Source organism: Dufourea novaeangliae, unplaced genomic scaffold, assembly GCF_001272555.1.
Source record: "Dufourea novaeangliae isolate 0120121106 unplaced genomic scaffold, ASM127255v1 scaffold8, whole genome shotgun sequence".
Lineage (NCBI taxonomy): Eukaryota > Metazoa > Arthropoda > Insecta > Hymenoptera > Halictidae > Dufourea > Dufourea novaeangliae.
Window position 1 is genome coordinate 7,210,162 of NW_015373923.1, and position 130,420 is coordinate 7,340,581.

At 39.2% G+C, this 130,420-nt stretch overlaps 4 protein-coding genes across 4 annotated transcripts in view; 2 read left to right on the top strand and 2 right to left on the bottom strand.

The window, feature by feature from the left end:
• The window catches only part of LOC107194977 (muscle M-line assembly protein unc-89), a 36,883-nt gene extending 29,719 nt beyond the window's left edge, over positions 1–7,164 (bottom strand). The window contains exons 1-3 of the mRNA XM_015584705.1: positions 2,500–7,164; positions 1,918–2,027; positions 150–308 (exon numbers count right to left, since the gene is read on the bottom strand). Of these exons, the coding sequence (XP_015440191.1) occupies positions 150–308; positions 1,918–2,027; positions 2,500–7,101 (4,871 nt within the window). The 5' untranslated portion in view covers positions 7,102–7,164. The remainder of the gene's footprint in view (positions 1–149; positions 309–1,917; positions 2,028–2,499) is intronic.
• A 31,034-nt stretch (positions 7,165–38,198) lies between these two features.
• On the top strand, positions 38,199–39,992 carry LOC107194837 (F-actin-capping protein subunit alpha). The gene is made up of 3 exons (XM_015584542.1): positions 38,199–38,449; positions 39,038–39,287; positions 39,372–39,992. The coding sequence occupies exons 1-3, from the start codon at positions 38,252–38,254 to the stop codon at positions 39,788–39,790; spliced, it is 867 nt and encodes a 288-aa protein (XP_015440028.1). The 5' UTR covers positions 38,199–38,251; the 3' UTR covers positions 39,791–39,992.
• Positions 39,993–42,635: 2,643 nt separating this feature from the next.
• LOC107194774 (UPF0553 protein C9orf64 homolog) lies at positions 42,636–49,656 on the top strand. The gene is made up of 6 exons (XM_015584467.1): positions 42,636–43,067; positions 43,260–43,475; positions 46,693–46,852; positions 47,964–48,077; positions 48,152–48,337; positions 49,146–49,656. The coding sequence occupies exons 1-6, from the start codon at positions 42,972–42,974 to the stop codon at positions 49,382–49,384; spliced, it is 1,011 nt and encodes a 336-aa protein (XP_015439953.1). The 5' UTR covers positions 42,636–42,971; the 3' UTR covers positions 49,385–49,656.
• Positions 49,657–50,804: 1,148 nt separating this feature from the next.
• On the bottom strand, positions 50,805–93,253 carry LOC107194614. The gene is made up of 16 exons (XM_015584259.1): positions 93,030–93,253; positions 92,244–92,347; positions 82,953–83,114; positions 80,365–80,448; positions 62,235–62,425; positions 61,984–62,071; positions 61,732–61,874; positions 60,670–60,799; positions 58,838–59,821; positions 57,895–58,048; positions 57,575–57,681; positions 56,758–56,890; positions 56,605–56,682; positions 55,697–55,835; positions 52,018–53,055; positions 50,805–51,234 (listed from the first exon to the last, which is right to left on the bottom strand). The coding sequence occupies exons 1-16, from the start codon at positions 93,251–93,253 to the stop codon at positions 50,914–50,916; spliced, it is 4,080 nt and encodes a 1,359-aa protein (XP_015439745.1). The 3' UTR covers positions 50,805–50,913.
• Between the last annotated feature and the right edge of the window lie 37,167 nt (positions 93,254–130,420).

The window sequence follows — 130,420 nt, forward strand, 5'->3', positions numbered from 1 at the left end:
ATTATCTTATCAATAAAATTATTGTTTTAGTCCAACAACATCCACTTAATACAGCCACACACAATCAAACAGTGATTTCCCAATTATCCCCAAAGCAGGTGGTTAAAATCGCTATCTCAGCCCATCGACGAGTCGCTAAACAGTGTTACCTCTGAAGGCTGGTGTCCGAGCTCGATCTCGAGATGCTTCGAGCCCGTGGATCCCCGTGTTTCCGTCGTGGTCGAACGGACAACTTGTGCCAGGCGGCCGAGTTGTCCAGCACATCGCCGATCTCACCGATCTCCAGTTCAGGATCCAGCTTGATCTTTCTACAACACGGTCAAAACACCCAGAATAGCTACCAACGTGATTTTCGTTCAGCTTCACTGGCAGACTAAACATTATCCCATCCGTTAATCGAAGCAAGCTTGGCCGCTGGTTAAATTGCGCACACGAGGGATGATCGAGATCACGCTTTTCATCCAGTAGTCGGTGTGGTGTTGCAGTTCTTTGTTATTCGAGTTCGCTAGACGGCGTTATTTATAGGCGTGCTGGTCTATTCGCGGCAGTTAAAGGCGTCCTTTACGCGCGGACATTTCTCCAAACGCGCGATCTCGACGGGCTCGATCATCGAGACGCGTCTGTTTTCGGCGTTGTTTTATTCCCTGTCGACGGCCTGTCTATTGTACGATGGGAACGTTCGATGAACCGAACCTGGGGAGGCTCGACCAGGCCTTCCAAACGCGAAATTTTCCATCTGCCGGGGCGGCACTCGCGAGTGCTGTCGACGTATTTTATAAACGTGGCCGCGCGCGCCTCGAGGATACACGTCAGGCGAAACGTCGTCCGCGTAAAAATATCGCTGCGAAAATAAGCAAAGGGGGCCAAGCCTTCCTACACGGGGTGATCTCTCACGGTTTGACACGCGGACTGGACAGTACGTCTGGGTCTCCCCCTCGTAGCTCCATGCTGTTTCATGTTCGGAATCGTTTTTCTTCCATTAAATGCAGTCTCTAATTATGGCTCGGAAATATTCCATGCGGTTAGTTGTGTTGATGATAAAGCGGTGCCGTTGTAAAGAGAAATAATCGAGGGTCCATCTTCTTTCATTATCGATGCCAACACACTTAGCTATTTGTGAGATGAAAGTCTATCGCACGTTTTGTCTTCTGTATTTTTCTGAGCGTTCCAGGCCAGTGGGATGACGAATTTTTTAGTGAACCGACAAGATTATGTTGGTAATAAATAAATTAATTATATAGAAATTGCCTTCGTAGGTTGATTGAAGTGACACAGCTCTGTCTACCTTATTACTGTTAATTAATATCGTTGGTTTAAACCAACCTACTTACAAAATTTTTTATGTATATATCAGTCTCATAAATTTAAAATAACGATTAGAGGGTCTGGGCGTTAAAGGGATAATCAACTGAAAGTCAACATAAATCCCGACTGAAGCACCTTAATGATTTTCGTAATTGTCTAACGAAACATTTGAAATCCGTCATTCTGATGGGTTTGGTTGTTCCAGTGTTAAGCAGAAGCTCGTAAAATCGGTTAATGCAGCGTCTAGTGAATACATGCGTCATGCAATTTCAGTAGGTATTATACTCATTCGGTCCTCTTTGAAATTCAACCATTGACGATCACTGTAACACTATACAGCGTCGAGAACAGTAAGAGCTGTTAATGAAGACTCCGATTACGTGTTTTCCAAATGTGACAGATCAGCATCCGTATCCATCGGCCATAGACTGTATACGGGCTGGGGATTATTTTCGGGCGGCCACACGTTGCACACACAGCCACACACACACACGAAAATAGAATTTTAACGGCGCACGCGAATGCTCCGACACGCGGAGTCAACGATCCAACAAAACAACAAGGACCATTTGTTTTCTCTTCGTTTTATGAAGCTGACTGGAGGCTGCTTACTTTGCTGGATCCGCGTATTCGAGGGCCTCGACGATGTCGCCGACATTCACGGAGAAACCATCCGTGTCGCTCTTGTAATCCTTCACGACGATATAATTGTCCAAGGCTTTCTGTAACAGAGAAAAAAAGAAGATTGTTTCCTGGTGGCTTGAGCTGTTGACAAACCGGAAGTACAAAGAATGGATCTATGAATGTTTAACAGAAGTAAAGTTGGATCTTGAGTAGCCATATGTGGCTGAAACAAATATAATTAGCTTCAAAATTCCAAGTTCTATAAATGTGCTAAAGCTCATTAAAAAGTCAGCGTTACACCTGGGGACCTCTCCTTGTTAGTACAGATAATATAAAGTGTATCTTCAAGATTTCCAAGACTGCAAAAGAAGAAATCCGAAATACTTTATAAATAAAAGAAGCAGATCGGTAATTTTAGCATTAATAAATAAATCACAAATCGATCATATAGATTTCCGAGAATCACACGTCTATTTAAAGATTCTATTTAAAACAAAGATACATCTGCACTTCAGACAATTTTTGTATCCACGAACAGACTAAGTATAAAACCCTCTCCCTCAACATTACCCGCTCACAGCAATTGTCTTGCTGGAAGCTGCTCAGTCTCCTCAAGCTCGGCGTGTTCTCCCTGCTGGCGGAATACCCGCGCGATCTATCTGATCTGGACAGCATAACTCCGTTTATGCTCTCCTGTTTCTGACAAGTCCCATTTCCAGATCCATCTAGGCTACTGGCGATCGAAGTTGTCCCCGTGAAGGTGGACAGCATCTCGACTTCCAGATCCTCCTCTTTCGCGACCGGGCAACAATACATGGAGAACCGATGAGCAGTTGGTCGATTGAGTCTCAGCGCAGAAAAGACATGAAGTGGTTCGAAATGATGGATACCATCCTCATCGAGAACAGTGTAAGCCACCTGGCCGGTGAGAACCGACCTGGAAGCTTCCCGAGGCACGACTGCCTGCAGGCCCTGCTTCAGGATCATAAAGATAGAGGACGAACGTCGACTTCGTCTTAGAAGAAACTCCTCCATCGCCAGGCTGTTGTCCGACTGAAGCAAAGCCGTGGGCACATCAGCCGAGGATTGTAATGGCGCTTCTTCCGGAACGATCATCAAGGCAGCACTTTCACGAACGAGGGTTCGAAGTCTGGGGTCGGTTCTCGCCAGCTCTGGATCGCTGCAGAGCTGCGTGAGAGCGTTCATGAACGGTGGCCTCTCTTCAGCGAGCTTCCTCATCACTGTCAACCTCCTAAGAACATCCAGGGTCACTCTGTCGCTGGCCAATACCCGCGTGGACTTCTCGTCGCTGACCACCGCCAGAAGGCTACTCGCGGTGCTGGACATTCCTAGAGCTCTAGCCAATCCAACAGCTTGCAGAAGCATCTCTCTGATATTATCACCTTCGTCGTTCAATAATTCCTGAACTCTGATCTCGCTGGACTCCCTGACCGCGTGGACGATCGCTTTGTGAACCGTCTCCACGGCTTCTCTCTCGGTAGCTATACCAGACACCTCTTCGGAGACTTTTTGGAGCACTCTGGAGACCAGTTCTGGATCGTTTTTCGAGACTGTTCTGAACGCTGATCCGACCATATCTGCTCCGTTTTCTTCTTCGAGAACCATGGATAGTCTGTCGAGCACCACGTCGTCTTTTAAGGAGTGACCGACTACGGTGGACTTCAGTATGTCCACTTTGTTGTTCTTGCTTTCCAGCAACTCTATTAAAGCGGACTGACAGAGACTGCTTCGGTTCTGAGGGACTAGAAGGATCTGTAGGATTTCCTCCACAGATTCCTCGATACCGGTGTTCTTCTGTCGGAGAAGAACGTTGAAAGCCTCGCTGATGGAGGAATAAACGAAATCCTGCTTGTCCTCGTTACTAGTTTCCACGGAATCGTCCGCTACGGCTAGAACAGCCGTGGACAGTGCTGTCCTGATTGCGTCGCGCAGCCAGCCGTCGTCCTCGCTCCCGTTTTCCTGATCATTGCCATTCTTATTATTATGTGCGAGAACTGGAGACTTGCTGCCGTTCAACAGTTTCGAGGTCACAAAGTTCTCCTCGAGTTCCTGCTGGACCGCTATGTTCTTCGCCAACTGGGCAACCGTGGACACTATCTGCGCCATTTTCACCGCAGTAGCACCGTGCAGTCCAAGCTTTTCCGCCATTACCAGCGCGTGTTCCAAGGCCACAGCTTTTGGATCCACATCAACGTCGACAGCTGGCAAATCTGTAGTCACTTTTCGTCCCACGGACATTCCTGCCTCCGACAACTGTCTTAACATTCTAGCATCGATGCTGGTCTCTCCCTGATGCTGGACATGAGGATTGTAATGTAAATGCTGCGGTCTCAGTAGCTTCAGTTCCTCGGGAGTGACCTCGAACCCTTGAACAGAAAACTCTACCTCTCCCTCTGGAGTGTCAGTCAAGTCAGGAGCAACGAAACGTGGTCCCTCTTCGGTCTGAACGATTTGTCCGGGTACAAAGGTCACCCCTAATTCTCCAGACTCTACCACACGACCTGGGACAAATCTCGGACCATCTGGCGTGTCTACCACCTGACCAGGCACGAATCGTGATCCTTCGTCCTCCGTGGAGATCACCTGGCCAGGGATGAAAGTGGGCCCTACTTTGGTCTCGACGATCTGCCCAGGTACAAATCGAGGTCCATCGGCCGTCTCCACGGTCTGTCCTGGAACAAACTTAGCCCCGGTTCGTGTCTCCACCATCTGTCCAGGGACGAATTTCGGTCCAGAACTGGTGTCGATCACCTGGCCAGGTACAAACTGTTCACCTTTCTCTGTCATCACGATCTGACCAGGCAGAAAACCGTCCTCTGTCATCACGCCAGGTACAAACCGTGGACCGTCTTTTCCCCCTCGAACCAGTTGCCCTGGAACGATCCTTTTACCATCGGGAAGCTTCTTCTTCGCGTTCTCCGGATAGAACTCCACTCCCCTCTCCGTTTGCACCATGTGACCAAAAATCTCGCTCTGCTGGATAGATACATTAGCGGTCTTCGGGTCAACAGGTATGCCAAGCGGGCCAGCATCGTGGAACACAACCTCGTCGAACTTGCTTGCTGCAGCGAACTCGAAGCCCTCGTTCGTGAGTCTAGTACGTCCAGGGAAGAATCTCTCTCCGTCTGGTGTCTTTAGCAGCTGACCTTCAACGAATTTCTGTCCCTTCGGTGTGTCCAGAGTCATACCCGGAACGAAGGTCGCTCCCTCTTCCGTGTCCTTCGCGATACCTGGCACGAAACGGCCCTCCCCAGAGCTCGTGGTGACATACTGTCCAGGGACAAACTGTGCTCCTTGGGTGGTTGGGACCGTTTGGCCGGGAACGAACTTGGTCTCACCGGTCGGAGACTCGATACACTGTCCGGGCACAAATTCCCAGGACTCATCGACCTGTACGCTCTGTCCTGGAACGAACACCTGTTCCCCACGATGATCGGTGACGGTCTGACCGGGCATGAACCGCGGTCCATCGGGAGTGAGGATCGTCTGGCCAGGTACGAAGGTTCCATTTTCTTTCACTTGACCAGCGACGAATTTCGGTCCTTCTTCGGTGAGCACAGTCTGGCCCTGAACGAATCTAGCTCCCTCGTTGGTGTGAACGGTCTGACCCTGCAGGAACCTATGCCCCTGTTCGGTGGGCAATGTCTGTCCAGCCACGAACACAGGTGTCCTTTTATTGTCCTGCTCTTGGACGGTGAGTATCTGGCCAGGGACGAGGACCGGTCCGTCAGGAGTGTTCACGGTCAGACCCGGAACGAACGCAGGACCCTGAGGTGTCGGAAGTGTCTGGCCAGGTACGAAAATAGGGCCGCTGGGCGTCTGCACCGTCTGGCCGGCGACGAATCTCTGCGCGGATTTTATGTCTAATTTCAGACCCTTGATTCGATGCAACGTCGCCTCCTTACCCATACCGATGTTCTGCACGAGCTCCGGGATCTCCTCCACCCGCGGAAGCTCGTCCAACGCCTCCTCGCCCGCCTGAAGAAGCTTCACGTTCACGTTCGACACCGCCCTGAGATCGTTCGCTGGAATATTCCGTATCGCGTCCTGGAGAGACGGTTCCGGTTCTATCTTTAGCGGCGTCAATGGCTTCACGATCGATATCGCCTCGAATCCACCGGTGCTCTCCGAAATAGGACTGGTGCACGCGGACGAGGCGCCTTGCTCGATGATCTGAGGCTGCACCTTGATAGGAGCAGGTAGTTTGTCCACCACCGGCAGCAACGGGGATCTGGTCGCTTCCTGGAACGAGTTCCAGTCCAAACTTTGAGGAAGGAGCTTCGTTGCTTCCTTCAACGACCCTGTAACAGATATCAACTCGCACGCCCTGATTCTGGCCTGTTCGAGATCAACGCTCTTCAAATTTTCAACCTTCTCCTCTACCGTCTCTTCCTTGACGCTTCGGAGCCTTAGTTGTTTCGCCTTTCTCAGTTCCTCTTCCTCGGCAGCTTTCTCTTTCTCCTCGAAGATCTTCTTTGCGTAACTGAGTCCAGCTTGCCTCTTCCTCTTACGTCTCCTGGCCTCCGCCTCCTGCTTCTCCCTCTCCTTCAACACATCCTCTCTGGGCCCAAGTCCGTCATAAAGATGATCAAAGTCCTCCAAGTTCTTGAAATCCACCGACACGTTCTTGCCCTGTTTCAGTCTGAACAGAACGGTGTCGCAGTCCCTGGAGAGCATCACGTCCTTCACGTCCCCGTCTCGGACCGCGGCCTCCAGTCTGGATGGGAACACCAGGCTGCATCTTCGTTCCTCCACGGTGTAGACGAACTTGGCCTGTTCCTCCTCTGCGGACGGTTGCTTCGCGTTCAGTAGATCCCTTAAAGCTCTCTGTTGCTCCCCTTCGCCCTCCAGTACCGGGAACACGTAACGGTAGTCTTTCAGGATCACGTGCTTCTTCTTCTCGCCGAGGATGAAGCCGGCGGTGTAGTGATGCGGGCCCAATCCGGAAGCGTTTGTTATCTTGCATTTCGACTTGTCGTGGCTGTGAACGCCCAATAGGACTGGAATGTAGTGGTGCGTGGGCAGACCGTAAGACTTACCGGTGATCCTGCAGAAGCGTTTCGCGTCGGCTGGACTGATCGGTGGTAGCAGGGGAAAGTAATTCGGCTTGGGCAGGCCCCTGCTTCGCCCTGTTATCCTGCAGAAGGACATTGTCTTCGAATGTTAGCTTACAAGGTCATCAGTCCTCGCTTTTCGTTCGATTTTTTATCCTGTTCTAACAAAGTTCGATGCGATTTTCAAGCTGTTAATCGTTGGTGTCCCCGATCATTCACTCGTGACTTCCTCTTGGCGGACTCCACCTTGTCGTCGGTAAACGCGTCCAGTGTCAACATGTGACTCGGCTCGTATTGTCCCTTACTCGCCATAACTCGTCCACGTGGAGTGGTATCTCTTCCGACAACGACATAGAATTGCCAAGCTTCATGAACACCTCCGGGAGAAACCACCGTGCGAACGACACTGAGAACCATCGAATTCGTCAAGGGTCATTTACACCGTTATACCGAAAACCAACGAACATGCTCTTCCGCCAATTTGCTTAAAATAACAAGGTAAATCACGTACCAAAGGTCACATACACGTGCGTCACTGACTCGAGCAGCTCTCAAGACGATTCCGTAACCGAAATCGTTTTTCTGAACTTCAAGACTTCCGTTCACGGAGGACGCCGTGCAACCTCTCCTGTGTTCGATTTTCCTTTCGAAGCTGAGCTTTCGAACGAGAGGAATTTTAATTCGTTCAGCTCCGATGGTGGATTTCTCGCAGTCGTAATCTTTCCTGAACGGCCTGTCCCGACGTCGTTTTCATCGGGTGCTCGTTAAAAAGTTTTCGTCGAACCCCACGGTCCGCTCGCGTCCGCTCGAGAGAGACAAGGTTTATTTTTACGTTCGGGATGCCTACGGAGGATTCCGTGTGAGCTCTTGTTCGTCCCGTCGTCCCTGGTACTCGGCCAATTCGGCGATTTCCTCGTCGGTAGAAAAGAGGAGCTGACTTTTTTCGTGGCTCTAATCACCTCCCCCAGAGTGAGATTGAGAGAGATAGAGAGAAAGAACAGCACCCAAAGTGACCCCTTCCGATTTTATTTCACGCCCAGACCCGTGGATTCTTGGCCGTTACACGAGCCTACTTCGATTGGCAACGGGGCGTCAGGCGACGACAGACGTTAGCTTGACATATTTGCCCGCGGGAGTGTCAAACCACATCTTTCATTCTGCCAGACCCGCGTTTTATTTACGATCTTATCGGTTTCCGAAAGACAATTCTCTTTAATATTCCTTTCTCTTTTATAGACGACCATCAATCGCTACCGACTGTCGCGTTGTTGTTATGTATCCCCTTTGTTCGACGACATTTATGTCTCGTCCACGGTTCCGAATCACTATGGATTTGTAAAATCGCTACACGTTAAACTACACGACCACACGCCTCTGGCCACGTTTCCACCGTAAGTTCACGCTTAAAACCACCTAAGCACGGCCGACGGGGGCTATTCGTCTTCCCCGGCGATTCAGCCCGCGGCAACTGTTTTCCACCGTCGTCACTTTCACCGATCTTCACCAACCACCCATCTATTTTCACGCCGGTGCACTCCGCTCTATATCGGTTGTCAGAGACCGCCGTTTCGTGGAAGACGATGGATTAAGGAGAATGCATGGACGGCAGTGGAAACGCACCCCGCTCGTACATAACCTCTTCTACGTCGTTTCGAACCACACACTTTCACCACTCTCAATCGGTCTCGCACGGAATTACACGCCAGCAGTCTTGAGATCAATGATTCAGGATCCACCCCTGAATATTAATCACAGTTACGAAAAAGAATCAGAATTTTGTCGGGATATACGGAAGACGCGCACACGCTTTCCTTTTCGCATCGATCTGTTTCTTAACGCGATCGATCTGTCGCGACCGTGTGACGTCGCGTTCGATTTCGATTTTCAAGCGAGCTCTCGAACATTTTCATGGACACTGTATATGCGTACGATTCCGCGATCTTGTGTCCCTCTGGTCGATCGGTGTGTCATTTCCAACCGTCGCGGATATTACTGCGAGGTGAAACGAACCGGCGCGCGTGTCATGTCCGCGCCAGTGTGCCCGTCCCCGTTGCTGTTCTCTCCTGCCGAAATGCGTATTGCGATACGCGGGCGAACGCCAGACTACTCGATGTACGAAGTGGCTAAGAGCCGTTTGCGCGACGAGCCTCTCGGCTCCCCACGACCAGAAATAGCTACCCTTCTTACACTTCTCCAATACATCTTTAGAACGGAGTTACACGGGCTCTCCGGGGAGCCGTGCGTGTCGCGGGTAAGGGCGTGTTCACGCGAACAGAACGGGGCTGGATCCTGTTCTGCCGCGCGTCATCGAGGGAATTCCCCCGATGGAAATCATCCGACAGGTGAGTCCAGATTCAATGGTCTTTTTTCTTCAAATCCGTTGAACTCGAATCGAAATTCAAAAATGTAACGTCGATTAATACACCGAGGATGGTTGTACGTTTGTTCTGTGTATCGTTCGAGTTTCGTTGAAATCACAGTGCACTATTAGAAATGTTTAGTTCATTCGAGCTTAGGATTTTCAGTGGTAAGTAGACAAAATCAGTATGTATCATGAAATGTTTAATATCATTTCTTGGAAGCTGATAGGACTTTTAATGTAATGAAGAAATTCTTCAAGTTCCTGTTCCTGCATATTAGTCGATGAAGATCGATATTTGAGTACGTAAGTATCGAATCGGAATCGAACATACCAAATTCACAGTCTAGTGGTAACTACTGGAAGCTGTGAACTTTCAACGAAGGATGTAGAAACTTAATAATCTTTTAGGATTATATTCTCAGTACTTTGTTTTTCAGCGATTTCTTTGCTTTTCCTACATGATTCAGAGAGTTCTGGGTTTAAGGTATATTCTGAACAAGTTTCGAGTCAGTATTTGCCGAAACGAGTAAAGAAACTAATTGTAAGTACAACCATATGATTTGTGAGGTTAATACAGTTTAGTGATCGCTATACGTGAATCGCACAACACGTTTTAACAGAAGCAAAACCTTTCTCCACAGTTTGAAGAAATCTGTATCGTAAGTAGGAATTGTAACATTGCTTCACGATATTTTGGAAACCGAAATACCGACTGCAGGAGGTGCTTGCGATAATGTCAGTCGTCTTGCGTCAACCGTGCAGCAAACAACGAGGAAAAAGGGCAATGTTGATGCCCGGCTATTTAAAGCGTTTCGATTGTTGCCACGTACGCCCACTGCAAGCCCAATTTCTTTCTTTAGGACCAGTTGCGTCATTATTTGATATAAATCGCGTGGTTTTCCGGGCAGTACGCGTGTGAAACTATTCTCGACCTAGTTGCGCCGCGATATGAAATATCGCGTCCGATTCTGATCGTCTAAAATTATCGGGGAAGCACCTTCGGCGACATACCCACGCGGAATCTTCTGTAAAGAAGCTATAAAGAAAACGGAAAAATCGTTTCGGACGAATGATTGTTCGATATGTACCGAACCACGTGGGCAGGGATCGGTATCATCGGGATAAGTAATACCGCCGACAGGCGAGTTTATTTATTTCGATGTGCATCCGAGCAACGTTAAGTGATATAGTGGGTGATAAATCTGGCGCGTACACGTGTCACTATATCCGCGATTCGCGAAAGATGAATAAGACACCTGTTACCATTTTTCAGTCACGCCACCTCTCGTCCACACCGCCCACCACCGATTATCGGTTGAGCTCTCGTTTTCCGAAACGCCAGTAAATTTCGATACTTGAGGGGACGCTTGAATGCCAACAGATGCGCCTGGGACCTTCTCACGAGATGTTGCGGATTATGATCGATCCAAATCGACCCATCTGTGTGTTCACACGTCTGTTCGCCGTTTTGGATCGAAATTGTAAGAATATACTATAAGACACCAGCAACAATTAGGAAGCGTTTTAATCTGTCAGTTAAACGAAAGTGCCCGCGACATTGTGGTTTCTCGGAACAGAAATTTACGTCGTTTTGATTGTTAATTCCCTAACGACGGGCCGGCCGTCGCGACGCTGGCACGTCACAACTCCGGCAGCCGTGAACGATAATGTTTACGCCAAAAAACGAGCGGAACGTGCCACGCTTGGGCACCACCGCCCCACTAGCTAGAACCACGGTAATTAGGACAATCGGGGATAACCGAAATAGGAAAATCGGATATCCAAATTAAGAAGAAAAGAAAATCTAGTAAATGGAGGGGGCTATGGACCCTGTCGTGGGCGTAGCCAGGTTATCAGTCAGGAGAGGGGCAAAATGTATCTTAAGGTAAAATTCGTAGTGGTTTCCTCTTGGGGGTGGGGGGAGCGGGTGGGTAAATCGAATTTCTTCTTCTCTAGGGTATGGCAAAAGCAACTTTTTCCCTCTAGGGGGAGGGAGGGCACGCCTCTCTGGCTACACCCATGAACCCTGAATTTTGAATTACGAGCAATTAGTCAATAAAGAGAAGAAGCTGTAGGGTTAGATTATTCTTCGAATCTGTTAAATGATAAGACAGACTTAACCTCTACAGTAAACCCGCGATGATTGTTCGAAGGCTCCTCGACACTAGAAACGTTTTGTCCCTAACACATTCCGAATAATTTACGATAATGGTTCGATTTATAGCCAAAGCAATATGTGCTAGACAAGCCAAGGCTGATGTTGATTTATCTCGAATTGTTTCTGTCAGGGCGTTTTGGCCGGTTTCGCGGCGATAATTTATCAACGCGTCGGGACATCTGAATTCGGAACGACACCAATAAAAACGTATCGCCTCGTTGCATTTTATAGTCCATTTTCCATTGTTTATATCGTCGTTTTGTGAATTCCTGTAAGAGCGTAATCGTAAATTCTATTTTATACGTACATACACCAGATGAGAGAAAAATGGTAACGCAGGCTTACGGGTGGTTTTCCATACCGACTGGGCGGCACGTAGGGTTTTTAACTTGCCAAACAACCGTCTGACACGCTGTCGTTATTTACCGAGACTAAGTGGACAGTTAACTTTTCCGCGCGAAGTAGCGCCGTGTCGTGGCTTTTCTATTGGCACATTGAGACGCGGCGCGTTCCTGCAATCCACGGCGTTGACGGTCTGCCAAAGATTACGGATTCTCCTCTGGACGAAATCGAACGTGTCGACGCCACCCGCGTGAATCATTACGAATATAGACGGTGTGCAAAATCACTAACAGTGATTTATTACAGTAATCACCGAATCACGATCAGAGATGTGATTAAACTTCCTTCACGACCGTGATTTTTTTTATATTGAGTGAATTAGTTCACTGTGATCGTAATTCTTGATCTTTAAGAAAAATAAATTACATTATTTGTGTTTTTAAAAATCAGTATGTCAGAAATTCTTTACCGATACTTCGATTTTTAATAGGAACTGAATTCCTCAAAGATTCTGGGGTAAGTGCCTCCCCCCCCCCCCTAAACTCAGACGCGATCATCCGATTTTAAATCGATGTCCTTCCTGGCTAGCGAGGAACTGGTAATTTAAAGGGATCCGCTAAATCATACGAGGACGCTTGCTCCCGCGTGAACGGCGATGATAAATTAATTAAGTCGTCTCTGGGCGACGAGTCGATAGAGTTATTCAACGTTAAGTGAAATATCGGTTGAGTTACCTTGAAACCGGGCACCCTGTTGCAATAATAGATGGGACGATGCTTCCACGGTTTTATTTACATAATCCGGCTGGGAATATTATACCGTTCGCGGGCACTTTGTACCAAAGACGTACCAATGACTTAAACAGTGATTTATGGTCAATGGAAAGCCAATTCTATACATAAACTCGGGGGTACATATTTGGATGCACGTCAATTGACTCGATTTGTACGGTTCAGCTGGCAAGACGGTTGAGGTACTTAATATGTTTTATGACTACGAACGTTAGAAGCCCAATAAGGATGGAATTTGTACGATTTTTGGAGACACGGGATACAAAGATTTAACTCTAGGATTGGATTACAAGAAAGTCGGTAGCTGATACTGGGGACTCAGAAGGCTGACTAGAAGAAACTCAATTCCCTTTGGATTCGAGTGGACGACGGATGAGACGCTTGGCGTTATAATATGTATAAACCAAAGTTTCCAAATCTATGACAAGAGTCTAGGAACCAAGCAACTCCGATTTGTTTTCGTATGCGACAATGCATTAATATCGTTGTTACAAAACGAGAAGGAAAGGCTTTCGAATGTTTACTCTGACAACAATGTGTACCTAAGCTCTGGTTTTCGTCAAGCGTGAAGAGTATATTAGTAAATACAACAGACATTCTTCGCGATGCCCTCAATCAGCTGCACTGAACGATCATCGGCAGGAACCTGCTGCTTTGATGTACTGCCAAAACCCCTCGAATATAAACCAGATGAACTTTGACTGAGGGTGATAAAAAGGCTGGGTAGAAATAAATAGTTTGAAGCTGGGGTTAAATTATTTCTTGTGCGCTTAGCAGGAGAACAAACAAAAACAGAGAGAGTCTTTGTCGAACTGAACAAACGAATTGTCAAGTTTCCAAGTACAAGTGTATTGTGGGTGAAACAATTACCATCGCGAAGGCTGCACCTAAAGAAACTTACGTTTCGTAACGATGAATCCGGATATCTTATTTCAACCTTCGCATTTTCCACTGAGATTTATGTATCAGATCTATTAACGTATGAAACTTGTAAAAAATGTATAATTTTTTCAAAAAAAAATTAAACGTAAAGTTTCCCAATATCAGGTGTACGCCCTACCGAGGGGCAATTAGCAAACCATTGACATTCGTCACCACATTAACCTGTCACTTCTATTACTTCATAATTATTTTATCTTATTCTTTACTCCTTGTCTTCAAATTTAATAACCACTTTTTACAGGTTTTGTGGGTTACAGCACCTTCCCAGAATACTGGGCAAATTATATTAGTGGCCTTGGCAGATGATCGGAAGTGCCAAAAAAATCCCTATGACTGATTCGTGACGCACTCTGTATACAGCGTATTTATTAACTTAAGGTAGGCACTACAAAACTCATTAAATGATGGGAAAATATTTGAATTTAAACCGAAATGACAAAGATTCTGGAGACTGAAACGATTGGAGGAATTATAATCTGTGCCTCACAAAGCGCTAACCCGACGCGGGTAAGAAACCAAACCTCCTCGACTATTCTCATTCGAGATGTATCGCATTAAGGGCGGCCAGCCGCGAACTTTTCTTCATTAAGGATGGAAAAGGAGACGTTTCGGTATCGTGTGGCATTCACCGTCGTCGGCCAACGACGGATGCTAGCAGAACCGTTCTTCCAGGAAGCGTGAAACACCGACAGAATGCGTTTCGTATAAATCATGTCGCGCTCTCGGGGCCACCAGGAAAAAAGGAATCCGCCCGAGTGAATTAAGGGGGTGAGAGAGCCAGCGAAAGGGAGCGACGGTCGGTAGAGGGGAAGAAGAAGAAGAAGAAGAAGAAGGAGAAGAAGGAGGAGGAGGAGGAGAACGATCGCCGAGAAGAATGAGAGACGTGTTCGTGCATTGCGGGAGTAGTTGGAATGGCGGTGAGTTCTTGGTTGTCTTCAGGCTTTGGCATCGAACCAGATATTCTATCTACCTTCGTGGTGCGCCTTGGTTTTAGTTTAATTTAGATGGTGGTATAGTGACGTAACGTATTTAGCGTGGAGGCATATACGTCTTGTTAGTTGCCGTTTAGCCAATTACTCAAAAACGTTTGAGGTTTCCCGCCCTTTGTATCTTCCCTGGTTTCCCTTTGAGAACGCACGTTTAATGAGCATTGGGGAAAGATCCGCCACTTTTCTTATCACCGGTTGTTCGTCACTTCGACTACCCCCAAACGGGGTTTCTATGATTATTGATCTGCTTTTATTTACTTTCTTTCAACTTAAAATCATCATCGAGGATATTGATGAATGTTCCACTATTCCTGAATATCCTGACGGTATATGGGTAAAAGGGGAAAAAGTTTTTGTTGAAAGTACCACTCACCCTGTCTGATGATGTGACTCCCTCTCTCCTGGTGACTCGAGTTATCTCCGTTGAGACGCCTGTACAGAGATCGAACAAAATTGTTAGCATTATCTGCTTCAAGCCTCGAAATCTACGGGAATTTGAATATTTTTTCATTGGAAAAGTCAATGGAATTATCGAATTCGTGTTTCGTATAAAAGGGGATACAATTCATTGGATAACTTGCCTTGTTTCGTTTTAGATGTAATCGAAATGTTGGAAGCCATTGTAGTGAATTCCACATTACACCATCATTCTAAAACACGGAAACAAGAAAAGAAATGCATTAGCGTTTTCATGGTCTCAAGCTACTTCTCACGAGATTAATTAAGCTTTCTGCATAAATTTTATCAAAAGGGATGCCAATCGCATTTGAATTTGGCAACCAGTGCTGCCACCCTCAATTGGAACACCAAATTTCAGTAAACGCGTGAATACTTTTCCGACGAGTTGGTAACTTATCGACATCGAAATGTCCGAAGTCGATTCCATAATTAAACCTGTTGTCGTTTATATAAAAAATAACTACTTTGCATTCTTTGCCCAAACACATAATTAATGATATATCATAGAATATTTCTATGCGTTTACAAATGTTACCTCAAGCAGGTTATATATTATATCTCCAGATTCAGGCGGCAAATTTAAATATTCGAGAAAACCACCCCTTGACTGGATCCAGACGATCGAAACGGTCCCACCGTTTAACGACACAAGAAACGATCGGCCACCCAACGCTTCGATCGATTTTCGTTCGGCGACAAATCGAACGTTCCCCGTAGACGGTTAAAGGTGGCGTCGGTGGATCAACCTTTAGTTTAACCGAAATCTATTTCCGACACGCGGCACCCGTACGCGTTCGTCTGATTGGCTGGCTCGCTAGCACTCGGCGCGGGGTTGGCCGCATTTTCTTGTATTTCACAGCTAATCCGGGTCACTTCCGCCATCGATTTTCGACGCCGAAAATCCACACGTAGTGAACCGCAGTAAAGTCACGAACAAATAAATGGCCGCGGTTTACGGTCCGTGATCCACGGGTGTCTGGTCGCGTAGCCACGCGATCGAGGAAGTATTATCGATCCCCGATAAACAGACCGCAGCCACTGGTTTTCGACGCCGTCCAATGAAAATACATCTGTTCCGTAAACCTAATTTCACTCGGGGGAGGGATCGTCGATCCTATTGCGTAGATCGCACAAATAAAATTCTTTTCGAGTGAAGTCAATTTAAAATTACCGATTGCGAACATCAAGAGAAGACTAGTTCGACGAAGAACACTGGGAGTTAATAAACGTCGAATTAATCGCTGAACACCCGCGACCTATGATTCAATGCTAACCAAATGAAAAATATACACTTGCCCTGGAAACCCAATTAAGCTTCATCCGACAACCACTGTAACATCGTCAGTCAATTACCATTTTACGTACTAACCTCTTGTAACCCTTATAGTACCTTATAAGTTTTCCGAGTACCATAAAAAAATACCTTGAAAAATACGCCATTTTTGATATATTCACGTTTCTTATATTTTATTATTCCTATCCAGTAAACATATGTTCCTCTATATAAACTTATTTCATAAAAGTAAAGTGTCATTAGATGTATTTAAATTATATTAAAATTGGAAAGCCGATATATCGGCCCAAGGTATTTTTCAGAAAACCCACAAAGCCGATATGTCGGCTCTAAGGTACTAAAAGGGTTAAAGAATGCTTAATTTGTTCAGATACTTTTTGTATGTCCACTTCTTTGGTGATAATTTTGTAATTTTCCAAAAATATAAACCAACCGCAGATCGGTGTTATCAGTTATAATTCTGAAGTGTCCGATTTATCGACTCGTTAATTAAATAGAACACTGAAATAACAGTGTTTCTCTGACTAGAATGGAGCGTGGTCCGTTACTTCCGGTCGCGTGTGCTTTCTTCTTCATGGCCATTCTCTTCCTCTTTCTCTCCTCTCTATTCGTCGTTTAGTCATCTTTCCGCGGGCCTAAAAACTTGGCCTTCGTACGACTGGACCACACGGTTTGATTCACTGGATGCTCTCGACTCGCGGTGGGGGTGGGAATGGGGGAGTGGAAACTGTGCCAGTAAAATAGCACAGCTATTTTATGAGGCACCTTGAGCTACGTAACACAGAATTTCATTTCGCCCCGCGAATGTTCTCACGCGATATATTTATTAGGGAAGACCGCGACGCAGTGTCATCGTTCTCATCGCGAGGGGCGAGTCAGCATTGCAACGGCCATCGTGCAACCTTGTCCTTCTCCGAATAACGCGTATGCTTCTGAACACAGTGCTCTTATCATATACAGAGTGTCCTAGTATTGATGGAACAACCGGGGAGAGGGTGATTCTACATGAGAAAATAGGTCGAAAATATGGTATACATTTTTTTCATTTGAGGCTTCGTTTTCGAAAAAACAGACTTTGAACATTAATCTAAAACGCGTGCATTGGTCATGGTATTAAGTAGAAACGGAATGGAATGGGCAGACACGCTAGCCAAGTCCTATTCAATTGCCCGCGTGTCCAGCAGATTTTCAAATTCGATTATTTTGAAAACGAAGCCTTGAATGAAGAAAATTTATTCCATATTTTCGACTTATTTTCTCATGCATGTCATCAATATTGGAACACCCTGTATATCTAGTCGTCATAATCGACCAATAATTGAAGTCCAAGAAGATTAAAAACTTTCGAGGATTAAGTCACTTTCAAAAACCGGTAAAGCAACTGATCACCGAACCTGTAGCACTGAACGAGAAATAATATCACTGGAACGATTCGTTCACTATGTGATCCCGCATGGCGAGTTGACAGCATTCCATATCTGTCAAACCAACAGGTGGACACGAAATTACGATTTCGATTGCTCGATCCCTGTTTGTACGATAATTTCGAATTTTTAGAATTTCTTTATTGATCTATCGAAAGCTTCCTGTCTGCAAAGTATGCATTTCACTTTAACGATCCTATATCGCGATGAATCGATGCCATAGAAAGTTAATATTACCGAGGTATTTATGCAGACTATTTTAAAATCTTGTTCATCAATTTTCAGCATTACGAAGAACAAAAGGCCCCTGGGATCATTGTACCGAGTTTCGCAGCATCCCCGAAGGCCGTGCTCGCGAAACGTTTCAACACATCGCCAGTTCAGGTCCCACCACGTAATCGTCCGTTATTTTTCAAATTGCGTATCACTGGTTGCGACCGTTACACGAGCAGATAGAGAGAGAGAGAGAGAGAGAGGTAGAGACAGCCCGTTCCCGAAATATAATCAGCCGAAAATTCACGTACGGCAGGGGCATATCGGTCCCAAGGCCAGCAGCAAGGATACACAAGAAGATCAAGACTTGTAAAATGTTGCGTTCGAACCAAACCGATTGGGGCAAGAGAGTTTCGCGGGGGGGTCTCACCCGTTATGCTCGAAGAGGACAGACACTCGTACGACGTTCGTGGGGTTTCGATCGTTTCGATCCACCGTACGGAGTACCAGCACGGTGTTCGAATGCCGTTTGAATACGTTCGACACTTGCACAACACTCACGAAAATAGCACGACGAAGAGCTGCTGCTGCTGCTGCTGCTGACACGGCTTGACGAAGACGTCTCGTGGTGGAAGAGCGAAAGAACTAGAGACGGAAAGGAGCGAAATGCTATTTCCCTCTTCCTCAGCCTGTTGCCTGATGAACTCACCTAACGGGAAGCACAAGGTGTATTCGAGGGGGTGTATACGACACACGATTCCGTGGGTGACCGTGAAAGGGGTGGGGGTCACCTCCACCGACGATCACACTCTCTGTTGCACGATCGATGAGATCGGCCCCACTGGATTACAATTGTTCGCCACTTTGCGCTCGGGATACCCGAATAAATCTCCCCGAGGCGGTGAAGAAGCCAGCCGGCGGCTATCTCGAGACTGCTACCAATGCCAGCGGCAACGCGTCCCGACACCCTCCACGCTTCTCTTCTGCCTCTTCTTCTTCTTCTTCTGCTTCTTCATCGCTGCGCGACGTCGTCTTCTTCTTCTTTCCTTTCTTCGTTTCTTTCCGGTACCGTCTACGATCGCCGAGGCGTCGCGTCGGTACGATCGGCAGCGTTCTGTTTCCTTGATGTGTACATCGCGGTGTGCTTGCCCGCAATGGAACAACGCACCTGTTGTTTAAACGCACGAGTTTCGGCGGATCTACTGGTGATCGTTGGGTGAATGTATTAACGCTAGAACTATCAAAGCAGTCGAAATTATTAGTTGGTATACTCTTCTAACGATGATTTAAATGTTACAATAATGCAGTTTTTCAGATCTGCTGAAACTTTTATTGTAATAAGTAAAGAAATGTTTAATTTTGTTGTTGAAAAATGTGAATTTTTTATGATTTAATATGAACAACTGCTAGCTTAAATACAATTCATAGGTTAATAAATTAGATAATAATAATAATTTATTGTATCGGGCGTAAATTCGCTGAATATATAATAGATTCAAATAACAAAAAGAACATGTTAACAAAAATTAAACTTAATCATAATTAAGATTAAAACTAAAAAGAAGAAGAAAGAAAGAAAGAAAAAAAGGAAAAATGGAAAGAAAAATATATATTACATATAATATAGATGGAGCTTTTATAAACTCGGATTCATATGGTTCCAGGCACCATCCTGCATTTAAATTCCATCAAATGAAAGAGACAAAGGACCAATAATGTCTTATTTTACCGATAAGCTTTTAAATGAATATTTAAATTGCCATACCATCTATATAAGACTAGAACAAAAATACATGATACTAACATTTTATTTCTTAATTTAGAGTACGTAGCCATATGTCAACAGTGGAAACAAAAGGATTAATAAGTGATGCCAATGAAAACAATCTGTACGCTTATAAACAAGCAATGGCCTCGAATAAAAGGAATAGGAATTTTCACCGACTTTGACATTCGCCGATGGAAAATCTGTGATCCCGAAACTTAAGGTTCGTTCGCCGACGCCAGTCCACTTGCAATATCCTACCCAGACGAACGTAGATCGGTTGTGCTTTGGCTGGTTCTAATAATAATCAATGCCCAACCCTGTCTCCAGGGATTTCTCCGCTGATATGTATGTTCCGTTGTGCGATCCGTTGTACCAACCATAATTTCACCGGGTAGTAAGCGGCCTAGGCCACTCGCGCCGCGGATTCGTCCTTTTTTTCCTGCTTGCAGCCGGCTTCTGTCCACGGCGCCGATGGTACTTCGACGGATCGTTCGGAGTCTATTTGTGTTCTGACTTGGTTTTAATATGTGAGCACCATGTAACCTCGGTGCGGATGTACACTTTTACGGCCGACGAATGGTCGCAACCACCGTTCTGTAGTAACTATAATTTGGTGACTACCGAGAATTGGACACTATTCAAAGGATTGAGCTGCTTTCAGTTAAACGATATACCTAGGGCAAACGCACCATTGAAGAGATTTTGTGACTATTAAAGTTGAATTTTAAACGATAATAATATTAACACTTTGCTGCCGGGAGGGTTTAAACTTGAGATCGTTGGCTCAGAGCGGGCTGTATCTATTTCATAGCATACACAGAACTACAAATGTTTTGAAACTACTAAGTATGTAACTTTTATTTGTCAAACCTTGCATTTAAGACAATCGATTTTTCCCTATTTTTTACTATTGTAGTTCCTATTTAAGAAATACGTAATACTATGTCATCTGACATCAAAGGATTAATAAATGTTTAGTACATGAAAATTATATTTTGTTCATATGTATACATTTTTATAACGTACCTGGATTTCAATTTGAAAAATTGTAAAAATGTAATTAGTTAACTTAAAAGGAAAAAGTACAATTTCACCAGTGAATGAACAGTATTAGATAAATGAACATTTCTAACCAATGGCGCGAAAATTGTTTGGATATGAAACAAGGAATTGAACAAAATCAATATTTAATCATTTACTTATTTTAATAAATTAATTTACTCGTTTTTATACTGGTGCATCCACTCTACTCTGGATTCATTTTAATTATTTACTTCATGAGTAACTTGTTAAGTAAACCTTTGTTTTAAATTCTAGAAGATATTACCGAATTTAATATTTCTATGGTTACAGCTTTTGGGACCCAGTTTTGCATCTGTCAGTTTGTTATTCTCTGTCAACGCGTGACTACTTCTCCCAAACAGTTGAATCCACATCCATCAAGGGTCTATTTTTACAAAAAAAAAACATTTTTTATTAGGAACATACGTAAATGATCAATAAAACTTGCAGAGGAACAAAAATATTTAAGTCATTATCGGGCAATATTTCGTTTTTGTTGTTATTCGACTCTTCGGGGTGAAACCACCCCTTAAATGTTAATGTGTGTTTTCCTATTCCCCAGTATATCTTGAAGACTATAACAGATATAAAAAAACTGTTACAACGAAAATTTAATGTCTTCTTATGTTCTATAAATATGTGCAATGAGACTGTTAAACATTTGTTGTTTAAATAAATAAACAAATATGTAAGAAATTCATCGCACAGTTTTATAGAGAATAAAAAGCTATTAAAATTTTCATACTGACACGTTTCTTCTATCTACTACGGTTCTCAAGATATACAGGAAAATAGAAAAAGATAACCACCCCTTAATAGATTAACCTTTAAGCGGTGGTTTCACCCTAAAGAACCGCATATCAGATGCAAACCTGCGGAATTTAAAAATGAAAACAGTATTTTCTAGGTACCCCGAAGTTTCCCCGTTAGACAAATCTAGATAAACAGTGTCTCACGCGATCTCGGAACACCATAAAGTGTCTGATTGCACACGAGGAAACGGTGTCTGCGGTTCACGTTGGAAAAAGGATGAAAAAAGTGACGCGGTGCCGGTTGCAACAGACGGCTATAAGTTCATTTCCGTGTTATTAATGCGGAATAGCCGCGTGTAGTACATTCATACGTAATATCTGACTAATTGAGGCCGACGCGTGTACTTGGCGTGGATCCAAGTCACTTTGATCGCACAGAGATCGACCCTATGCAATAGAGGTATACGTGTGCACATGCATATATATACATACATACATATACAGTGTGTAATACATGTTTTCGTAGAGATTTAAGCAAACGCGCGTGTGCCTTCCAGATGAAGCAAATCGACCTCGATATCTTCGGTTCCCTTATTTCACGATCCTCAAAGGCCCACACGAGGTGTCTTCAAGAAATCAACGGAGAGGGACGAATAACGAAGAGTGCATTCAGTTTCATTCTGCCAAGAGGAACACGTGTGAACCCTGGTTTAATCGACGAGAATGACAAAAGTTGATCGTCGTGAAACGAGCATCGAACGCCTCGCGAGCGCCTTTTTGTGGAACCTTTTGTCGAGGATATGTCAACGGTGTAGGAAGAATAATTGTTAGTACGAGAAATATTTGGTACATTACGTTTAATCGACGCAACGATCGTGAGAAGCTCGAACAACAGAGAGAGATAGGAGGACGAAGGGAAACATATTGTGATGAACCTGCACGTTGACAAGTGAGAACGCAAGTGGCACGATTCATCAGTCTCTAGTACCTACACCGATTTCAATGGCACCAGAGCCAGTTTTTCGATCGATTTACCTCGGGGAGGAATGCTGCTAAGTTTATTTAGGTATGTTCGATTAGAGATGGGATAAAGTAAATTAGAAGCAGGTTCGAATCTAACTGAATAGTTTCGAACGTTTCATAAATACTTCGCAATACTTTTAAGTAGACTCGAACCTACACGAAAGAGGTTCTAACCTTTCATGAGCACTTCGATCAGAAGTTTTCTATTCTTTGCACTTGTATGCAGTTTAGCGAAAATTATTTATGAATGGTTCAAATTACATTCATTTACCCATATATTTATTAACAACATTTATTTGTTAAAAGTTAAATGTCCGACATAATGAATGACAATGATTCAATCAACCACATCTCACTTAGAATTCGAGTACAATTTATGAAGAGTTCAAATCTTTGTACCATCGAACTACTTTGAAGTACGTTTTTGAATCTACAGATACCCACTCTAGAGTTCGAAATCAACGTATATAAAACGATTACATTTCAAGTATGTTTATTCAAACTTTATTGTTTTTGAGTAGTAATCAAAACCCACGAAATCAATGTTGGTTATTGAAATTGACTCGGATTCGTAAATACATATTGCACTTGATCCCATCTCTACACACGATTCATACTCATCGAGTATAATTCATAAACTGTCGTTAACCAAACAGATTGACCATGATCGTTCCGCTACTAATCAGCGCAGTCTGCATCGAAACAAACAGTGATAAATTATCGTTCGTCCCATCTAAGAAGAGTGAAAAGTTGACCGAACTGACCCAGAACGAGCAATTACGGAAAGAGAGTGACGATTCGGTTGTGGAGAAGAGAGAAACGGGCAGGGGCAACAAGTTCTCCCGTGAACACGATTCAAGAACACGTGGCACGATGGAGGGTAGGATTTCCAGAGCGGGAAATGAAAATTTGGCGAGGAAGATGGCCAAAGACGCTCTGAAATCCCCGAAGATGCAAGAAACCATGAATAAACTGTCGCGCGGAGGTGATCCTAAAAAAAAGAAGCTTTTCGTGTCCGTTAAGGTGCCAGCGCCCCCTCGTGGTGGTAACGCCAGATTAACCAGCGCCGAAAAGAAACATGGCCGCGGGGCGAGGACTAAGGGGAAAAAGAAAAAACGGAAAAGGTGTGTCTTATGTGAAAATAGTTCTTTTTTTATCATAATTCGAATTACAGTCTGTCTAATAAGAGCGTGACCAGCCAAATTTTTACCTGGATGCAGCTATCAGAAAAATTCCGGTGAATTCGGGTAGTCTGACCCTTCCTCTGTGACGCTTTTATGCCAATATGTTATCTGAAATCGTTAAGATCTCTATATTGATCGAATGTGGCGAAATAGTTACGTGAAAACGTCATTTCTTTACGATGGTCAGTATTTTTACAATAAATTTACCGACAAAGCGTTGTAGAGGAAGGGTCAGGCTATCTGAATTCACCGGAATTTTTGTGATAGCTTCATCCAAGTAAAAATTTGACCGGTCACGCTCTTACTAGAAAGACTGTAAGTGCACCAATCAGTATTCCATTATTTCATTTTAATAAACCAATGAAATAGTTTCAATATAAGATGTATTCTTGTTCTTCTCTTTTTGAAAAATTGCGGAGAACGTTGCAAAACCAGGACAATACTTCCTTCAATTTTGTATACTAACAGATTGTTTTGTCTACTAAAATTCTATAAACAACAAAACTGGATAAATTTATTACGTAGAAATTTCGATTTTCTCGCGTACTGTATATCGCTGAAACAGCATAGGCAACTAATTTCCTAGAAAAATAAATACCAAATCTAATAAAAAGATAGTGGATTACTTACTGGTACATCAAATAATATCAATGTTTGGAGTTACAAAATCCATTTCCGGTGCACAGGCATCATCGACGTCACAGAAAAGACCACGTCGGCTGGCCAAGAAGAGGATCTGCTAAGGTAGGTAAGCTTCGTTCTGCCTGTATTTTATTCTTTTACGCCCACTTTCTTACGCCTCGAGGTCGATCAAGCATCAGATAAATGCTTGAAAAATGTCCCTTTAATTAGAGAACGTTCAATAAGGAGGGAAAGGTAAACGTGTCCGCGAAGAAATCGACTGGGAATGAAAAAAACACGAAACGCGATCGAACTACCAACGGATCCCATTCGAAGAACAAATCCCCGGTCTCGAAGACTGACCATAAAATTACCGCCGTTAAGCTAGACAACAGCGATTACATTGACGTCACTGCGTCCACGGTTCCCAGACAGAAAAACAAGGGTCCCGTGATGTTGCACGAAAGCGAGAACATGGTCGAGCGTCTGATGAGGACCACCACCAGAGATCCATCGAAAAAGCCTAGCGGTGATCAAGGGATCGAGTATTCCGATTATTACAGCGAGGACGATGTTCTCCAAGACATCGCGGCGAATAAAATCCCGATCACCGTTGACGAAGAACAAAATCCAAACGATCGATTTACACGACAGACCCTTAATTCTACGCCATATCGTACCGAAAGTCGGATCGATCGAGATATCCAGCCTTATTATCAGGATTACGATACACGCGACAAGACTTTTAGGTACAACGATTATTCAGTCAATTCTCTCGATGATTTTCAGCGGTATCCCACGATCGAACGTTACACGGGGTCGAATCGGAATCCTCGTGTGCCCATGGACGATAACGGTTCGCCGTATTATGCAGGAAATTACAAACCTCTGGACGATCGAATCGAAAATCTGGCGTACGCCATTAGTACAGAAGACATTCCAGAACTATCACCTGGCCAAGATTCTATTGTTTTCGATCCACGGGATAATTTTAATTTGCCTGATTTGAACGTGATGAACGAAGAAGCTAGAGCCGTTGTTGTACCTCAGACTGCCGATCAGTTTAACTACTTGAGTCAGTACGATAAAAATTTGGACGTGACGGAGCCTCGAAGCGTTCTACAAAATGCGAATCCTGTCGCGGATATTCCTCAAGTGTCCCACAAACTTACTGCCATCGACTTGCAGAATCTGTACAATTTCCGACATTTTGGGACCACCATGCAACACTTGAACAATTTCGATCAGAATGTATATAAACAACCTCAAGTGGGAAGGATATCGAACCTAAACATCGGCCATTTGCCGTATAATTACAAAGATTATAAGGATCAAAGTATACCAAATCTTCCTGCGCAAGATATTAATAATTTGCCCGCGGTGAGCATACCGAACGCAATGGACCAGCCTTTAGGAAAAGTCCTGGAGTCTCTGGGGATCAACGTGAACACAGAGTCGCCTGAGATGAATCAGAATTCCCTACTGGAAAGTAATGTTGGTCCGGTATATCAAAATAACGGGGTGGACAAAACGAGCAATCCATCGTTGTCCATCCAGGATCTAACCAGTTCTAATTGCGTTAGTAACAGTTCGAACGAAGAGATTTCGCAAGGGTCAAAGGGTAAAGATGATCATATTAAATTACGGTCGGACCACGGTAGAAGACAGTTGTCTCGAAAGGGAATTCGAAATAGTAACATGTTCTCGTTGCTAGAAGGTGACGAAAATGCCAGCAACGGGTATATTACCAACACGACGGTAGAGGAGACCAAAGAAGTAGCTAGTCAACTCCTCGACACGATAATGGAGGAGCTGGCCGAACTGAAGCTGGGCCATTCGAAGAGTGATGAAAAAGAAGGTATTTAATGTCGTCATTTTTCGTGGATTGCACAAAATTTCTCGTGGTCTCGGCTGGCCCCTGATGTGTGAAACAAGCGATATTTTTAGGCTTACCTTGCCGTTTGTCAGGGTCCTGGTCGACGGCTCAGGCGGGCGTGAAGTTGGACATGAAGGTCGTGAATCGTATCATAACCGTGACGCTCTCGGATCTCACGGCGCCGCGGTTTCACGAGAGTCTGCTGAACGGAACTTGGAACGTTTCCGGTCACGCGCCGTTCAAGCGTGGTTCGCCGTTCACTCTGATCGCCACTGACAACACTACGAGCTCGATGGCAGTGTTTGTCGGTAACGTTATTTCTAACAATGCTACTTTAATATTTTACAATCGTAAAACGTCGAACTTTTAGCGAATCAAATCTTATTACGAATTTAACCTGACTTTAACCCTTTGGAGGGTGGACGGTTTTGAGGGCGTGTGTCCTTTTGGACCTCTTCTAAATACATTTTTGGACAAATTTGTTTGTGAATTGGTTATTCTTTTTATTTGAATTAATCTTCTAATGGCAAGGTCTGGGTCGTACCCACTCTATTTTTTATTATTCTCGTTCTAAAGTATTTTTTACTATTTAGTAAACGCTTAATACTTATTATATGCTATGTAACTCAATTAATATTCTTTATTATATAGATAAACGGAAATATAAGTTCAAGATAATATTTTTTTATCCGTGTGAAATTAGTAAAAAAGAGCTTGGGTCGGATCCGACCCCACCTTACCAAGTACGACCTTAAAACCTACCTTATCATTCGAGAGTTCATATAAACGATTGGTAACTTAAATTCGTTATCGGAAGTAATAAACTGGTGTGGAAAATAAAGTTATTCGTAAAACGATGTTCAGGTGCGTGCAGAGTGTGCCAAGGTATCGACACAATAGCGGGCGTCTGGTCGATAGGACGATCCCCGAAAGACTGCAGGGACTTTCAGGTGGCGACGAGCGTGTTCAACGACATATTCCGGAAAACGAAACTGTCCAGTTTGAAGGAGTCGCAGAACGCGACCGTATCAGAAAACGCAACGGCCAAGCAGAAAAAGAGACAGAGCTAGCTAAATTTGTTTCGGTCATCGAAATCCGTATGACGCGGAGGAACACTCTGAGACCGAGAATCTTGTACACTGACTGGAACTCGAACGATGAAAATATAGAGGAACACAGAGATATTAATGGGACCACAAGAAACGCAAACGATTCATGTTATCAGGCTGTATTAACATTATACAGAAAACACGCTATAGACTATTTTATACTATGATGTAAGTAGTTTCTAATAAACATGATCTTTTTCGGTATGTAACACATTTAATCGATGCAAGTTACATTACAAGTCGACTCGTTTCGTCAGGGACAGCACAAATTAACAATTTTTTTTTCTATAGCTGATCTATGTATAGGACGTAGAGACAAATGGTTTTACGTATCATCATCTTTCTCCAAAAGTTGGCGTAGCACCTTCATGCCTAACATTAAGACCTGCAATCGATTAATCGAAATCAAAAGTGTCAGTTTTTATTCCTCGATCGAAACCATACTTTCTTTCTTCACCTTTAACAAACCGATTTGTTCCCTTCCGTCCGGGGTATGTATCGGAAGGGACATGATCTTTTCCTCGTTCCCTAACGCGTACTCTCTCACGTTAAAGTAGGCGAGCCTAGGATCAGATGTCAGAAATTTTAGTTTTCTTAAAATTAATTATCGATAGCATTCTCTCGACATCGATTCTCACGGTCGTTCAAAGTTCACTTTCCTCTTACCCGACTTCCACGCACTCTTTCGAATCGGTTTCCTCCGGGATCGGCTCGCAAACGACAATGAACGTTATATTCGGATTCGTGGTCTCGTCCAGCATCGCCTTTAATATATTATTTTGCACCGTGTGCCTGTCCATGTCCAGACGAAACTCTGCAATCGACAATTTTCGTATATACAAGGTGTCCCACCTAACGTAAGCATCTTAAATATTTCACTTGTTTTTGAAAATAGAAACAGATGTAAGAGGAAAATATTATGTGGTTGGAAAGGGCAAGTATTGTGATAAACTGTTCTCAAGATCATACTTTTCGAAATACATTGTTCTCAAAGTCATACTTTTCGAAATTTCATGGTAACCGATATTTTTTTAAATGGGACTATATATTTTTATAATCGTGACGTGATAGTTGAGATCAAGACTAATCTAATGACCTGTAATAGCATGACCGTCAGTAAGAAAAATCCATTATCTATTAAAGAAAAGAATATTATGAAAAATAATGAATCGTCTACAAAAATGTATCGAAGTTGATGGATATCACATAGAGCATTTGTTAAAATAAATTTTCTGCACTAATCCTTCTATCGTAGTTATTTCGTTATTTCAATCTACTCCCATACTTGTGCAGTATGGTATATATTCCTCTCACATTTTTTTCCATCATCAAAAACAAATGAGATATTTAAGAAGCTCACGTTAGGTGGGACACCCTGTATATTTTTTTTTGTTCGTCATTATTTCGCACAGAGAAAATCTGTACAGAGCTTTCTTTTTTGTTACTTTTACGAAAGTTATACGTGAGCTTCCGTTCCGGCGGTTCCGGTTTTTTCATCGAAATCGTCTCCATCTCGGCCCCGCAATAACCAAGGAAATTGTATTCGACGTAGAGATACTGTATGCCCGGGTCATCTATCACGGAACTTTTCGGAAACAAAATTATATTCACGATCTCAATGCTTATCGCGTCCGTCCCCAGCGACTGCAACAAGCAAACGAGGTCAGCTCGATGGGGATTAAATCAGTTCCCTGGATATTTAAATTCATACGTCGTTCCTATGAGAGTCCACGTTGTTTGGGTCTGTGATGTCCGATGCATTCCGCTCTAGAATTTTCATTTTCAGAATGAATCGCGTTGCGTACGATCGCACACGGCGTCACTCGAATGTTCGGTTATACTTATTTATAACAGGAACACTACTATGGTCGGAGTACTATTATAGTAGGAATACTGCTAGGGTAGAAATACTTATAGAATTCCTATGGAATTACTGATATGGCAGGAATACTATGTAAACCTATGGAATTACTGCTATCGTAGGAATACTATGGAAACCTATAGAATTCTTATTATAGCAGATATACCTATAGAATTTCTATGGAATTACTGCCGTAGCAGAAATACTATGTAAACCTATGGAATTCCTATGGAATTACTGCTATAGTAGGAATACTATGGAAACCTATAGAATTCCTAATATAGTAGGAATATCTATAGCATTCCTATGGAATTACTGCTATGAAAACCTATAGAATTCCTACTGTAGTAGGAGTATCTATAGAATTCCTATGGAATTACTGCTGTGAAAACCTATAGAATTCCTACTATAGTAGGAGTATCTATTGAATTCCTATGGAATTACTGCTATAGTGGGAATACTATGTAAACCTATGGAATTCCTACTACAATAGGAATACTACTATACTAGTCACACTGCTATAGTAGGAATACTACTATCCATATATTATACAGGAAAACAATAAGCAATTCGACACTTTCGAGTGGCAAGGTACACGAATCATGCAGCCGCAATTACTAAGTCCGCTGTACGTAATGAAGCTCCGCCTTCTATACTGTTGCCAGTTACTTTCCTGGAGAACGTCGGTCACTTCTTGCATCGAATCGTTCGAATCGTCCTTGGTTAGATTGGTCGGTTTATTCGGTTCGGTTCTAATCGCGGTGTTGAACTCGACCACGCTCAACGATCCATCGTTCGGGTTTGCTTTGACCTTTTGTATGATCGGCGGTACGTCTGAAGGGGCGCTAATCGAGGACGCGTGTTTTTTTTTGTTTCGTTTTAAACAAAAAACTTAAGTAGTAACATCGAAAATGCAACCATGGAATTACATTTTCAAGACTACCTGTCTTCGTTTTCATCCGTGGTCTCTTCCGTGTGCTTTATATCGTCTATCGTGATTATGTCCTTCTTTTCCATTATGGCGATAGGCGAGGAACGTAGATGAAAGCCCATCTCGCTCTTTTTCACCACGGTCAGAGCGTTTTCGTCCACTGCAGCAGTTCCCCCATTCACCATGTTCCGATAGATTTCACCTTGCGATTAAAATAATTTCTATTCGATCCTAGTTTTCGTGGTCCCCTTAACACGTTGAACGCGACACAATTTTTACTACTCTTGGTATCGGTATCGTGATAAGATACTTTCGTTTAGGTCTTTCTTATGTTAACAATACAAATAATTTATGCATCGACTCGAGCACTCATTGACTTTCATCGTTAACCTACCACGAATTATATTTGTAAATAGACTGCGGAAGTGTATGCAAATGCATATTTTCGAGAAATGGATTAAAAAAATGAGACCTTGACAGAAATGTGTTTCATTATTAGAGGATTTCAAAAAAAAAAATTTTCTTATTTTGCATATCTTGCACATTGTTCATATTTCGTGCATATATAGAATTTGTTTTCAAATTAACTCGAGTTTATTGTTAGAACTTGTTCAATTGCATCAATTTAGACTGCGGTACTTTATGCAGTTACAATAGGCACGTGATTATGCAGAGTACGTGCAAGATGTACTCAAAGTATATGTGTACGTATATAAAGTATACTAGTCTAATGGCATAACAGTTTAATAGTTTAAAAATTTCAATGTTTAATACAGTTTAATAGTATAGTCGTGAATATGTTTAAAAGTTTACTACCGATGTTATATTGTGTTTCATATGCTTGAAAGTTTAATATTGATGTTACATTGTGTTTCGTATGTTAAAGAATTTAATAATTTAATAGTATAAAATGACAAGTATAACATAATTATTTCTTAGAAGTTTGTACAATGCACATATTTGAAAGACTAAATACATTGATTAAACACAATTGTACGAATTTTCGTGTCCCAAAGCGCATATTTATCGAATTTATCATATATTTTGCATACATCTTGTATATACTCTGAATATTAACTGCACATCGTATCTGCACGAACCTCCGCAGTCTATTTATAAAATATAATGTTCCTGATTAGAAATCGAACGTTACTTCGTGTAATTTAACGATGGCGTTGGTCATCAGTGACCCACCATGGCGGTCAACGTGTTAAAGCTGTACCGTAATTAATCACGTTCTTTTACTTGATTTAATTATCTCAGGTGGCGGGGCAGGATATATATTCTTGGACGGATCATGCAGTGGTACCGTATCCTTCGAAGTTCTCTGTTCTACTATCGATGTATCGTTAATTTTCGATGGATCGGAATGGGGCAGAGGTGGCGGCTGTGATGACTGTGATAGCGATGGTGGTACCGTTTCGTGGCGCGTTTTACTACGTTCCTCCATCTCCGTTTCGGGCAGCATGGGCAGATTCAGTTTCTTCTTAAACGCCGCCACCTGTTTGACGTCGCAGCTCAGTCTGACCCACAGTGACAATTGTCCGAAGTCCATGCCAAGGGAACAGGGAAGCACGCTCTTTATGGGCGCGATGTAGTGCAATTTGTTCTGCGGATAATCCAGTATGTCCTTGATGCAGAGCTTCCCCGCGGCCACCATGTAGCACTCGGTGTCCATGTGATAGACGTTCACTTGGAACATCACAAGCTCCGTTAGCACGTAGTTGAAGAACGAAAAGAGATCCGGGATACGGTAGACGAAGGACGAATTGAAGTTCAATTTCGGACACTTGAGCGTCGGGGTGGAAGCTGTCTCCTGGTTCCATAGGTCCAAGTTTATGAACAAGGAGACGTTGCACATGTCGCTTTCACGGAAGAGGATCTGTTTCGCCTGGATGGTAAAGTTCATTTTTCTTTAGATTTTCTACGGACGTTTGGAAAATGTATATTCGGAAAAATGTAAGGAACTCCGAGGACATATAAATAGGCTGTATTATACAGGGTGAGTCACTTAAGAATTTCATCTGAAATATCTCCGTTGTTTTTAATGATACGAGAAAATGTGTACGGGAAAAAAATGTTTGCTTCGGTGGGCCAATTATTGTGGTACTGAATATTTGTTTGTCATATGGTCATTGTTTCCGATAGTTCAAAGCCAATGTCGTTTTTTTAAATGGGATAACGTATTTTGATTAGTCTAATGTTATTATAGCTAATTAACAGATGTATGTCAGGTGAAAATCTTAGATGACTTCAGCAGCAATGCGATTTTCTTCGGATTACAACTTGAAACTTAACTTAACCTCAATGTTGCTATATCCATTTTTTTGGCCGTATTTCTACGATACTAACGGACGTTAAAAGTTGCAGGGATAAAATATGAATTTCCATGAGGCCCTGGCCATCCCCGATCACCAACGGGAACGTGTCTGACACTGAACTCAAAGCATCGACGCACTCGGTAGGGCAGTTCGTACTGCAAGCGGATTCCGTGTTTGGTATATCACAATATCGAATAGGATCCACGACTTTCGAGTGATCCACGATCTCCTTCACCTAAATATACAAATTAATATCTGTGTTTCGACATTTCAGACGGAGCCTTGAAATGATATCTCTTTCTTACTGGAATTCCAGTCGACGTATTTAGGACACAATTATTTCCCAAAAGTTCTTTACATCTGTCCAGCTGTTTGATGTACCCCTGCAACGTGTTTCCGTTGTCCAATTCGTCCTCGATATCCATGTGCCTGCATTTCTTGTCCCACGGTCTATACGATCTTCTATCGATATCATCCTGTAGCTTACTTGAAAAGAATGATCATTTTGCTTTCAACTAACCAGCAATGGATTTCGTTTGTCTATTTTTCTTTTAAATCGCAAGACCAAGAATATATTTTACCGTGTCATGTGCATCGTGCAAACACCTTTCTGTCCGTTATTATTCTGAACAATACCATTGAACGTAGAATTTTTAACGGGTGTGTCCTTTTCGGTGACACATTTCACGATCGGAGGTTGCCAACCGGATTGAATGTTGCTAGTATTGAATGCATACTCTATATTAGATTTTACAGAGTTCTTGTTACAGCAACGATCCCCGTTGTCCGAGTTAAAATAGCATGCCTTTGTACTGTTGCAGGTGCAGTCTCCGGAATCGGTGAACTTGGCGAGATCCTTGCTCTTGCTGAGCATTACAGCTTCTCTTCTCTTATTCTGGTATAATCTGCTGCTAAATTTCGAACAAAATCTTCTTGCACCGCAACCGTTTCGCATGGCTTTCAAATTTCGACAGTTTTCATTCGTGTCGCTAATTATGGACGAACGATTCATGAAATATTGACTTCTCGAGGGACCATTCATAGACAACTTTGCGACTCGAGGACTTGTCGCGTCGATATTGTTGTTAACGTCCAATTGATCGTTTCTTATCGTCGGACGGTACAAATTGGTTGCTTCGTCGAGCACTTTGGCCGACGTTAAAACCTCTTGGAATACATTAAACAAAACGGACAACATGTTATCGGTATCGGGCAGCTGGGACTCCGTTGGACACTTGTGCTTATCAGTTTTCTGTTGTTCCGGCTGGAAAGCTGAGATTTCTTCGGCAGGTGTTTCCACGTCGCTGTAACATAATCTGACGATAATTCGTAAAAAATGTACGGAAAAAGTTTCTGAAATTCTCGGTAAATATCAGAAATTTTTGCATTTGCAGCAGCTGTTATTATTGTAACATCGAAACATAATTACATTAGAACGTAACATGAATACGCATTCGTAAAAGATTCAACGTTAAAGAAATTGTATCCGGTAACAAAAATTCGTGAAATAAATGAAAATCACACGGTAGGGAGTCTGGTTTAATTAAAATCAGGTCGTGCAGCAATTTATTATACAGTTCAGATAGTCTAAACCATTATTTTATTAACACATAATTATTATCTATCAAGTATGCACATAAAAGTCTCCTATAATACGAATCCGGAAGCTCCAAGATTCTAAACGCAGTTTCACGATCGTTGCTTTCGACTGTATCCACCGGAAGAACAATATCAAAGCCGAGAAATTCTTAACTATTAAAACTACACATTTACTAACTAAGGAGAAAACGATCGAACAGTCTTTGTCAGCAGCTAGAGTCGCCGAAGAGCAGTTTTTCGAGAGAGACAACTTGCCTGTGTCTCTGGTTCAGGTCCAGAATGTCGTTGTAGTCGACATTGCTGGCCATGTCCTTGTGACTGAATCTCGGCGCGTCTAGGGGCGCTGTGATTTGAGCCTGCTCCAGCAGCTTCAACATCTTCTGCGGTGTCAACGAACTCTCTGGGGATGTTGTTCGTTCTGATCTCTGCCAGACGATTGTCGACTTCTCCTGTTGCATCTCTTTGACAGGCGTCATCGTTGACGTTCCCTGCTCCTTCGTGACCACGATGACCGCATCAACCATGTCCTCTGTCTGCACGTATTTCTCTATCGACGAGGAACTCGGGCGTTTTCCAGCCACGGAATCTGTCTCTTCTAGTTTCCCGACATTTGCCTGTCCTTTGTAACAGTTCGTGCATACCATTGTTTCGTTGACAGAAGATTCATACAATTGCTTGTTAGTCACTGCTGGTGCTCTGTTATCTAAAAGTGATACCGGCGTGACCATTGACATTTCCGGTTTCTCGGTTTGCGCTCGAAAAGACTGTAACATATAATTTTATCCACGTTGCTTGTCCGTATCGTATTTATAACGCTGTACGACTTATTCCTTGAACATTCGAGATTTTGTTTATCGTGTATATTGAATTGTAAAAAGCAAAAAAAAAAAAAAATATTAAAAACTAACCGTTAACTGTACCGTTAAACTATCTATGTTCTTTTGAAGTTCCTGAAGCTTCCCCAGCAGCTGCTCGTTCGACGTTCTCAGAGCCACGATATTGGCTTGCTCGTTGTTAAACGCGTTACGCAAACTTTCCTGATCGTCACGCTGCTCACTGACCTTCTTCTTCAGCTCGATGTTCTCCGACTCGATCTCGCCCTTCGTCGAGCTCAGAGCGATCAGTTCTCCGTTGTGTTGTTGCAGTATTTTAATCTCGTTCGTTAAATCCTTTATCTGCTCGTCCTTCTCCCGCGAAGAGAGCTGAGAGTTCTTCGCTGACAGGATTTCCTCGTCGAGCTCCGAGGACCGTTTCTTCTCCTCCAGAAGCGCCCCAATGGTCTCTTGGTTCTTCCTAATTACGTCGTTACAATAATTTCTATGGGTTGTTCGTTGCATGTTTAACGATTAACAAAAAATATATAAGATTTATTTAACGAAGAGTAGTGGGAGGATGGAATACCGAAAGGTGAACTTTTAACGTCGTTTAGTATTTACATGTCCTTCTTGAAGAACCAGGACACTTTGGAGGGTCATTTTCAGTTGATTACAATTCCATCGGGAAGCTTACAAGTATTTCAACACGAGAAACTTATGAAAAAAAGAACGAGAAAAAATGGGTGTCATCAGAGGGGAAGAGAAGAATTTCCGGTGCCACGAGCGAATACAGTCCTATGCACAAGTAAATCGTAAGAGACGTTGAGCATACTTTGTCGCTTCCTGAAGCATCCTCTTCAGATCGTTGATTTGTGCATTCAACGAAACGTTCGTATTCTCGGCCGTTACTAGTTTATCGTTCAGCTGCTTCATTTGTCGCCAGCACTTAATGTACTCGACGTTCTCGGCGACTTTCTCCCGTTGATTGGTGACCGCGTAAGTCGAGAGCTCTTTCTCCAGTTCCGCTATCCGATCGGCCATCTCTTTCTTCTGCGCCTCCAATTCCTGTATAGTTCAATAAAGTGTAACATTTAATGCCCACCACAGACTAAGTGGTCAATTTATACACATTTCAGGAGCACGAACATTTCTCTACATTCTAATGGTTTTAGCTTGAACAATTTCGAATATGTTTGTTACAATGAAGCAGCTACAATAATCGGATCCTAATGTACCTCGACTTTATGCCGCGCCTGTACGTCGTCATTCACATTCTGAACGATGCAGTGACAAGATGGTATCTTGGTGCGGCTGCTCTCGCTTCGACACGTTCTAAAACAAGGATCACGGCACTGGGTAATCTATCGTGATGCGCTCGGTGTGAATCATAGATCGTCTCGGATCGCTTGTAATACGACGCTATGCACTTACGTGCGCCCGGACGACGGCCTCGTTTGGAGATTACGGCTTCTCGATGACGATCTACCGTGGATCGTGTGACTCAACAGTTGATTCCTTAGCACGGCTATTTTATCTTTCAGCTGGAACATCATTCGTAAACACGCCCATTTATCTGGTTACCGTAAACACAACTCGCGTACGTACGCGACAAAGTAACTGGCGACATGCGATCTGAGTTACGTTAAAATATAATATAAGTTTTGATTTACTCCATTTTCGATACCTCGACTGCAATTTTTTAAGAACTTTTTCCATTAATTTTACAATGTACAAGTGTTGTAACACACGTACTATTTTTTTAATATAACTCTTCGATCGATCGTTTGAGTAATGATATTCTGTTAAAGGGATCAAATGGTGTCATGGTACCTTAGAATTTTCAAGTTGAAGATTGATTATTTTATTTTTATCCTCAAAAACGTCTAAAACGGTCGCATTTGTCCGTGGATTGGCAGTCACTCTCATCAGCTTCGTCGCCAATCGTCTGATTTTGTCATCCTGACAGTTTGACAATTTCTTCAAGTTGCTCGCTTCTTCAAGCAGTCGTAAATACTTGTCTTCGAGTTCATAACGGTCGAGCTTGTACACAAAGTGCCGCTCCCTGGGATCTGTAATTAATTTCACATTTCAAATCGCGTTTTAAGCAATACATTTTTCTCAGTTAAATATTAAAATTGTCAATTCAGTAGGTAGGATGATAAAATACAGACCTATGTAACTTCGACAAGTGTCCTCGCAGGAACCTTCCTTTACAGGCAAAATGTCCCGAATCAGATCGTCTGCCATGAATTCAAATTCCCACTATCTGGGCGAGACGTTACTGTGACATAAAACTGCATTATTAATTCGTTACGATAACTAGTTAATTGTACGACTACATTCGTAATTTTTCAACTCCCTCATATCGAAATTATACGTTGGTGAATAGGTTGTAACTTTTAAATATTTCAAATTTCGAAGTTGAATGAACGGTTAGATCGCCATGTATGGAAGTCCATGTAAGTACAATCTCGGTTGCGAATGCGCGGTGTGTTCTGCCTCGAACTCGAACCCCATTCCTTTTTCATTTCGAGAGCTGTTTAAATTTTGGCGGGCAAACCAAGATACCCAGCGGCGAACTTTCAATTGAAATTACGTTTCCCTGGCACGGTCGGTACTTTATAGGAACGGACAGAAATATCCTGATAAAACGCGATATCGGGCAGCACCAGAACCACGGAAGGCTGGGAATGAGCACGAGAGACCACGAATGCTATTCAGGGGTTATGCTCGCCAAGGTTCGTTGAACACAGTGGTTGTCTTGAGGCCGATAATGTTTATCGAGAACCATCTCGAGTTTATCCTCTTATTCTTTATCCTATTTTAGTTTTATATTTCGTAATACCTCTAATTGAAGTAAAATAATACTGAATAAATTATAAAGTACTCTTTCCACAAACTTTAATTACAGACATTATCAACAACTCATAATAAGCAATATAATGATACGAATTCAATACCTTCGTTTCATAGCGTGTACAGTGAATTTGATGTGACTTCTACAAAAACTTTTATAATGAAGTAGACTTCAATAAATCATACATAATAAATATCGTATCGTTAAAACAGTTATTGAAAACTCATGTCCATGACATGAGCAAGATGATACTTGACGCTATTAATCATTTAAAAACTATTTCTGTTATTTACTACGAATATTTATAAAGTATATAATCATTTTTAAAAGGAAAATAGGGAAATATGTGATTACTAGACTCGATCATGGATTACGTGTCTCGTTTGTGATGCGTCACCGGGTATATGGGGCAGTGCTTCGATACGCCGGTACAACCTGCACTGCACTAACCTTGGTTTGACATCGCGGAGTGTGCGTGCTAGTGGAAAGGTAAGATGGCGGCGGACGGAGATGTGATTCCTGATCAAGAAAAAGTACGAATAGTTTCGGACTTTATACTGCACTCGCCACCGGGTGAATTCAACGAGGTTTTCAATGATGTGAGGGTCTTGTTGAGCAACGACAACCTGTTGAAAGAGGGTGCGTCCGGGGCATTTGCTCAATACAACAAGGATCAGCTCACGCCTGTTAAGGTACATCATCGACCTTTCTGGCGATCTTCTACGATTTTTTATGATAGTATCCGCGGTGTTATTTCGTATTTGTGGTAATCGTGGATCGAGGCATCAGAGGAACGCGCGGGATCGAATTTCAACGTCCAGTACCGTTCCTAATCGGGCAACACGCGTTCGGGTTTTCGACAGGTGACGTTGACTTTACAGTGAAATTGGAGCGCGATAATGTTCATCTGACTGGTGTGATTGTTTACTGAAAATATTGTCAACTCGATACAAGGAAGTTCCAACGTGAAAGTCTTCGTGAAATCTCGATCGGGATCGTGTGGCGCTGTAGGGTTAATTTTAGTTACACTTCGTGATGGTTTTTTTCACAGAAAATGTTCAGAATCGATTTCTAATTTCGTTTTCCTTGTTTCTGTTATTGTTCCGTTTTATAATTTCGAGGCTACACGTATCTTATGGTTGAATCAGGCGAAAGTCAGTTAAGGTTAGACACTGAACTATTACAGGGATATTTTATGAGCTAATGTTTCAAAATAGCTTTTAAGACAGTCTGAGAATTTCACATTATATTTATTAATTTATTTCAATGCTTGACTTTAGATTGAGGGAAGTGAATATCCAGCACTTATAACAGAACACAATGATCTAGGTGGGCAAAGGTTTTACGATGCTCGTAGTAAGCAGAGTTTTAGATATGATCATCTTAGAAAGGAAGCACAGGACTATGAACCGTATGAACCAGATCCTGTAGCTGAACCATGGAGGTCAGCTCTTCAGGATGAAATAACAACTTATACTCAAAGTCATTATAGACATGGTGCATGTTCAATTTTTGGCAAGAGTCAAGGAGGTATTACTGTCTTTTAATTTAGAGCGAAATCTTCTACTTGAAAGTACAAAGTGCAAACGTTCAGTGGTGTTTTTGTTTATGCAGGTAACATTACATTAACAGCTTGCATAGAAGATCATCAGTTTCAACCTAAAAATTTTTGGAATGGTCGTTGGCGTTCTGTGTGGACTGTAAGTTTTAGTCCAAGTTCAGGAAATGCAGAATTAAGGGGTAGTCTTAAAGTACAAGTTCATTACTATGAAGATGGAAATGTACAGCTGGTCAGTAGCAAAGAAGTAAAAGAAAGCTTACCAATTTCGAATGAAAAGCAAACAGCGAAGGAGTTAATACGTCTTGTTGAGGAATCAGAGAACGACTATCAGACTGCTATTTCGGAAAACTATCAAACAATGTCTGACACAACCTTTAAAGCCTTGCGAAGGCAGTTACCCGTTATGCGAACAAAAATTGACTGGAACAAAATTGTATCGTACAGTATTGGCAAAGAGCTTAAAAGTCAATAGAAATAGATTTTTTTATATAATATTAAGAGAAATAATTAAAAAGCGCATTTTGCTGCATGGGTGAAGTCTGGAGGTGTGATGTGCATGGGAGCAAATGTAACAATGCTATAAATGTTTGGTTAAAGATGTTTGACTGAAACTCATGCATGCCACTCAAGGTTCCTCTGGACCCCTTAACGTACATTATTGCAAGATCTAGAGCAATAAAAAAAAAAAAAAAAAAAAAAAAAAATAGAGAAAAAGTATACTATTGCTTTTTTCTACCTGTTTTTATAAGTTCTATATTAACGATTTCTAACTGCTCAAAACATATATTCACAATCTTGTATTTTATTTTTAATGAATTTTATCAGCAAATGTGTTGCTATATCACTGATTTAACGTGTAATAGAATTTATATGCTGATTAGAACATTCAGCTATTGTTTTACAGTATTCGATATAATATTGATTTATACGTTGATTCTCAATTAATCAATGCGTGTTACATTTGCTTATAAAATTAATAATATATAATAATTTACTTATTTGGGGTAACGGGGATCCTTGGTCTTACTTTTTGTAAGCATTTTGATTAGAATTATATTTAGTGAATCAGACAACGTCAAATCTGTAATTATTAGCAAAAATCAAATACGAATCTGGAACTTAGGAGTGGAACTTTGGAATTCATTGATGCATTTAATGGATTCATTCAAAGTTTATCAATTAGATAGTAATCTATTCTGTTAGTACAGAACAGATATAAATTAGCTAATTTATATTTCCCTGATCTCGTGCAATAATTAACTTTTAACATGAACACATCTGATGAGTTGCATTTATTGAATTATTCAGTACAGTTAACTGTAAGGATTATTATCTCATTGATAATTTGGATGAATGTGTTATTCTGCTCCGTAACTTCTGTACTATGCAATTTATAACAATCACACTTTGGAGTTGAAGCTTCATATTAAAGAAAAAAAGGTTGAATACCTTTCCTTTAAATTATATCGATATCGTGGTGTTATCAGTCAAGGTATAGCATAATGAAAAATGTTACACAGTGGAAACGAAATTGCTGTCTAACATGTGCATGTTCGGTCAGCCTAATGAAATCATCGAGTTAAAATACTTGAATCAATGAGGATTAAAATTTCAATTCATTAGATGCACAATAATACAATCTCTTCTAACACTTAAGCCTTGTAACACTTAAAAAGCACAATAACACATCTTGTACATCGTTAAACGAATTTTACCGTATTGGTTTCATGCTATGTACAAATATAATAGCATGCTGGGGCCACAGGTGATGTCAAAATATGTAATATCAAACGGAATAGGTATTGTCTATCTTCGATTCACAACCTGGTACAGAATGCCATTACGTGTTCATACCATTCAGTACACAAAATATACAAAGGAAAAAAAACTTAATTCTTAACAAATATTGGTGGGCAAGGCCTACTATTTTTGTCTAACTTTATATTTCATAAAGTATAAATTTATACATTTTTGTTAAGATGTATTGTTTTATGATAAGTATGTCTATTATGGCAGATACGTTGCAAAGTTTAATAATACTGAATAAAATAAATGTTAATCATTGCAACTTAATTTCTGTGTTAATCGTATTGTAGTTATATGGGTCATTTGTATCGAATAATGATGTTGAAAAAAAAAAAGAAAATCTTTTGGTGCTATCGCTTACCACACATTACACAACCAGACATGTACGCGAAACGGAAACTAACAAAGTACATAATGCATTGTACATTGTAGAATGTAGCCTATAGCCTGCTGGAGCCTTAATCTGTTCACTTTACGTTGAGGGGGTATTATGTACATATGTTATTTGAATGAATGAATGCGATGAAGCACACTACCATTTGACTTCTCAGACTCTAGGATTCGAAACATGTTTGTAATATTATTCATATTTTGTAAGTTACATCGTAATTCAAAATATTTCATTTAACTATACCATTTGATAACTTTTGGAAGAAATCTTTGGAGCAGACTACATGCACAATTTAAATATACAAGACTATACGTCGTTTTATTAGTTGTGAAAAAAAGAAAAGGATTAGAAGAAATGTGCAGGGATATGATACAAAGAAAAAAATTAGTATACTAAATATTGCAATAATGAAATTTTATATGTAAATATGAACATGCATATTATTTCCACATTGTAATTTGTGTTACGTATGTAAATTACAAATGAAGCGTTGAAGTTTCGAATCTTATCAAACTTTACAGAAGAATAGTTGCCTATGATAATAAAATTAGGTATTACCTACAATCGAGTGTATCGTAAAATAAGAAACGCATGTCCTTATGTAAAAACTTAAACCAGAATACATTTATCAGTTAAATTATGTATTATTAAATGTTATGATTGATTAAATAAAGTGACATGACACTTTATGATTTGCTTATCAACTTTAAAAGCTACACGCTTCAATGTAGAAAAGGAATAAATTCAATCCCTAAATGAACTATAATTTTACCAGTTAATACATATGCATATTAATGAATGTAGGTAATACAATTATGGAATATTCGAGGTAAAAGAAAATACATACAAAAATGTATTACATATTTTGTTTTTGTACTTCATGTGATGTAAACAGACGAAAGGATACACATGCAAAATTGTATTTATAGAATCGTGGAAAAGAATAATTTTAACGTTATAAATAGGATAGAAAAAATGCGTACGATTTCCGTCATATTTTTAAATTATTTTATTGCAATATGTGTTATTGAATTTACTTTCTTATTATTGTGCTCCATATAAACAGAGTGCACATGTACTACCGTGCGACAACGGTACTTACAGTACCGACTACGTGACCGCAAAATTGAAAATGCTTACCTTACACCGACGCGTGACGAGATTCTGAAATACTATTCCAATCATGTCAAGTCGATAATCTGTGCGCATAATTAAAAGACGATCCAAAACCCGATCCCACGAATTTTGACGTTCACAGCCATGTTTGTTTACAACGCGGTCGTTGCTAACGCGCCATAGACCGACCGGTCACGTGACATAATCATGTGATCACCGACTTTATTGCGGGACGATGTATGCAGTGCGTTGACTATCACGGAAGGCAGAACCGGTTAAAAATTGTTCTCGTATAAATTTTCAATCACTGATTATAAGAAACTGTGATACTTTTTCAACGATGGCTCTAATGCCGAGGGAATCTGCGAAATTGATAGCAAGACTGTCGAAGAATGTTTTCATCGAAGAAGAAGGCGTTAAAAACCTTGCATGCGCGGTAAGTAATTTCGCAGTGTCCTGTGGAATTTATCTTTTTATTTTGAAACTGCAAAAATCTCATTTATATAAACCGTGTGCAACATATGTTAACCACCATATTCTGTCCATTTCTTAGTTTAAATAGAATGTAAGAAATATTATTACTGCTGGTAAATGAAAGTATACTCAAAACAGCAAACTTTCGTTACAGATTTTAGAAGGTCTTAAAAATCACAAGATAAACGTGAATAATTTTTCCCAACACGAGTATCATCCTTCTCCGGATGATCCAAGGGCTATTGATTGGATATTCATTTTGGACACATTGAATTATTCATTTTGGAGCAAGAAGGGTTCTTTGAAATGGACTGTGAACGGTCAAACTGGATATTTTGCATTGTGTGCTGCTATTAAGAGGGCTATAGACGTGAGTTAATGCATGTTTTTAATTTTAATATAAGACTTCAGAATCAGTTTTAATTAATGAAAATGTAGTAAATTACTTTTTACATTCATCAATATTGACACTACTATGTTGAGATAACATTCATGTCATTTTTAATTATTTGACATCTGCATTTTTCTGATGGTGTAGAAGTTGTTGTTGTCCTAGATGTATTTGTTTTCGTAGTAGATTCAGATTCTCTTGTCGTATCTGATTCATCCTTTTCTTTTTCATCTATCTCTTTCTTTTGCTTTTTTTGTTTTTTCCCCCGTTTCTTCTTTTTACCACCTTTGTGTGTCTTGATAGTTTTCTTTTTCATTCCTTTTGCAATCTGCTTTTTTATTTTCCTCTTTGCTTTCTTTTTGGCTTTTGCTTTTGAGCCTACTTTGCTTGCTTCCGAATATGAACTTGTTTCTTTTAAATCTGCATCTTTCTTTTTCTTCCATCCTTCTTTGTGTTTAGATGCTAACTTTTTGTCAAGATATCTTAATTCCTACGAGATAAACTTATCAGGTTATACATATTTAGTTACATACTTTATCACTTCGATAAATGGTATTAGAAATTGTACCTTCTTATCTTGCTTCTGTGCATGACTGCTACCATCTGGAGTTGTAGGGGATTTTACACTTTGATTCTGTAACATGATTCACAATATTGACGAACTGAAATTAAACTTAATTATGTATAAATTCACATCAGTACCATATCAAAGTCAGAGTCTTTCAGGCAGCAAATACGTTCTGCACCCCCCTGGTGTCTAGCAAAGTAACATTTCATGAACATTTTAACATCGCTCAGGAGTTCTGCAAATATATAATATTCACATATATTAATGTTCACCTACCAATTTGTATTTACTATGCAATCCATACTTTGCATTCTTTTTGTTTCTTTCTCTACTTTATAATTGTATTCTCCTATAAACCGTTCACGTTGGTTCTCTATACATTGCAACAGAAATTGCTCTTTTTCCATTTGTTTCTTTTGAAATTCCTGTCTCTCCTCCCACCTTGAAGGTAACAACAAACACTAATAGTTACATACCAATTTATTTGTATCATTTTAATACATACTTCCTCTCCACTTTCATACGTCTCTCTTCTCTTTCCTGGTTCATTCTCGTGTTCCTAGTTTTCGTACGTATACGTTCCTTCTTGGTCCATTCTATCAGAACATCAATCAATTTTTTCCTTTCTCGGTCAGCCGCCGCTTTCTGTTTCTGTCGAAGTAGATCAGCTCTCTCTGATCTCTTAAGTCGTTGCAGATTTATGTCCTCCTGTTTCTTTAACATCAAAGCTTGCAGTCTTTCCTCTGTTTTTCGTTCCTTCTCCTTTTGCTGTCGAGCTTTCAGTTTCTCGGCTTGTTTACGTTTCCTGATACTGGCTCCCCTTATTTTCATTAATCTTTCTCTTCTCTTCAATCTAATCAAATTGTGAACCAACTTACAAATTCCATTCCTCTATACAGGGGTGTACCGTGATGTGCGTGGACATAATTTCAATGGTGGATATAGCGCGCAAAAATAATAACAAAGCGAATTCGAACAACACCTGGTACTTTTGAACGGATCAGAATGTCAATAATAAGACATTTCCAGGCAGAGGGTGGTCACTTTTGAGTAATTTCTGTAGAGACTACCCAATCTAGGATCACATAGAAACGAGTGTAACTTGGGAACAAAGTCAGATAGGGCAAACGTTTATATGTCCTCTCTTTTTATTATTTTTATAGGTTCACCACTGAAGTTATGTCCACAGATCCTACTGTATAATTCAGTGTGTATATCGATAACTGTACCTTCTCACTTCATTCTGCGCCTGTTCCTCCGCGTACATGATAGCTGCCTCCTCCGTGGACCATTTCGAACTTCTGTTCAGCTCCTTCTTTATACCGTCGGAATGTATTTTCCGTAAATACTTTCTGTACATATTATAATCGCGCAACGAGCATTTCGCGTCCAGACTCTTCGTGATGAGTCCAGCTTTCAACAGGTGTCGAATATTATTCGGTCTGGAGAAGTAGGGAACTAAATGTTTATCGTGAAGGGAATCGTATGTCAATTCCATCTCGTAACAATATGGATCGTTCAAATTGAAATCTCCATCGGGCGCGGGGATCCATAATTCTTTGCCAAGTTTACGACGCGTGAAATTGTACGCTCCTTCTGGTCCGGGGACCATCGGTATCTTCGACTCTAACGGCATCACTTTCCATCGCGGCAGACCAAAATTTGGTATTGCACCTTTCGGCTTAGGAATTGATTCTGTTAGCTTGTCCAACCCTCTAATTCGTACGTGTATACATAAGAAATCCAGAAAAAACAACAAAAGTAAATACGGAATTAAGAATTCTCATTAACCCTTTGACGCCCAGTTTTGCACCGATGCAATACTGATTTTAAAAGTACGTGAAATTATGTCACTGGTTGATATCTAACTTTTGTCGGCAAGGATCCGTAGTTTCACTGATGTGAAGTAGATCTCTACGTTTTTAGTTGGGAAATTCAAGTAACCCCTCCAAAAATAAATAAAAAAAAATAAAAAATGAGAAAAGTAAGTCTGTTTAATATCGATATTTTCGACTTCAAAATAACAAAATTCAACATATAAGTACCCTCCCGAGCAAACTCGGCTTCCGCTAGGGGAAAAAGTGTAGGTGAAGGGCCTTCCATAACTTGGTCTCGAGAATTATTGAAATTTATGCCAAATTAATATTCGATTTAACATTTATTTCGGTACTTGAAATAAATTTACCAAGTACATCAATTTCATAATTTTGATGCAACGATTTAAGGGTCTGGGCGTTAAATGGTGAACTTGCGAATACTCACGTTGGCCTTTTCAGACCAATTATGTCGGTCACATATTTACTGCACTCTGATTTCATTTTATTCACCAGGACGCAAACGCTTTCGGACGAACAAACATAAAGAACTTCTTTGATAAAACATGTTTACATAGCGGTTACGTTTAAGATTTCACATTGCGTTCAGTGTGCCGTGACGTTGCTACGTTTACATGGTCCTACCCTCGTTTGTTCTTTTATGAATCATGTGCCCGATTTTGAAAAAAAAAAAAATACAGTTGTTCCCACGTGTATGTGTCGTCCCAAAGACATCGTTTCTTTCTTTAAAAAGCACTGTGTGTACCATTACGTTGTTGTTTTTCTTTTCTTTGTTCTGATTTTCATCGAACAGGAAGGGAAACCAATAGTCGACCCCGAGTATTATTCTCGCATAACAAGGTGCGATGCCGAACACATATTTCGGAGCGATAATCAGACTAGTATACCGCTTTTAGACGAACGATTAAAGTCCATGAGAGACGCTGGAAAGATATTGTTAGAGAGATACCAAGGTACACACGCACGAAATCGCTTCCCTCCTCTCGGATCGCCTTTGTAGCTCTTAAGGTGGCTCACGCAAATTTTTAGTAATTATAAATTTAATTGAAAATTTAACAGAACATTGTTAAAAGCTTCAATTTTCGATTGCTACCAAAAAGTCGCAAGGTTAACGATAAAATTATTGAAAAAGAAACGTTATAAAAATGTCTCTTTAACAGGAGCCTTATGGAACTGTAGTTAAATCACTTCTGATTTAGTTACAAAAAATTACATTTTCATACAAAATTAGGCGTTTATAGATTTTTTTACGGAGATTTTGATGGTTGGAAAAAAGATATGTTAACGATCAAATAAAACTAAAAATTAAGATTAAAATAACCAAACTTAGGTTTTAATTTGTTCAAAATAGTAGCGTTCAAATTAAATTTGTAAAATTGCTAAAAAGTATAAAGCGCAATATGGAGCCCCGGTTAGATACGATACCAAACGCGTGAGCTACCTGCGAATCTCTGGTGCAGAACTTTACCGATCTTTGACAGAATCCGTAATCGATCGAACAGAACCGCTCGATAAGCGAATGTACACAAAGATTTTTTTTCCAAATTTTGAACCTTACATTTCGAGTCGTAAAGTTATACACTGGACAGTAAAATGGTGTGTAAATACCTTTGTTGACCCCTGTTTTTATCGAAACCAAATGCTGAATTCGCTAGATGTTAACGTTCGTGTGTACAGAGTTCTCCAGAATTAAAGAACCAAACGCTAGGGCGTATATTTTACTCGGTACTACGCTGTAAAATGTAATATACAGCAATAAACATAGTACAGACTCCCCTAGATTATCGCCTGGCTTGTTCAACACGATTATTGTCCAGGCGTTATCCCCACTACTGTGGAGGGGGGAGGCAAAAAAACGAATTTACGAGGGTCTGAAGCATTTCTCCCTATAAGATTATTGTCCCGGCGCGGATCCGAGCTCGGGACGATAATCGAGAGGAGTCTGTACGTAGATTTTTGACGACTAGATCGAGTGAAATGCACATTCGAAGTTTGATCCATTGTTTCTGGAACACCCTGTACGTTATTGGGGTAGTGATCATGAAAAATTGGCTTCGATCGTAGGTACGTTCGTGGAATGCGTGAAATTGTGTTCAGGCTCGGCCGAGCAATTGCTCAAGCTCGTTGTGAACGAGTTCGAGTCTTATCAGGACGAGGCGGACTACGAGGGCAACAGAGGTAGGTTCCATCGAGCTGATGAATTGTCCTTCTGTTTCACAGAGATGAGTAAATCATTAAGTGATTCGTTTTAGTTAGCTTTTATAAAAGGGCTCAAATATTGGTGGGTGATATCTGGGCTTGTTTCAAGGGAGAGGGATTTGGTAAATTCCATGATATAGACTATATCACGATGTTCGCCGATTACCGGGTTCCTCAGGTTCTTCTGCACTTCGGGGCGATACGATACAGTAATCCGTTTATGAGCAGGCTTCAGTGTGGTAAGTGGAATCAGTGTAGTTATTTTGTCACGTTGATGTAGATGATCTTGTTTAATCCTCGGGAGGCGGGACGTTTTCGATGATCGAGTAGATGGAGGTTGTACCTGGATCCATGTGTGGACCCCATGGTCAGGGTATATTAAGTCACACTTTTCAAACTTTAGAGGAGAGCAAATCAAATGTGCAAAAAATCTTGTAAATTTACAACCGTTCGGTATGAATTCAATGAGAAACAATTGGTACCTTCGAACTATCGAAGGGACTCGAGACAAGTCTCTAGCCGGGATTCATAGTCTTTCATAGGGATTCATAGTGACTTTGAATCTCGGCCTCTATATATGGTGAACCTTGCATCAAGTCTCCTATATGATGGACTTTTCACTGTTTGGTTCAAAACAACATATGGACTTCATATCATTTTTACACTATTATAATAAGAACTAAACAACTTAGAACGAAACAATGTTTACCATTGGAAAGATTGGAAAATTTGATACGGGAAACATGTAAAATGTCATTTTTTTTTAAATCAGTGGACTTAATACACTCTTGAGGTCCGGATATAGATCCCCACTCATCTGTTTTTAGATGTGATTTGGAACGAATTTCTTCAAAATATCTAGATCTAGCATAAATAACTGTATGGTTTAGTTAAGTTTTTGTATGTTGGAATAAATTATTGAGGTCGAAATTGACCCAGACATCGCCGTCCGGGGGTTACGTTTTTTTAAGTGGTAACGATCGACGAAATATCTATAGTCAAATGATAGTTTAGTCACTAGATAGTATAATTCCATGATATTTGCAGACGTAGAGCTAGAGAACGGTGGGGACGACGAGATTGAAATTCGTGGTTGCTCGATAGAGGCTGTCGAGCGGGTCAGGGACGAAGTTCGATCTCTGTTCGAACGTTACCCCAACTTAGAGTTGAAAAAGTCAGACATTAATTCTGTACTGATAGATCACTTTTTGTGGGATTATCGGCGGGAACACGCCGCTGAGCTGGAACACATACCGTTCCACAAAACCAGGTGCATATATTACTGAACATAATTCGTGCTCATCCTTTTAACCAAAGTTTCTGGAGTTCTTTTTTTGGAAACTTTGAAGAAGGGGCTCAGGAACGGTTCTATGATCAATGTCGATGCACGAATAAAATCTTTTTCCTTTCTAAACTATGAAATTATATATAGCAATGGATACTGTGATCACGTTTTACAAACAATTATGTGGAAATGTATTTTTATGATTAAATAATACTCAGACGCAATGTGATTTTATGGTTAATGTATTCTGAAATGTTCCAATAAAATAGAACATTTTTTACCAACTATTTTAATCCTTCCTTGGGAAGTCCTGGATCCTGTTCCGAGTATACATTAAGTGTAAAATGAAAGACTGTTTTTCTTTGTAATAATAAACAATATATTTATATAATATCGATATAGCACAGGTTAGTGTACAGGTAACACAAAAATCGATAAAAATTTTGGTATTTTATAAAAGGAAAGTGTCTCTCTGTTCACCGAATCCTTGGTATCATTCGTTATATACATATAAATTTCGATATTAATAAATAATAAATAATGTATACGGGAATACTATATGTTTCTTCCATACTGTTCTCGGAAAACTAGAATCTGTATAAATTTCTTTCCATGGAAATTCATACAGATTCATAGTAGATTAGTAACGCGTTACTATGTATACTTTTATATACACTAATAATTTCAGTTTCAACGATATATTTACAATTGATCATAAACAGCGTGCGCAACAATTTTTGACGAAAAATTTCCAAGTCCTGCGGAATACAGGAATTACCTAATTAGTTTCTTTGGCTAATTGTGAGCGAATATCGATTCATTTGGCACGAACGCAATTGCATTAAACGCGTTTGCACAATTATTGTTAATACGATTCCTTTTAACTTTGCATCAGAGAGGCTGAACCCATTGATTCAACCAGCATTCGTTTCGCACGGTTAATTCACTTTGTTTAATCGATCTGTCACGTATGCTCGCGTTCAAGAAGAATGGCAACCCAATTAACAATCCCCTGTCAATTCAGTACATCGATTACATTTTACCCGTCGTCTATTCAACGACAATGAAAGCATGCAAAATATCCACTTCTTCCAGACCTCTTAATTCGATGCTTCATTTTAAATCTCATTCGATACCTTGGATTATATATTAGGTGTACCAAAATTCACTAATTTCCAATATGGTGGCGATACATTTTCGATTTAGAATTTTTTTCCAAACAGTCAAAATGGCAAAGAATGATGGGAACATGTAACTAATACTGTTCAAATAGTGATAGGTATTTGAATATTTTGAAATAAATTCAGTCTGAAACGAATTCAGTTCGAAAGGAATTCAATTCGAATGCAATTCGATTAAAAAGAAATTCAATTCGAAACGAATATTTCGAAGAGTTCAGCTTCACAGAAAATAGTGGCCGACTTATTGGTATACCTAATAATTCTCTCAATTTCCCCTGCAACGAGAGACGTTTCGAAGTAAAATACAATTTTCGAAACCGTTCACGATACACACTTATGGACGAGCAATTCAACTTTTCCTCTGCATCTGTTCCCAGAATATTATATTTGACTTCAGTTTCCCCGGTAGAATTACTTTTGTGTCGCCGGCGATATTGTCGATCGTCGTTTGAATCACTTCCGGTTGACTTTCTTGCGTGTCGGCGGTCTGTTCCATCGTCACGTGACTAGCCGGAGGTGAAGTGACCTTGTTCGGAATCTGCCTGAGGCCCTCTCGAAATTGTTTCGAAAGCGACCTGGCGGTCAAACTGTGCATTTGCCTTGGGGTCTCGACTATTTGCACCTCTGGGGTCGATGACCTCTCTTTGCTCACGTTGCTCGTTTTATTTATCTGCAAGAAGAATGTAAAAAACGTAAAATCACTTTCCAGGCTTCATTTACACTTTTATGTTAAACCGTGAAGGAGGTGAAAAGGTGGAACAGTGAGAGATCAAAGTATATTGTGTAACTATACCAATAAGCATTCCACTGTTTTATTTTAATAAATTTGGTAAAATTGTTTAAATTCAAAATATGTTCTTGCTTTTCTCGTTTTGCTTAAAATCGCAGTGAAATGTTGAAGAACTAGGACAAATACCACTGAAAAAAACATAGGCTTCTAAAGACTGAATTTAACAAAAAATAGTGGATTAGTTATTGGTACACATAATATTGTGTAACTCCTTATAATTTCATTTACTTTTGTATTGTTCTATTCTTCACGTACTTCTGGTTGAAGAATTGATATTTATTATTCTATAATTCAACAGGTATCTTTCGTAGACGTATCAAATTAAATTATAAATGATGAAAACAACAGTAGTAATACCACTTCTTCTATTGTGAGGTGATATATTGTAAGCTCCTAGATTCTCGAATTCCATAGAAACTATCAATTTCATCGAATAATAGTGGTTTGCATATTGGTACAATTAATACTTCCTTATTAGGAGATAACCGAACCTTCTAATTTTAACTAAAACTCACAATGGGGACTTTGAACACTGGTAGATTTCGTCATTCTATTTACAAAAATACCCAATATAGGGCCAGATACCCAATATTTTCCGAGACACTCACAAAATTTCAACACTACACCAAAATATAGTCGAGTTCAAGTAGCTATTCTCTTTACCTTCGAAACAGGTGCAGCAACAGGTTCGGCCTGTTTGCTGAACGCCTGAGCAAGCCTCCTAACCGACGGTAGCGGCAATACTTTCCGATCGAGACTTTCTTCACTCAAAAGCTTGCTGTTCCCAGTAGTCAACGACTGACTCTGGCCCCTCTCCGAGGAATTATCCGTGTCGTTTCCCGACTCATCCACAGAAGACTCAGTACTCTTCACGTTTGACTTCTCTAGACTGTAAGTACTAGCCAGACTCCTGACAGACCCATTCTTCATTGTCCCCAATTCCGAGTACGAGTTCTGATGATAACTCTCAACTTCCTCGTCCTCCTGATTGCTATCCGTATTCGAGCAATACCTCGCTATATTTGGCACCGATTTAGCTGACTTCAGTCCAAACCCGTTGTAAGTCTCATCCTCGAACTTATTCAGATCCTCCGTGCTTTGGGTCAAGTTATTGTCCCCTGAAGCTTGAGTCTGCACCATGTCGTGACCATTATCATAATCATTGTGACGCGTCAGGTTCGATTTGTTGGTGATTCTTGGCTTGAAGTCATCCCTCGAGATGCTGTTCAAATGTATATTGGACTGAGTTCGTCGTATCCCACCATCGTAACCAAATGACTTCAGGTCCAATTTGTTCACTACCCTGGGGCTAGTGGTCTTGGTAGTTCTTTTGTTCAGGCAGAACTCGTTCTCGAATCCGTACGCTTTAAGATCGATCCTCTTGATCTTTTTCTGGTTCTCTTCAGCGTTCGATTTCTTCGTCTCGATCACGTCGTAAGTCTCTTGGTTGTTTAGCTTCGCGTTTATCTCGTTCTTGTTGTTCTTCCTCTCGTTCTCGAGGATCTCCTCCATCCTCTGGTCCTCCCAGGTCCTATCGCCTTTGTTCATCATCTCCGTCTCGTTAGAACATTCCGTCTGCCTGACAGGGGGCGACTGGTAGCTGGTCTCCAGATTGTTGTTCCTCTGCCATTTCGCCACCTTCGATTTCACATCGTTGCTCCTATTCAGGAGGTACTCGGTCTCCTTGTACCTTGGGTCCTCCTGGAACAGAAAGCATTTCGGGTACAATTAAATGTCTGACAGTTGCAACAACTTCGCTAGCGTTTCCATCGGGTCATTGTAATTCCGTTAGTGGGATTGATTGTGCATCCTGGAGGGATTAGTCTTGTGCATACTTAAGCGCCAGTGGGTTAAAAATTGTTACGTCATAGCCATTGTTATTTTATATTTATGGATCGTGCAAAAACCACGGAGTTTGCGTTAGTACCATTCAAAGATCCTGGTCCAAGTTCAAGATCAGAACAGTCTGCGTTTATTTTTATGAAACCAGAGAAGCCTTCCAACGATTCCATTCACATTCCACATGCAATACCGCCTGACCACCCGGGTTAGTTAATCATTTGTATAAACGCACCAAAAAAACGGTACTTACCGAGCGCAGGATCGATCACACGAAACGCTTGACACGTGTTCCAATAATACACCGTTTACCTACGATCTACAATCTACTTTATACAGTAAATCTTCGATTAACGCTCGAACCGCTTTGGAGCAGTTATCGCAGAGGGACACGATTTCTTCACTTCATGAATTTTTAATAATGTACAATAACGTGATATTAAGACACACTAATGCGATTTATTCCGTTTATTTAATGAATAAATAAATAAACAAAAAATTTTCACTTCATGAACTGCATTTCGGGCTGAGTTTCTTGTATGGAACTCTTCAGTAACGGGAACGACGCAGAAGTACTTAACGTAAGAAATCCTTCCGAGCAGTTACCGAGAATTTACTGTATTTAATACACATAAAAATCGATTTTGTTTTTGTTTTTGTACAATGTCGACTTACTATTCGTGCATGTATGTATCTACAAGAAAGAGTCAAGAGAGGATTTTATTTACAGTTCTTGCGAAGGGTGTCTTAACACTTTGTTTAGGATTATTTGTTACAATTGATCGTGAGGATCGAGAGAGAGATAGCCCGCACCAGAAGAATACCATGCACTTCAAATGAAGTCTAATTAATAGAAACAATATATTTAACACATAACTATACATCCTCTGACATTCGTATTTTACAGTTTTCCCGCGCAATACAGTTATCCATTACTCGTTTTTTGCTTCCATCGAGCGAACGAATTCAGTCAGATTCATTTTAGGGGATAAGGAACCATCGTTGGAAAATATGGCACTCGGTTTAGAAAAGGACCATTGTCCGTAACTGTTACAGATTCACTCCCTTTCGGAAATTAAATTCGATTAATTAAAGTTCACCAAATCGTGACGTCGCTGAGACTCCACACTCCCAGCTTTCTCCTAGGCTCAGGGCTCTTACGTTTCCTGGTTCTTGTCCTGAGGTCCCTCAGCGTCTCGAAGGTCCTCTCGACGACGTCTGGAACGATAGGCGGCTCTAACTTCAGACTTTCATTGTCGTCGGAGAAACGATGTTTGTTCAGCGATCTGGCTCTCTTAGAATCGTTGAACACCTTTCTTCTGGAGGTATTAAAATAATACGCGGTGTTCGCCTTTTTCGAGGCGTCTTTCAGAAACTTGGCCATTATCGTTCTATCAGGGACATTCGAGTCTTGCCAGTTTTCATCGGAGGATGATTGATACTGAATCATTCTGGTCGGTCCTTTAGAAGATTTAGTCATACACTTTCTTCTAGACTCTGTGCCATAGTGGTTTGGAGCTTGAAGTGTGTTTTTTACTGAATTGGTCTTTCCAAAATAGTCTTCATCCGACCATTCAGTGTTTCTGGCAGACCTCAGATCCAAACGTTCACGAATCTTCGTATGATTTCGTACACCTGATTCACTTTGAGTGGTCTTTGCGCCTTTAGCATTTCTCTGAGCTCTCCAGGATGACCTCAGTTTCATTTTTCTACAAGTGGTTACTCTCTTTCCGTCGATCTTCTTGTTTCTCTTGATCCCTCCGAAAGTCTGTAACCTTAGCTTGCCGAAATCATCAACGTCCATGGTCTCGAGTTCATCGACCTCGTACTTTGACCTCTCTTCGTCGGAGTCCTCAGTGGATCTTGTCGAACTCTTAATTCCCCCGAACGTGTGGTGCTCGTAGCTGTTGAAGTTCCAGTACCTTTTTCCATTGGACGACAGAATCTGATCGCTGGAGCAGTCGTCGCTGCGCAATCTCTTATATCCATCTTGTTTCCTGGTGTCTTCTGGATCGGGCAGATCGATGGAATACATACCCGAATCTTGATCAGGGTTGAATTTCTCCAAAGACGTGGGTAACATCTGTTCAAGCTCGTAGAGTGGATTGTAAGCTACCTTCTCGGGAGCTTCATAGTTCGAATTCAACAGCAGTTTCGAGTGATCGTCATGGATACGCAGAGATTCGGTGGATCGGTTGAACAAATCGTAATTCGTGGTTTCATCGTTCTTTCTTTTATCACCTTGCATCATTTTTCCTTTTTCTGTGCGCTGTTCTGTGCAGGTGATCGGTTCATCCGAAATATTCGTGTCTTCAGCGTGGATCCTAGCTTTTATAGTATTTTGGTTAGCATGATCAGTGCTATCCTGTTTGCTACCCTCGTGTTCCAATCGCAGAAGAGGGTTGATCGCGAAGTGCGGACTGGAGTACGGATCACGATAGGTCCATCTAGGAAGGCTGCCGCGCAGGGAAGCCTCCTCGAACTTTTCGAGCTGGAAACTCACCTGTTGTTCCTGGTCGGGCCCGATCGAGCTCGATCCCTGGGACAGTGAGCTGCTCGGTCTGCTCGAGGTGGACGCGGTTGATCTTCGTCCTTTCTCGTTGATCGACGCTCGTGAGTTGATGTAGTAGTCCCTGCCGAACCTGCGTGCACGTGAGAATATTGTTACGGTAATAAATAGACCACGAATTTAACGCAATTAGTAGTTTACATAAGTTTATAAGACTTAATCATGTGGAAACTTTAATACAATTCAATGTATGAGGTCGCGTTGGACATTTTCGAGTTTATTGATAGGTATATTTGACGTTACTTTTATAAATGAAAATTTTTAACATAACTCTATTGTTTATTGCAAAATTATACAGTACACTCGACCCGTTTCAAGATATTATGTAACGTAACAATAAAATCAATTTTGTTGAATACTAAAGTCAAGTTCAGGTAGAAAATTAATGTTCTTGTTAGATAAATTCGGTCATTTCCTCTATGTGTATTGAAAGACGGACAATTAACACAAATTCATGGATATACTTGATAGAAATGTGTGTAAGTTTCTGCTAAAAAATATTATTTAGGAAATGAGTTTACAGAAGTGTGAATTTACACAGACGGATTTGTGTTTTAATATAATATTCTTGGTGTATAATTGTATATACGTATAAATGTAGAATGTATATGAGTTAAAGATCATGAATAAAATGGGTGGTAGCACATATAGAAATATAAAAATATAAAAATATAAAAATATAAAAATATAGAAATATAGAAATATAGAAACATAGAAACACATAAACATAGAAATAATAGAAACAATAGAAATATGGAAATATAGGAATATAGGAATATGGAATACAGAAATATAGAAATATGGAAATAGAACTTTTTGTTTTCAATGTGAGTAGAAATTACCTTTTAATGTCCGGTTCTTGGGGCGTTAGAACGACTTCCAAATCCGTCCCGTTGCTCTTCGGCAATTCGGCATGGATTCTGAACAAAACCATTCATTAAACAAACACCTAATTCATTTACTTCATAAATTCAACAATTAGGAATAAGTTTTACCCAGGAATATCGGACGGTCTTCTCGAGTATTGTCTCTCCCACAGCCTTTTTTGGATATTCTCCTCGCTGTAGGGATTGTTCTGGATAGGCGGAGCGTTTTCCCATTTCTTGTGCTCTCGTTCGGCTATCGTTCCTATTTCAAAAACACAAAAATATAATCCAAATGTTTAACCAGTCTGGAAGACACAAATCAACAAATGACTCAAAAATTTGTTCACACTTAGTGTTACAGTATTATTTTCTAGTTGCTCTTGAATATCGTTAATTCGCTCCCTGCCATAACTATAAAACCACCCTAAAATTTTAAATTCTTATGTATTCCCCAAACAGAAGTGGTTCGTTTTTATTTTAACTGCAATACATAAGGATTGCAAATTTCAGGGTGGTTTTATAGTTATGCCACGCAGTGTACTTAAAAGTTTGATAAAGTTTAAGGATATTTTTATTTTATTTTCAACCCTTGTTGAATAGTAAACGAAGTAAACGAACTTAGATTTTTTTCTAATTCCCGTAAAGTAGACTATAAAACATCTATGTCGGCATAAACATCCAGGCAGTCCAAAAATGACCAACAGATGCTTGGCAAGCGGATACCAAAAGAATTCGTTTAATTTTTTGCAATATTCTCACTCTTAATTTTCGACTTGTTGCCTCATTGTAAAATCATTCCCTAAAATTTAATCTTCGAGTATATCCTATCGTTCAAATATTATCATTGCTCACTTCTCCGCGAATTTGCAAATTATTCTACAGTATGAGAAATTTCTCCCCATTGAAAATCAATATAAAATACACGATTCGAGATTATTGGTCACACCTGGTCTCGGAGGAGCTGCAAGCTGGGTCTCTTGCTCCTTCTCGTTCCGCAGAGACAATCTCGATGCCGATCCAGCCTTGGCCAGAGCCACAGCCTCACGGCACCTGCTGCACAAAGGAATGTTGAAAGTAGATTAAAATATCATCGATAAAAAAAAAATGGAAAATCCTTAGGTCGACTTGGCGGACCGTCAGCATTGACGTTTACGAAACGAACGAACGATTGCCTCTCGATCGACTCCCTTCGATACAAAAAACAACCGAGAACCGACTCGAATCGAACTCGATTGCGTCTTCGAATTTCACGGTTTGCTCCTTTACCTTTCTTCATTCTCCGGTAACTCGTCGTCCGGTTTACCATCTAACGACCAATTTTCCACGACTGGAACATCAGTTTTCGTTAAACTGTCCAAGTGTCTTTGCGTCGCGATGTCGTAGTGCTCGGTGTACTCGCTTTCCTGTTGGATATCCTCGGCTGTAACATAATATCATTCTAATTTTCTAGGTGATTAACGATTTTATTTGCAGTGTATATAATTCGTTATCGCAAGAATATCAAGCATTAGTCAAAGGTATGGTAACACTTGTACATGGGCGTAGCCAGGTTGTCAGTCAGGAGGGGCAAAATGTTTCTTACGGTAAATTTTATAATATTATTTTTCTCCACTAGGGGCGGGGGGGATCCAGTTTTTTCCCTGTAGAAAATCCCACGTTTAGAAAATACATTTATTAGGTATCCCAATAAGTAATGCACTACTTTTTTGTGTGTGAAATTTTATGTTAGTCCGAAATAATTGAAACTTCTATCCTATCTGAACAGTGTCTGGTATTTGTTTTTATCATTGCTCATCATTTTGACCAAACGAGAAAGACCGAAAAAATATTCTAAATCAGTTCAAAAGTGCCAAAATATTCCAATTTCCCATCCTATTTGAACAGTGTATGATATTTGTTTCCATCATCCCCTATCATTTTGACCAAGCGGAAAAGACCGAAAAGATATTTTAAATCCGTTCAAAAGTACCAAAATAATTAAAATTCCTATCACTAAATGGAAGATTGGAAAGATATTCTAAATTTAAATTATATCACCATTGTATTGCAAGCACATTGCTTATTATTCCACCAAATTAGTTTACCAGATATTTAACGCGTTACGTTTTGCAAATATATTCTATGCTCTAATTAAAGGTGTTCTATATATAATCTACAATATCAACGGATGCCTTGATGTTCTGTCCTCGTGACTTGGTGTGAAATTTACCGTGAAAATCGTTTTCCTGTTGAGCACACTTCTCCTCTTCCTGGATCGTCTCTGAAGTATCCTCGTCCACGGCCATCAGCTTCATCTTAGCGGATTCCAACGAGCTCAAGACGTTTTGATCCTTCAAAGCGAGCATTTCCGCGTGGTTCGCGATTTCAGCGCTCCCTTCCGTTACAGAAACCTGCCTCGGTGTGCACGTGGGCGTCTTTGGCAGATTCGAAGCAGTATCTTCCACTTTGAAGGTCGTAGTAGTCTCACTCAAGTTATAGCAATTCGATGAATTAGTCTCCACAAATTCCTTCTTTTCCACAGTTGCTTCAACATTCCTTGAATCGTTCAAATTTTCATCACTTTCCGTTTTTCCCCTGAATTCGATCGGTTCGCATTCCATCTTGATCTTCGAATTATTCTCGATCGTATTCGTCGACTCTGTAACTTTCTCCTCGACTTTCTCGGATGACTTTTCAATTTCATTTTCAACATTTTCATTTCGATCAACTTTCCCGTTCTCCAAAGCTGGTTTAAAATCGTCTTGTCTCTCTTTTTTGATCTGATCTTCGATAATTTTATTTTCGTTCTCTTCGATCTTTGTGTGTACAGACACTGCAGTCTGTTTCGAGTCCTCGACTCCGTTATTCGAGGTTTTCGGATGGATATCTAATCCATTTCGGAATACCGATTTCTCTGGTGATCGTGGAACGACGTTGATTATGGCCTCCATTAGTTCCTTCTCGATTTCTTCATCTGATTGTGCGGAGGAACACTCGGACAGGTCAGACGTGTCCTCCGCGTCTTTGTCGCCGATCAGAGCTTTGAAATCGGCGCTGGGGTTCGGTACCAACATGGCGACCGGATCAGCTTGGGTCTGGACCCGTTTCTTTTGGAACAACCAATTCTCCTCCCACGAACCTAACGGAGACACCAGACCGATGTGCGTTGTCGGTGTGTCCGGTTCGTCTTGGCTGTCCTCCGATTCCTGCGAAGCTGGAATTCATATTTTTCACACGATTATCAAATTATACTCACGCGGTTAAATCGTTGATGGTTATACAGGGTGAAGCATGGAACCACTTAGATATTGCGTAACTAATGATTTTAGTGTGAAATGTTTCAGGTAAAAGTTATATGGTTTCGAGGGGTGCATAAGGCTATAGTCGAATAAGGGAGTCAAATGTGCCCGTAAACCAAATTCAAGCTTATAAAAAAAAACCATGTGTGCCAAGTTTTAGCTTTGTATCTCGTCGGGGAGGGTAGTAATATTGTTAATAATTAATGTAAAATTTGTTTCTTTTTCTTTTAAATGAAATCATATTTTTTATTGCGTTAGTCGATCCAGCGTCTCTTAAACTAATAGTTTGATAAATTTTGAAGAAGTTTTTATTTTCTTTGGAAACTGGTAGAATAATAAATAAAGTAATCTTGGTTTAACTTTAGTTCCTACAAATTAATCCCCCAACGTAATAATGGCGTTCGAAATATTAACGAGAGTATATAGTCGCTACAATCGTTATCCAATTAGATATTACGAAGTTACAACGTTATCCCGTCGTCAAAGTGAAATTGTACGAGTCATTAATTGTATTAGAGATCTAATCACGACAGTTAATTGGATGAACGAGTATAATTGACCCGCGTGTATCTAAGGATTATTTAAAATTGTGTAATGTTTTACGTTTGAATAACGTCGAGTGTAACATATAAAACCAACTAATTACCAGGAGTTCCATTAAAATCTTAATTGTTCGTAAATATAGGAAGTCACTATATAATATTAAAGAGGTGGCGTGTAATGATCGCGATTCGGTGTGTGAAAAATTGATCTTAACGCTCACGATCGATGATGTCCATCCCCAGTTCCGGAAATGGCACTCGATGGGTGTTCCTAATGGCCAACGCATCGTTATCTTTGGGATCCTCTCCGGACGTGTACGTGGTGGTCACTTCCTCTATGCGTTCCTCTATCTGGAACGACAAAACGACGCGAACTTTCGTTCGTAAATCTTGTAAAATGGGAATCGATGAAACTTTCGTTCCGTGTCACTTTTCCATGACGAACGCATTGTTCTGATAGTGTGCTTCGACGTGAAGCAACCGTTCCGCTTCCGCTGTCGCTTATCGACACTTAACGCAGGTGACTCAGTGGCCAATTACCTGTAAATCTACAAACCTATTCGGGGAAATGGTCCAATACCAATTTCCCTGTCACTGTAATGAATATTTGTAAACGATTGCAATTTCAAAAATGATATGGTACAGGAGAACGTTTCAAGGCCATTTGCAAAGTACTTTTTTACTTTTTTTACACTCGCTCGAACTGAAACAAAGAATTGTTTATAACTAAGAAAATATGAATCGTTCGACCTGTTTACTAGGACATTTTTACATCATTTGACGAGTACTATATACAAGTTATGAACTCTTGTTTTCTTTCACCCTGTATATTGATCGTTCTTAAACACTAAAACCACTAAACAAGTTAAAATGACTTGTTAGTACCCTCTTATCACGATGACTAAAATGTTCTAACAATACATTATCTCAGATCTATCGCAACTTTTATCACGATACGAAAGCGAAGTATTTAGTCAATTTATGAATTAGTAAATCGTCAAAAGTTTATCAGGTTTATAGACGGATCAAAATAGATACCTGTTTATCGTCGGTAGTTCTAGTGTTAAACCCCTTATCGCTACACATTTCGAAAGCCTTTCATTTCTCAGTTTTTCTTTCATTATTATATCTCGTTTTTTTCTCGAATATTTTCTACCTAAAGGATCCCGAAACGAGATTCCCCCAGAGACTCCACTTCCCATAAATTCCCCGACACCTCGTAAACGATCGTGACTCGTGGTCTCTCCCCCCTCGTAAAAGATCAGCGGAAAAAGATGACCCACCGTGAGGGATAATGGTTCCGGTTGGTTCCTCGGTTGTCTCGAGCCGGATTGGCTGCAGTCGCTGCTGCAATCGTCCTGCGACAATGGCTCCAAACTGCTGCAACCATCCTCGACACCGTCGCCGAATCCTATCTCGCTTTCGCCTTAAAAAACAATATAAAAACAAAAAATCGATAGTCGCTTTCACCCTCTTTGTTTGTTGGTTTCTAAGTCGCCCGATACGACGACTGGATCATGATTATCGACGCTTACTTATCGCGCACTTGGACGCTGGCACCGGTTTCCCGTGGAGAACGTTGCTATTACCGTCCACCTGTTCCTTTTGGTATTTCTCGATGACCTAGAAAATCCAGTCATCGATTTATTCTCGGTTACGCCGCGGGATATCTCGAATTCCACGTACATCTTACATACATATAGACGATGTCGTGTCCGATCTTCGAGGACGTAAGTACGTCCTTGAGGACGAGGGAATGAAAATTTGTCATTTCTCACACACGTACCTTGTTCAGTATAGCTGTCGCAAGTAGGTCTTCGTAGCTGTGATCGACGATGTTCCGAGTATCTGACGACCGTCCGGTCTCGGTGGAACCACCACCCAGACCTGGTAGCTTTCGAGCCTCGTCCACAGCTCGCTCGACGATCTCCCGGAGCGCTGTGTGGGCCATCGCCGGCGTGTCTCCGTTCGGTTTGTCTGGACATTTTTTTGGAAAAGGGGGATATTATTGAATGTCCGTAGGGAAGAATTGCGACTAGACTGTGAGTTTCATGTGTTTATGGTGTATACAGTTCACATTGGGGAAGAAGCGAACTAGTCAAGATGATGGATTTCATATTTCTTTTTAGTTAGTTACGATCGTGAAGCTGCTTTTGTGGGAATTTAGGTTAATCCTTAATGCATTAGACTAGATTATGTATCATTGTATTTATTTATATATATATATAAATTTTAGCTAGAAATTTAATATTAGTTTATATTAATAGGTTGGACATTCAAGATTCCTTCTATAGCGATGTTAATGTTTTGAGAAATTAATTAATTGTTAAAAATATTATGACCGTGAAAATTGACCGAGTCGAATCGTTACTTTTTGTCCCACCTTGGGGTAAAAAGTAACAACGCTGGGGTAAAGTTGTACCACAAATAGATTCAGCAGAATTGTGCACAATGAAAGACAAAAAAATAATTTAAACTAGCTAGTGATTACAAAGAACCAACATAACATTACAGTTTTCTATTTAATTGGCTCAACACAACATTATTTCTTAATCAATAGGTACTCTACGTAACATAAATTGTCTTCTTATAATTAGCACAACATAAGATTCTCTTCTTAACGAGATCAATTAATTATCATAATTAATAATTATCATAATTGATTGATTATTTGTTATCATAGCGCTGTCTCTATTATCTAAAGAGTTATAAGCCCTGTTAGAACCTACCCCTGTTACTTTTAACCCCGGTGTTCCCTGCACTGAGTGACATGTCCACTAAAACCGGACATACTGTACAGGTGTGTGCATTGCGATCATTTCTATTCACATCGAATTATATCCACGTCCATCATCGAGATCCCGGACAATTTCTACGATAGTCTTCCTCCCAGGTGCATACATCCATATAACAGCCACCATTTAATAGAGCGGAACAATTCCAGGTGAAACGTTCACACGAAGGAAATAAATTCCGCGAGAGGGTTAACGAGTGTGTCGCGTCGTCAGCGGGGAACCAGAAGCCGCCGCGAGGCGCACTTTCTTCGAGGCGGCAGCCTCGATCGAAACGATCGATCCCATTGGTAATGGATCGTACGATGATCGCGAAGGCAACAACGCGTCATAATTTCACCGTGGCATCGGCCTTGTCGGCCTGTTCCTCGTTTCCTCTCCTGTTTCCCCTCCGGTCATCAGGTGAAATTCATCGGGTCGTCCCGCTGAACTCTTTCCACGGGAAGCTAACTGATCCACGGAACACTGACTCGTGATCTTCCATCTTCGACGATATACAGTGAGAGTCAAAAGTAAGTATACACCCTAGAACGGTGAGGTTCGTGTAATACTTCTGTAACATCCTACTAATTGTACGATCAGGGTAGTAATAAAATTGGGTATGATTTTTAAAACATTTTTTAGGTGAACAGGAAGCTAAATAATTCGAGAAATTCAGAGTTATAACCACAAAATTTTGTAAATATCGTTGAACATGGTGAATGTACTGTTATGGTTTGGGGCAATATAACAACCTTTGTTGTAGGGCAATTGGTCTTTATTCATAGTACTATGGACAGATTTGGATAGTTAAATATTTTATACTCAAATTCAGCTGCTAGTGCATTCGTGGGTCTTTTAGTGAGATTGTGGCCCAAAATATACGGGAAAGGTGGCTAAAAATTGTTTCAATCAGTTGGTCCTCTTCCACAGTCACCAAAAAAACCTAAACTGGGAATTAACCCTAATTTAAAAATTAACTCTAAATTGGGAATAATAAGTATGAATAAATCCCATACTTTCAAATTGTATACTCACTTTTGAGTCTCACTGTATCTTTGAATTACACACGTCTCTTAAGGCTCGGGAACGTCTTGGAAGCAAATGTTTCTTGGAAGTCTGACGCGCGGTGCTTCGAGGAAAATTTCTTTTAGCAGAATATAGATTGCGTTTGTAAAGTGGCGGAGAAATGGAGATGGAGGAGTAGTTGTGGGATATGCCCTTTTGATCGTTGTTGCGAATGTGTAACGGAGATAATATATTTTTGGTCTCTCGAGTTTCTTATCTAGATAAGTTTTGGGTAATTTGTATTTTTATTTAACCCCTTGAACGCCTGTTAAAATTTAGGAAAACGGTCAGAATAGTACTGGCTCTTTTTATTTCATTATATTATTGTGTAAATGTTTATAAACTTGTACCAAACACTAGTTTTCGAAACAAATCTTCTATTTTTATATGTATAACAGAAGGTAGAATTACATTATGTAGGAAAAAATGAGGAAAAATAAGAAATTGTGTTAAGGGGTTAAAATAAAGTGTTCTGTTATTCGGATGATTTTGTTATTATTGGATGCATTTATCGGAGATGTACTATATTTTTTTTTAAATGTTAGATTAATTCTTCTATGAATCCTGTCGATTCACACCGATCATAGATCGCGATTGAATTCCACAACTTGCCTCTTATCTTCCCGCTGAATTTCGAACGTATGCTAATTCGCATTCCTCGTCTCCGATTAGAAAGACAGCACATTTCGCCCGTGGTCCGTGTACCAAACGCACACAGCCGCGATCGTTCAATGGGGGCTTTCTAACCCTGATCTTTCGCTAGAAGGTGAAGGTCGCCTACATTTATATTTCCTGTTACCTGTCTCACCGTGGCTCTCGGCTATCTCCGCCGTGATTCATTAGCCACAACGAACGCACGATCGCCTTTCAATTAATTATCCCCCGTATCGATCTCACCGATTAGTCCAGTCCTGTCTTCTATCCTGTACGGTGTTCCAATTCTATTTAAAAGAATTTTCCTCGAACTGGTATCCGATACAATAACAACATTCAGAGAGTAAAAGCTGGTCGAATCTTTATTCAATTAGAAAATTATTCGTTCGTTCGAAAAATCGAACTAATCAGAGCTTGGTCAGCAGATTCGCACTCTGATTGGTGGAGGTTTTTTGTTAATATCTCGTTAACAAAGCTTCGGATAACATTTTTGCTAAGTAAAAACTTGTTCCAAATCACTTTACGAGTGACCCATTTGACGACTTAAAGACGTTCATTTTATGGCTGTTTTAGGTCTAAGGCACCTTTAAGCCGTCTTCAAGGCGTCATTAGGCGTCATGTGTTATCTCGGTGTATATATGTACTTTACGTCACAGATGTTTTAATAAAACACCACAGCCTTAACTTTCCACCATTTACCGTTCAGAAATGTCAGGTGTCTTTCCGACTAACTGAGTTATCTGGTCTTTGAGGGTTAATCTGGGAGAATTTGTTAACACGTTCACCATCGTGTCGGTCACCGATGATTAAATCGTTTATCCGCTCGAACTCGAATCTTTACGTCATCGTTGTAAATATCCATCCGACAACAAAAAGGTGCATCTCCAAGTGACTTTACATAAAACCACGTAGTCAACTGTCCTTCGTTGCTTTCTTACACTCGATCGATCGTGTCGGCGCGTAAATACGCATTCATAATCCGACGTGAACACACCGGTAATTAAACGATACCGAGAAACGTCAGTTTTAATCGGTTCGTACTTGAAAGTATATTTACCGGAAGAGGTACCTTAATCTGTAGATCTCTTATGCAAAATGTTGAAATTCAAAGTGAAGCCAGTTATTCTAATCAGTAATTATACGACAGTAAATAAAAGATTTGAATTAAAATTTTATGCATATCATTAACGATTATTTAATTGTATTTTAAGCGTTTTGTAATCCATGTACAAGCAGTGCAAAGTTTATAACAATTTAGACTTTGGGAAAGGTTTTAAAAAAATGGTTAAGAGTAATAAGCATTAGATTTGTTTTATATGAAAGTTTAAACAATTGTTAAAATGGGCATCTAAATTTTAATTGCAACCTCCTGCAACCTTTTAGTGTAAGCGACTTTTAAGAATTAGAAGCACGTGGTATTCTGCGTGTTGATAATATCCAGGCACGTAGTCTGCTTGATATATTATATTACTTTTATATTAGTTATACTGAATAACTATAATATATTCCCTTGTTAAATCTAAAAATCTACATACTATTGAATCCGTCATCTGGAATTTTGAATTTTTTATGTCAAATTTGTTATCAGTAGACTGCGGATTTTATGCATTTGTAGCATATTAAGGCCTGTGAAATACAATAAAAGAGAAAACTTCCATCGGATCCAACGATTTTCTATTTTATTCTGAACCCAATAAGATACTGACAAGAAGAAAGAAATTCCTACCATTGTTCTTGCCTTTATGAATTACTGTAGAAAATGTAATTTTGCATAAAAATCCGCAGTCTAGTTATGAGTGATGTCAAAAAAGCTTGATTACCAACTTTTAGAAAGTTCCAATGATATTTCAACTTTTGGCCAGTAAAAACGCGTTTTCAAATTACTGTGCAATGATAGGGCATACAACCAGCCCTTCTCACCTAAATCCCCCTCAAAAGCACACTCAGCTGGTCGATTATAAATATTTAAAAATCTCGACGAAACAATCAACGTTATTTTCTCGTGCTTTTTAAATCAGTCAGCATTGTCACGTGGTTGAATCCTCTAGACCGAATCGAACCACGGAAATCGAACCACGGAAATCGAAACACGGAATCGACGAACGAAGCAACGCCAGGTCGTTGATGGTTCCCGATCGTAAACGTTTTTGACGTAACGCGTAACGGAATTACAGTGATTATCGCCAGGAGCCGCGTAACCGTTGAGCGCGGAAAGGTTTCACTCCCCCGTACGTCGTCGAATTGACAGTCGAAGACATCGACCCGGGAGAATCGTTGGTTTCCTGGGACGTTAATTCGATGTTTCTTAGTCGGACGTCGTGAAATCTTCGTGGAGTTTAAGCACGACGAATAAACGAGTCTCGCGTGTCTACGCGTTTTATACGTACTCTGGTCGTCTCTTAAACTCTGCTGGAGGTTCTTTAATGACTTCTCAGGTGAAAGGAACCGCTGCGGATGATGATGATGATAATACCTCGACGATTTTTTTCGAGACACTACGCTGCGTGCGTCGCTGTACCGAGTATTGCGAGGGCGATAAGAGGTTTTCTGAACTGATAAGATAGGCGACGAATCACGACGATTAAACTACCGTTTGCATGTTGAAGATTAATAATCGATTTAGATTTTCGAAGCTTCGATCTTGCTTATTACTTTGAAATTACAGGCTCTGGGATAATTTAGGGGTTTTATGGGTGAAGTTTCGACAAAAAATTTGGTATAATCATCTTGAAGCTCTTCTTGAATCATATTATACTAACTAAAAAAGAATTTCGATGGGACAGCTAGCAGCAGAATAGTCTAAATTGATCACGTTTTGTGGTCCACCCTGTATTTCACATTGACTTATCTTAGGAACAGATCAGTCTTATTTACGAGTCCACCGAAAGTCAAGTATTACAGTAATGTCTTGATGAGTGCGATGTACTCTGGTCCGCTTCATAAATTTGTTCTTTACCCAAAGCCAACCATCTGCTTAGCTTCGGTTTACTCTGTTTTGATTGATTCCAAAGATGGACCCCACCAGTGGTGGAAATAACGTAGTTTCTCGTGTCGCATTCATCGAGGAATCACTGTATTTCGTAAGCACGCACCTCTTCGTTAACAAAATTGATTTATCACAAACACCTACAAATTGGTCATTGAAAATTGTTCCTATTGCCACCATCTAAAAACAAAATGACCAATTCATCGAGTTAAAAGAATCGTGTGTAACTCAAGCGTCGTTTTTCACTCGATGATCGCACGACCTTATTGAAGGCAGGTCGTGTTATCGCGACAATTGTTATTCTTTCGCGCCTTGTTCACAATTGAACGGATCGAATCGACGAGAATAAAGCTGCTGGTATTGTCACCGGCAAGAAACAAGAAAGAAATCGTACACACATACGATACGAGAGTGTTGAATCGGCGCAGATAAGCTTCGTAAAGAAGTCAGAAAAACAGTGGTTGCAACTGTTGGTAACAATAGAACGAACGATCCTAAAAGGATCTGCCAGCTTTGAATCCTAGTTTCTTCTCGTCCCTCGAAACGCGACCGACTATTATTACAGAGTATCCTGGGCGAAACCGTACAAGGAGATGCAACGGATAAGGAGGACGGAAAAAAGGTGGTAGCAGCAGTATCTCACGACGGATTATTACGTGCAACCGTGCCAGGGACGCGCAGACAATTCCACGGTGACAATTTACAATAATCGCGACAAAACTGTGCCGATGATGCTGTCCCACGGAATCTGTATCGCGATTTTGTAATAGTAACTCCGGTGGATCGTCTGGAAGACACCGATTTTGCACCAATGTTTGGTGATACTTTTTCATTTATCGCAAAATGTAAAGGTCCAGCATTAAATCGAATCATTTCACGCGATAGAGCAGACTTTTTTCTCAAGGAAACGCTCATGAATAGTTGCAGCATAGATTTTGTTTTCACTTCAAGTATCACATACTGGGGATCGGAGTGCTGATTCGCTGTAATACAGTGTAATAAAAATCGATAACACTAATCCCCAATATTTACCATCTCTTCTGGCGAACAGAACGTAGACGAAATAGGCGACGATCAGGCCGCCGATCAGCGTCAGCATCTCTGCGATGATTTCCAGCAACATTTATCTCTTCTCTCGCATCTCGTATCTCTCGGCGACGAACAGTAAATATTTGTTTTGCGCACTTTCCACTATTCGACGGTCGACGCGAATTCACACTACCGGCCACAATCACATTTCACCACAGGCTCGCGTCTTTCTTTATTTTTTTTTTTTTATCCAGTATAATACGATCCTGTTCCATTACAATCGAGCGATCTCTGCCTGTTGCGTTCCTATCGGAACGAACTGCGGGTTTAAAAAAAAATTCCTATCCTTTAACCTCAAGTCAAACCGAGGGATAACTGATAACGCACCGAGGGTCCGTGCGTTTATTATGGTAATGAACCTTTTTTTCGCTCGGGAGGATCTTTCTTTTTTTTTAGCGAGGTTTCTACGAAGTTATGCGAAAGATGTCTCTTGGGCACACATAGGGAGAGAGAGGGAGACCTCGACGATCACCTGGGAACGCATCATTTAGAGATATACACACTATACAGGGTGTCCCATGTAAATGAGACAAACTATAATGTTAAAAACGGTAGAAAATTAAATGGTTTCCAGTGATCCATCACGTGGTGTGTATGTCTCCTTTGAAAGTAGAGGCGTTTCCACCATTTTTTTTAAATGGAGCAGTATAGTTTTTTATACACCATTTGAAGTACTTTTTAATTCTGTACAATAAAGTATTAAGGTACTTTGTCGAAAAATGATTACTTTAACAATAGAACTACCAGCCTTGAATATACACTAAATTAAATTATACAATTTTATAATATACATAATATATAATATAATCTATCACAAGATAGTGTAATATAAAGTGCATAGTAAATCAAATGTCAACATAAATTGCGCTGAAAGCATCATCGTAGCTTCAGGAATGGTAAAATAAGAAATCTGCAATCCGTCATTTTGAACGGTTTGGTGGTTCTAGTGTTAAAAGAGTGGAATCAGTTAAGTTAGTAAACACGAACATAGATACTGAGAAGAAACGTTCAAGTCTAGGTCAAAATATTATAATGTACAATGGTAAGTGACGAAAGTTACAATATCTTCAGAACTAATCATTTTTTCACCCAAGTACCTCAATACTTTGTCGTAGACAATTAAAAAATGCATCGAATGGCGTATAAAAAATGTATAGGTCCATTTTGCAAAATAGTGGTGGCCTTGAAATCTTTGTATCACTCGAAACCATTTAGTTTTATCTAATAAAAAATTTCTTTTGTCGTCTCTGTTGCGTGTGACACCTTGTATACATACTTCCCTAACCGGCTCGTAACTTTCTCGTTTTCTCATGATCGGTTAATACCGGAAGGCATCGAAACCGAGCATCCTCGAACGCACGCGCGCGCCGATTAACCGCTGGCAATTTCGGATTATTACGGAACAAAGTTTCGCTCGTCACGCGGTGATATTCGGCTCGTCCCCGGAAATTATCAATCCACCGAACGATCGAAAATTTCCGATATACCGATTTCGTTACTTTCTTCTGCTGTCGCCTGTAACTAGCACGCTTTTTGTGAGTAACGAGTATATGCTCTTCCCTGTACTCGTTATTGAAATAATGCGAGTCTTTTATGTTAATCATGTCTGAATAATCTCTTTTACAATCAGAAGATTTTGTTTCTGTATCATAACAGAGTGTTTTTATTGAAAAATGTTTACTTTTTTTACGATATCCTTATACGAGAGCCTTCAATATCTTCTTGCAAGCTGAATGATTTTCTTATATTTAAAAGATTTTGTTTCTTGACCATAATAGTTTTATTGAATAGAATGCTTCCTTTTTTACGGTATTCTGTTACGTGAGTTTCGAACGCTTTCTTTTAAGATAAGCTACTTTCCCTATATTGACACAGTCGATTTCGTTAGTTCGTTCTTGGATCGTTAGACAATCTCTTCCCTGTTGCTACTGCTACAAAATGGATTTACTTGGACATTCGCACGCTTTCTATACAGTAATATAGTTAAACCTTTACTAACACGTTTAAACTGATCACTTGTGAAGACGACTTAACTCGTCATTTGAAAATACTTCCTCATTGGGCAAGACAAGTTAACTCGACATTACTATTTTTATTCTATTTCTTTAAAAAATAACATTAAGACCTACTCATATTCACTATGGACAACACAATTTAATTCATCCTTTTCTCATTCGTGATTACCCAAGAAACGATTGTTTCGATCCAAAAAATTGCCTATCAACAGTTCAATCGCTACGTTAACCCCTTGCCTTATAACATCGAATCAGACTCGTAGTGACGATTCAAAAATGGATTTAATAAACAGATCAATTATCCATTTTTCTTGCCTTAAAGTGAAATACTACTTTGTTGGTATGAATATTTAACTTGTAGAATACTTTTACATTTGCGATAACCACAGTATTCCTTTTTTCGTTTCTGTAAAATCATTAGATTGAACAATTTGTGCGTTTTTGCTGAGATATCTCTATACCACAAAAATTGTACGAATACAATATTAAAAAACTCGTGAAACGGTGGGAGAAAGTAATAGACACTAATGGAAATTACATCACTGATGAAGTAGATCACTTACTCTAAAAAAAAATTCAGTGGAATTCATTAAGAATAAAAACGCACGAACTTTCCGTTCAATCCAACAATTATGGAAACTGTGGACGTCAAGAAAATCATAATTCAAGGGTTTTAATGCTTAGCGATGTATCGAACGATATAACTTGTCGTTTTCTCTATTCGTCACTACCCAGGAAACGGTATTCCAAGCGAAAAAAATCCACCTGTCAACAGGTTAATCGCGCTCGTCTCGCGCGTCACCAACGACGACCTTTGAACCCTCATTTGAATAGTCGCCCGACGGCGATCCTTTGAACTTTGAAATCCCACACGACCGACATTAACTATTTATTTTTTTTTATTTTATTTTACCACACAGTGTAAAAAAAGTATCGTTCCCAACTGGTCGTCACCAACGTCTTTCGTAGATCTCCGCGAACGTTCTCCATTTCGTTCGTTCGACGAAAGTTACACAACGTGGTCGGAACCGATCGCTGTCGTTCCCCCCGTTTAATTTATTAAGACCGTTTATTAAGAAAATTTGTTCAGCTGCGGTCGCGATACGAAACGAAACTCAACACAACACGTTAAACATGGTCGCGATTTCAGGTTTTCCTCGGCCTATAAAATCGTCGTACTTCGGCGATTTCCGCTTTTTTTCTTTTCGGGTGCCGGTCGCCGACGGTTTTTTTCTCTCTCACCCGTGACTCGTGCGAAATTCACCGCTCGAACGCTTAATCCCCCCCATAATTAATGTTGCGTAATGGACACTCTTGATATTTTCTGCTCGGGATCCAGGTGATACACACCTTGGCGGTTCTGGTGGCGAGGTGGGTTTAGGTTTTTGAAAATTTCGTTTAGAAATTGCCATTGAACTTTGATCTTCTACAGGGTGATCTATTTGAAGTGATACACGTCAATTCATCGGTCGAGTTCTTAATTATTAACAAAAAATACAAATTCTCAATAATATAAAGAAAATGTAACCTCGAAGACGACAATTATTCTTTCAAGTCCTAGCTCTGAAACTGACAGCTTTTTTTCTTATTGTTTAGAATAATTAAAAATTTGTGTTGATAATAAGATAAAATTTGGTTAAATATTGTAATAAATAGCTATTCGGTAGATGATATTATAGTGTGTTTGAATATTCCATTACTTTCTTGCTTCTACAATGTTAAACTTCGTAAACTTTAAACCCAGTTTTTTCAATGAAGAAACTAATGGAGATAGAATTCTTAAGAAATAGAGCGACGAATTATCTTCTGAATTACTCTATATGGAGAAAAATATTTAGAGTAAAATTTACTTGATTTGAAGGAGGACATTTTGTGGTGGTCAGAAATCTTACGTAGGTGGACACGCCTTCGAGATTTCACGGTGAACTTTGCTTTTTTAAATGGAACGGTATGTTTTTATGTAAATGTGAATGTACAAGTCAGTTTGCGTAAATCATTATTTGGACATGTAAGCTTCCATTTAAACGCGATGATTTGCTTGTGCAAATGTGAATATACAAATCATTTTGCTCAAATTATTTCAACATGTAAGCTTCCATTTAAACACGTCGATTTACTTGTGCAAATGTGAATATATATACAAATCAGTTTGCCCAAATTATGTGAAAATGTAAGCTACTATTTAAATTCGACGATTTGCTTGTGAGAATGTGAATGTACAGGTCAGTTTGCGAAAATTATCTGAACATGTAAACGGACCTTTACGCGACGATCGGACGAACGGTCATCGAATGGCTTCTCTCGACCACCCTTAGTTCCCTCCCTTATCGAAGCCAATTACCGTTTCCCTCTAACGCGACACCGTGCATTCTATTGTTACGAAGTGAAAGACATTGTGTTAAGCTGCGTTCCAGGCACTGAACGTTGCTGCGTTGTTTACACCGATTAGACCGATCGAAAGCGAGAGGGTCACTCTCGTTGCGTGCCAAACGAGCCAATTAATAGTTGCCCGGTAGACCCGCGGGCAAGGTGACCAAGGGATCGATCCCTCGTGATCATCGAGCCTCTTATTCACCGTTTCCTTCCTCGGAGCTCTATCTTATCTTCCAAGGGCGCAATTAACCGACGATTAGTTAACGTGGGCGATAATTACTATATCCTACGTACACGTAAACCAACACTTTACTGGGCGTTCCATCGCGATCCTATCTATGGATCGTCAAGATCAGACTTCCCTAATGACAGGACGTAGATAAAGACGAGGAAATTGAATTCTCCCCGATTGGGGATTCGAATCTGTCTCTTTGATTGGGATTCGATAGACTTGGTTAATTCCTATTCATGTGTGGTTCTTAACAACCTTATAGTCACTGGAATTTAATCGAGAACTCTGTGATCGTCGAGGATTTACCCTCATCAACATGGATATGGAGGAGAATTGAAGTTTATGGTTAACCCTTTTCACACGAAGCTGTTCCACCTGTATGGGAACCAGCAAACTGGAGGTGTTCTTCCAACAGAGAACTATAAACTTGATGACACTTTATTTTAACACATTATCTAATGGTTGTTATTTAAGAGGTTTAGTACAATTCAAGGATAAATATCCAAGGAACTACACTTAGTCATCGATGAGTGTTCGTAGGCATTCATAAAGAAAGGTGTAATGTTGACTTTTTAAGGTCTAGAACAGTGATAGAGCTTGGTATTCTAAAGCCAATTAAATTTGTTTCAGTCCCATATGTCCATTAGTTTATGAAATATTTAACTCATTGCACTCGGAATTTCTAATTTTCCATACGTTTTGTCCCTTCAGAGGGGACAGTCGAGTGCAAAGGGTTAATATCCAGTGCTGAGGAGCCTTCGAATACTCATCAATGATTTACTGTACTATTAAAATCCTCTTAATAGGCTCCAGTTCATTAAAGTATTAATAAATAAATAAGACGTATTCAAAGGTACACGTGAGCAACGTGTTGTCGTCTGCTGCACCGACCACGACCGACTCACGTGTATCATAACGATTATGGATCTACAGACTCACAAAATAAAAAGAAACTGTTAATAATAGTCACTGTCGTTTCTCACTTGCTACATTCGATCGTATTGCTATCTTTCGAATGCAATAGGTTAATGCTTCTATGTTTTTTATTTCACTGTTCCATCCAATTTTGCTTCACTTTTACATCACTTGTGCACTAAGGGTACGAAAGCGAAAAATTGTTCGATGTTTTTGTACCGTTCGATCGGTGATTCCATGCTCGGTTGCACGATCGGTCGTTCTCACTCTTGGTCGTTCGACTGGTTATCGCGGAATAACCACACGAATCGTTCGAACCGGCGAATTCTCGGTTGGGTTCGCCACACACGGTGTCGCGCGTGTGTAATCGCAGGCTCGCGCCGCTCGCGACTGAGCGCGTTCGCCAATGTGGCCTGATACGCGAGCCACGTTACCCCACATACGCCGCTGCTACGGCTTCCTTTTAGTGGGGGATCAGTTTTGCGAGGGAACCTACATTTTTTAAAAAAAAAAAAAGAAAAATAATAAACGCCCTGGACGTCTTTTATGTGTCGCTTGAAGAGCACATGTGGATCGTCGTCGAACTGTTTTCATTGATAAGGAAAATTTGGTGAACCGAAAATTCCGATTTTTTCTGAAACTTTGACGATTTATAAGGTGTCTATATTCGAATTCTGAAATTTTGGCGATTTATAAGGTATAGACCTTCTAATTCTGAAACTTTGACTATTTATAAATTATAAACCTTCCAGTTCTGAAACTGACGGTTTGTAAGGTATAAACTTTCCAATTCGGAAACTTCGACAATTTATAAAGTATGTATCTTCCGAAAGAATTCCGATTTTTTTGAAACTTTGAAGTTTTGTACGGTATAAATCGTCAAAGTTTCAGAAAAATCGGAGTTTTCAGATTACCTCTCTATTGAGGTCCTTTGACCTCGATAGAACCTGTATTTTCTAATAATGTCCGAACGTCTTTCGTGTGTCGCCTGAAGAGAACGTCTGGATCGTTAGACTGATGATTGACAAGAGAAAGTCCGTACATCGACAATTCCGATTTTTCTGAAACCTTCAAAGATTTATATACTTTATTAATTGTCAAAATTTCAGAGAAATTGGAACTTTCAGATTACCCTTCTATTGAGGTCCCTTGACCTCAACGAAACCTACAAAGAAATAGGAATTTTTTCTACGCTTCGCCTTTTTCAATTTCCTTAATGATATAATTACTTACAAAAGAATTTGACACCATTGGCGATCGGTATCGAGAAGTTCCGTTTTCATAGTGATCGCGTAGGCGTTCAAAGACAAGAAATTAGACGTGTGCATTATTTATTCATTATTTCCTAGAAAACAGTATTCTTTTTTACATTCGAGTATTATTGGCGTTGTTAAAGAGGTTATTTACGATGTGATGATCTTCTACAGTTAACATTGTCGGTCACACTGTAAAATTTAAGTAAAAATTTTTCCAACCTGTCAAATATAGTTTTTTTTTCGAGAATAAAGTGTCTGCAAAATTAATGTTTACCACGGAAAATCTTTATCAAAGTTGAAGCGTTTGCTGCAGTATTTTTAACGTATTTGCAAATATTTGCAACATTTTATCGATCACCAATGCGTTAAGGGCGTTCATCTCGTGAAATGCTTTTCAAGATTTCAATCCATGAAAACACGATAAGAATAGTTTTTCTTTATCAGGCTCAGCGGGAATTATTCCAGACGCGAGGTGCTATTTGAAGTGTTAAATAATTGTCTTTTGATAAAACTGTTGGTACACAGGCACGACACGGCTGGGTTTATGGCCACGAGGAAGGTTTAACGTTCGTCAGGTGCGTCTTCGTCGAGATACGGCTCCGACCTCGATTCGAATTCGACTCGACCCGGGCGGGGATCGATCGCAATAAACGGCGAAACGAGCGTTGTCATTCTATGCAAAGCGCGGGATTTATGCGCGATTAATATTTATCGCTGGGAAACGTCCAAACGACCTGTCCCGTGAGAAGTTCGTTTCGGGCATCGGATGGTTAGTAATCATATTACTGTTTTGCATACGTTCCATTTTTATCGTGACGTTAACTCGTCATTAACCTATCGATAGAGAAAATATTTTTCCTCTGAACGCACATAAATGGAAATTTTACATGTAAAATGTAAATTGTCAAGATGATTACCCGTTCGATGAAGGAATATTTTTTATCTGGAGAGGCGTAGATGGAAATTTTAAAATGGAAATATAGAAATACATTGAAATGGATGGAAATACATACAAATATACAGAAATATATGGAAATATATGGAAATATATGGAAATTATGGAAATAAGTATATCAAAATATAGAAATAAAGTAATATAGAAATATAGAAGTATAGAAGTGCAGTGGTATAGAAATACAGAAATAGAGATACAGGAAAATGCAGAAATATTAAAATAGAAACGTCCTAGATAATTAACTTAACACTGACGGAACATGTTTTATCTGAAGACTCCAACGGAAATATTAAAATAGAATAGAAAATATAAGAAACTCGTTGGAATTTGCAAGCTTATCGCGAACCGCCTAGAAAAATCGAAGGTTACACGATTCGCGTTATTCTAATCCCGAGCGCGCGCGTTTTTCCTCGACCGTATACGTGTTTCGAATGAAAAAAAGCAACGAAAAAAAAGTTGTGCATGACCAGTGGAAAATTTGGTGCCTTTATTATTCCCCGATGGACACAAAAAGAGCAAATAAAAAATACAGAACGGTCGATTAAGTCGAATGACGTTCTGTATTAATCGGCCTTCCTGTTTCTCGTACGAAGATAAATAAGTCGACTTCTTTTTTTTCTCTTGGAATAATGATAACGTAAACTTTCCTTTGAATCTCGACTGATTCATTTCTTACGTAATCGGTGGCACGAGCCGAAGCGTGTCTAGTTTGAGATTATTGTCCTCGGATCGTTGCATATGCACCATTGTTACCAGGTTTTCGTCCTTCGATGATGGAATCGTGACCGATTTGTATCGTTTCGCATCGTAATATCGGAAATCGTTCGTGGTTTATTCAAGTGATTATGTATGTTTGAGATGTACAATTTTCATAGAAATATCACTCAGCCATCAGTTGAGTTTCATTAGTTTTCTTATTATGCATATTGTTTCTATTTTACGTCATAACTATTTACAATGTAGAAGATTGTTGCTGAATCTTAATTTCATAACTAGAATGCGGATTTAATGCATATGCATTTATGCTACTAATATATGATTGCCAAGACTTCTATAGAGTTATGTAAAGTTAAGAATTTAATAAAATTTAGGGGAGGAGGGTTGTTTTGCTCGGGATCCAGTGGAACGGTAAATAAATTAACTGAAAACTTCTGTCTTATTCTAGTTTCTTTAAATTATACCTATAAAAATCTATATTTGTAGAACACACCAGCAGCTTATTTATAATGACTTTGTAAGAAATAATATTTATTAATCAATTTAAGAGCAGGTTATCTGCTTTGTTTTTTCCTATTTCTTACTAATATTCATTTACTTACAGGAACCTCGTTTCTTAATATAAATTTATATAATCTTATATATCAATATTGAAGTCCAATATTCTTCATTCTTTATCCTCACATAAACGCACATCTGCTCACTACATTTATAAATCGACAGAATTAAATGAAGAAACACTAAAAGAAAAAAAAAACAATTTTGTCGTAACTGAAAGATTCATCGTTCGACCAAAGACTCTTCGAACGTTGCAACGCTGTAAAGTTTTATGTACACCTTAATGTGACAATTGCTTTTCCATGCATATATGTATCTCTTTCATATGCGTTTCCTTATTGCTTTTCAATGCCCAACAATTTGTCCCGACCAGAACAGTCTCGTGCCCTCTGATCTCCAGTCGTGGTAAAAATACCACCAGGAAAACGCAGAATTCATTCGAACTCCGAAAACTACGACGACACTCGTGGATCGATATTTGTTCTCTTCCCGAAACGTTTTGTATTTCAAATAAATTTTAAATAGTTTTATAAGATAGATGTATCTACCATATAGAAGTATACAGGGTGTCCCACGTAAGTGTCCACAGGGTGCCCACGATGATCGTGATTTCACGAGTCATTCTCGATCGAAATTTCTTCTGGTAGATCTCGAGGGGTTGTCAAAAATTCTTTGGTCGAATTTATATCGATGAAACAGCAACTTCAATGACACAGAACGCACGATGTAGCACCGGTATGGAAGCGTCGTCACCTCCATTTCTCGTTCCCTCGAGCTCTTTCTTCAGGCTACTCGTTTCGCAATTATTTCTATCAAACATTTTAAAAGTTTCTATTCAGCTCTCAGCTTGTGCTCGACTATAATAATCGTTCATTGTTCGGGACGGTCTTAATCACGTTGTTCAGGAAATTCTTCGGATTGACGCACAGTTCTTTAGTGTGAGAATCCTCGGTTCGTGAACTTTCAGCGAGCCATATACACTCCGATTGACAATTTTCCACGGAGATCTGTTCCTTTCCTCGTGGGAAGGAATGAAACCGCCGCTAGAAGCGTGGCTGCCGGCGACGATTATGATTTCTGTGCCGCTTATGTAACGAGGACCGAGATGACGTTCGAATTGAATTGTTGTGGAGAGAATGGAAAGACCGAGTCTTCCATGAATTATATTCGCTCGATTATCCTGTCGACTGACGAAGACGAGCTGACTAGTCGTTTGGAAACGTTTCTTAGCTGGGAAAAATCAGGGCTAAGTTGTCGGTAATTTTACAAAAATTGGTTTGTTATTCCATTACTTTGTTTGCCATGTAATCCTAACATGAGTAACATGTAAATTGCAAAGAGGCTGGATTATTTAAATATCGTTACAAGATTGTGTAAAATTAAGATCATAGTAGAATTTAAAACAAGACCAACAACCTTTGTTAACTGAACGCATAAATTTTTGACGATTTATGACTTAAAAAAATTAATCGAAGTGTATAATACACCCTTTTTCTATAACGCTTAGGTTTCGAGATAATCGAATTCGGAGATGCATCTATCATATGTGAATATTCGTGCCGAGAATAAGTAGAAACGGATATAATGATCAGACGGATTATCCAACTCCTATTCAATTGTTCGGTAGATTTTCGAATTCGATTATCTCGTAAAAGAGCAATTTTAATTTAATTTTTGAGTTATATTCCCACGTAGAATAACCTCTTATCTAGTGGTAACATTCCTTCTGGTCTATTCTGTGTTTATTGTTTCTGTTTTCTCAAGTCTGATACTTGGATAACAATATTTCTTGTAGAAATTCTAAGTAGACAGACTCGTAGAAGTTTAAATGACTTTGTAAGAATTAATGTCACTACCAAGATTACTTGAGTAATTTTCCGAATTAATGTCAACAAATTGGACCTTGACAAGGATCGGTATAATTTTTAGTTTATTTTGTGCTTAATAAACTGCTTGGGAACAACTTAATTTGTGATTTCGATTCTTCAAGAACTGTCCACGATTGCTCATAAATTTAATAATTTTCTTGTGATTATTAAAACGAAATGTCTGGGAATTATTCTTAAATATAATTCAGTCTTTAGTATCGTGATGTACAGACTGCGCCTGCGATGGCCAACCAGTACTACACGGCTGTCACAGATTCCCTTGTAGTGTCTACCAATTGTGTGTCAGGAATCTCGACACTTTATCAGAAAAACTGCACATTCTCTAATTGACGTTCTGTGTAGATTGTTGTTTATCGCATTGGAAATATTTGTCGATTATCAAAGAGCAAACGAGATTGTTAACAGACGATTGTGTTATTGCGTTAAATGGTCACTTACCTGACAACGACAATCGCAGAACCAACGCCATACGGGTGAGAGCGTCGACCATGGGAATAATAAGCTCTTCCAAAAGCTTGTCATCTGTTAATTGGCGTTAGTCGAGCAGTTAGTAGACACCACAAAACATTACAATTAATATACGATCTCGAGACAGCTTCTTTGAACCGTTTCACTTTTCAATTAAACATAATACCTTGCCAAATCAAAACATAGGTATTGTACACTTATTGTTCGTAATTAATAAATCATGGAAATCTATGGATTTACAACTTCACTACGGATTCCATACATTTACAATACTCCAACGTGTAGAAAACAGTAAAATAAAAGTATAAATTTCTATGAACATTCACTCTATTTGTAACAGGTATAAAAATATTCAGAATGCAAATAAATAAAAGTCTTCTATGTCGAGTGTGACGTAACAGAGAATTTTTGATAGTAAGAACAAAAAAATTTATCTGACATTTGTGTTCATGAATGTCCATAAATTTTTGTTTTTATTCCAATTTCATGGTCCATGAATTCTGGGCCTCGAGTGGAAGGCGAAACGTCAAAGAAGCCATCGAGGTGCTTGAGACGTTAATTGGCAGGTGGGTAACGTCGCGTTTCGCGGCGCGATAGAGGGTGAAGGCAAAAAAAAGTGATGGCGATCGAGGCTGTCGAGAGTTAATTGTTAAGTGGTGTAATAGATGAGCGACCGCGAACGTCGTCGGCGGAATCGAGAAAGGAATTCGAGGCTCCCCTCCCCAGACATGTCGGTTCGTTCGTTTCGCGAGGTGTTCGCGCGTCTTCAGCAGATGGCAGCATTTGCTGGTTGAACCGATGACACGCTCGAAATCGAATAAAATAAATTTAAAAAATTCAAAACTCAACACTAGACTACGAATTTTATGCATTGAGATACAGTTAAAGACAAAATTTTCTATTTTATTCTGAACCCAATGAGATACTTCAGAGAAGAAAGAGGTTTTTATATTTATTCTTTGTTCTTATGAATTACTTTAGAAAAGTTATTAAGAATCTGCAGTCTACTTATCACTCGAACATGGAATTTTAAGTGCAAAACAGAATACAGAAAAATTTGTCGTTCCGATTAGTATCTTTTACCTTTACTTTGAACTTAACGTAGCGTTTTACATTTGAATTACTAAAAATGGCGGATTGCAGATTTCTTAGTTTATGATTACTGAAATTATAACGGTGCTTTTAATTGACTATACATTATATGTTAATATATTATACAATATTATTTACTATACATTGAATGCTGGCAATTCTAGTGTTGATAAAGGAAACAAGACTCTGACATAATTTCAGTTCACATTTAAATATTATAGTTCCAAATTTCTTTGCATTTTGCGTAAATTAATAATCCACGTTTCAATACTGCATATACTACTATAATTTAGCTACACCATTGTTCACAAGCACCAGAACACCTGGTCTGTATAAGTAAAATATGTTTCACAAAAATTATATTTTTCGGGTCACTTTTATTACTTTAGTCTGGCATAAGTGTTGTCGATCGATAATAAATATTCTCTAAACAATATTTATACCAAACCTCCGAACATGCCTTCATTACATTCATTTCATATTCGATACGTGTCCCAATATCTACTTACAAACAGGAGTGTAATTTATTTCTTGCTAATGCGTACTTGTGAACGATCTACTTCCATTTAAATCTTCTCTGTCTTGCTACTCGAACCCGTATGTAATTACTTTTTTTGTCAAGGTATGCATGAGAACGTGCCGCCTTTGTTAAACCTTTTCTCTGTGACTACTTCGTAACTTGTTTCATCGGCAGGAATTCCGTGTCTATGAACTTTTCTTTCAAATGAAGCGGAAGATCGTGTCGACGATATTTCTTCCGATTCATCGTGATCGAGGTTTTTCCGCAAGATCAACGAACACGAACTTGATCGAACCTTCTACTCTCTTTCTCCTTGCTCGATACACTCAGTAGGTTCCACATAAGACCTCTTTTAAATTGCAACTCGCCACTTTCATTTAAGAACCGTGCGAAAACAGCAGTAGGGAAATTCAACACTAATTCGGCACCATAAATAATCTATTCCTGTATTCTTATGTATTAGGTGCACAAATAATTCGTGGCCTCCACAGATAATCATCGATTCCAAACCACCATAATTTTTTCTAGAGAGGATTCGTCAACTGCCCCAGAAATTACGTAAATGTGTAGAAAGCCATAGGGAAATTTACAAGACTAGGCTATACATATTTTTTTTTTTGTAAATAAAAGAAAAATCTATGAACAGAACGCCACGAATTAATTTGTACACCTAATATTTTTATATTTGTATTTCTTTTATCAAATGGTGTTACCCGTTTAATAAATATTATTATTAAATAAAAAGAAAGAATCGTCGTACCTATGTCGAGGATTATTTCTTTCGATCGATCGCACCCTAGCTCTATCCACGAGGTGAACGAACACGAACTTGACCGGGTACTCTTACTCGCTTTTTCCTTGCTCGATTCCCTCGAAGAGTACCGATGATCCCAGAATAGAATCAAGTAAAAGAAGTGTTCGAACAGAGCCGTACATTTTAACTTACATGCCGGATGATCGTACAGCCGATTGATCGGCGCGTCGTCCATCTTCCCGATTAAACCCACGACGATCTTCTCAACGAAGTCTCGTACAGTTTCCATCGCGTGCGCCTCTTCTTTCGCGCTGGCCGTAGCCAGGCCCGAGCTGGCCGCTGCATTTTCCACTCCTGGAAAAATAGATTAACATATATTGAACAGATCGTAACATTTGGATGCAATTAACCCTTTCGTTCCCATTATAGTTATATGTCTACGCGTTATAAATTGCAAATAAAAAGTTTAGAGTATCATGTAACTTTTTGTCTCTGTGAATATACAGGGTGTCTCATATAAGTGTGACCCCCGAATATCTTTTATAATTGTGAAAACGCAACAAATATTTTATACCTAATTTGGATGGAACTAAGTAGTTGGTGTCCTGCAAAGGTGATCTTTTTTTCAAATGTTGTTTTTCTCTCGAAGTTTCCAAGGTCATCGATGTATTTGTTTAAATAACTACATATTTTTTCAAGGTCATATCATAGCAAATATCAATAAAAAAAAATATCTAATTATTTTGAAAAAATTATCGATGACATTGAAAACTTCGAGGAAAAAATTACATTTGAAAAAAACAACGCCTACGGGATACTGACCATTTAATATTATTCAAATTATGGATCAAATATTTATTGCGTTTTCATAATTAAAAGATTATTATAAAACAATTAATATATTCAGGGGGTGAGGTCACACTTAAATGAGACACCCTGTATAATAGTTTCTTCTAGTCTTGTATAAATGGCGTGACACAAATTTTACTATGCGTTTAAAAGCATACATATCAGTAAAACAAGACAGTATTATCCTCTATTTCTTTCATTGGCTGGAATTCAAGTGTTGAGCATTGTTAGCTAGTACAATAAAATCTTATAAAGCCTTAATTTCTTTCAAACGTTTCAAAAGAATTTACCATGAAAGGCAAGAAAAATAGGTTTTATTATGTATAATAGCTTTATAATGTAAATTATTATACCTAACTGTATGGTACATACAAGTAAAAAAGTTTCCAAATGACATCGAATGAAAAATAGCATTAAAAGGCTTCAAAATGTTATAATGCTGATGTGAATCGTTCATATGCCATGTAATGTAGACAAAAATACAAAAATTTTTTTTTGTAATTCTTACGTAATTTGGGAATGAAAGGGTTAACTGAGTTGTTCACAGGCCAAAGTGACTGTAGCTCCACGTTAACATTTTTTTTAAATTTCAGCGCCAAAGCACTTGATCGGTGGTTAACTTTGTATATTTTATATTTTTGCAGAGATAATCACTTTGGTAAACGAACGGCTCGGTTAATGATCAGAGTCGATTTTAGTGCATATTGATCCATTTGAACGATGTATCTCTCTAAGGATACGCCATTGTATCCAATTTAGATTATTCGTACAAAAATATGAATTTCTTGAAAGTTGATGACTTCTTTTTAGTAACTTTTACTTTGTTTTCATTTTTATTATAAAATTGAAGAACCTGTACCATTTCGTGTCACGATTTTGTGCATGCAAACTTTGATTCAAGTTTGTTCTTCGTTATTTTGATCGGTTGATTTTAGATAATGACAGAACGTGATTGAAATTTTTATATTCGATTTATTAATTTGAAGTATTTGAAAATTATCAGGTTGAGTCACAAATAAGTTCCGACTATGTCGGTTCACTGCATTTTACAATTAACATCCCTATATTACACCTGGGTCGTTATTGCACACGGTAAGTGTCTTTTTAAAAAAATTAAATTTCAGTTTAAATATTCCTATTATCGTTGCTATTTAACCCTTTCGTAACCAGTGGCCCTCATACGTCCTACTTGAGTACTCGAACAAATATTGATCTCACTGTCAGTTTAGCATCCCATTGCAGACACGATGATCAGTAAATAGACAATAAATTCTTTAGAAAAAAATTCAGGGTTACGAAAGGATTAATTGTTATTTAGTAATAATTCATAGTCTCCACTGTGAAAGATACCCACGACTGAACCTAATAGGAATTCCCATTGGAATCATTTTATTAACAAATTACACATTGAGTCAATTCCAAATTAACGAATAAAAGCCATAATATTCATTCACATTTCACAAATTATATGTCCAACCTCCTCGACACGTCAAAACTATGCAGATTAAAAACAGACACGAGACAGGTTTACGTTTAAGAGGCTTGAACATCCACCAGGATTCGTTTACCTGTCACGCAGATAAAAGAATAGTTCAACTGACAGGCGAATAATACTATTACAACAATATTCCACACACGAAGAGCATAAATTGGACATGAACTTTCTACAACCGAGCGCGGCGAAAAAGATTATAGTAAGTTCCGAAATGGGGTGATTCCGATATGGGTACAAAACAGCTGTTCATACGTTGTCATTTCGAAGTGGGTCATCGTGTACGGGGTACCATCCGACATTAACATATCCTATTACCTTATCAAACCACCACACGTAAATATTCTATCGGAAGATAAGACAAACACGTGGAACCGTGTGCGTTCCCGCACTAAGTAGACCAGAACAGAGGACAGTTTCCTCCGAACCAACAAAACAACAAATTAAACACAACAAAACTGCGCCAGGCCGAGAATCCCACACAGACTCCTCCACACATCAAATAGTGTCAGTGTTAAATTGAACGAACGAACGAAAAGAAAGAAACTAAGGGAAAAAGAACTTACTCATTCATGCGGCAAAAAAACTTTCTCTCGTCGAGTCTGACAGTTCCTCCTTAGACGACATCGCCGTTTCACATCGTTTTTATTTTTCGATAGGCCCAAGGCAGATACACCGTTCGCGGGATCGGTTTCAAAAATTCGTGCGCGGTTCCGTTACAGAACGGATGCGCCGCGATCGCGGATCCCTGCGCGACTGACACGACCGAGCGCTTTCTAAACGAAAGTATCGACGACCATTAAAGATCTACAAGCTTGTTCCTTTTTTCCCGGCGTGTTTGTAACCGCATTTTCCTTCGCGGGGGACCGCACGGACCGGTATATCCGTCGGTTATCACTGGATCGCGGGCACACGATCGTCCTCGCTCGATATTTTCGCGCCTGACCGACAGCTTTGGGATCTTAAGGATCGAGATGATGAGGTACAAGGCCTGAATCTTCCGAAAAATTTTCTTTTCAATCCGGGTAGATCGTTTGTTCCGGGGGATCGAGAAAATTGCGATTCAGGGCCTGATTCTTCTCAAAATCTTCCTGTCTAACTCCTGGTAGATCATTTCTTCCGAAGGATCGAGAAGTTTGTAGTTGAGGGCCGGAATCTTCTGAAAATCTTTTTTTCAACTCCAGGTGTATCATTTATTCGAGAGAATCGAGAAGATTGTGGTTCAGGGCGTGAATCTTTTGGAAGTCTTTCTGTCCAATTCCTGGTGGCTTGTCTCTCTATGTAACCAATGGATCTGCGCAGAGGAGATGGACCTTCGACGATCGAGATCGATTTTCCGATTCCAAATTCGAGTTGACTTTGGAAATCTCTGAAACCTTTAGCTCCCAGGTTCTTCCTATTCTAGACGATGGTAATTGCCATCTGTTCTTCAGATTCGCCCTGCTTCTCCTATTTCAATCGACGAAGACTTTCTGTGCTCCAGTGTGTTGGTTTTACTGGATTCTGATCACTTTTTATGGGCAGCTTCTAGAATCTACCGGATTCTGGATCAAGATCACTCTCCCTCCAGATTTGGCTTGAAACTTGCCTTCTGGTATTCCCACCGTCGAATTCCTTTGATCCTTGTGTTCACCTTTTAGATCCCTTGAAGCACCGAAGTCCATCTACAATTTTCACCGTTCCTCTTGATGTTTGTAATTCTATTTATACAGTCTGCATATATTTTATTTATCCAGTCTGTCTAGCATAGACGAATCATGAGCAACACGATGATTACCTCAAACAACAAAAATCATCATATTCCACAAATTCGTCCCTGTTGCAGTCACCAAACGAAGATAACCAAGATCCCCAAAAAATCCCCACGATCCCTATCAATCCGTTCAACCTCTCAAATCCACTTTCCATCCAAGTCACCCCGAACCGAATCAACCGGTCCCAAGTGTCCAGCCTCGATTAAGTACCCACGACTTCCTTGCATATCCCGCACACTTCCAACATCCCTGCCCCAACACCATCGACAATATTCACAAAAATCTTCAGAATTCCTCAACGATCAACTACCACAATATACTCTTTACACACCTGGTCAAACACCTCGGAACGAATCAATCGTGTAAACTCTAAATCGAACCCCTGAATTTCATCGAAATCAACCTGAACGTCCTTTCGTGTCCCTTTCCATTGATATTCTTATTCGCCAGCCGGAAGGATTATTAATTCAGCTCCTCGATCGGCCCGTGGACAGTCACCTTGCACTGTTCCCGCGTGGCCTGACGTTCGATCGATTCTAATCGATAGTTCATTGTCGAGGAACCGATTTTTGCTAGTTTCCGTGATCACTGTAAATACACACGTGTCTCGCCGAAAGACGACAGAACGGGTCGAAAGACACCGCGTATTCGAGCGGAGACGACGACGGAATCTTCGTAGTAACGGGGCCACAGAGGTGGACGAGAGAAAGAGCAAAAGAAGGATATTACGGGAGTAAGCGACCGATGTTACTCCCGTGAGTACTGGAGCAGAACTGAGGTTCGCCACCTCGGGGGCCCCTGGAGACAATGAGACCAACGATCGCCGTAGCCGACGCCATCGCCGTGCGGTTCCGCTTGCCAAGGGGGCCGAAAACCTTACCATCGGAATCCGAGCCGGGGGCGATCCTTCTAATCGATCGTCCCCCCCTATCCCCCTCGTGTACCTATATACTTTCAAGATCACGGTCGTTGTCTTCGATCCTTCTTGCGCTCCGCTCGATTCCGTGGGGAATGAACTTGTGTTGAAGTCTTCTTGGAAGGTTCCTTGAACGGAGCGACACGATATCTTTTTAATTGACCTTGTGGGAAGGTCTGTTTTTTTTCCCGTTTGATTGGTAATTGGCGGGTAGAGAATTGTGCTGGTGTAAGTCTAAATATTGAGATTTTGAGTTGAACCTTTTCATAACTAAATTATTTAAAAATTATTAAAGAAATGCGATGTATTTTTGTGTATATTACAGGATATATATATAAGTGGTACAGAAGTATATTTTTACATTTTGACACGGTCTAATGCTATTTTTCATTCGTTGACATTTGATAACTTGTTTAGTTTTATCGCAGTTATATATGATAATTCCCAGTATAATGCTTTTGTACATAATAAAACCCAATTTTGCTTATGTTTGATCAACGAACCTTTTATTTCAAAATTAAATGAATAAAAAAGTAAAAAACGTTTCAGGCAAAAATTGTTTGCGAGGATTAATAACCCGTTAAAAAAAATATAGGTATCCGTTTAAAAAAACGAAGTTGACCTTCAAATGACCTTCGAAACGTTCATCAGATTAAAACTAAATAATGTCATTCTCTCTTCCCCTCAAAATCGAAGAATTTTTGTGTAAAATACGTTCTTATGAAATGCTTTGTTTTTATGATATTTCCATGTGTCAACTTATATGCCGCACCCTGTATACTTATATCATTTATAAGTCTGCACAATATTTATTCCACAAGTATAAATCCATCGAGGATTGATAAAAAAAACGTTACGAAATGAACTTGGTTTTCGATTCCCAGAGAGTCACTCGAGGTCGCGGTCATTCGTTACACGTAGAAGGATCCGGTTTTCAGAAATTTTGCCAACCGGTATGCGAGCAGCCTGCACGAGAGATCTTCGTCTCGTTTCCTAGAAGAAATAACGAGCGCTCGCGCGGATCTTTCGGCTCGTGAAAAACGAAGAGCACAGAGACAAAAGTGTCCGGCACGGTGCAGTCTGACCATGTTTGGCCAAAGAACCGATCCTTGGTATAGGCCGGCGGTTAACAAACGGAGAAACCTGATGTGCAACTGTGTTCGAAAGAATGCAGTTTCTTTTGGATTAGACTCACATTGCTTCGTGTTTTTGCAACACCTAAATAGATCCTAATTGGCTATTCCTCCATTTCGATGGCTTATATTCATGTTCAATAAAAAAGATCGACTCCCATTTAAATATTCTGAATCAGAGAAATTTTCATGCTTCATGTCTAATAAATCCGATATAATTAATTAACGCAATGAAGCAAAAATCGTTTTAATATGAAAAAAAAACAATATTTAATCATTTGCTTATTTTAACAATTTAATTTACTCGTTTTTATGTATGTATAATGCTCAGGCATTGGTTCATTTACTGGTGCATCCACCCTATACGGGGTGTTTCACCTAACGTGGGCACCTTTAGTATCTCACTCGCTCTTAATTTGCAGAAAATTCATTGTAATAAATGCCCAAACGGACATTCATCAACTTCGATACATTTTTGCACTAATCCCTCTATCGTAGTCATTGTATTATTTAAATATACCCTAATACATTTGTGGATATTTCACACACAAGGTCACACTATTATAGGCCATAGGATTGGTTTTGCTTTCAACTATTTCCCCATGCTGATAAAAATGTGTAGACCCATTAAAAAAAAACATCTATGACCTTACAAATATATAAATATGACCTTGAGAAAAATTTTTGCTTATCACAATATTTGCTCCATCTAACCAAATACAGTGAATCCTCGATGAATGTTCGAAGGTTTCTCAAATAATACAATGCCTACGATAGAGGGATTAGTGTATCGGGGATAGTGTAATAATTCACTGTATTTCGAAGATGCTCACGTTAGGTGGGACACCCTGTACACTCGTGGATCATCGTATCCGGTTGTGACGGTTTGCATTTTTCCGAAACGTAACGAAGGAATGCTAGTTTCCACGGCGAGATGAGGTAGGAGGTCGGTCGTTGGTATCTTGGTTATCTCGCGTTAGACGCGGCTCCGTTCCCGATCAAACGGTCCGATACGATTCACGAGGAGGGGGAAGGGAAAAAGATCCGTGGGTTGTGCGCGCACCGAACAATGAACATCGCGGGGAATCCACCGTGAGAGATTTTTCGTCCCGTTCTTATTGTTCGGGCTGGTCTTCCGTTACACGACTTTTCTGGCGGTGAACAAGGACGCTCGAGATAGCACAATAGACCGAGGGAAGGGGGAGCGAGGCCATTCAAAATGGAATCAACGTCAATTAACATTTCACTTGGCGACTTTCTCAGACCAGCATCCGGGCTAATTTTATTTTTCTTTACTTTTTTTTTTGCGGCGCTTTGTGTCACGGATTCGCGTAACCGTTTAGCGGTTCGTTTAGAAGATTCAGGGATCGAAATAAATAGTTATCTTTCGTTTTTAAAAACATTTTGTTCGAACTTCTATATGCTTCGTTTAACCTTTTTTTAATTGTTAAACATAACATGTTGAACCATTTTTTTTAATGATCTGGGGTGGACGGGGCAGACGAATGCAGGGTCAATTTGACTCAAATAAAATTTCTCTTGTACGCAAGTTTCAAGAATAAATTGTGCATAATGTTTTAAGTATATTTTCAGGTTAATATGTTACATTTAGATGGGTCAAAATGACCCTGCATTCGCTGTACGAGGGTTAACAGTTTGACTGCCACGTCACCCAAATATGGGTGACACGTACATTGCAAGGAAGTCTGGATATTTAAATGTCGTTACGAAATTTTGCGTAAAATTAATTTCGCAGTTGGGTAAACAAACCAGTAATTGACTGCATACCAGTGAATGATCATTAAGCAAAGAAATGTAAATTATAAATTTAAAAATAGTAAGTGTTTGTAAATGAAGTGTAGTTGCACTTTTAATATGCCATATTTTTAGTTTAGTGTATTAAGCAAACGTTAATAAGTACAATTGTTATTAAAAATATGTAAGAAATGTAGCAGTCATTTACTGGGCTTTTACACGTTTTGCAGTTTACATTTATTTTATTTTCAAGAATTTTTGTTTATCTGTTGTCGTAGGAATTTATAATATAAGAACGTATTTTTAAAAAAGTTCCAGGATTCGTGTTTTAAATAAAACTTACGAAAAAGTTCCATAAGTTTTTCGATCCCTGCTCCATTCAACTGGATCGGAGAAATCCGGTTCTCGAGTTTTCTTGTCGCGTTAGAGGAATTCGTATCTTTGTAACGTTACGCTTCCACCGTTTCACGTTCGTTAATTCAATTATCGCTTAATCCACCTTGGTAATTTTTGCTGTTGTCGGCACAAGAAGAGTAGCATATTGGCGTGCCAGTTGCGATAGGTCTAATAAGCCGTAGATAAGACTTATCCACACGATTGGGCGGAGACAATGGTGACTCGCGAGATTAAAAATAGAAAAAGTAGATATTTATGTTCGTGAGGATAAGTTTCTGAATAGACCGTTTATCGACAGATTACGAACTTCGTACTCTTGACGTGCGTTCGAATGTTTAGATTCTAATATTTACAGAAACAATTACGAAAACTCGTCTGGCTTCCAATTTCTTACTTCTTTTCTAGCTTCTATGTAGATAAAATGATACTACTTGCATTCTCGAAATTCGAACACCTCTCACGAAAGAATTTCCATCGATTGGATCGTGGAAACTCGCCCGAATGTTTCCCTGGTTGTCGTTCCAGGACGTTCACGATTAATTCCTTCTCTAAGTATGCACAGCATCGGCTCGTCGATCGTTTCACCGCGCCCACAGACTCCCACCTGCAAATCAATTCGTCCGAAAGGGGCGAACAATTGACCACGCGACCGTCACCAGGTAGCCAGTGTCCACGGACAATGTTTTTCCCTTTTGTTTCTTTCCGTGGGATCGTCATTTGGAGAGGAACTCATAGGAATGTTCGACCCCACGAAACTTGCATTATTTATAAGGGATCGCGTTGTCATTCGCGATTGATTTCCACGACTGCCGAGGTATTTTCGTCCTTCTGGACATGATTGGTGATTTTTCTTCGACACGTCTCACCCTTTTGTATATTATTTTCGTGTTTCGTTGGAGGTATTCAGTATTCGGTTTCTACGGAAGTCACAGATCTAGACTGCTACATTTATATTCGAAAGATCGATAAAATGTAGGTACTTTTGCTTTAAAATATATCACCTCATAATTAAACAAAAAAATAGTGGATTACTTATTGGAACGTCTAATAAGTTGCTCTATAAAATTCTACATTTGCATAAACGTTCGCGTAATGTGTCAAGCTACGACGAATATTTTCAAGTCGTTAGCCAGTTCCGTTTATGGAGCGTAAGAGATATAATCAATCAGAGATAATATCAATACAAACCTGCAACGTAGACCCGTGATTTAGCCGTATTGAAGAATCGGTGTAGATCTCTCTGGTCGATCGATTCCTCGGCGGCCGCGAGCGCGGTTTTATTTAACCAGTGCCTGGAGAAGAGTATTTCTCATTAAAGAACCGTTAGAATATTTGCCGGAGATAATTAAGTAATGTTTTAGAGTACAGTTACGCGCGGCAGATATTATTCGGCGATCGTCACACCTCCTTTTTCAAATGTAGTTGTTGCAGTGGGTCAATTTGACCCAAGTCAATATTCAATCAATTATTGTTTAAAATCTATTTGTTAAATTAAGTCGCGAAAAATTCTCAGATAAATTTTGAACATTGTAGATTATATTTTCATGGTTAAAAATTAACATTGAAAGTTTCATCATGTTTACAAAAATTCTTGAAAGGAAAAAGCAAAATTCTGAAAAAAAGTTTTTTTAGGATATTTGAAATTACTATTACATGGCGCCAGTAGTACCATTTTCAATGAAAATTCTAAGTTAATTTAACCCAGTGTCACACCTGAGGGTTAACGACTAACTGGAGGATTTCAGAAGGTACTCGGAGATAGCCAGAAAGATAAAATATAAGTATTATTTTTTTTTAGTAAATAAAAATAAATATATGTATATACATTATACACAAATTAGTATCCGTAGTTTTCCACATTAACGTTAAATTAACCTTTAGACAACAGGACTATTTTTATTTGTTATTCGAAACTCTTTATCTAGATAATGAATTTGCCCATCTCTGATGAATAGTAATGTCGTTGTTAGGTACCTTTGCTGACGACAGAACAGACAGTGCCAGGCGTTGCCGGATGAGTCCCAATGGGAGCAGCCTTTCCTGCAGGATCTGCCACCGCAATCGCTGCAACGTACACTACGAGCAAGGAGGAACGGCTTCAGACAGCAGGCGCAACGATTCTCATCCACTGGGAGCTGTTGCTGCTTCTCGTCTTCCTTCGAGCCTTCGGACTTTCTGCAATTCGGAAGACAATGCATCGTGATGATGGCGATACAGTGATCACCAGGTGAGTGTGACTCATCTTGCTTATGAATCATTCATAGAGAGTCTCCGGTGTTTACCATTTACTCTTCAGAAACCATATGTTTCATAATCGCCTAGTTGACGGTCATTGTGTACAATTTGCTACGGACAGTTCGGTATCATTTACTATTTACCATCATTGGGTACTATTTACTATCTACTACCATTTGGTACCATTTATTTTTTACTATTATTGGGTACTATTTACTAATTTTAAATCCTATTATTGGCTATTTACCATCATTGGATACCTTTTTCTATTTACTATCATTGGATACTGTTTACCATTTATTATCATTGGATATTATTTACTATCTATTATTATTGGGTTCTATTTACTATCATTCGGTACTATGTACAATTTATTATCATTGGGTATTATTTACTACATATTATCATTAGGTACTACTTAGTTTGACAATTTTTGGTAGCTACTTATTAACCCATTAGCTGTAGAAAACCAGAGAACTCGTCAGTTGTCCTTGACTATATCAACTAACAATTTTGTATTTTCCTCCTTGTTTACACATGGAATTTCGCAATCGATCGTGTCGAAGTAATTGTATTAGTAGAAGAAACAGCTTATTCGCGTTTGCCGTAGAGCAAAATGCTGTAGATTATGTTTTTTTATTCGTCTTTCTTTGTGGCTCATGTCAGTATTGAGATTCAAAAAGTTATCTGGTCAACTGGATTATAATTGGGAGTTAAATATTGTTTAAAAATATTTTTTACAATGAAAATATGGAAATAAAGATTGTCATATTTTCTTGTTTTATTCATGCATTATGCTCGAATATCATAGCCACGGGAATAATGAATAGACTGGAACAGCAGTTAATTATAAAACTGAATGTCTCTGTGTAATACACGAAATGTAATAATAATGTTGAATCTCTCTGTGCATCCTGCTATGAACCACTAATTTAGTACTATCTACTCACTGCCACCTGTTGCTTCCCATTCGTTGCCCATTAGAAAACGAGTTAATGATAATCAAATACCAATTATAGAATGAAAACAGTAACCTAATGCTCACTGAACAAATTTTTAGACATTTTGATTTATCCAAGATGCAATATCATTCTATGATCATCATATATTCATTCATATATTCTTAATGATCGCTTCGCTACTTACATTCGCTGGTTACAACATGCAAATTACGAAAGGAAACATACTAAATAACAAATTACACGTGTCATCCTTTTTTCACGTGCAACATCTCCATAAATGATTATCCTGTTCTTTACTGCGTGATGAATACGATTGAAGGAACGACAGAAAAAAGGGGACGTTCGGTGTATTACGAGAAAAAGAAAACAATTTTATTCGACGATCACTTTACATCAACAGACATTCTAATTTTTAACTATTCACATTTGTTATTAATTTAAACCCAAAATGTACAAATTGTCTTCTGAATCATTCTCATCATGTCATCTAATATACACAAAAAGGCAATATAATATTCCTTTCGTAATTTTTAAATAATTTGAGAATGAAAGGGTTAGGTGTATTAACACTAGAACTGCCGACGATGAACGTATATTTATTTCTACCAGATAGATTAACATGACAAATTTTAGAAATATACGAATTCATAAATTAATTAACTTCTTCACTTTCATATTGTAATAATAATTGTAAAAAATCTCAGAAAATACAGTGCTGTAAAATGTTAATCATCGTTATTAGAGTGTCACTAACCAGTCATTTTGACTGCTTTGGTAATTCTCTAGTGTTAATCACCTGCACATCAATCGAAACTCGTACGCTACACGCTTTACAACTTCTCCCCGTAACCGGGAGTATGTAACGCAGACGGGTTACGTAATAAACGAGTTTAAATAAATGTACTTTCGAAATGCTTTCTTGGTGTATTTAATCCGGCTGACTTTCATCGACCGTGCGTGTGCGCTCGGTTACGCAACAGTGTTTCTGTTAGAGTTAGAAGACGTTTTCACGCTCATCCGGCGATTTATCAAATTCGAAACCAAGGGGGAAATTAGAAATTCACTCGTATGGATTTACTGAATCGACTTCTTGATGTTTACAAACGTCTTGTTGTAAAGGAGAAATGTTTTTTTTTTCCTTTTCACAAACATCTCTGACTTCCTTATTTTGATAATTTCAGGGAGTCACGGAAGTGTACAAATGGTCAACAATCTCAGTACATGTTGCTTAATCTTCACGGTTTGCGTACATATGTACGTACTGTGCGAGCCAGAAGCGAGTACACACATTAGTAAAAGATTTCGAAGATAAACTTCAAATACTTCGAAGATCATATTTATAATTTTTATTACGCAATGATAATTTTTATAATTTTATTTATAATTTTTATTATGCAATATTTCCAACGAATCATTCGGGTTATAATCGTAACACTCGTGGACTGCTCAATAAATCATTGCATTACTATTCCTTGAATTAAATTGTATTAAAATCGAATTAATGAAATATGTAAAGTATTGGTGTCAATTTAATTTACTTTCTATGATAAAAAACGTAATCAAGAATCACACATTGGTTTTATATACATATTGAATCGCGCAAACCACATGTATTAAGTGTCGTTGAATACTAATTTGATGTTTTGAAATTGCATATAATTATGTGGTCAGAGGTTTTATATACATATATTGAACCGCACAAGCCAAATATATTAAGTGCTGTTGAATACTAATTTGATGTTTTGAAATTCCATTAATTATATGACCAGAATCACACATTGGCTTTGGATTATATTGACCCGACCAGTGCACGAGGGTTAAAACAATATTTCGAAGAGTAGATTTAACTTGTTTTTCTTCTTTTTAATTCGAAATGATTTTGTAATTTTTGTCACGCAATATGGTTTAGTATTTTTCTTAAATCAGATTATCTTCCATTAGTACTTGCAAGAATAACTTGAAGTTCTTCTTCAGATAAATACCTGATTGCATTACTTAATCTATACATCGATTCAAATTATCACATTCATAAATACGTCCAATAGTAACGTTAAACCTTTTTTTTTTCTCAGTCACATCCCAGTATATATTTGACTCATAATTCATACATTGTGTAACAGGCACTCTACCTATATTTTCTAATCAGATTATATCACATTAGCACAATATTTCGCGTAATAACTTTAAATTTCTCTTCTACTAATTCCCTCGTCGTAATCCTTTCATAATTCATTTAGCGTATAATTTACATCCAATCTATTCGTTAATACAACCATCAGGGTGACACATTTACAAAATTATATACTTACAATTTCATTCTGACCGAATGTCCGTTCGATCCTGAATCATTACTCCGTCTAGACACTTGAAATAGTATACAATCTATCGTATCGTATTATGCAATTCTTATGTAACGAAGTTTTTACACTTGTCTCCGCTATTCGAATACTTTCATTATACATTTTTCTCGATACTAATTCCTTAGACATTATTGGTATTCCTTTTTTCGCGAAAAAGTAGACCAAATTGACGAAAATAGACGGTTTTAGAGGATCAAATTAATTTCTCAAACGTTATTTTTTTTTCTCAAAAATGCAGAATATATCGACAAAAATTGGTCGACTAAGGGACGAAATTAATTTCTCAAATGTTATTGTCACTTTTTTCTCCAAAAAGGTGGAACAAATCAACAAAAATCGTTCGCCTGAAGGGACGAAATTAATTTCTCAGGAGTTATTGTTATTCTTTTTGCGAAAAGGAAGAATGCATCCACTAAAATAGGTCGCCTTAGAGGACAAAACCAACTTCTCAGACGTTATTGTTATTCTTTTCATGAAAAGGGAGGACAAATCGACGAAAATGGGTCGCCTCGGAGGACAAAACGTGTTCCCATTAATTCGCCCACGGTGGCGTCAATGACTCCCTTTATTTCCGCTGCACTTGCGAAACACGCGGCGCGTCTGACATGCTTGACACGATGACTTTTGTTCATTGTTCGCTGCTCGCAACGGCCACGCGTGCGATTAATTATTCATGCGGGTTCGATGGATTACGTGGCTGCTGTCTTGGCCGATTCCTAGCGATCCCGAGCGGACTTCGATCGAGAACCAGAAAACCGTATAGTACGTGACAAAGAAAGTATCTGAAAATTGTTGTTATATGGCGATGTTACAAAAATTCTGCCCTGAGAAATGTTTACCATTGCTCTGACGCTAGCTTTGTATAAAAAGTTACACGGATATACCTACATATTAGAAAATATATAAGTTTTATCTATATTTAGATAAAATTATTCGAAAGTTTCATTGTGAAGCATACAGTCTAATCTGAAACAATTGAATTTCATAAGAACATTGTATTATATTTTTATTTTATCCATTCTAGGATGGTACAAGAAAATTTTCAAATAAAAAAAAATCATGGTCGGTTTAAATGGATCGTCAATATCTATAGTTTTTCTATTTATGGATATCCCGAAATAGATTAAATTCAATAATAAAATACACAATTTGTTCGATAACTGTCATATAGAAAATGTATCGACTTGTAATCGATCTACGAAAACAACGATTAGGCAAGACAAGGATTGATTACGTTAGTGAAACATCGATACATTTCAAAACTATGCATTTCGAAACTATAAATCTGAAGCTCCTAGTTTTGAACTGAATATAGCTATGAAACAATAATAAAACTTCGATGCGCACGAATGTATATCGTTTTTCTGTGTACTGAAATACTGTTTTTGAATACACGATATGTTTGATTTTAATTGAATCTTAATCGGAAAAATATGGAATAAAAAATTTCACGATTTATAATTATGAGATGTACTGTATAGTGTCCCTAATTCAAATACCACAGCAAAAGATAAATATTGGCCCAATACTGTATCTTATTTTCTTCTCGACGATTTTCCCCCGTTTTACATGCTTCGATTGGCCTTTCGGCGTTCTGCTTTCATCATTCCTCCACATAATTCAGGATTACCATTGAAGGCCCGATGGAAATTTCACGAACGAACGAGACCCACTCGATTAGTTTTCACTTTCGTTCGATCGGTTAGATAATCTCTGGATATATTATAGGTTATCGTTGTCTCATGTAGATTATCATTTATGCCATATCGTTGTCGCTCTGAACGCCGATAAAATGATTTCGCAGAGAACTGAATAAATTCCTTCGGGCAATATTTAACAGCTTGTCGAGACAGAATTCTTGGGCTGAGTTGTAAATATATTCCGCTCTTCGTTTTTTAAAAAAAATTTTTTCTTTCGCGGATAATGTATCATTTATCATTGGTCTAGACATTTAACGTCACTGTTGGTAAACAGGTTTCGTTTATTTGTTTGTCAATCGAGTGTAGGCGACCACGAATCTTTCTCAAAATAATATATTTTCTCTGCTAGTGGAGCAAGTTACTTACGACCAGACTGCTGATTTTTATGCAAAATGACATTTTCCTTTTAATATCAGAACAAAAATAGGAATTCCTTTCGTTCATTAAGTTCCTTATTTGGTTTAGAATAAAATAGAAAACTTGTTGCGTTTGATGGAAAAGTTTGGTCTTTTATTGTATTTTATAGAGTCTTGTACGCCATAAATGCATAAAATCCGCAGTCTACTCATGACAAACGAATATTTTTTGTGTTTCTTCGACACTATGAGTCTAACCTCTGCAGCTGAGAAAACGACCAACAAAAAATACTACAGTAATCCATCGATTGTCATTTTAAGACACCCTGTACAATATTTAAAGTAACAATACTTCGCACATTTACCTCGCACCACGTTATTCAGATTCGAATCAAAGTAGCAATCCTCTAATTATTCCAACCACGCTCACGCATGTCAATGATACTCGTTTCATAACCGAAACGGACACACCCGGTATATTCCACTTTCGTACACGCATCACTCCACAAGAATTAGAAACAATCGATTCTACGAACGCCTCGAGCAATGAAAGTGAAAAAATCTGGATCGATCAGTGAATCGCAGGACGTTCGATTAAAAATCGTTGGACTGCTTCTATACAGGTGATACAACGATCCACAACCATCGCAGGACGTTTAATTAAAAAGCACTAAACTACTTGCAAATAGCGATAAAACCATCCAGAATCAATCCTTGCCATGGAGAACCTCGAAAGGGATCCACACCAAACCGTAAACCATCACAGAACGTTTCATTAAAACTCACTAAATTATCCTCGCAGTGCAAAGTCTCGAAAAGGATCTAGATGAATCCGCGAATCATCACAAAATGGTTATTTAAAAATCACTAAACTACTTCCAAATGGAGATAAGATGATCCAAAATTAATTCTTGCATCGAAAATGATCATAAAAGATCTAGACCAATCCACGAACCATCAACCATCAAATTGCGCTAAGACGATCCAGGATCAATCCTCGCGGTGGAGTACCATGAAAAGCATCTAGATCAATCAACGAACCATCACAGAACGTTCAATTAAAAATCACTAAACTACTTCCAAATAGCGATAAGACTATCCAAGATCAATCTTAGCAGGACGTTCAATTAAAGTATCACTGGACTGCTTCCAAATGGCGATAGAATGATCAATCCTCGCGGTCGAAGAAGGTCGCAGCAGCCCTCAGTCCCGAGTGGCTATCTTCATCCCTCTCCATGTCAGACGTCACCACCTTCACAACCACCACTTCGATGGTGATCAACAGGAACAGCACCATGAACGTCGCCATATTGTACTTCTCCTGCCCACTGACCACCATCTCACCCTCGAGCAGCAACGTGCTGATGATACTCGAAACGTAGGCGAACATACTGGATCCTTGAATTTTCACTTTCAACTCTGGTCCCGTTCACCTCGATCCACCGAACATACGTTTCATTCGCTACGATGTTCCACTGCCCCCAAGGTCACACGGCTTCGTCACGGAAGGAAGAACAATCGGGAACTACCGCGCAGTAAGACACAAGCCATCGCGAGGATCCACGTTAATTAACAGGGAAAACACACTTCCCTCGCGTGATGTACGTGGTTTCTGACTTTTAAATGCTTTTGTCTTCCTCAATGCGTGTCCAAAGCTTCAACTCCTGGTCAGAAAAAAAGGTATAGGTCCTCCAGCTTGACAGTTCTCGATTATATCGATCTCGATTGGGTATATTGTGGACTACTTTTCAATGATTTATTTGTTCACACGGATGTTGATTTTCTTTGGAAGAGACGTCAGTGAAATGCTCGACCAAATTCCGACCAAGTCACTGGCGAGCAAATGTGGTGGCACTGCAACGAGACCAGGTGAATTGCTCAATCAGTGGGGCAGTTTGTACTTCCGGGACGGTGCAATCGAGGTGTTACCGCTGTTACTTCACCTGCTCACGAACACCACGTGGGTTCTTCGAGTTGGTCTTTACCGTGGCACGCTAACGTTCACTTCTATCGTCAGATTGACCTAGAAGTCACTTGGATATTCTCTTGAATAGAGTTCATTCCGTACACGTCACTTTGCGATCCTTTCGCCTCGAACGGAAACTGTGTTCGTTGGTCGAATTGTTTCGTTAATCGATTAGACACTTTTAGGATGTATCTAGGTATTTTTCTCGAACGTGCATCGATGGGTATCTTCGTGCCTCGGTTATTTTTAATGATTTTCTTGTGTGTCACTTTCAAAATGGGACGGGCGGTGTGCCTTTGTTCGTGCTTCTTTCACCCATGCGAGCTGCTTTGGTCTTCCTGTCTCTCTCTGACTCTGACAATTAGGCACCGGAGAAGAGTGATCGTGGCGGCTCGAAGAAATCGGAACCTGTTCTGAACGCAAACAACTGTCAGTGTTTAGTGTATATTCGTGCGGATTCCAAATTGGCGAGCTGTAGTTTTGACCTGTAATTGGAATTGCAGTGCTCGATTTTGAATTTTCTTGTGCTTCGTTCTATTTTCACTCTTGGCACGCCTTTGTATTTTCTGCCTTGATCTCTTGTGCTTGTGTGGGATTTGAGAGTGTTATTAAATTTTTATGTCTAAGAACCTCTAAACCACACTTTGTTCTCCAAATATAGTATTCTAGCTTGATATTTGGTCAACAAGTTTTCGAGAATTGTGCCTTCCGAAGGATCCAAAGCTTCATAAAGATAGAAATTGACTTACTGATACGAATTCGAAGTTACGGCATTGAAGTTACTTCCTTGCACAATCTGAAAGAATGAAATGACTTCCAAAGCGTAGAGGAATCAAATCATCCTCAAATTTTCAGTCCAATCGTTAGAAGGTCCTTGCTATTATTCGTAAATCTCCTGAATCCACTTCCCAAAAGTCACATGAGTCTTCCCAAAGCTTTCAAAGTAGCAGAAGAACCAAGATGTCATTAATTTTTCAATCTGAAGATCACAGAATTGCTTCCTAATAAATTCTTTACAGAACTGTTTAAGGCACCTCACAGAAGATACGAAGGATCCAAGTCGAAGGATCAAAGTCGAACTAGCTCGATCCTCTAAAAGGATCCTCTTCACAAGATCCAGAAAACCTCGATCTTCCCCGAAAGTCGTGACATATTCTCTTCAAGACATCTCTCACAAATGACACCAGTTCCTTCAACCAGATCACACCTTCAATAGTACCAGAACAATCGAATCTTCATGAACTTCCGCAATCTAAAGATCACAAAATGTCTTCCTGATGCATTCCTCGCAGCACAGTTCAGCACACTTCCCACAAGATACAAAGGAACCAGGTCGTTCCAGGACCAGTTCTTGATCCGCAAGGACGAACTTTCTTACGATCATAAAACAACTTCCTGGCGCAATCCTGTTCAATATACTTCCCAGCAGATACAAAGGAACCAGGTCGTTCTAGGGCCAGGTTTCCAATCCTCTAGGACTCCCTTTCTAATCCAAAGATCATACAATATCCTCCTGTCACTGTCCTGTTCAAGAACATCCCAGCAGATACAAAGTCTCGTCCAAGGAGCAGAATTCGACAGAATTGGATCCTCTACGACGACTTTCGTAATTTCAAGATCACACAGTATTTTCCTGTCACTGTCCTGTTCAAGATATTTCCCAAGGGATAAAAAGGATCGTCCAAGGAGTAGAATTCGACAGAATTCGATCTTTTACAACAACTTTCGTAATTCTAAGATTGCACAATAACCTCCTGACACAATTCTATCCAAGGTACTTCCCAAGGGATACAAAGTCTCGTCCAAGGAGCAGAATTCGACAGAATTCGATCTTTTACAACAACTTTCGTAATCCCAAGAGCGCACAATAACCTCCTGACACAATTCTGTCCAAGGCACTTCCCACCAAATAGAAAGGAACCAGGCCGTTCTAGGATCAGCTCGATCCTCTAGAAGGACTTTCTTAATTCACAGATCACACGACGATTCTGTTCAACACACTTCCCGAGCAGATACAAAGGAACCATAGATCGTTTTAGGAACAGAGCTCGATCCTCTAAGATGGTCATCCGTGGACCATTTTCGTGTTACACCGCGTTTCGTCCCGGTGCTCTGTTCCTTTGTGCCCGACTGCCGGTTTGAAAGTGACAGTGGACTGGTTGCCGGGGAAACTCAGCGTTATGCACACCGGTGGCCTCTCCTCTCCGATGGTAGGAGGATTTCTGGCCGGTCGACCGCGTCGTTGTTGTGTTCCATCGCGGTTGAGCACCGCTGGTCCACCAATTAATGGTGTACTTTCACTGGATTTCGACCGTACCGCCACCGCCGTCGACGTTTCGCGAGCAGCGCGACCAGAGCGCGGCTAGGCCCCGCGGGGAATAAATATATACAGTCGTCGATAGCAAGTCGGTTGTCGGGTGCTGACGAAATACAATCAACCGATCGTTCTAAGGTCGGAATCGAAAACATCGAGACACGGGTGACGTAACGTCGAAAGCGATTGTTACGTGGTCCATCAACCTTTCACGAGTGCTGACTTCTTGGTTATGGGTGGTTCCGCGGGTTCTACCGCAGTTGTTTCGGTTTCACTTGCGTGGAATCGAAGGGAATTGACTGTCGATGGCTGGTATCTGTTGGGAGGATGGTTTGCTTTTGGATTATATTTATGTATAGACCATTGGGAATGGAGACGATTTCGGTTTCGTGGGAAATGAGAGAATTTCGCTTTCAGGCGCAGTGAAATTGTTTGTTTATTGGATTGTTGCATGGTGAAAAAGGTTTTGAATTATAGGGTTTGAACTATTTTAATTTATGTTGAAATGGAGGAGATATTTGATCGAAGTACGATCCATCTGAATCATATTGATGTATAGACGATTGGGAATGGTGACGATTTCGATTTTGTGGGAAACGTTGTGGCGATTGGAATTATTTATTTATTAGATTGTGGCATAGTTGTCGTTGTTTTTAAACTACAGATACGAAAAGTTATCTTTCTTTTTGATTTTTGGTTGAGGATGTGATTGAAATACGTAAGCAGACGTTGAACTTGAAAAAGAAAACGATTAATCATGGTTCCAAACAACATCATTCTTTCGTGAGATATAAATATGTATATCTTGCTTACGATGAACTCTGGCGAGTTTCGATTGTCCTGTATCAAAATTATATTGTACTTTGGCCAATGAATCAGAAATCCGTCGTGTATATTTATGGTTAAGATTAAACACATTGAATCCATTTAAAAATCTAAATAGTTACAAATAGTACAGATAGTTTGAAAGTCTTTGGCACTGTAAAATTTACAGTCAAGTTATCAATTGCAATGATGATATTAATACCGTCAATAATATTTCTACTTCTCCACTTCACAGAGAACGAAAATATTCTACGATCTACACTCAAATACTTGCACCACTTCTCGAATCACAAAATACCATAAATCATTCTCAATTCAACTCGTTACCAAGCTTGTTCTCATCATAAAACTAATAAATTGAAATACTGCTCGAGCTTCAACGAGGTAATCAAGCATATAAATGTTTCGAATACCATTTAGCACGATTTAACCAGTCCACAATTGCACTGTGGCTGAACACACATCGAATGAACGAGACTTTGAACGAATGTAGAATGCACGATCATTCTCTCGAGTATTCATTCCGATTGCCTAGTACAAAGCCTCAACGTTTCATGAACGTCTAAGGATCATCTACAATAATCTACATATAGAATACGATCGATAATTCTGGAATAGTATAATCGATATTCATGATCGGAGATTCATTGCGTCACACCATTCGATTTCACCGACACAGTTTACTACGATTAATGTCGTCCAGCGGCGTTTTTGTCGTTCGTAATACTCGCTAATGGCCTAAGGATTACAGCGTGGAAAATATTCGATCGTAGACATTTCGAAACGGCCGTTACGATCGATGGGAACGTCGACAGGTATGATGCAAGGCTGTTTGATAATAATCGTAATAAAATGCAAAATTCGGCACAGTTTCTCTTCGAGAGATTCTGTTTCTTTCAATGAAATGCTTCGACCTGTTCGAGTGGGGGCAGACGAATATACCTTCCCGTTTGTGCGTGACTTGCAATAATTTATCGTTTTTTCTCCTACTCATTTACCTACGCAATCTCTCATTCCTACAAGTTATTGGATGAAGGTGAAAAATAATTTACATGGTTCAACGAGCTCTTTTGCCATTCTGTGACACGATTTTTTTATGCAAGAGAATTTGTACACTCGCAAAGTGCAACTACAATTCTTTCTTGGAATGCAACAGTATGATTTTTTTTTTATATAAATCGTTTCGTTGATTGATTCTGCGTATAAAAGGTGTCAAGGTAAGGCCATCCAAAAGTCATCCAAGCTCAATTTCTTCTCATTTTCTTCCGTTCTAAGAAAATTACGAGTATCGAAAAGTGTTATTATTACATTTTGAACATTTTCCTATACGTCAGAGCAGTGTTAATGATACAAAATATCTGGTAAAATATTCAATTATGGACAGCTATACTCAGAACGATTCGAACAATTGAATTACGTAAAGAAAAAAAATTATTTAGTTCCATTTATAGAAAAAGTGCTGTTCCACTTTGCAAGTGCATCCATGCAGTCTCAGAAGAAATTTCGCCATTGAACGATAAAACTCGTTAGATTATGCAAGTGTTTTCTCTGTGACTTTTTTTTGTCTTCACTTTGAATGTAGCCTGTCTCATTTAATTCGCATTCCTGGGTAAACTATTAGTAGGTCTTACTAGCTACATATTAGTAGGTATTACTAGGTATTACTAGGTATTAAAAGAAGCTTTCATGTGTCCTGGCTAGAATGCAATCATGGGTAAGCTCAATTTAAAATCTCTTGAATCTCGTAGGATTGCAGTCTATGTGCTTTTCCTGTTCAAGCTGATAAATGGCATTATTGATTGCTCGTAACTTCTAGAATCGATTAATTTTTATACCAATGAGATCGTCTAGATGCTCGAGAATTTTTCTCCCACATCGCTAGACATTTTGGTTCGCTAATTGGAATTCGGTAAACCTTATATGCAGTGTTGCGAATTCATTTTCTAATGGTTTAGAGTTTTTTTGGAGTAATACTAGCACTTTCAGAAATTCTGCATTTAAATTTTTGTAAGTCTATGTGACACCTTCGCCCTTTTATTTCGCCTTTCAACACGCCTTTTCTATACGTATGGGACTTCTTGTGTTCATAATTAATTATATAGAAGGTATCCCAGCATAAGTGTCGTTTAATGTAATTACTGAACGGTATGTGATAGGACAAACATCGAAGATGATTTTTACCAGTATTTTTTATGTAAAATATCACCGTGACAACATTTTTTACTTTCAATTTTTCATGGTCATACCAAGGTTATCTCGTGTTGTTTTGGTATTACGAAAGCACAGAAGAACAAGTTTAACGTATTTCTTCACAAAAATTATAGTATTCTATTTGAAGGTAAAAAATGTTTTTTTCACAGTAACATTTTACATAAAAAATGATGATAAAAGTTTCCTTCGATTTTTGTCCTATCACCTAACGTTCGGTAATGATACCAAACGGCACTTATCGTGGGACACTTCTGCATTTATGTACACTAATGGGACTTCTCCTGTTTATGTAATAAATAATAATTACTAGGCATTATCAGGTATCCTTGTAACATTACAAGTTACATTTTAACCATATGTTTATCCCACGAAAAAAATGCATCGTATCGTTTTTATTCACTTTTCATCGTGAATACTTGTGCATCGAGATAAAAAGATTCTTTCGGTATGACGTTCACTTCAGGAAACTTCTCGAAGAAACATGTTCCCGGAGAATTCCGTGAAATTTCTACCAGGAGTCACCGGGTACTTTCAATTTATCTTTGTTTGGATTAAACAGAAGTCACCGCTGCGTTACTCAGTCAGTCGTTTAGAAACCACGGTGCTGGTCACGTTTCGTGTGCATAAAATTAAAAAGCAATCGGTCGAGGACCGAGACACGTGGACTTATGACCTTTCGTAGCTCCTCTCAAGAGGCCTCATTTGCAATCTTCCACGAGTGTTGTCGGCGACGTTATCGAAGTGGGATTGGTGGCGTTCTAACGTTCCCATAATACGTTTATCATAGAGCTTTTGATTATTCGAGCAAATAATTTATTTATCCTAGTAAAGATTTCATTATGTTTCAAATGTAAAACTGTATGAAACTTTTTACCACACTGAGTTTTAACCAATCGCGTACGATTCCACTAGATCCACACTCTATTAATAACATGTATAGTGTATTTAATTAATAGAGTACAATTAATGATATAGAAAATAACTATTTCTTTTCTCGATTCCACATCCCATGGTGTATGCACCGATAATACATTTGCCTCACACGCCAGATGAAATCTGTTCATGTATAGAGAAGATTAATTAATCCAGTATGACGTTCATTTCACAAGAAGGATAATCAACACAAATTAATATTCATTAATGAACAGAGGAATACGCAACAGATTACTGTTAATTATAACTTGTGTTAATATTAATCCATTACATATTCTTCTGTAATAAATACTGAACATTAATTTGTATTAATTAATTTCTCTATCAAGTCAAGTGTGAGACAAATATATCATCGGTGCATAAACCATGGGATCTGGAATCGAGAAAAGACATAGTAATTTTCTATTATCATTAATTATAATCGTAATTATTCTACAATTAAAAGAAGAACCGATTTCACGAAGAATGATGATGTTAAACTCACGACAGCACAATCCAGCGATTCGTTTGAACAGCGTGACACGAGGTTGCCTCGCGAAACTAGAATACGTCCTCTCTTAATTAGTACCGCTGTCTTCCGGTTTCGGCAACAGCACGTTCGTAACACGGCCGATTGCGTGCACCCCCCCGTCCTGTGTGAGAACACTCCAATTAAGACCTGAACCTTCGTTGTAAATAATAACACGTGTCCACGTTTACGCGGTCTGTTACGCGCGAGAACGGCGATCGATCCGGCACGCTTTTCATTTCCGCGCGATTTCGCGTTTCTTCCATTAGCACGACCGTAAATTCATCGCGAGTGCGAGAACACGAGGCGTTTTGCACGGCCTCGCATTCTTATCGACGGTTGGCCGTTAATTTAACGATCGGTCGAGAAAGTGGACTGTTAAAACGTTCCCATCGGATCCTTAACCCCGTTAGAACTCAACATAATTGGGATTTGCGTTCGAGGAAATTGAGTCTTTTAGAAGCCAGACTGATCGACTACATTTTCTAGAATTTTCTATATTTTATCGTTGAAACAGATTTAATTTGTTCATTTTCAAATATTTCGCGCTATTTGGTTATTACAACGATATATTATATTCTCAGAAACCAAACTGGTCGACACCATTTTTTTGGAATTTTCTATATTTCTTCCTTGAAACAGGTTCAATTTGTCCACTTTTATATATTTCGTGCTATCGGATTATTAACACTAGAACAACTAAACACGTCAAAATGACGGTTTGCGGGTTTCTTATTTTAGGATTACTGCAATTATAATAGTGTTTTAGGCGAAATTTAGATTGGCTTCTAATTTACTAGACATTTTTTATATATTACTATATTATACAATTTCATTTAGTGAACATTCAATGCTGGTAGTTCTTATGTTAAATCGACATCTGAAAATACTTTGAATTTAGTTATCTGGAATCATATACGCTTAATGCTATCGGTAGATCGCGTAATCAGCAGATATTCATTGTCCACTTTAGAAAACGAGGAGTCAAACAGAAACCTGATTATTCTATTAAGCGTTCCAATGCTATAATATAATTCAATTACTACACTTTCATTACTATACTTCCAGGACTCTATTCCAATATTATGTTTCGTTTATTATGCTGCCTCCACTATACTTCTACCACTATACTTCAATTGCTGTGCTTCCATTACTATACTTTCATCACTATGCTTCCATTACTATACTTTCATCACTATGCTTCCACCACTATATTTTCACCACTATAAGTCCATTACTATACTTCAATTGCTATGCTTCCATCACTATACTTCCATTACTATACATCAATTGCTATACTTCCATTACTATATTTTCATTACTATACTTCCATCACTATACTTCCATTACTATGCTTCCATCAGTATGCTTCCACCACTATATTTTCACCACTATACTTCCAGTGCTAGACTTCAATTGCTATGCTTCCATTACTATATTTTCATTACCATATTTCCATCACTATACTTCCCTCACTATGCTTCCACCCCTATACTTCCATTCCTCTATTTCTACTACTATGTTTCCATTACTATTATATATTTCCATTACATACTTCTTTTCGAAACAATCCCGAATGCTACAAATGCACGAAATCCGCAGTTCAATTATCGGACGTTGCGTCGCGTTACGCAGACATTCCCTTACCTACCCGTTCGAACCTGGCGGCGGCGTCGATGTTTCGCAAGTCCACGTGCTGCTGTAATCCAGTTACATAACGGTCGTGTAATTTTCTTCCATCTCTCTTGCTGTTCGCCCACCCCGCTTACATAATAAACATATTCGCGCATCGAAAGCGGCGATCGTGTTTCGCCTCTCGAGAACCAGCCAGAAATCGATGGACTTTATTTTCTGCGAATATCGAACGAACGCGCACGTCTACCTGTAATTCGTCGGATTCTTTAAATGGGTGTTATTTTTGCCCCACGGAATTAATGTCGGTGTTCAGAACAATTACGCGGGAATTTATTGGCTCGTTCGTTGCGGAGGATCGGGCTCTCTATACGACGTTTGCACGGCTTCGGTCAACTCTGCGCGAGGATTTATGTACCATTGAGTACCTTCACGTGGGCACTAGATTGGCGGTGACACAACGACGGCGGATATGGAGTTTCAGTTTCAAATATCAGGATTCAATTCGTAATTCGAAATAATTATACTTTTGTTAAGAGAACGTTATTTCTGATGAAAAAATTATTTCGGCATTTGACCTGCCAGTGATGACATGTCGGTCACAGGTGGCCGACGACGCCAATAATTAATTCAAGGACTTGCAACCAAAAAATGACAACATTTGTGAACTTTTCGGTAGTATTAGTATCGGAATATATGTGCAAAATATGATAAGATTGTTTAATTCAATAATTTTATTTAATCTGTTATTCCTACATGTTTCGAATATTACAGTATGTAATTAATCTTTGCAATCTACGTGTCATCCATATTTGGGTGTGACGTGGCAGTCGAAGTGGTAAATGGCAATAACTTGGGACTTTCATTTCTTTTCGAAATACAACAATAAATCCTACATTGAAAAATCCATATGTATTTAAATATAATAACAGGTAAAAAAATGGCCCGTCATCCTATTTCCCACAATATCCTTCATTTACTTCGTCCCATTTCGTGCGCTGCCTTGCAGCTACCTAATTTCCATTTACGTAACCCGGATAATTATCGGAGTATTTTCAGGCTCATTCAAGATCTGAAACGTCCAACATTCACTTCCAGTAGAATTGCATCAGGTACAAGAAGCAACCTACTGAATTTCCATCGTCCACTGTATCTGTATCTCTATGCCTCTGTTCTCAATTAACATTCCCGTCTCGGTGAACCGACAGAAACATCATCGAGCCCGAGCTTGAAGCTCGTCGCTTAGTCCCGATTCGTTTAGAGCTCACCGAGGGGGTTCGATCCTCGAACCTATCATAGGGAACCGTTAACCTCGATCTTCTTACGATCGATAGAAAGTATGTATACAGGGTGTAACAAAAATGTTGGAGGACCAGGGAATAGAAGACTCGTGAGGTGATTTGAAACAACTTTTTCCTTTGCAAAAATGTTATCCGAGGCTTTGTTAACGAGATATTAACGAAAAACCCCGGCCAATCAGAGCGCGAGTCTGCCAGCCGAGTTCCCGCGGTAACGTTGGCTACCAATCACAGCACATAGCTACCTCGGGAGCTCAACCGGTAGACTCACGCTCTGATTGGTCGGGGTTTTTCGTTAATATCTCATTAACAAAGCCTCGGATAATATTTTCGCTAAGGAAAAAGTTGTTTCAAATCATCCCAGGAATCTCCTATTTCCGGGAGTCGAAGCTGTTTTGGGACACCCTGTATACACAGGACATGTTCGCGGCTGAATAGAGCTCGCTCTCAGCAGTGTCCTTACCGTTTCTCGCGCTTTCTCCGGCAGAGGATGGTCTGTAGGAGGAAAATTTTGATCAGCCGTCTCGCCTCCACCGATTTCATCAAGAATCCAAGGACACCTCTGCTCGATCTATCCGTCCTCGATCATCCACCGTCGCGAACTTTCGCGACTGAAGTCTTGCTGGTCGAATGGTACAAGTGAAGGATCTTTTGCACCTTGTTAGTGTCTATTTCAAGGACCACTACTAGGCATTTATTCAATCGAGAATATTAAATTATCCTTTTTCTGTTTTAGTCCCATAGGTCACTTTTGTATCTGGGAATGGAATATTCTTCTGGAATAATCTTTCGTCACTAGCACTGTGTTTGATCAATCGATTTCTCTATGATAGTTCCTCCACCAGGTTTCGATAACACACTTGGCCCCGAGGAAATGATATTTTTTGGACCACTTTTGTTACCTTACAGTCGTAACCAATTGTTGCTTATCGAGCTTCAATATTCGACAAAATATTTTTCTGTCACTCCTTCGACAATTTCTTCTGTTACAAACACTGTGTCTGATCAATCGACTCCTGTGGTAGTTCCTCCGCCAGGTTTCGATGAAACACCTGGTCCTGAGAAAAATTATACTTCTTTGGACCACTTTTACATTACAGTCGCCCAAGTGATGTCTTTCTTTCGGACTTCCGACAATTTCTTCCGTCACAAGTGATAGTTCTCCGCTAGATTTCGATAGCACACCTGGTCCGAATCAAAATTATAATCTTTCGGACCACTTTTTACATTCATCCAAGTGTTATCTGTCGAACCTTAAAAACTTCTAAACAGTATTTATCTCAGTCCTCCGACAAGTTTCTTCCGTCACAAACCACCGTGTCCATCCAATCAATGTCCCCGGAAGTTTTCGACCACAAACACCTGATTCCAATAAAATTATATATTTCCAACCACTGTTATTTCTCTCTACCCAACTACCGTCCACCGAGCATTAACATCCCCTAAACAATATTTATCTCAGACCTTCGACAATTTCTTCCGTCACAAACCACCGTGTCCATTCAATCAATTTCCCCATAAATCACTCGGTTAACAAAACTAACAAAAAAAAAAAAAAAACGCGGTTCTAACCGCAACAGAGGCGTCGGAACACGCCAGTATGACTGACTATCCGCGACAACGAAGCATCTCCACAATGAGGGGAAGAGGGGCAGCCGTTGTTCGGCTCCCCCGTACGGTTCCTCCTCTGCTTCCGGTCCCCCTACACGCCGTTCGAACCTATTGTTTAATATGGTTTGATACGTCAGCCATTGTGTAACGACGTTTTACCATTAGCGACGCCTGTGGCGGCCCTCGCATCCCGATCGTTGCTGCTTCGTGTGGTTCGGCTTCCTCGCCTCGTCTTCCCGTTTCAGTGTCTACCTGTCCTCGTTCCCCTTATTGGTTCACTTCTTCTAACGCGATGCTGTTGAACCGAACGCCCGGACACGCATGACTAATCGGTCGGTCGCACACACGCGCTTCCGGTACTGCGGACGACGATTCACGGGACCACCTTTGGTGACCTCACGTGCGCGGATAGTTTACACGTGGACACACCTGTCTGGTGGATAGACGATATACGGTGTTGTTTCAGAGGAAAGATTTCTAGGTTCTTTGCGATGCAGGATCAATGGGGAAATTCTGGTGCATGTTGCTTCGAGCACAGGCAAGATATAAGAATAGACTTAACATCTTATAGTCTTTTTTTTATTACGTTGTTGCCAATTGAAGTTGACCTTAAAAGAACTCAAGTTCACCGCCTTGATGTTTAAAAAAAAATATAACCGAAAAAAATACCAGTATTTTTTCTGTTTCTATAAGGGTAGGGCTTATATAGGGTTATATAGGGCGAAGGTTCAACCGAAAATACCCGTATAATACCGGAATTTTACGTTTCGGTAATACTCCCTGCTTGAAAGGGGTGATTCCTGCAGTGATTTGAAACAATTTCTTCGCTAAGGAAAATGTTGTTTCAAATCATCCGAGGAATCACCCTTTTCAAGAAGTTACAACTCTTTTAGGACACCTTGTATAATTTTCACGAAATATATCACGTTTTCTTCCTATACAATGGGTGTCCAAATACATACGAAATGTCAGTGTGTGTATTAATCAATTCGTATGCAAGGAGGTTCTACCACTGTTTTTCAGATTCTACATCTTCCAGATTGTTACTGATCCTCCGGTAAATAGAGTAATAAAACTCCCACGAACGGGATCAGGCTGATTAAAATTCATGTTAGCAAAACCGCTACCTCCGTTTCCTATATTCCGTCGCGGAAGCGCAGGGTTCGGGTATAACTGTTTTCGTGTAACGGCCGTCAAATTTCAACGAACCCGGCCGCAATACGCATTACAATTCCCGTCGGGGCGTCCCCTTACGTCAGCAGCATTCGTAAACGCCTTCATACTTCATATTCATAACGCCCGCGTGAATTCCGGTCGTCTTCGATTCGCGAGGATCCTCTTCTTCGATTGCCACACCGTCTCTCTTGTGTTTCCATCGATGCGTATGTGCCCGACACTGTTGCACGTACCAAGACAGACCTGTTGTATGTTCTTAACACTAGAACTACCAAGCAAGTCAAAATGACTTGTCGATACACTCTTACAACGACGATTAATGTGTTATGACAATACATTTTGTCAGATCTTTTGCACCTTTTTATTATGATATGAAAGTGAAGAAATCAGATAATTTTTTAATTTCTAAATTTTCAAAAGTTTTTCACTTTTATCCACCGATCGAAGCAAATATGCGTTTATCGTCGGTAGTTCTAGTGTTAATAACGTTGAAGACGGTGTTCAATGTTACGAAATAAAAATACCTTTAATCGTTTATGTTATGAAAAACAAAATTTTTTTTTGAAGAAATGTGGACCGACTTCGAAATGCGAAATATTTTTTTTATTTCGTACTTTTTAGTGTAGGGGTAATACTAGTGGGCCAACGGGCCAATGTAAGATGGTTTTTAGTATCATTAGTTAGGCAGTAACCGTAAGGAATAAATCAAAAGGAACTCTATTTTGGATTATTTGGAAGGACATGATTTGTGAAAGAAAACGATAGTTTATTATAGACAAGAGTGTCGCAATACTTGCATAAGTACATTAAATAATCCAGTTAAATCTTTTAGAATAAATACCAAGTCAATATAAAGAAAGACCAAAATAATGATAAAAAATGCACATTGTTTAAATACCTAGTACAATCGATGACATTTTTTCTGGTTCAACGTAGGGACCTATAAAATTATTTCTAATTTCCGGTTTAGAAGTTTACTATATCTGATATCCGTTTAAATATCCCGTTTAGTCGAGATACGGAGAAACACAGAGAATATATTCAGCCCGTTCACACTGTATCGTGTATTATTTAGTATAACGAGCAACATTAATGGAGACCCGTTCCAGTTCACCGGCCATTCGCCGTGTATCGAACGCGAATTATCACGATTATTAACGGTACCCAGAAATTCTCGGTCCCGTTCACAAGCACTCCGACGCGTTTTCCGTGTTCCACGCGAGCTCCAGCCAGATGTCGACAATTCGCCCGTGAAATCACGGTGCTTTGCATCTCATCCTGCGTCGCAGAAACCTCACATAGCCTCTCGTCAACTCGAAAACACACTCGTGTGTGTGTGTGTGTATCTTGCCCTTGCCATCTTGAATCTCCGTCACGAGTAATCGACACAATTTTCGTGTACATATATGTATGGAAAGGTTTTACCTTTTTAGATCGTGTTTGCTTGAAAAATTCCAAGAGTCTTTGTTATGGGATGTTTCTTTACTGAAGACATGGAATATTTAAAGTTTCTTTCGAAATGGTGCGATTTTTTGAGAATAGGTCTAAGTATATGCAAGAAGTCATAAATGGAAGAAATTATGGTAAAAAGGCATACTAAATGAACTTGTTTTTTCTTGGATAATATTTTATATTTGGTTGTATGAAATACGAATCCTTTTGTTGGTACAGTCACCTCGGAAAGTGAGTTAACGCTCTCTGTAGACTGTTTGAATTTAGGAGTAATGATGAACGTCATTTTTTACATACAGTCGAGCCCCATATAACGTCGATTCGTATAACACGATGGAAAAATTCCATCAGTGCTCGTACAACACGGTAAAACAGACTCGTATAAAACGGTAGATAATTCCGAGAAGAACCGTCTTCAAAGAAGGCAATAATCGTCAATTTTCATCCGGCCAGTCTTTACTCTTCAAATTACAGCTTATTCGCATCCAGATAGAAACTCATATTACCACATAATCCAAGAATCTATAAATATACTCTACAGGAAAACAGCTTAACATCTACATTTCGAATCATGGATACAGCGTCTTCGTTCCAGAATCGTCTCGCGAACCGGTTTCCCCGGCTAATTATACCTGCAATGTTAACCTGGGAATCGAAGTAACAAATTTTCGTCTGTCCACGACGGGACCATGATTCCGAATCGATGAATAATTAAATCGCGAATGGAACATTCATCCGTGCATTTATCGCGAATTTGGGCTGAATTATTGAGAAATGTCAGATGGAGAGCGGGATCGGTCCAGTCGATCGGAAGTTATTCACGCGTCGTTTATTCCAGACTCCGTGATCGTTTCTGCTCTCCCACGGGCGGACGACACGCGTTCTGGCGCAAAGGTTCACGCTCGCTGTGAAATTACTTTTTCATCTGGGTCAAACCTTACGTCGGAACAATGCTCCGACGCTCGTTATCTCGGTACAGTACGCGCCGCGGCCTGATATCGATCTGCACTGAATTATTAACGACGAAACCTGAAGACCCCTCCCCCCCTTCCCTGTGGAAACAGTCGTGGAGCGGTGCAACCACAAGAATCACACCCTCCAGACAATTCGAAAGTTCTCGTCGCTTGAGTTAATCGCACGTAACATTGTTGCGAGAGACCGCGTAATCGGGGAACGTATTGCAATTATGCCGTCTTCAGCGCCTGGTGTCGACTGCGGAGCGATAAGATAGCGAATCGGTGGTTCTAATGGGTGGACGTTTCTGGAATTTTTATACAATTATGCTCTTGGATACCTACATCTATCTATGTATATATCCCTTCTTTTAATACTGTTATTATTTTAATTTATAGGGATTATTATTATTTAAAAAGAATAAATATATATTGTTTGTGTTATTTGTAATTACCTACTTCAATTTCGATTATCCTGTTTGGTATAATTGTCTATCCTTTTCTGATACTATTACTATTTGAATTTATTATTATTATTATCACTATTTTTAAAAATAAATAGATGTTTCTTTTTTATTGTTTATATTACTTTTAAATAATTCAATTTCGATTATCCTCAGGTATAGTTACGTATTTATCCTTTTCTTATACCTACTATCATTACTTTTATTTTTTATTATTATTATTACCATTTTAAAAGTAAAGATATTTGCTTTATGCTGTTTATATTATATATTTTTTCTCATCATCTGTTCTTACACAGATATATGTATTGGGTAGCTGTTGGGATGCTCTAAGGTGAGTTTAAAGATTTTCTTAAAAATCCTATGAAAATGTATCTCGAATTATTGTTTAAACGAATATGTTTAGCTAGAGTAGAATAGAAGTGAGAATTTATTACTGAAGACTAATTAACGTCATTAATAATTTGATCTATTTACCGAAACACAGTAAAATAGACAAGTTAGTAAAACTTAACAGTAGTTTTATTTGATTTTTACTCTATTAACAGCCTCAACGAAGAACACAAATTCCTAGTTAATGCTCAGTTGTTTAAATTGACCTCTGGAAATGCAAATCTGCATAAACGTGCGAAATCGGTTCATTATACTCAATACTGCTCATGTTTATGTATTTATGGCGTTTCCTGACGTGTGAAACGCATTGAAATAATATTATTACCGTAGTATTTCTTATATTATTATTATCATAATAAAACCTCTAATACAGAATTTAAAGTTCTGTCTAGTTTCAATTTTTCTATATTCATAGTTAAAATTGTAAATTCACTTAAACTTCCGCGGTATATTAATCATTACAAAAAATTACCACACAGAACTTTGTCCCATCTAACCAAAATGTTAAGAATTTTATGTCGTACAAAATTTCATGACAGTTTTAACAATTATTGTTTGCAAGTTTCTCCAGAATGTGTTTCCATTACACGTGCTCTACTCCCTATCTGAGCAACGAGGAAGGAAATCTGTTTTAACTACTTTATCGCCGGCTAGTTACGTCATGAGCGAACAATTAGCGCACGATTTATTGATAATAGCATTGCTGCGTGGCGAACTTTTAAAGAAAAAAAAAAAAAAGAAAAGTTAATTCCATCGTTCTGTCCATGTGTTGTTGGTGGTGGGTTACGGAGTCGGTCAGGTGACGACGTATAATGATCCTCCTTCGCCAGGAACATAATAAACAAACCGGAACGCTTGTCAGGACTGTTTCAGTCGAATATTTACTGGTGCATAAAGTGGTCACGAGCGTTCGGGATCCCTCGTAAGGACTACGTGATGTCAGTGAGTAATAATTCAACAATCATCGTTTCGTAGTGTAATTGCATTCTATTATCATTTTATTTCTACTTACATATTTTGAAAAACGTATCCTGTGGTATACTACTTATACAGGATGTTCCACGTAAGTGTTGTCACGAAATTTCAGTAACTTCCTTGAATTTTACAAAAATTGAATTCTATTTAAATGTGTAACTACAACTTACGTGAATCAGAATTTTCTAATCTTTTTTTTTAGGGATATGAATGTTACCTCTTATTTTTTAAATGAAACTACAACAGTTTTTAAACACTTTTTATTAGCGTGATTCATAAGAAATCCAACGACTGTAAGTATGTTACAGAAAAGACACTAATAATGTACGAAAAGTTAACAGAAGTTATGCAACGGAACGGTATATTTGTACCTTTGATTTCTTTTACGTTCTTTGCATTTTTTTGTAACGTATTTATAATCGTGGATTTATCACGATTCGTCATAATGAAGAATGTTTAACAAATGTTATAGTGTCATTTGGAAACAAAAGGTAATATTCATTCTCCGAAAAAAATGCGGACAAAGAAACTTTGATTTACGAAAGTTATGCTCACTTAAATATTATATATTTAGTTCAAATTTTATTTAACACAATTTTTTGCGAAGTTCAAGGAAAGTTTTGAAATTTCGTGGCGACACTTACGTGGGACACCCTGTATATTGAAATTGTTTGTTTAATAACTATTGAGAAATTGAGTTACCAACGACTTCTGATAGATTTCAATGAATCTCAGACATAATATTACAAGATTCTATGAAATATTAATTCTCAATCATTATCAATCTTACTAATGAGAGAGACATTCGATTTCGTAGAATCCAACTTCTGCCTCGACAATTGCACAAATGCACTTTTCACTGGTATAGAACTCACGGGTAGACTTCCCTACAGGGTCTCCCCCCTTAACAAGTATTCCTGTGGCTATTATTTATGACTGATATAATACGAAGTTATTGAGTATAAGAAATAAGAATACGTGGGAAATAAGAACAACGCTAAATATAAGAAATTAACAACGTTGCATATACATTCCCGTGCAAAAGTATTGAGACATCTGATATGTATGAAGAGAATGTGATGTTTCGTAAAAACGATATATTTTGGACCACTTTTATTCGAGATTTTTATCGAGGTCTAATATCTCCTAAAAATTATTTATTTCAAACTTCCAACAATTTCGTAATGGCTTAAAGCATTTACTGCATATTTAAATAAGTGTCCTCATACTTTTGAACGGAAGTGTACCTACTGAAGGAAATATAACGTACATAGTGACTCAAGTTTATTCACGGAACGATCTAATAGTTGTTTAATGAGATTACTTCCGCTTCGGAGTATGTTCGGTCGAAGTCCACTGAATAACAATATGCATAAATAGTCCGAGAGCCAGCGACACATTTTTTTGGCCAATTTGCTCAAGGTTGATTTATGTTTCATTCGACAGTATTTGTGCTACACTAGTGTCAACTATGTAAAAAAATCTCGCGGAAAACCTTATTTGCTCAAACTTGAGCATTTTTCCACTAATTACTGACACCATAACACATATATAAGTAGTTTAAATCATGAAATGGAAGAAAAACCTTTGCTGCCAGTCGTATCGCAGAACAAAAGCCTTGGTAGGAGCAATTAAAAGTACAGGGTATCGCGCCACGTCGAGTTGCATTTACGAAACGTATGCAATTCAACGTTAATTTTCTCAGCTGTAGTGAAATGTTCATGGCTGGATTTTTTTTTACTAATAGTCTACATTACGAAATATCGGAAACAAGTGTCGATTGAATTGCGTCTGTCAATTATACATACAGTGCCTGTGAAAAGTTTCCGGCCAAACTGTATTTTCACCATAACTTCGTCATAAATTTTTGTCCAAAGAAAACAAAAATTCAAAATCATGTTTTGAATTATTTTAGATTAAAATGACCCCAATACACTAGGGGATTGAAAAAAGTATATTCTAATGAAAATATGTGCCTCGAAGAGTCGAGGGACAGTATTTATACAAATAACCATTTTCTTCCTGCAGGAGGCCAAAATAAAAAACCCAATAATCTGCAAACAACTGTACAAAATCTAATTTAAAAATTAATCATTCACTCTATATTTTCTTTAATTTTTCTTTTCTTTTTGTTTATTTTAGCTAATTAAAGGTGGGTCTTGTGTGGGTCGTCACCGAATGTCGAGATTAAATTCCTAAATAGAAAAAATATTCTTGGAAACAAAAATCGTTCGCGATTCGGTCACGACGAGGGCACAATTATGTCCCAGTGGTGTTTTTCTTTCAATTCGATACGGTCCGCGATTTAAGGTCAACCCGATTCTTTGACTCCTCCCAGCGTTCAGGTAGGAAATCGCACGAAAAGTAATTTGTGCCTGGTTGTCCGTACGAAGAAAAAAAAAAGGGAAAATATCGAGCGACACACTGGTCCGACTGGTCCACGGAAGGAGGGGGGGGGCTTAAATAAGAGCTGGTTTCCCGCATACCAAAGCGTCTCCTCGTTGCACCAAGCCGCATATTTCGTGCACGCAGGGCACATACAATTCGGTCGCAAAGCAGGGCCATGTACTATGCAGAGATCGTAAGTTGCCGACAAATCGAATTACAATCAATCCTCGATGAGTGTTCGAAGGCTCCTCGGCATAGACGAAGAGAGATCTTCAGGTGTAACGCTCAATTTTTAATGAGGTTTAGCAGAGTGATAGAGCTTGGAATTCCGGAGTCAATAATAGTTATTTCAGCCGCAAATGGCCATTAGTTTATGAAATATTTAATGTTTAGTGCCGAGGAGCCTTCGAACAGTCATCGAGGATTTACTGTAGCTGGCACAACTTCTAGTCACATGAATTGTTATTATTGGCTGACGAGGGATGTTTGTGAATTGATTCACACCAATTTTTCTGTACCTTTACTGAATTGTTTATGGGACAAATTTAAGAATTTTTCTGTACTTCGTTGGAGCTTTTAGACTTTAAGGGACAAACTACCCTTTTTATTCGAAATGTCCTATTCACTTATTCGCTTGTAACTCGTGAACTACGAAAAATATCGGAAAAAAGTTTAGATAAATTCTGTATTGTTTCTAGTTGTTCATATATCGACAGGAAGAAATTTTTAAAACAATTTTTTTCTAAATAAAAATTTTCAAAGAAATAATTTTTTTTTAAATTTCTTTCTTCCAATATATGAACACGTAAAAACAATACGAAATTTATCTGAACTTTTTTTTTATATCTTTTGTAGTTTACGAGTTACAAGCGCATGAGTGAAAGGGACGGATAGAAAGGGTGGTTTCTCCCTTAAAATTTGAAAATAGCAACAACCAAGTACGGAAAAATTCTTAGGTCGGTCCCATAAACAATTGAGTAAAGTTCTGGAAAAATCAGAGTGTATCGCTTTGTGAACATTCCTTGCAAGTCGATTGTATTCATGAGTCTATCACGTGACGAGGAACGAAAAGGAAACACATCGAGATACAATGAGATAGAGCGATTACGCGAGCCTTTCAGTTTGCAGATACTCGGCAACTTACAATCACTGCACAGTACATGCACACAGAGAGGCGTCGCAAAAACCTTCGTAGTATGTCGGGGCTTCCTTTTTGTCGAATTTCATGGGACGGACGTGTCCTCGATCTTGATTGATACTTTCTAGTAATTGCGAGGCTTCTGGGTCCCCACGGAGGACGACGCGACTTACGTTCATTCGTCCCTTTCTACTTAATTGCTGCGAAAGTTGTGTGGTAAATGGGAGCTTATTTTCTGAAAAAAACCTTTTCTTTCTCTGGAAAATTTAATTCGTAAGTTGGTTCACAGAGACTCTGTCAAATTTCTTTGATTGCATTACGGCACTAAATTGTGTATTTTACTACAAAGGAATGAAAATTGAATGATGGAAGTGGTTAAAATATATTGAAAATATTTAAATACACATCGCTTAACTATTAACCCTTTGCACTCCGAGCAATTTTTAATATGACCTACCAGCAAAGGTAGAGGCCTTTTAATTTACATTTTTTACATTAGAAACTTAATTTGATAATAGTAAATAACATAAAAAATATGGAAATTCTTGACTGGTTAAGTATAGACGTAGTAACTTTAGCAGCGTGGGTGGGCAGCCAGACAAATATTTTATCACTTTTTAGTGCTTAAACTATTACCAAAATAATTTTCAGCCCTAATCAAATGACGAAAGGGTATTGTAATTTTTTTACAACTTTATAATGTCACCAAAAGCAGCGTGTCCAAGCTGCCATATTACGATTTCCTCATTTCTGACTAATTTACCTAAAGCCTCATAAATTTCCAGGTGTAATCAAATGACGTAAGAAAAAAGTTCACTGGCTTCTAGACTATAATACACGCAACTAGTCGAGCATCGTAGCGATGAAAAGGTTAATTGTCGGCTGTGAACTTGCAAAACGAGGGGCCAAGGGAATGCGTGACACGCGAGTTTATAGCTCGCGGGTCATAACGGCCGGAGATTCTTCCGCGAGGCCTTTGCCCGGACTACTTACATTGGCCACGGGCACAAAACTATACGTGTGCGTCGGGTCTCGTTTCGTCTGGTTTGGTCTGGCCTCACAACACGATCGAACCGAGGAATTCCAACGAGATCGTTAAGGAACTCGATGGGAAACCCTCCTTGCTTCGTTGTTACCGGTATCAGTAGCCTGGCGGGACTTAAAATGGCCATCTTCATCGCGCGCGGCTAATCGCGAATATCGCCTGAGGTAATCGCTGTTTACATACATTGTCTGTCAACAGAGAGTTTAAGATTCGTATTTTTGTGTACGTTGTACGTACATGTATCGATTGTGTTCTATTTAATATCGGTTCGATTGTATCTTAATATTATTACTAGGGTAAATGTCCGAATTACTGCCAGTATTTCTAATACTGCCACTTTATTTATTTTACTTAATGAAAATTAGAGTTTTTTGTCACAGTTTATAGACAGTATAGGTGGAAGAAACATTTAAAACGTATATTTTTGTATACACGTAGGATCAATTACGTTCTATTGAATATTTTAGTGTCCTGCGTTCAAACAATCGCAAATTCTAGAAATGCATAAAATGCAAAGCTTAGTTATTGAACAATAAAAAGTAAAGGTTAGACATTACATTTTATTAAATTAACCCTGTGCTACGAATATCAGCCCAGCTGTATGTAGATTCGAAATAATGATGAGGAAGGGGAAACACACAGATTAGTAACGATTTCTTCAAACATTTCGCAAATCTAGAAACATTTCCAGAGAGAAAGGTTAAGTGGAAACGTGTGTAAAATCGTAACAGCGTTGAAGAAACGAGGACGTGATTGGGTCGAAATAGACCCGAAGGCAGACTTATATGTTTCCACTGAACGTTTATTCTCTTACAAAAAGATGATTAATAATTTAATTTTCAAAGGAAGTTATTACGAGATTTTCTATTGCTCTAAATCACGCATAGTTACCTATATTATTCCATTAGTTTTACGGCAGATAATTCTGTAGTAGAAATGTTGAAAAATGGTAATTTATGAGACAGTTGCATATACCGTAAAGTTGTTCGTATATATTTGAAGAAACCACGAGCAACCATAAATTCACCTCTCAATGACCTTGACTAACAGATATTACATCCCGATTTCCCCAACATTCTCTGTCCTCATTTGTCTAGATTAAAATGGCACATCTCGCCGAGATCTTGTCTTGCCTTAAAGTATACCGTTATCACGCGTGTTTACATTCGTAGATATTTTCTTCCATGTAATTATCCAACGGAGAGTATCATAAAAAAAATATCGATCGATAGATCACATTCTACAATCTACTCGGAATATTCGAGCAAACGACCCAGAATCGTTCTTTGGTTTTCTGCACAGAAGATCAACGATGGATAACGAGTCGAGCGTTGATAAAATCTCCAACATCCAAATGATCGTGAATGCGCGAAAATCGACGAATACCACGGAAATTGTCGAGAAAGGAATAAATCGGAATCGATTAAAATACAACGGCGATTCGTTGCGATTTCTAAATTTTACAGTGTCCAGAGAACGTGTTTGATTGACGGGAGATTTTCTAATTACGCGACAAATGTGTCTAGCTGCGAATGTGCAGGTGCAAGAAGCCAATGAAGAAGCTCGTTGCAAACAAGTCGACCGTGTGCTAGCTACGTCATGCGTCATTAACGCCTATCTGCGATATGTTCAAGGCTCGAAAGTGAACTTTTTCCTTCGTCGGCTGACAAAAGGAACTCGCGGGAGAATAATCTCTTGCGGTGAGCTTCGTCTTGTTAGAGTGAACGAAGCCGATAGAAATCGATATTCAGGCGTATGATCTTCAGCGATCGACTGACATTTGTTTTTTTTTTTTTGAGTTTTGTCAAATATTAGGTCTTTTCAATAGTCTCTCTAACAGTTTTTTAAAGACAGAAAGGGAAAGTCTTCCACATACTGAGAAACTGACTACACATATACATTACAGTACTGGAATTACTAGGCTGGGATTAACCGATTCAAATAAATACGAAGTAAATAATCGATACTCTTATTTCGATACTGAGTATTTTTAGTTTCGATACTTTCGATTGTGATATATATTCGGTATAAAAAAAAGTATTCATATCGAATGGAGCGAGTGATCGATATGAAAGTTAATGACTGTGAAGGTGGTTGTTGTCCAGAGTCATATTGCTTTGTTAATAAATGTTCGTTAATAAAATAGATCTTTCTTAATAAATATTCATATATCTTCGTTAAAATCAGAGATGGGTAAATTGATTATTTAGATAAAGAGTTTCGAATAACGAATAAAAGATGAGAAAATACTTCGTAATTTTTAATCGTTTAAACGTGGAAATTCTAATTTTTATAACAAAATAGTACTTCTTCCTGAATGAGTCGACATTTGGTAAACAATTCTCATTAACTGTTTAAAGGTCTGGATGACACGTGTTAAGTTCAATTACGGTACATATTGTTTTACAAAAGATATGCACAACGTATTGTTTCGTAATCTTGAATGGTGATCGATCACGTTATCAATGTTTTGTATATATTTTTATTACGTTGAATAGTAAATAATTCTCGCTGTAGACGTTGAAAAGTTACAGAATTATACTTGAATAAGAATAATGATTCATGAATAACATGTTCAATCACAATTACCTAGTTGCTTGTTCGAAGAACAAGTGGAATGGATTGATATTAATTGTGAAGTGTCATGTAGTGATTGTAAAGGAGAAACGAATATTATTGACGAGTGAGCCTAATTATACGAACCATTTGTTTTGAAAATCGTGCGTCTAATTTCGATAAAATTTATAATTTTGGAATTATGATTTAAGTGTCTGGTCGTTAAAGAGTTAACTAGTTTTTTTGTCATTTCGAGGGTTGGTTGGTTTCTGCATAACTTGGCCCAATTACACTTGGCAATCACCAGAAACTCTTTTAAATACTCTCGGTTCCAATAAAAGCGATTGAAGGTTTCCTCCCCGAGGAAATTAACGAGAAACGTCTCCACGTGGATCACACTCACCCCTTGAGGATCCTGCTAAAAAAACGCCAGCCGCCAGTAAGCTCACGCCAGGTGACGCGATCATTTTCCTCCACTAAACTCGTGTGGATTCTTCCCACTAAACGTTTCCGAGATCGTGGATATCGATCGAGATACACTGATCACCAGCGAACATTTAATTACCACTGATGGATCCAGACGGTTTATCCCCGAACATCACCATCCGAGCGCCATTTTAACACTCGCAGAACGGTCCGAACGAAAATATCTTCTTCTCACTTTCGACAGATTGAATTTCACGTTGATTTTAAGGAAAGCTTAAATTCAGTGATTCAATTTCTAGCGAACGATCCTTCACACGGTAAATATCCTCTTTCCCATCGATTTTGGACGGGAATTTAAATTCGTGGATTCAATTCCCGCCGAAGTTCAAGGGGATTTCGTCAGACCTTCGAAAATATTGTCTACCTTCTCGATAAACTGAATTTCTCGTCGATTCTGGCGGGAAGTCTGATTAAGTAATTCGGCTTCTGGTGAAGGATTCTCGGTGGATTATCCAAACACCTCCGAAATATCTTCTTTCTTCTCGATAAATTGAATTTTACCTCGATTTTGGTTGGAGTTAAAATTCACTGATCCAATTCCCGCCAGATTCCCAACGGATTTCAAGAAACTGGAAGAATATCTTCTTCCCCTTTCGATGGACCCAATTCCACGACAATTTCAAAGGAACTTGAAATTCAGCAATCTCGATTTCTGGCGAACAATTCCCAGTGGATTTCGAAACAAGCCTGCTGTTCAGACACTGTCGACTTCGATGACTGATTTCTGGCGTTCGATCGATACGCGTTGAACGGGCACGGTTATCTGATACTGTCGATAAAGAGTCGATTGTTTTCCGAGCGTTGATTCTGATGGATTGCGGAAACGGATGGCGATCGGCGAAAGCGTTGACAGACTATTTTTGAATGTTTTTTTGGACTTTGGATCGACCGATAGAGGCTTTCGTTTGGACGTTTCCGTCAATACTTTCACGACGAAGAGGAATGTTTCGGTGACTTTTGGTCATGTAGAATTGGTCCTCGTGATGTAGTGAGATACATATTTCTTTTTTCGTTACTTAGATCTTGTAGATATTAGATTCTTCTTCACAACCTTCATTGGCTTCTTCGTGAGACTCTGAAGAGAAAGGAAGGTATCATTTCTCTTCATCGAGGAAATAAAGTTTAACATCCACAATATTGCTTCTTATCGATTCTGACGGATATTAGAATCTTCTTAACACTAGAACAACCAACGATAAATGTATATCTATTTCTATCAGGTAGACAAACATAACAAAATTTTGAAAATATACAAATCTATAAATTAACCCTTGTAAGTTTTCCGGGTACCGTCTAAAAATACCTTGAATGATATGCGATTTTTGAGGTGTCTATTGAAATTAACGTATTTCTCTTACAAATGAAGATATTTTCACGTTTTTTAAAAATTTGTTATTCCTATCCAGTAAACTTATGCTCTACTATAACAGTCTATTTTATAAAAATAAACTGTTATTACATGTGATTAAATTATATTAAAAATGGAAAGCCAATATATCGGCTCTGAGGTACTAAAAGGGTTAACGAATTTCTTCACTTTCATAGTGCAATAAAAATTCTAAATGATCTAAGAGAACGGATTGTTGTAACATTTTAATCATCGTTATAAACATATACTAACCAGTCGTTTTGACTGCTTTGGCAGATCTAGTGGTAAGATCCCTCAACTTTCAATAAACAGTAACTAAAAAATTTCTTCATGGGATGGCTGTGGCATTTGTTCAATCAAACAACGAACCAAACTACCAACATTATCTCAGAATAAAGAAAAACTTCTCAAAACAGGAGAATAATAGTAAAGATAACCACGTATGCATAGACAGTAATTATATACAAAACTTGTCTACTCAATTGTTATTTCGAAAGTGTGCCTACTCTACGAACATGTACAATACGATAGTTTGGAAAGCAAGCATCCCAGAGTGTCGAGAAAAATCGTGAACCAATCACTTGTTCAGTCACCGTGGACATTGGAATCCACCTGTCAGCCTTGTCTCCTAATACCAAACATCCCGAAGATTTAAAGATAAAAACAAATTATCAGACGATCCATACATCACTCTCAAAGTCTGTATATCCCCATTCATCATCTTTCAAACGAATATTCTCCAACATCCTTGTACCAACATCTGAAATATCCGTAGTGCATTGCAATCGCTAAGTCTCAAGTACGGAAAATCAGTCTGCAAAATTTCTTCAATAGCCAACAAGACGTATATTTTTCCAGATAGGGAAACCCTCCGTTAGGTCGAACGGTGTCGCACTTTCACGCACATTTCCCCGAGGAAATCTCGAAAGGTCCGTGCAAGCGCACGTCGCGGTGCCGTTATCGGAAATGCTAACTGGAGTATATATCTATGTATATGTATGTGTTCTGCCGGAGATGTGAACGGACCGCGCGATAAGATTGAACTGAAGCAAGGCCCAACGTGTCTCGAGACAGAGAGACACACGCGTCTGTGCGCCACGCTCTCGGGCGTTCGCTGACGCGCGTAATAACGCGTCATTGCGGCGGTCGGTTTGACTAGGACTAGACGTCTTTCGCGTATACGGGGACGCGTCACGTCACGGTTTGGATGATTCGCGAAAGCTCCGCGCGATTACCCGCCTGTTTCTCTTCAGCCACGATGGATTGTAATTTCGGTCTAATGGACGGCAATGACGGTTAAACGAGATGTCCGAATGAAAATTCAGGTGGAAAGAAATCGACGGGAGAAAACACGACGGGGACGGCCGCAGGGTACGACGAGGAGTTTTTGCATGTGAAAGGTGTGGGAAGTCGATGAAGTTTGTGGGGAGAGTTGGTGTTTATGGTCCTCTGGAAGATTTGATGTAGGGGGATTTGATCTTGGGTAGATTTTTGGTTAGTTTTTTTTTTTTTGATATTATAATATTTTTTATATTATTTATTTGATTGTATATATTTTACCGATTAATAAGACACATAATTTAATTTTTGTAGAATGATTCTAATATACAGGGTGAACCACGAATCGTGATCAGTAGAGATTACTCTGTTACAAGAGAGGTTTAACGTGATTATAGCAAATTTTTTGTCAACTCTTTTTTTTTCATGATTTTTCAAGGTCACCTTAGAAAAAAAGTCAACCAAGACGGAGTCAGTAAGTATCATAACGTAACATGTGTTACGCGTTATATGACATATAATTAAAAGAAGTATGGAGGAATATTAATTTTAATAGACGTAGTGCAAATGAACGGAAAATAATAGAGCCTGTGCACGTATATTAACATTAATAGTTTCCTTATCTATTTTCACGATGGTCAAGAAAAACATTATATATTTTATGACATATAATTAAAAGAAGTATGGAAAAGTATTTATATTAATGTACGTATAGCAGATGGACGAAGAATAATAAAGTTCCTGTATTAACATTAATGGGTTTCTTATATATTTTCACGATAGCCAATAGACTATACTGTATCGAGACTTTCTTCAAATATTTTATGAATGGCTGAGTTGAATGAAACACCATGTATATATGTATATAAAAAAATATTAGGCGTACCAATCAGTAATCCATTATTCTTTGACGAAATCAGTATTCGTTTCTATGGAAATCAAGAACTCCTGCTGTTTCATTTATATTCACAATGATGTCTCATCACCATACATTATTGGAATTCGCTATAAGGTTAAGAAAATTTTTTTAATTTAGAATATATCACGTCATAATTTAAAAAAGTATAGCTGGTTACTTATTGGTACAGCTAATATATGCATACGTGGAGTAAAACGTGAGGATTTTCATGCAAGAAATTAATGAAATATATAAAATATTATGAAGAATATATATTATAAATATTCTTTTAGAGACTTCAGCACACAAAGCATACGTAAATATATGATACAGGTGAGAACATTTGTGTCTGAAATCCAGAAAGTATGACGATGGACATGGAAATGCATAAAATTCATGGAACATATGAATCGTGTGAAATGTAGGATGGATATGGAATATTTCTTATGTATAATATATGTGTGAAAAGAATTTCACATTCTTGCGTTCTACAGTGGTAATGTACATGTTGCATCAGAGACAGCGATTATACTCAGATACATTGCAGATAACTTCTACGAGCATTTTATTTTCAACACTCTATTCGTTCTCAGAAATCCGTATAAGTAACTTTGATAATTAGACTGTACCTTATATTAATCTATCGTATACACGATTTTTGAAAACTCAGAACATCGAAAAGTTTAATAAACAATAACGAAATCCTTATATTACGTGCTTGAAACTTTATAGAATTCTTAATAAGGTAAATATGATTCTGACTTCAGTCTCCACAGTTTATTGCATGAAAATCTGTATTTTTTCAGTGATGATCTTCTTTGAACCAATCTATACAGTAAGCATACGTCACAATTGAGAAAAGAAATCGAAAAATCGGCATTTCCGAACGTGTAATCTCATTAATAGTCAAAGATATGGAGAAATCGACCTAAAAGGAATTCCTGGTTCACATCCAGAAAAAAGTGTCCCAAAAGAAAATATTATTCCTCTCACGTTCATTCACAAACTGAAATGCATTACAGTTACCAAGAATTCCCCTTAAATTTCTTTGAATGCAAAATTACGCGATCAATTTAGCGGGTTCTCTGAGGTGGGAAAAAAAAAGCCTCGAGGAGGCAAGACTGTGGGTGGAAACAAAGCGGAAGAAACGAAGCACCCTTCACTCCTCACGGTGGAAGCGCGTCAATTAAAGTGAGAATCGCTTGACGAAACGGGGAAAATGTTTTTACTCAGAAAGTTGTGCAGTGCCGTGGGTCGGCAGTGGATTATTTAATGATAAAATGTATAAGTATCATTTAACAATTTATAGGTAATTAGATTGTTCGATTATTGGCAGAATTATTATTTTAAAAATTAATTTGTTTGTCCTTTTTAACGCATACTGTGGGCCGACCCACTTGTTGATCACACGAGCGACTGTGAGCGGCAGACGTTGGATCAGTCTTGCTACGTCGGCTGCCTAGTAGTTAGGGGCGTCTGACCAACACTGTCGGTAACCACTGTCGACGATCATATGATCGGACAGTGGTAAACAAGACATTTCTAAAAAAAAATATATGCACCGGCTTACCGGCAAATATTACAATAAATATAAAAACTTCAGCACTAATTCACTAGAATGCTTTGGCACAGCAATTTGAAAAAATGTAAAACTTGGACATTATTTATTTTAATCTCAATTTCTCAAAATTAGAAAATCAATCAAACTCAATCCACTTTATTATACAAAAACTAAATGTTTTTTAACCCTTTAACGGTGTTTCGCCAGTATACTCGTGTCATGAGAAAATTACCACTTGTTAGGTGACGACGAGTATACTCATGTACAAAAATACCTTTCGCCATCCAACATGAGATTTTAGTAAAAATTGAAAAAATATACC

Coding starts and splice junctions, on each gene's coding strand:
- LOC107194837 (XM_015584542.1), top strand. CDS start 38,252: ATGGCGGCGGACGGAGATGTGATTCCTGATCAAGAAAAAGTACGAATA. Junction 38,450..39,037: donor ATCAGCTCACGCCTGTTAAG/GTACATCATCGA, acceptor GCTTGACTTTAG/ATTGAGGGAAGTGAATATCC. Junction 39,288..39,371: donor TTTTGGCAAGAGTCAAGGAG/GTATTACTGTCT, acceptor TTGTTTATGCAG/GTAACATTACATTAACAGCT.
- LOC107194774 (XM_015584467.1), top strand. CDS start 42,972: ATGGCTCTAATGCCGAGGGAATCTGCGAAATTGATAGCAAGACTGTCG. Junction 43,068..43,259: donor TTAAAAACCTTGCATGCGCG/GTAAGTAATTTC, acceptor CTTTCGTTACAG/ATTTTAGAAGGTCTTAAAAA. Junction 48,078..48,151: donor GGACTACGAGGGCAACAGAG/GTAGGTTCCATC, acceptor GATTCGTTTTAG/TTAGCTTTTATAAAAGGGCT.
- LOC107194614 (XM_015584259.1), bottom strand. CDS start 93,253: ATGCATTGTCTTCCGAATTGCAGAAAGTCCGAAGGCTCGAAGGAAGAC. Junction 58,049..58,837: donor ACAGGAAAACGATTTTCACG/GTAAATTTCACA, acceptor ATTATGTTACAG/CCGAGGATATCCAACAGGAA. Junction 51,235..52,017: donor TTGCTGCACCTGTTTCGAAG/GTAAAGAGAATA, acceptor TTCTTCTTGCAG/ATAAATAAAACGAGCAACGT.